Genomic DNA, 144,179 nt, shown 5'->3' on the forward strand with positions numbered 1-144,179 from the left:
TAGATAGCTATTTCTTTCAAATAGTGTTTATTAATATTATTCTATAGAGAGACTGTAACTTTCTAACACAGCTTAAGAGTACATTTAACAATTTTCAGTATAGATAATAAATATAGATAATAAATCAGTATCACTCATTCCATTATTTGCCATTTATTCATGTTTCAAATTTCACAAAAATACTCTGAGACCATACAATAATAAATAAATGAAGAGAACACTGAGATTGATTCTGTTAGTTGGTTTCCGCACAAATGTATTTTCCCCCAAAATATGAGACAAAAAAAAAAAATTCCAATTATTTTGTTTACTGTTGGTATAAACCTGAACAAATAAAGGGAAAAGAAAAACTAAAAAGTTAATCTCCAGGCAAAAAAAATGTTTAAATAGGAAAAAATCCAACCTGTATTTTGTTAATTATTAAAGTTTTTTTCAATTTATTCAATTATTATTACCCTAGTTTTCTGAATCTTAAAGAAAGAATATATTTAGAATGACATTAGAGTTACAATATACTATTGCATTCCCTTTTAATACAAATTAGAGATCACTGTATACTGTAACTGATCTTGAAAAGCACTTTTTTAAATAAATAGTAATAGCATACTATTTAAAATTGGCAGGATAAATATGGATTTCCTACAGAATGTATGAGAAACAAAATTTTAAATATATTTTTTTATTTTTTACAATCTTATTAAAATAACATTTCAAATTACAGAAAATACCTTGAAAATGGCTGTCAGATTTTAAATATTCACTCAGTCACTATTTGGTAAATTATCTGGAGAGCTCTGACTAGGTATAAAGACTATGTATTTAAATACTAATTTCTAAAGAGGCTTACAACATTTTTGATGATTTAACTAAATTAAAGAAGGGAACAAAGCAATTTAGTTTTAATAAATGATAAGTTCACTTTTCTTTGTACTGTTCTGTCTGTCTGATTAAAGATTTTCATAGCTAACCAACAATATAGATAAGGGAAGTGTCCATGACTAATATCAATGTGTATGATTATCAGGAATGAAACAAAGCATCAGTAAATAAATTCACTTGGCTGTGATGAGGCTTATAAAAGATAATGTACATAAAAATATGTAGGAAACTGTGAAGCAACATAGATATAAGGTGTTATTATCATTATTATATGCAATGGTCAGAGAAAAATGTCAGCTGAATCTATTGTAAACAATTCTTAGCAGAGGATGAACAAAATATCCTATTGCTGATTCCCAGGTGTCTTTTATTGGAAACACTGAGCAAAGTGAGCAACCTGAAAAAAATAATTTTGAGAAAACTCACAGTCCAGAATCTCATTAAAAAGTATGTATATCTTTTTTGTCACATCTTTATTATATATATGTATATTTTATATTTGTTTATCTTAATATCTTTATTTTATATATCTTTTAAAAATGTTTTATACATATTGATAAAGAGTCCAAGATAGACTATTAGAAATATAGAATCTGGCCCTAGTTTTATTTCTAGTTTATTACATGACTGCAAGAATACTTAATCTTTCAAATCTTGGTTTTTGCAGTATAAGTGTCTAAAATGCCTCTTTCACAAAGCTTGACAAAACATTTGAGCAACTACCACTGATCTTGGTATATAATACATTTAAAAAAGCATGTTGAAATAGTCTTTTAAAACTTTTTATCTTCTTTACTAGTCTTTTATTAATCGAAGTTAAGTTAGTACTTATTCACAAAATTTGCTGGCTTATTATTCCCCATTTGATCACACATGATATTACCATGTACACTTCTATTTCTGAATATTTTCCTGGGTATCTTGATTGGCAGGACTAGAAATACATGGATCTGAAGTTGATGTGAAGAGCTGACTCATTGGAAAAGACCCTGATGCTGGGAAAGATTGAAGGCAGGAGAAGGGGACGACAGAGGATGAGATGATTGAATGGCATTACCGACGCGATGAACATGAGTTTGAGTAAGCTCTGGGAGTTGGTGATGGACAGGGAGGCCTGGCGTGCTGCAGTCCCTGGGGTCGCAAAGAGTTGGACACGACTCAGCTACTGAACTGAACTGAACTGAACTGAACTCCAGTTATCCCTCAATAACCAAACATATTTTCCACATCCCTCTGGTCAGGGTGCTCTCCTGTACCCTATGACTTTTTTTTCCAAACTTCACTCCCCCAGACCATTGATTCTGCCACTTTCCAACTCACTTTCAGCAGATAACATTTGGACTACTCAGCAGAATAAATAGAAGCTAATAATACTTTCTTTTATTTGTACTATTCTTTCCTCCTTCTCCTGATTTAGTTGCAGTATTTGTCTAATCATTTTACCTGTGTTCTAGTGCATACATTCTCAAACTATCTTTTAAAATATTAAATTTTTCTTATTGCCAATCCACCATGGGCCTATTTTTTTTTAATATTCAACAAAAAAGCAATAAATGGAAAAATAAGATAAAACATAGGTATAAAATACAAGCCAAAGTTTGTATTAGGTTCAACTAACATAAATTTTGTCAAATTACTATAAATTATCGTCAATTTCTTACATCTGAATCAGCAGTCATTAAAAGACAGTTGAATCAGCACCATTTCTTTGACATGAGTTGAATAACACTTATGAGTGTATGGCATCTCCCATCTTTTCAGGGATATTGATATAGCACTGATTATCCTCTTTCCAACATCATTTTCCTTCTTTATTAGCTTCTCATTAGCATGTAAGCATGCTCATATTTCTGCCTTAAGGCTACTATTGCATACCTCAGCTCTAAGTTACAGCAAGAGTTTTGAAAAGCAATCTGCAGTAACCATCCAGCTGCCCTCTCCTCCATCTCCCTTTGCAGCTCGTTGCTATCCAGCTTCCCTCTCAGTCGTTATCACTTCACTAGAATTGCTTCTGCCAAGCTCACAAATGTCCAGAGTTGATTTCACCACCCACCATGGGGCATTTGGCAACATCTGAAGACATTTCAGTTGTCACAACTGAGGGATGCTACTGGCATCTAGTGGGTAGAGGCCAGGGAAGCTGCTAAACGCAACTACAATACACAAGACAACAACTCTCAAAACAAAGAGTTATCCAGCTCAGCATGTGTTGAGGGATATTTCAGTTCTTTTGTGTCTCATTTCTTCCAGGATCTGACAGTGTCAGAGAAATCTGAATTCCAGATCCAGAGGCTTGGGCCGAACACACAATTCATTGAGTTCAGCTAATACCCCTGAGATCCAGATGATAACCAACCTGAAGGAGAAAATATCTGCTCCTCTATTTCCTTTCCATCTTAGAGTTTTCTTCTAATTGCTGTTCAGATGGTGGGTAAACCAAACTGATGAAGTTCAACTGTAATGTCCCAAACCAAATACATATTTCCTCAATTTTGCTATACCCTGCACATTAAAATCATGAAGTTGTCCATGCCAAACCTAAGTCTTTCCCTCTGATTCTTTCTCTTTTTCATCCCTGAAACTTCCAAAGAGGTGCAGTGGTAAAGAATCCACCTGCTAATGCAGGAGACACAGGGGTGTGGTTTCAATCCCTGGGTCAAAAAGATCACCTGGAGGAGGAAATGTCAACCCATTCTAGTATTCTTGCCTGAAAAATTCCATGGACAGAGGGACCCTGGTGGGCTACAGGGGTCGCAAAAAAGTAGGACATGACTTAGCAACAGTGTCCCAGCACTCTCCAGATCCTTCATCCCTAATATCTAATTAGGACATTTTGTACACATTTGTGTGTGTGTTGTGTGTGTGTGTGTGCACACTCAATTGCTCAGTCATGTTTGACTCTTTGCAACCCCATGAACTGTAGCCCATGAGGCTCCTCTGTCCATGGCATTTTCCAGGCTTGAATACTGGAGTGGATTGCCATTTCCTACTCCCGGGGATCTTCCCGATCCAGGGATGCAACCCTCATCTCTTGCATCTCTGGCATTGGCAGGCAGATTCTATACAACTGTGTCACCTGGAAGCATATACATACTTGCCATAGCTCAAATCCATTCATTTCTCTTCACCCCTATTCCCAACATCAATGTCAACAGGAAAGTAACTGTCTGGTACGTGATAGGTGCCGATAACAACCTAACATGATACTAATGCTGGAATGGTATTCTGTTCTACCACTGCTACTTATTTGCTGGCAGTTTATCTTCTCTCATGCCTTACTGTGGTCCTTGTGATCACCAAGGGCTACAAAAGAACAGCTCTACTCTTCCCTGGGAATACTTTCCCCATGTTTACCCGGTGCAAAAGGAGGAAGGTATGGGGGTGACAAGATTATGCTACGTTCTTTCCATTTCTCACTTAACAGAGCCGTGCTTCCTTTTAGAGAAATGCAGAAACACCTCACTTCCCGCACAAATATCTACGTCCATGTTGGGACTACAAGCTCTTCCTTCTACTTCTAGTGTGTCCCTTACCCCTACCTTTTATTAATATTTGCTTCATACAATATCTTCTGAAAATATTCTACTTATAGACCTATCCCATATTCTTCATATAAATTATTTATGTAAATGAGACACCAGTCCTTAGGCTGAACCATGACCACTGATAGACTGTATTAAATTTCATTCTTGCTCATATTTTGCAATTGTTATAAATTGAAAGAATAAGAAATGTATCCTCAGTTGAATAAAATTTAAGATGTATATGAGGAGGTACAAGCAAAAACATTATTATATCAGATGTATATTAAATTTCCATTTCCATTTACCAGAATCCCTTTCATCAATAAATGTAAGCAAAGAATATAAGTCCTTGACTAAAACCCAAAAAATGTAACAGAAATCTTATATTTTACAAAGTCTGTAAAAATTTTAATAAAAATAAATGGTGGTACTGTATACCTGATTAATAAAAACTGTATATACTTTTGATAATCCAAAGCATCACACACTTGACATCTACTCCAAAATATTTCATAATTCTATATTTTAAAATGAGAGTTAAATAGCAATGCTGGGAAACAAAAATTGTAATCCTTATCCATGAGTTAACAATAGTATGTATTCATTATACAGAGAACTTTGACTTTTGTTATATAAAAACATTTTATAGACTTATAGGTTTTCAAGAAAATAAATAATAGTTTTAAACTGCTTATCCCATTCACAAATAGTAGAGGGATAATATTTCCATAAATGATGTAAACTCTTTTTGTATCTTTACCCATAGTGGCAAATCAAATTATGAGAGACTAGTAAATTATTTCGGAGAAGGTAATGGCACCCCACTCCAGTACCCTTGCTTGGAAAATCTCATGGACTGAGGAGCCTGGTGGGCTGCAGTCCATGGGATTGTGAAGAGTCAGACACGACTGAGTGACTTCACTTTCACTTTTCACTTTCATGCACTGGAGAAGGAAATGGTAACCCACTCCAATGTTCTTGCCTGGAGAATCCCAGGGACGGCGAAGTCATCTATGGGGTCGCACAGTCAGACACGACTGAAGCGACTTAGCAGCAGCAGCAACAGTAAATTATTTATCAAGGAAAATAAAATGACTGCATTGAACAATGACCCCTGAACATTCACACTGTAACCAAAATGATTCCCATACTGTAGCAATCTCATATGACCTATCTGCTTACAAGTGTTACAGGATGGCCATTCATTACCCACTTCTATTCCTCTGTGTCTAAATTTCACATTATTTTATTATTCTGGAATGCATTAAACTATTGCATTCATAGTTTTGGCTCATATGTACAAAAGCTAAGAAATTTTGAGTCAGAAACAGATTTACAGTGACCATTTGTCCTTTCCATTTTATGTACCATTTCTGGTTTCTCTTTACAGCTGAGCTTCCCTAATTCCATGCTCTTCTAACAGCAGAAGAACATATTTCTGGTATGTTTCAGTAAAGAAAGAAACTAGAACACTGATTTATTAAAAATATCTTTTTGTTTATAAACTAAATCCAGGCCAGTAATTTTTTTTTCTTTATTTCTCTTTCTCAGTCTCCCTCCTTCTCTCACACTTTTCAGTGTGGGGAATTTGTTTTCCAATTATATCACAAGTACATATTTCTAACTATTGATATATTCATTCTTACATACACCAGTAGTTGAATCAAGCCCTATTGTTTATTTGTGAAATGTTGGCTTTTTGTTTTTCTGCTACATAAATGATCATCTATGGCCCTTCGGATTGTACTTCCAAAACTTTAGATAGCTGAATATGTTCTCCTAGTTAGCAGATGTCTATATGAAATCTACCAGACTGAACCATATTCTGTAAACCGAATTATCACACTGGGAGTTGCTTTCTTCTTTATTCAAATTTCTCTCTCTCTAGCATTTAACAATGTCTTTTGTTTTGTTTTCAACTTGACTACACCAGCTCTTAGTTGTGGAATGCAGAAACTTTAGTTGGGGCATGCAGGATCTACCTCCCTGACAAAGGATTAACCCACCCCAACCTCCACATTGGGAGTGTGGAGTCTTAGCCACTGGATTACCAAGGAAGTCCCACTAATATTCTTTTACTTGTTTTGAAGTTTCAATTTAACAATTCAAGATACCAGTTATGAGTTTTATAAAGTTTCAAATAGCTGAAGTGTTTTCCCTGTTACATAATTAGATCTGTGTCCTTAATCCATTCCCATAAATAACTGCTTGCTCCAGTACATATGTATTTGGAAGAGCTCAAAAGTCACTTTGTATGGTTCCCCCTCAATATTTACATTTTCACTAACATGGATGTTCTTTCTTCTCTTTTTCTTTATTGAGGATTTAGCATGGCTTTCCATTTTTTGTCATATTGGTAAACTTTTTTTTTAAACTTTGTATCTTATATTGGAGAATAGCCAATCAACAATGTTGTGATAATTTCAGTTGGACAGCAAAGTGACTCAACCATACATAGACATGTAAATTTTTGCTTGTTTTTATCTTAAGCTGTCATCACCTCCTGCTGCTGCTGCTAAGTCGCATCAGTCGTGTCCGACTCTGGGCGACCCCATAGACGGCAGCCCAACAGGCTCCTCTGTCCCTGGGATTCTCCAGGCAAGAATACTGGAATGGGTTGCCATTTCCTTCTCCAATGCATGAAAGTGAAAAGTGAAAGTGAAGTCACTCAGTCGTGTCCGACTCTTAGCAACCCCATGGACCGCAGCCTACCAGGCTCCTCCATCCATGGGATTCTCCAGGCAAGAGTACTGGAGTGGGTTGCCATCACCTCCTAGGCTAAGACAAATACCTAAGCACCATCTTTGATTCTAATTTTTTTCTCACTCTCCTCCTTAACCCATCAAAGCAAACTGTCTACTCAAACTTCAAGACACACCCTAAGTCTCACACTCAGTTTTGCCCCAATCCCGTGCTTAGTCATTCAGTTATGTCTGACTCTACTACCCCCTGCACTGTAGCCTGCCAGGCTCTTCTGTCCATGAAATTCTCCAGGCAAGAATACTGGAGTGGGTTGCCATTTCCTTCTCCAGGGAAATCTTCCCAACCCCAAGATGGAACCAATGTCTCCTGAGTCTCCTGCACTACAAGCAGACTCTTTACCCACTGAGCCCCAATCCTATTTACTATCTTATCATCTGGATTACTACAGTATTTTCTGTTTTCATTCTTGCTCTCATGTATCCATTCTCAACCAACAGCCAGAAAAATCTTTATAAAACTTCATTCCAACTGATTCTCAGAACACTTAGAATAAAATGGAAACTTAACCAGGAACAGGAGGCCTGCCTAACATGGCTCTTAGCTGCCACTCTGCCGTCCTCTCTGACAATATCCCTCTTGTACACTATGCCGCACATACACTGCCCTCTTTTCCACAAACATACCAAGCTCCTGCTTGCCCCAGAGCCTCTCCCACATTGTCCCCTGTGTCTGGAACACCCCATCCCCAGTTCCTCGTGGAGTCTATTTACTTGCATTATTCAGACCACTCTGACCATCACATCATCCTCCCCTCCCCACCCCCTTACCTCGTTTAATTTCCCTTATTGTCTTTGTTACTTCTGAAAGCATATTGCTTGTTTACTTTCCCCTTATTTATTGTCTTTCTTTTAGAATGTAAACATTTTAGGGTAAGGATTTTTTCTATTCTTTTCTGTGTCTCCTGAACCCAAAACAGCAACCTACTATATGGTAGGTAATGAACAACATTCTAAAGAAACTGTCATAAATGCCATCTGAGGTAGATGTTATTCTCTCATTTTATAGCAAGGTTAGGGGCAGAGCCAGGATTAGAGAGTCTGTGGCCCATAGACTGTATGACCGTTGTTACATTGGTCCCTTCCAGCCAACTCACAAAATACTCTCAAAGGTTTTTGTAATTATCAAGGGTTTACTTCTATCAGTAATATTAAAGAGATAAGGACTTACTCCTAACCTCTATGACAGCCCATTAGATAGCATGCATAATAAATACAGTCTTCTTTCTTAGACTCACTACTGTACTAAACATTTTTCATATTCTTGTCATTAAAGAAAAACAGAATGTGCTCTGGACTTGATTAACTCATTAATCTTCACAAAACCTAGGCAAGCTTAGTAAAATTAATTATCCTTGTTTTACACCCAAATAACTGCCACCTACAGAGATTATTAGGTATGTTCAAGGTCATATATGGTAAATTTGGGGCAAGAACTCATAGAGATCAGTTCCTCTTTTATTTTAGCAGTTCCCACATCTTTATTAGAGAAGCCTTCAGTCTGTATATGAGTATCTGATTTAAACTAATAGTGATTTCTTTCATTTCTAAAGAAACAATTTACACAATTATTAAAAACCAAAATATTATCTTATTTCACACTATCTATGCATTTGATTAGTACCTTAAAAGAAGAATGGAGTGGAAGATGATATTTTATATATTCTCTTCCATTTCTATGCTTTCAGATTTACTCTGAGTCATGAAGCTACTTGAATGCTTTCTTTATTTTTCTTAATATAATTTCAGTAAAATAATAGAAAAATATTGATGTGAATTGTTAGGAAAACTCAGTTATATCAGTGAAGCAGTCAAATATGCAGTTTGTAATCACACAGTCCTAGGTCGATATTCCTCCTCTGTCAAGTTTGAGTTTCATATCTGTGGGTTAATATTTTAAATCTCCTAAACTTAGTCTCTTCATCTGATAAATCTCTGTAATCACAGTACCTATCAGATAATCATTTTGAATATTAATGGCATAGTGTATTTTTAGGACTTGGCACTTAGTAAGTTCTCAATGATGATACTGTAAATGACATTATACTTTTACTATATCATTATTACTATTATTATAAAAAGTAAGGACCTGTGATTATTTGACATAGATGGAATAGAAATTTACATTTTAGATATTTTCAAAAAAATTTTTGCAAAGTAATCACGTAGTGTAAATATGCCCAGAGAAAGTGTTCAGCTTCCTGGTGGGCAAGCTGTCTTCAATTACTTTATATCAAGTGTGGACATTCATTTGCTTTCAATTGTATCTTTTGTATAAAACTTGTATCTCTTAATACAGCCAGGCAGGACATGACTACTAGTAATGATATTCATACTTACTTCAAGTAATCACAGTTATGTCAAAGTATTAAGTCCATTTTTATTTATATATTTTTTTATTTTTTCCAGTTTTAAATGCACTTTCAGCTATTTTGAACTTCTAAGGTTTGCACTTTGGGTGTCAAACTTGATCTTAAAGTCATGTGGTTGCTAACCAGAAACTAACTCAAGCCAAATTTGCGATAAGGATCTAGGAAAATCTCAGGTGCCTCAACAGTAGGAGGGTGTATGAAATTTCACGGAAACTGAAGCTCTGTCAGGCAGCTGCTCTCATATCACTTGAAATCTCCTCCTTGCTTCTGTGCAGATGTTTATGGATTTCATTCACCTTTGTGAATCCAGGTTCCTCAGCAAACTGTGTAAGTCCCCCACCCCCACCCTGCCCTCCTTTATATTTTTCAGATAGCTTTCTGTGGCCAGGTCATCTGATCTGGCCTGATCTTACCACAATCTTTCCGTCTTAGTACTTAACATTATGTGATTGATTCATGCTTGGAGATTACTTTCAAATTTCTTGGAGAGGTAATCTGATTGAACCAGAAATTCTCAGTTATTCTCCCCTGATGTGATTATGTGTGTCCAGGACACAGTATCATCTCTAAAATGAGTGGTGTAAGCAGGGAGGAAATGATGGCATCTCCACTAATGGTTTGTAAAATAATGACTGTGAAAATGACTTTTCTTACAGGACTGTTATTTACTCTATCATGAATGTCTGGCTTTCTAGTTTCCTGCAGTTCTGAAAAACATCACATGTTAGCTTAATATCAAGACAAAATCTATGCTTTCTATGCACCATATCCTATAAATATATACTTGCCATTTCTATCAAATTTCACATAATACACTCTGCATGGATCATGCAGGAACAGGAATTTAAAAGATACTGTTAATAATCCAAGTTATTCAGTAGGAACTGGATAAAATAGAAATAAATTGTTTGTAAGTCAGACACTTTTTAAATGAATGGGTCACTTTAATGTTAATAACTGAAAAAGCCATAGGTGTTCAAATGATTGATGAAAAGTCAATTATTCAAAATGAGAATGATCCTATGTAGTGTATGGTTGCAGTGGGTTGAATTGTATCCATCCAAAAGATACGTCCAAGTCTCAACCCTCATACCTGCAAATGTGACTTATTTGGAAATAAGATTTTTGCAGATATCATGAGGGATCTCCAGATAAAATTATACTAAATTTAGGGTGGACCCTAATCTGATGACTAGTGCCCTTACAAGAGAAAGATGAGGGGAATTTGAAACACACTAGAGGAAAAGGCCACATAAAGATTGAGGCAGAGATTAGAGTTATGTAGCCTTGAGCAAAGTAATGTCAGGAGCCACCAGAAGCTGGTAAAAGCAAAAAGACACCCTGCCAGAGCCTTCAGAGGAGGATGGCCATGCTGGTACCTTGATTTCAGACTTCTCTGGTGGCTCAGATAGTGAAGAGTCTGCCTGCAATGCAGGAGACACTGGTTCAATCCCTGGGTCTGGAAGATGTCCTGCAGAAAGGAATGGCTACCCACTCCCACTCCAGTATTCTTGCCTGGAGAATTTCATGTACAGAGGAGCCTGGTGGGCTCTTTCTCTCTCTCTCTCTCTCTGTCTCTCTCTGTCTCTCTCTGTCTCTCTCTCTCTCTCTCTCTATATATATATATATATATATGAATTCACATTATTTTCCAGGTTCAAAAGATGAACTGTAATTAACATACTGTATAACATTAAGTTTTCAGAGAGAATATGCAGAGAGTAGCGTATATTTAAAGACTTTATGATTTTATTTTAAAAATGTAATAGTATGTTTCATGCATTTCTAAAGCAAGATCAGAAAAACTTCTAACTTTCATTAAATAACTAACTTGCAATTGTAAGTCAGATCTACTTTCCAAAAGAAAAAATTATCTTTTGCGTTAACATCTGTCAGATTAAATATTTCCCAGACTTCCTACTTTTATTCATATTTTAATGAGAAGTATCAACCTCCGAGTAAATTCTCTTATATTCATTCTTTCAAATCTCTTCAGCCAAGAAGAAAACAATTTTATAAAATGTGAGTAATTAAAAGAGAAAAGAGAGACATGAAATTCTAAATCTAATATAGTTAAAAGTAAGTCTTTCAGATCTTAAAAAAAAAAAATCTCCTGAGAATACAAAAGTAGAAAAATAATTCATTTTTGGAAAGATAACCACTAACCATAAGAGGGGAAAAAAGAAATATAATAAAGAAAATTCACTGATGAATAAGTAGTAAAGTCTGTGGACCTCCTATCAATAGACAAATAGTTGTATTTCAGATATGGAGCATTTGTATATAAACTGAGATAATTCTACAAAAATTCATGATGTTTTCAAATTTTAATTTTGGAGCTAGAATGCATACTGTAATAGATTAACATTGACGTAGAATTAACAACATTGCTCAGGAACTTAATATGACCTGAATTACCTTTCTTCCCCCTTCTTTCATGTTATAATTGCTCACATAACACCCAAAACAGCCATCAAAATAAACAGTGGTTCAGATCCTCAGACTACAAAGCAGTCTAGATTGACAGTTGGAAGAAATTAAATCGGTTTGAGCTGGATAGTACGTAAATAAACCTAAATAAAGTTCACATCATTCCTATGTACAAGATGTCAGAAAACTTATTATCAGACACTTTTATTCTTTAATAATTGTATCCTACCTCAGTTTAGGCTAACTTTTATCATCCTCTCAGTTCCTCCTGTCTTCTACTACTTTCCATTTTCACTAGGCTCAGCTTAACTTGTGTAACTTTCAAGATCAGATATCCTTATTCTTAAAACTCTAAATATATATTTCAGATTTAATGCAAGTTAATCATTGAAACAGACTTTTCTGGTGACTCAGTGGTAAAGAATCTTCCTGCAGTGTAGGAGATCTGGGTTTAATTCCTAGGTTGGGAAAACCCCCTGGAGAAGGAAGTGGCAACATACTCCAGTACCCTTGCCTAGGAAATCCCATGGACAGAGGAGCCTGACGGGCTGCAAGAGCAGGCATGACTTCACAACTAAAGACGAGCACCAGCTACATCCAATCATTAAGATAAATAAAATTAGGATGAAATCAGGAGTATGCTCTCTGCTTCTCCTTCATCTAGAGATATGTTTTTGAGAGACCCTGATGCTCTCAGCGTTTCATTCAATCTACTGAGTTTATGGATTTCAAGAACTATTCCAGGATACAGAAGACAAGTGAGAAAACTTGATGCACTGATAAACCAAGGTGGACTTAATGACAACTGTTCAAGTCAAAAATATATTTGCTAGATACCATTAGGAATTAGTGTCAATTCTATTAACATTAGTGCCACAATATGAGCTTTCTGCTAATAGTATATAGGCATTTTATGTCTAAGTAATGAGAATTCTGTAACTAGATAATTCTAAGCATAATTTATTGAATGATATTTCAGGGAAAAAAAAGAAAAATAACATTGACATTTTTTTCCAAATAAATGCTTCAGCCTCACTGCCTTTAACTGATGTCAAAGGTTAGATTAACTAGTTTTCAATAATTGCAGTAAAAATTACACAGCCTTCTAATTTGCATAAAGGATATTGATGAAATGTCTTGAACTAATTTACCTTTTCACCTCTGAAGAACCCATCATCCATCTCCTCCATCAGAGTGATGACCTTAAACAGCCAAAATATGACCCAATAAAGAAAAAGTTTTGAAAATACAGGATCTTATCTCCTTCACAAATTCACTACTGACACAGACATTGTAAAGGGTACTAAAGGTAAATGATAGTCTCACAAGTGCTAAACAACAAGATCATCAATATTCATCCAATGAAAAAGGGTGAGTCCCATAGTTGAAAAGCTTAATTTCATGTAATAATTTCATTATAGTTTTTTCAGAGGAACATATAGCAAATGTTGATTTGGGGAAATTCATGTATAGAAAACAAGTTAGTGACTGGTCTTTGACAACTATTTATGTTTTATGGAATTGATATGGCAGTCGTAAATAAAAACAGGAAAACTTGAATCTTACCTTTTTGATAAATTGAATATTAATTTAATAAATTAAGTATTGATAAAATATTAAACTAAAATTTTCATTAAAAAATTTTTCTCCCAAACCCTGAGTATTTTCAATGACTTATGCATAGTTGTAACATAATTCTTTGTAAAAGTGTTTATAATTGATTATATAGTTTTTCCATCTCAATTAACTATATCATTATTTGCATGGCTATTTCTCAATGGCTGGACATTTATGACAACTTTTTGATAAGTCTGACTTTTCCATTTCCTAAAACTCCTTACCCACTAGCTTTATATCCTAGAAAAAAAAAAACAATACTAATTTTAATGTTTTCCTATTAAAATCATGATGAACAGAGAAAATACTTTATCTGAATATGTGTAACCAGAGACACTGCTTCATGATGTACTTTATAAAAACTTTTAAAAATCCTCCTTTATTAAATTACAAAAGTAGACATTGTCAACACTTAGCTATGGTTAAACAAGCACAGTCTTTTATTTCACGTGGACCAGACTGTTTCAAACATTGAAGGCATTTATGCCTAAACAATACATATTTGGCGAAATTACATTAGGATCTAAGTCTTTGGATGCAATATATGAAGGTCGCAGTATGGATCTTTTTATTGCATGCAGTTTTTCTCTTCCTCTGCCTGTATTTCTTTTATTTTCTCCTTTAGTGAACATCTGCTAAGTCTCTAACACGCATCACGCACTAGGTAAGACACGTGATTGTGTGTGTGAGGGGATCATGCTTTATTCTCTTCTTTTCTCAGTGGGTGGTTAAATACATGCTGATTTGTAGCTTGTTTTAGAATCACTCAAGCTCTGATTTTTAATGCCCTTCTATCCAGTCATTTGTCTTTTCTCCTTCTCTTCCTGTCATTCATCTGATATTCATCGTTATTTATTCACTTTTAATTCAAAGATGTTTTTAGTATTTGTATCTATTAATTTTATAGTTTCCTTTCTGTAAGGATACCCTCCCCTTTTTTATACATATACCAATACTATACGGAATATAGTATTCCTATTTCTTCCAATAGTATAAGGAAGGAAAGAGATAACAGTAATTTTCACTAAAGTAAAAGCAAACCTAAAGTTGATACATGATTCTTGTCCAAGTAAATAAGCATAATTTGAAGTGTAAAATACTATTACAAAATTACTTATATAGCTAATTATTACAATTTATATTGCTTAATAGATTTAATTTTAAATTGATAATTACAACTGAACATTAATTTACTGATAATGACCTTTTTGGGTTTCCCTGGTGGCTCAGATGGTAAAGAATCCATCTGCAATCTGGCAGGCCTGGGTTTGATCCCTGGGTTGGGAAGATCCCTTGGAGGAGGGCATGGCAACCCACTCCAGTATTTTTGCCTTGAGAATCTCCATGGACAGAGGGGCCTGGTGGGCTACAGTCCATGGGGTCTCAAAGAATCAGACAGGACTGAGTGACTAAGCACACATAATGATCTTATCTTTTTATTAAGCACTATATTGTTCAAAATCAAGTAGATGGAATTTCTTGAGAAGTCCATGGTGATCCCTACACCCTGCCTACATTATAGCCCTGAATTTAAGCTAAATCAGAACATCACCACTGAGGCAAATGTTTGTGAGTTTCAAAATTTCAAGCCCTGAAAAACTCAGGACACAAAGCTAATGCCTTGAAAAATGAAAGAAACCCGGGTCATCTATACTTTAGAAAAGATAACATTTAACAGATTAGAGGAAAGCAGAGGAAGTGAGGGAGGAGATGAAGGACAGAGATTGGTAAGGAAAAAACAGCTGACTAGAAATGATCACATGGCCAGGAGAGAGGGCCCCAGCTCCACCCCATCTCGCATATCAGTTGTCTTTGCAACAGTCTCAGCAAAACAACGCCGCTTCAACATCTCAGATACCTCTGAGTGTGCACATTCTGTCATTAGAGGGGCAAAGAGTCATTCTGGCTGGCTGATGGGTGCTGTGTGGTGAGGACCTCCTAGGTTGCTAATCAGTATCTGCTTATACATGCCCTGAGACTTTTCCAAGCTCCATTTGAATTATTCTGGACTAACCTTCTCAGGATACACATAATTCTTTTGAGTGTATTCTTGCCTGGAGAATCCCCATGGGCAGAGGGGTCTGGTGGGCTGCAGTTCATAGGGTCCCAAAGACTTGGACACAACTGAGGAAATAAGCACACATACAGGGTCCTAGGTACTGGGGAGTGCAGGAGGGCTATGTGACCTAGTAGAACAGAGTGGACCAGCCTTCCCTGGAGTCGGAGCAGAGATGGAACAAGGGCACTGTTATATTAGTGCAGAAGTGTAGGTCTTATAAGAAAGGAAAAAAAAAAAAGTGGATTTTTTTTTTTTTAGACTTTAGGGGATTTGCATCAAATTTTCTGAATTTCTCCTTTATCTTATGTATCCCTCACTCCTCTCCACATGCTTATCTAGAAGCACACTGACAGAATGGTCAAAACCAATGTTACTTTTTCTCCTCCCAATACTTCAAGGTCTCAGTACAAGGATAATATGAAAAATATCACAAATTATGATGTTAGATTCCACAGGGCTAGATTTCTGACATCTATATCAACCAAGTGACGAGGATTTGAATTCAGCACAGTGTTTCTTTTCAGGAGTGCTAGATATGATCACATTTGTACCAATTAACATCTTTCAAGAAGTCAAATACTCACTAAATAATTACTAACTCATATGCAAACCCTCCCTGACAAAGAGATAAAAATGATTTCAACATTAGGTCACTATTACATTATCATTGTGAAAATTTTGAACAATTTGAATCTTTATATTTAAAAAGGTGTACATAGAGACTAGAATACTTTTTATTCCACAAGTTTACTCAATGATAGAATAATTCTTTAATAATAGAGATTAACATCTTTCTGCACCCAAATCCTCAGAGATTTCTCTCTGTCTCTCACAAACACATAAATAGCCATTCATCCATTTCAAAAAAGTAGTCTTATTATGTGCCAAGATCTAGCTGAACCACTGGGGGATACTCTGAACAACTGAAACAAAATTCCTACTGCTATGGTACTATATATTTTTCAGTGCATAACTGCTCATGAAGGTTTGTATATGACTATATTAAACAAGCAACAAATTCTGAGAATGGCAATGCAGGGAGATATTTATGTTTAAATCAATAAATCATTATACCTGTGCTTATATTTAATGATGCAATTTAAGAATTTAAGAATAGGTAGCAGCTTATTTAAAAGGCAGAGATGAACATTTCCCTTGTATAAAGTAATGCCTCATTTTCTCTTTTCATCTTTATCATTCATTACTTAGACTTCAAATTTTCCCTGACTCCATGTATTTATACCATAACCTGTGTGCACGCACACACGCACATTGGGTCATAGACTCTTGACCTTTTTTCCCACCAGGTACACTCTGTGTAGGACCCCTATCCTTCACTTGATGTACCCTCCTCCATACACTCATTTGAGGACTTTGGAATCATCTACTCGTTCTGAGTTCTGGCGACCTAGTTGCTGGCCTGTTTAAAGCCATGGGTCCCTGAGCTATAGAGGGCTTCCATTAGATGGCATTAGCACTATGGGGGTGGGAAGGGGCAAGACCTCGGCCTTCCCAGCTTTGTGATATGAGGGGCAGAGGAGGAGGGAAAAAGTAAGATAACAGGATAGGAAAGCGAACATAAATGAATGAGGACAGTTCAGTGAGCTTCAGTGCCTATATAATCCATGCTAAGGACCAAAATGAATAAATGTAAGTTTATCTTCAGAGCTATTCACATACATGATTTTGAACACCAAGATAAGTGGTCTAAGCTTAAATCTGCTCCCACACCTGTTTGATGGGATTTAAAATGCCTTCAGGGCAGGGATCACAGGTACCAATGCCCATGGGGCCAGACAGGAAATGTAAATAAGAGCACCAGGCTAGGATTAAGGCAAGAGCAAGTGGTGTTTATCCTGGGAAGTAGAGATTACATGACCCAGTAAAGGGTGCAGCTGCTTCTCCGTCCTTCTGGTTGTTCTCTTTCAAATAGTGAGGGCCCAGAGTCGGACATGACTGAAGTGACTTAGCAGCAGCAGCAGAGTTGCCAAACCTCATTTTTTTTTTAAGGACACTGCGAGAGGCCCTAACACCGTTTGGGCATGCACAACGCCTAGGTTTTTCCCAGGCAGCAGTGACAGCTGAAGAAGTCAGGGATGGTGAAGGTTAGTTTCTCATCCACAGACTCCCTACAAGTTCTAAAAAGAAAGCACCTTTTAGACCAAAATATGCCACAGGCAGACTTTGAGACAAACACTGAGTGGCTCGTGAAGAAAGGAAAAATGAACACACCAAGTAAACTTCTAGAAGTCTCACTCTGGCCTTTTAGGTAGCAATGTGTTTTAGTCTGAATGTAAATGGTTACCAGCCCCTGTCTGTGTGAGATGTATTTAAAGAGTGAGAAGGAGAAGGAAAGAAACCTTCTAATATAAGCAAAGAAGGAGAGTGGAGAGGAGTTAAAGGGCTCTGGTGGCTGCCTGGCAGCTGGCCCAGCTCTGCAGCCCATTACCCTGCTCCTCTGCCATGGGGGCAGGAGTAACAGCTGGCCTGGAAGGGTCTTCGTTGTGTGGGCGTACATCTTAGCATTTTGGCAGAAAGAGGTCTCACAGTATGCTCACTTCATGGCATATCTTGTGTCTTTAAGTATTCTTGATACTAAAATATTTTACTCTGTTTTCCAACATCTAATTGCTGTATTTCTTCAACTTTTTAAAAGAGGTCTCATGTAAGAATTATTGAATCGTGATCTTTGGGAGATGAGTCTAATCATACAGATTTTTGAGGAGGGAGAAGGGTTCAGGAGGGAAGGAACATGTATACCTACAGCTCATTCATGTTGATGTATGGCAGAAACCAACACAACATTGTGGGGTGATAATCCTCCAATTAAAAATACTTAAAATTTTAAAAATCACGTGAATTTTTAAAATCTCCACAGACAGTTATGAATCATATTTAAAATTACTACTCCATGTGTTAATTGGATCAAATGGTCAATAAAAAGCATAAGTGCTTTAAGGCTATGTCCCACCATACAGGATTCATTAAGAGAAAAAGATAAATAGAGGAGACAAGAAAAAATGAGATGGGTGGTAAGGAGACCATGTATACAGGATGTCCTTCACGGAGTCCAAATCCCCAACCTTGATCCCTGAGTGTCATTCTTGCAGCCCATTATCTTTATTTCAGTCTTTCTTTACCTTTTATTTTCCTTTTCTCTCTTAACCACCTCTTTCCTCCTCCCTTTGTACAATCAGTCTTATTTGCTCATGGTTTTGCTCACTCTGATCTACTTACTCAACTTTACCAATGCAATCACTTCTCCACTTACTACTTCTCTAAAAACTTTGTAAAACAAATAGCCCACGTTTGTAGTCTATAGCTTGACTGTGTGGCCACATAACTATAAGTCTGTCAAAACTCATAGAATTGCACACCTGAAAAAGATGAATTTTACTAAATGTAAACCATAGTTAAATAAACCTATTAAATTATGCATTTAAAAAATTATATTTTCAGTTCCATAAGCTTCTCTCTGAATCCGTAAAAAAATAATAAGGAAAGGAGAAGCAGAAAATAGTGGGTATAAATCTTGCGATACTAATTGAAATACCATTTTTATTTGTGTTTTAATATACTTTTACCAAGCTGGATAGTTAAAAATAAATCCAGACACATAACTTTTCTTTTACCCTGAAATTAGGACTATTGGCACAACCAATGGAGTGTGGCCAAAGGGACCTAAATTAGGAAAGAAATGGTTAAGACACCTATTTACTATTTTACAGTTTGAGATTCAAGTTCCTCTTGGATTGAAAGAGAGTAATCTTCCCCTCACTGCCAAATTTTTTTAAAAGGACAAAGATACTGCAAGTATCTCCTTTTAGATAGAGATGATTTGGAGTCTTTCTTTGATAGTAGATAGGGGCTTCCCTGGTGGTTCAGATGGTAAAGAATTTGCCTACAATGCAGTATTCTTGCCTGGAGAATCCCATGGACAGAGGAGCCTGGCAGGCTGCCCAAAAGGTTACAAAGAGTCAGACAAAATTGAGTGTCTGACTTTTCACTTTTCAGTCCTCCCTTAGAGTCTCATCAGTGCAGCTATTAGATGGTAAAGGATAATACAAACAGTAAAGTTTGATAAATATCCCTCATCCTCAGAACTGTTTCGTGAGGTTTTTTTATCACTAGAATTATAATGAGAGTCCTGGAACTGTAGATGAGACTGTGGAAATGATTCATCAGGTTATGCAGCTCTTACAGGGCTCCAATCTTATAAATTGTCTTTAGTGACCTAACTTGGCTGAGTTCTAATTACAATAGGTCATGTTAATTTGATCAAGGTTTCTATGTCCATGCAGATTTGGAGGTAAAATAACTTCTAGAAATACTATTTCTAATTTCATTTGTGACTATATACTCATGATTAATTGATAATGAGATTCTATGAGTGGAATTGTTTGTGTTGGACATTGGGAGATTTGTTTTAATAGAATAATATAAAACATTGCCACTTGCCATTTTATTTCTCTCAGTATAAGTTAAATCTTTTCTGTGCATTTTATTTTTCTATATCTACATCTAACTCCGCTCTTATTTCCAGGATACACTGTCAACTGCCTCCATTTCCAAATAGCATGGCATTCGAAAGACAGATGCATATACTCCTACTGTCTCTCATACAGTTAAGTCACTCAGTAGTGTCCGACTCTTTACAACCCCACAGACTGCAGCACGCCAAGCTTCCCTGTACATCACCGACTCCCGGAGTTTGCTCAAACTCATATTCGAGCCGGTGATGCCATCCAACCATCTCGTCCTCTGTCGTCCCCTTCTCCTCCCGCCTTCAAATTTTCCCAGCATCAGGGTCTTTTCCAATGAGTCAGTTCTTTGCATCAGGTGGCCAAAGTATTGGAGTTTTAACTCTAGCATCAGTCCTTCCAATAAATATTCAGGACTGACCTCCTTTATGATTTGCTGGCTTGAGCTCCTTGCAGTCCAAGGGACTCTCAAGAGTCTTCTCCAACACCACAGTTCAAAAGCATCAATTCTTCAGTGCTAGGCTTTCTTTATGGTCCAAGTCTCACTTCCATACGTGACTACTGGAAAAATCATAGCCTTGACTAGACGGACCTTTGTCTGCCAAGTAATGTCTCTCTGCTTTTTAATATGCTGTCTAACTTGATCATAGCTTTTCTTCCAAGGAGTAAGTGTCTTTTAATTTCATGGCCATAGTCACCATATGCAGTGATTTTGGAGCCCAAGAATGTAAAGTCTGCCAGCGTTTCCATTATTTCCCCATCTACTTGCCATGATGTGATGGGATCAGATGGCATGGTCTTGGTTTTTTAAATGTTGAGTTTTCAGCCAATTTTTTCACTTTTCTCTTTCACTTTCATCAAGAGGCTTTTTAGTTCTTCACTTTCTGCCTTAAGGGTAGTGTCATCTGCATATCTGAGATTACTGATATTTCTGACCACAATCTTGATTCCAGCTTGTGATTTTTCCAGCCCAGCATTTCTCATGAAGTATTCTGCATATAAGTTAAATAATCATGGTGATAATATACAGCCTTGACATACTCGTTTCCCTATTTTGAACCAGTCTCTTATTCCATGTCCAGTTATAACTGTTGCTTCCTGACCTGCACACAGATTTCTTGGGAGGTAGGTCAGGTAGACTGATATTTCCATTGGTTTAAGAATTTTTCACAGTTTGTTGTGATCCACACAGTCAAAGGCTTTGGCATAGTCAATAAAACAGAAGTAGATGCTTATATGGGACTCTCTTGCTTTTTGATGATCCAACAGATGTTTGCAATTTGATCTCTGGTTCTTCTGCCTTTTCTAAATCCAGCTTGAACATCTGCAAGTTCACAGTTCACATACTGTTGAAGCCTGGCTTGGAGAATTTTGAGCATTACTTTGAAAGCATGTGAGATGAGTGCAATTGTGCAGTAGTTTGAGCATTTTTTGGCATTGCCTTTCTTTGGGATTGGAATGAAAACTGACCTTTTCCAATTCTGTGGCCACTGCTGAGTTTTCCAAATTTGCTGACATATGAGTGCAGCACTTTCATAGCATCATCTTTTAGGATTTGAAATAGCTCAACTGGAATTCCATCACCTCCACTAGCTTTGTTTGTAGTGATGCTTCCTAAGGCCCACTTGACTTCACATTCCAAGATGTTTGGCTCTAGGTGAGCGATCACACAATTGTGATTATCTGGGTATTGAAGATCTTTTTTTGTACAGTTCTGTGTATTCTTGCCACCTCTTCTTAATATCTTCTGCTTCTGTTAGGTCCATACCATTTTTGTCCTTTATCGAGCCCATCATTGCATGAAATGTTCCCTTGGTATCTCTAATTTTCTTGAAGAGATCTCTAGTCCTTCCCATTCTGTTGTTTTCCTCGATTTCTTTGCATTGATCACTGAGAAAGGCTTTCTTATGTCTCCTTGTGCAGGAGGACCAAGAGGAGCTACTCCACGTCCAAGGTCAGGAGGGGTGGCCGTGAGGATGTACCCCTCGTTCAAGGTAAGGAGCAGTGGCTATGCTTTGCTGGAGAAGCTGTAAAGAGATACCCTGTGTCCAAGGTAAGAGAAACCAACTAAGATGGTAGGTGTTGCGAGAGGGCATCAGAGGGCAGACACACTGAAACCATAATCACAGAAAACTAGCCAATCTGATCACATGGACCAGAGCCTTGTCTAACTCAATTAAACTAAGCCATGTTGTGTGGGACCACCCAAGATGGGAGGATCATGGTGGAGAGGTCTGACAGAAAGTGGTCCACTGGAAAGGGGAATTGCAAACCACTGCAGCATTCTTGCCTTGAGAACTCCATGAACAGTATTTAAAGGTAAAATGATTGGATACTGAAAGGGGAACTCCCAGGGTTGGTAGGTGCCCAATACACTACTTGAGATTAGTGAACAAATAACTCCAGAAAGAATGAAGGGATGGAGCCAAAGCAAAAACAATACCCAGTTGTGGATGTGACTGGTGATAGAAGCGAGGACCAATGCTGTAAAGAGCAATATTTCATAGGAACCTGGAATGTCAGGTCCATGAATCAAGTCAAATTGGAAGTGGTCAAACAGGAGATGGCAATAGTGAACGTTGACATTCTAGGAATCAGCAAACTAAAATGGACTGGAATGGGTGAATTTAACTCAGATGACCATTATATCTACTACTGTGGGTGGGAATCCTTCAGAAGAAATGGAGTAGCCATCATGGTCAACAAAGGAGTCCGAAATGCAGTGCTTGGATGCAATCTCAAACACGACAGAATGATCTCTGTTCATTTCCAAGGCAAACCACTCAATATCACAGTACTCCAAGAATATGCCCCAACCCGTAATGCTGAAGATGGAAGTTGAATAGTCCTATGAAGACCTACAAGACCTTTTAGAACTAACACTCAAAAAAAATGTCCTTTTCATTATAAGGGACTGGAATGCAAAAGTAGGAAGTTAAGAAACACCTGGAGTAACAGGCAAATTTGGCCTTGGAATACAGAATGAAGCAGGGCAAAGGCTAATAGAATTTGCCAAGAGAAGGCGCTCGTCATAACAAACACCCTCTTCCAACAACACAAAAGAAGACTCGACACATGGACATCACCAGATGGTCAACACCGAAATCAGACTGATTATATTCTTTGCACCCAAAGATGGAGAAGCTGTATACAGTCAGCAAAAACAAGATTGGAAGCTGACTGTGGCTCAGATCATGGACTCCTTATTGCCAAATTCAGACTTAAATTGAAGAAAGTAGGGAAAACCACTAGATCATTCAGGTATGACCTAAATCAAATCCCTTATGATTATACAGTCGAAGTGAGAAATAGATTTAAGGGACTAGATCTGATAGACAGAGTGCCTGATGAACTACGGACAGAGGTTAGTGACACTATACAGGAGACAGGGATCAAGACCATCCCCATGGAAAAGAAATGCAAAAAAGCAAAATGGCTGTCTGGGGAGGCCTTACAAATAGCTGTGAAAAGAAGAGAAGAGAAAAGCATCTGAATGCAGAGTTCCAAAGAATAGCAAGGAGAGATAAGAAAGCCTTCTTCAGCAATCAATGCAAAGAAATCGAGGAAAAGAACAGAATGGGAAAGACGAGAGATCTCTTCAAGAAAGTTAGAGACACCAAGGCAACACTTCATGCAAAGATGGGCTCAAAAAGGGACAGAAGTGGTCTGGACCGAACAGCAGCAGAAGACATTAAGAAGAGGTGGCAAGAATACACAGAGGAACTGTACAAAAAAGAGCTTCACGACCAAGATAATCATGATGGCGTGATCACTCACCTAGAGCCAGACATCCTGGAATGTGAAGTCAAGTGGGCCTTAGAAAGCATCACTAGGAACAAAGCTAGTGGAGGTGATGGAATTCCAGTGGAGCTGTTTCAAGTCCTGAAAGATGATGCTGTGAAAGTGCTGCACTCAATATGCCAGCAAATTTGGAAAACTCAGCAGTGGCCACAGGACTGGAAGAGGTCAGTTTTCATTGCAATCCCAAAGAAAGGCAATGCCAAAGAATGCTCAAACTACCACACAATTGCACTCATCTCACATGCTAGCAAAGTAATGCTCACAATTTTCCAAGCCAGGCTTCAGCTATACATGAACCATGACTTCCAGATGATCAAGCTGGTTTTAAAGTCAGAGGAACCAGAAATAAAATTGCCAACATCTGCCAGATCATTGAAAAAGCAAGAGAGTTCCAGAAAAACATCTATTTCTGCTTTATTGACTATGGCAAAGCCTTTGACTGTGTGGATCACAATAAACTGTGGAAAATTCTGAAAGAGATGGGAATACCAGACCACCTGACCTGCCTCTTGAGAAATCTGTATGCAGGTCAGGAAGCAAGTTACAACTGGACATGGAACAACAGACTGGTTCCAAATAGGAAAGGGAGTACATCAAGGCTGTGTATTGTCACTCTGCTTATTTAACTTATATGCAGAGTACATCATGAGAAACCTTCGGCTGGATGAAGCACAAGCTGGAATCAAGATTTCCAGGAGAAATATCAATAACCTCAGATACACAGATGACACCACCCTTATGGCAGAAAGTGAAGAGGAACTAAAAAGCCTGTTGATGAAAGTGAAAGAGGAATGTGAAAAAGTTGGCTTAAAGCTCAACATTCAGAAAACAAAGATCATGGCATCTGGTCCCATCACTTCATGGCAAATAGATGGAGAAATATTGCAAACAGTGTCAGATTTTATTTTTTTGGGCTCCAAAATCACTGCAGATGGTGACTGCAGCCATGAAATTAAAAGACGCTTACTCCTTGGAAGGAAAGTTATGACTAACCTAGATAGCATATTGAAAAACAGAGATATTACTTTGCTAACAAAGGTCTGCCTAGTCAAGGCTATGGTTTTTCCAGTGGTCATGTATGGATGTGAGAGTTGAACTGAAGAAAGCTGAGCACCGAAGAATTGATGCATTTGAACTGTGGTGTTGAAGAAGACTCTTGAGAATCCCTTGGACTACAAGGAGATCCAAACAGTCCATCCTAAACGAGTTTAGTCCTGGGTGTTCATTGGAAGGACTGATGCTGAAGCTGAAACCCCAATACTTTGGCCGCCTCACACTAAGAGTTGACTCATTGGAAAAGACCCTGATGCTGAGAGTGATTGGAGGCAGGAGGATAAGGGGACGACAGAGGATGAGATGGCTGGATGGCATCACCGACTCGATGGACATGTTTTAGTGAACTCTGGGAGTTGGTGGTGGACAGGGAGACCTGGCATGTTGTGATTCATGGAGTCACAAAGAGTCAGAAATTATTGAGCGACTGAACTGAACTGAACTTGCTATTCTTTGGAAATCTGCATTCAAATGGGTATATCTCTCCTTTTCCCCTTAGCTTTTTACTTCTCTTCTGTTCAGAACTGTTTGTAAGGCCTCCTCAGACAACCGTTTTTCCTTTTTGCAGTTCTTTTCTTGGGGACAGTCTTGATCCCTGTCTCCTGTACAATGTCACGAACCTCTGTCCATAATTCTTCAGGCACTCTATCAGATCTAATCCCTTAAATATATTTCTCACTCCCACTGTATAATCGGAAGCAATTTGATTTAGGTCATACATGAAAGGTCTATTGGTTTTTCCCTACTTTCTTCAACTCAAGTCTGAATTTGGCAGTAAGAAGCTCATGATCTGAGCCACAGTCAGCTCCCAATCTTGTTTTTGCTGACTGTATAGAGCTTCTCCATCTTTGGCTGCAAAGAATATATCCTGTCTGATTTCAGTGTTGAACATTTGGTGATGTCTATGTGTAGGGTCTTCTCTTTGTTGTTGAAAGAGGGTGTGTTTGCTATGACCAGTGCGTTCTCTTGGCAAAAGTGTATTACCTTTGTCCTGCTTCATTCTGTACTCCAAGGCCAAATTTCCCTGTTACTCCAGGTATTTTTTAACTTCCTACTTTTGCATTCCAGTCCCCTATAATGAAAAGGACATCTTTTGGGGATGTTAGTTCTAAAAGGTCTTATAGGTCTTCATAGAACCATTCAACTTCAGCTTCTTCATTATTACTGGTAGGAGCATAGACTTGCATTACTATGATATTGAATGGTTTGCCTTGGAAACGAACAGAGATCATTCTGTCATTTTTGAGATTGCATCCAAGTACTGCATTTCGGACTCTTTTGTTGACCATGATGACTACTCCACTTCTTCTAAGGGATTCCTGCCCACAGTAGTAGATATAATGGTCATCTGAGTTAAATTCACCCATTCCAGTCCATCTTAGTTCACTGATTCCTAAAATGTCAATGCTCACTCTTGCCATCTCCTGTTTGACCCCTTCAATTTGCCTTTATTCACGGACCTAACATTCCAGGTTCCTATGGAATATTGCTGTTTACAGCATCAGACTTTACTTCCATCACTAGTCACATCCACAACTGGGTGTTTTTTTTGTTTGTTTTTTGTTTTGCTTTGGCTCCATCTTTCACTCTTTCTGGAGTTATTTCTCCACTGATCTCCAGTAGCATATTAGGCACCTACCAACCTGGGGGAGTTCATTTTTCAATGTCCTATATTTTTCCTTTTCATACTGTTGGTGATGGACAGGGAAGCCTGGAGTGCTTATTTCCATGGTGTTGCAAAGAGCTGGACATGACTGAGTGACTGAATTGAACTGAATTTGCTAGCATATGAGATGAGTGCAATTGTGTGGTAGTTTGAGCATTCTTTGGCATTACCTTTCTTTGGGATTGGAATGAAAATTGACCATTTGCAGTCCTGTGGCCACTGCTGAGTTTTCCAAATTTGTTGATGTATTGAGTGAAGCACTTTCACAGCATCATCTTTCAGGATTTGAAATAGCTCAACTGGAGTTCCATCACCTCCACTAGCTTTGTTCATAGTGACGCTTCCTAAGGCCCACTTGCCTTCACATTCCAGGATGTCTGGCTCTAGGTGAGTAATCACACCATCATGGTTATCTGGGTCATGAAGATCTTTTTTGTACAGTTCTGTGTATTCTTGTCACCTCTTCTTAATATCTTCTGCTTCTGTTAGGTCCATACTGTTTCTGTCCTTTATTGAGCCCATGTCTGCATTAAATGTTCCCTTGGTATCTCTAATTTTCTTGAGGAGCTCCCTAGTCTAGTCTTTCCCATTCTATTGTTTTCCTCTATTTCTTTGCATTGATCACTGAGGAAGGCTTTTCCACTGACTCTAAGTAAAGGTATTTTCCTTGTTTGATTTTTCTTCATAATTGATCATTTCACTATCTTTCATAGTAAATTTCAGATGATCTGGCTGAGATAATGTAAATACAAGGAAATCTGACTGCCTGACCAAAGGATGGACTTATAACATAGTAATTTTGATAGTTCTCTTCTCTTTCATTGTTTCTTCAGGCACTTTCAAAGAATTATATTTCAATATTTTGAGTATTCTTTCAAAAAGTCTTTAAAGTGGAAATATTCACAGGGAGAAATATCAACCATGGACACATTTATGAACTTAGTTTCATTAGAAGAGAGTGGAATGAGGAGAAAAGAAATCGAAAGACTTTTTGTAGTTCAGAAAGTTGATTGTTTTAGGATTTCAAGGCTTAGGACAGTCAGATGTCCATTTACCTCTTACTCATTTGTAACATACAATAAGATTTATATCTCTTATTGAAATGAAGTTCTCATAAGTAGATAACAGGTGAAACCTGCATACTCAAGAGAGGAAGACCTGCAGGTAAGTAGCCTGGAGTGAGAAAGTTGGAAAAACTTAGCAATTCAGAAAAATTTTAAGTGATAGAATAATACATGTGGCATAAAGACCCATAAAAACCAAACAGATCAGAATTACTATTAAGATTGTGAATCCAATAGGATTTATTTTCAGATAATTCAGGTACAAGTGTGGTATAATGCTTTCTAAATTGTCCATAAAATTCAATAAATTAGCTTGGCTTGAAATATCATTTAACCATTTTTTTTTTATTTTCTTAGCACTGAGGCTAAAAGAATTTTATTGTGTTTCCACTAGAAATGAGTTCTTTCTGTGAGTTCCTTTAAAGGCAATTAAGAGCTACCTATGATCGAAATAAACTATTTTTATCAGAAAAAATATATATGAAAGTAATCAGATAATGGATTATAGATCTCCATTAACAGCCATTTGGTAAGATTTCACGTTACTACCTCAGTGGCTATTTCTAATATGTCGTTTAATGAATCAGACTAAGTGGCAGCTCAGTTTCACATCTAGGTCATGTGATCACAGATGTGGCAGAGAGGAGTGAGTATTTGACCCACAGGAAGATCCTTTGCCAGAATTTCCATATTAATTATATTATATGAAAACAGGTTCTCCTGGAAAGCTCTGATTCAGATTTTTTATAAAATTTAACAGTTCTTGTCTTCATTGCTAACACAGCTAAATATTTGTCCCCCAGCTAGCAATCTGGAAATTTTCTTTGCTTCTCCTCTATTCTTTATCTTTCGTATCTTAACAATTTCCATGTCAATATAATCCCGTGATTATTTTCTTCTTATACTTTATCACTACTACTTTGAAGAATATTTATGACCTTCCCAGTATCAGCTACAGTATCAGCTATGTGTGTATATGTCCTCACAAATTATGTTCTACCATCAGTTTCTTGCCCTTTTAGAGACAGATGGGTCATTTCATCACTCCACAACTCCAGTATTTCAGATATTCTACAAAACTTGCCACTACTATTGTTGGCTCTTTCACACTATCGCTCCTGTTTTTCCCTGGGTGTGAAAAGCCATCTTCTCTTGTCTACCTATCAAAGACAAACTTATACAAGACTCAAGATTAAGCATTTCAACTAAATATACTCCTATGGCTACCTGAGCATACATTGCTAAGCACTAGGTGCTCATAGGTTCCCTTCCCTGTGAATCCATCTGCACACTCCCACATCATATTTAAGAGCTACCTTCTCTGTGACCAAATTACATATAGTATGTAACTTCCTTCCAGCTCTCCTTTCACCTTGACTTCTGTTAGTTACCTCTTTACATGCTTGCCTCCTTTACTGTACTGTAAACTCCTACAGAATATGCTTAACTCCTAACATGATGCTTCAGTTCAGTTCAGTTCAGTCGCTCAGTTGTGTCAGACTCTTTGCAACCCCATGGACTGCAGCACGCCAGGCCTCCCTGTCCATTACCAATTCCCAGAGTCCACCCAAACCCATGTCCATTGTGTCCGTGATGCCATCCAGCCATCTCATCCTCTGTGGTCCCCTTCTCCTCCTGCCCCCAATCTCTCCCAGCATCAGGGTCTTTTCAAATGAGTCAACTCTTTGCATCTGGTGGCCAAAGTATTGGAGTTTCAGCTTCAACATCACTCCCTCCAATGAACACCCAGGACTAATCTCCTTTAGGATGCACTGGTTGTATCTCCTTGCATTCCAAGGGACTCAAGAGTCTTCTCCAACACCACAGTTCAAATGCATCAATTCTTTGGCACTCAGCTTTCTATATACTCCAACTCTCACATCCATACATGACTACTGGAAAGACCATACCCTTGACTAGACAGACCTTTGTTGGCAAAGTAATGTCTCTGCTTTTTAATATGCTGTCTAGGTTGGTCATGACTTTTCTTCCAAGGAGTAAGCATCTTTTAATTTCATGGCTGTAATCACCATCTGCAATGCTTTTGGAGCCCAGAAAAATAAAGTTAGCCACTGTTTCCTCTGTTTCTCCATCTATTTCCCATGAAGTGATGGGACCAGATGCCATGATCTTAGTTTTCTGAATGTTCAGCTTTAAGTCAACTTTTTCACTCTCCTTGCATCAAGAGGCTCTTTAGTTCTTCTTTGCTTTCTGCCATAAGGGTGGTGTCATCTGCATATCTGAGATTATTGATATTTCTCCTGGCACTCTTGATTCCAGCTTGTGCTTCTTCCAGTCCAGCATTTCTTATGATATACTCTGCATATAAGTTAAACAAGCAGGGTGATATTATACAGCCTTGACATACTCCTTTTCCTATTTGGAACCAGTCTGTTGTTCCATGTCCAATTCTAACTGTTGCTTCCTGACCTGTATACAGGTTTCTCAAGAGGTAGGTCAGGTGGTCTGGTATTCCCATCTCTCTCAGAATTTTCCACAGTTTATCGTGATCCACACAGTCAAAGGCTTTGGCATAGTCAGTAAAGCAGAAATAGATGTTTTTCTGGAACTCTCTTGCTTTTTCAATGATCCAGCGGTTGTTGGAAATTTGATCTCTGGTTCCCTCTACCTTTTCTAAAACCAGCTTGAACATCTGGAATTTCATGGTTCACATATTGCTGAAGCCTGGCTTGGAGAATTTTGAGCATTACTTTCCTAGCATGTGCTGCTGCTGCTGCTGCTGCTAAGTCACGTCAGTCGTGTCTGACTCTGTGCGACCCCATAGATGGCAGCCCACCAGGCTTCCCCGTCCCTGGGATTCTCCAGGCAAGAACACTGGAGTGGGTTGCCATTTCCCTCTCCAGTGCATGAAAGGGAATATTGAAGTCGTGTGAGATGAGTGCAATTGTGCAATAATTTGAGCATTCTTTGGCATTACCTTTCTTTGGGATTGGAATGAAAACTGACCTATTCCAGTCTTGTGGCCACTGCTGAGTTTTCCAAATTTGTTGACATATTGAGTGCAGCACTTTCACAGCTTCATCTTTTAGAATTTGAATTAGCTTTACTGGAATTCCATTGCCTCCACTGGCTTTGTTCATAGTGATGCTTCCTAAGGCCCACCTGACTTCACATTCCAGGATGTCTGGCTCTAGGTAAGTGTGAGTGATCACATCTTCATGATTATCTGGGCCATGAAGATCTTTTTTGTACAGTTCTTCTGTATATTCTTGCCACCTCTTCTTAATATCTTCTGCTTCTGTTAGGTCCATACCATTTCTGTCCTTTATTGAGCCTATCTTTGCATGCAATGTTCCCTTGGTATCTCTAATTTTCTTGAAGAGATCTCTAGTCTTTTCCATTCTATTGTTTTCCTCTATTTCCTTGCATGGATCACTGAGGAAGGCTTTCTTATCTCTCCTTGCTATTCTTTGGATGCTTGATGTTTCACAATTCTTTTTGTTGATATAATAAGGAAATAAATGAGTAAATGTTGATTAGAATGTGGATGGATGAAATTCTTGTTCCTGAATATAAATTAGATACTCATTTACTCCTCCCCTGGAGAAGGGAATGGCTATTCATCCAGTATTCTGGCCTGGAGAATTCCATGAACTGTTCAGTCCATGGGGTCATAAAGTGTTGGACAGGACTGAGTGACTTTCACTTCACTTTTACTTCACTTACTCCTCCCAGTTTGCACCTAGACACTGAATGATTGTAAATGTATTAAATTAGAAACAAATTTATTAAAGTTATGAGAATAGAATGAGGAGAATTATTGAACTGGAATAAAAACATATTTCAGGAAGATTAAGCAAAAGTGTCCAACGGAGCAAAAGGCAACAAAGGAAGGAAATTTTGTTTCTTGTTGTACTTTGTTCTTTTGTTTGCTTTCTATGGAGAAATGTCCTAGAGTTGATAAATTAACAAGTCAGAATAGGAGGAGGGGAACAAAATGAGATAACTGATCAAAAACTACAATGGCATAGCAGCACAAATCAATATCTCCAATTATCAGAGCATCTATGCTTGTCCCTGGACAGACACATACCAACTAAGTAAACTGAAAATTCACCCAGAGGAAACTAGAATTATAAGACTGGAAGTTATCTACTGTCACATGACCAACTTCTCTGAAAGTGTTTTAAGCAATAACCATTGTATCTTCTCATAAATGTTTGGAGTCAAGATTTGGGGCAGCACAGTTCTCCTGCAGAAAAAGGAACATTAAGTCAGCTGCTGTCAGCTGGTAACTGCCCTGGGCTTGAAAATCCAATAAGGCTTCACTTACATCCTTGGTATCAAAGGGTTCCTCCACATGGATGCTCTCACTGCACAAGGCTGGTTGGGGCTTCCTCACAGCATGGTGGCCTTTGGATAGTGGGCCTTTGTATAGGGCCACTGGCTTCTAATTGGTGAAGATAGAAACTGCAGCAATTTCTGCTGTATTCTATTGGTCAAACAGGGACCACGGATGGAAAGCCCAGGTTCCTGCAAGAGGAGAAATAGACTTTATAATTAATAAAGTCAAGGAAAAGTCATATTGCAAGCTAGCAGGTGGAATGAAAAATATTTTTGTTACCAACTGTGGAAACACATATCGTGCCCTTTGACCACAATTCCTTCCCTCAGGTAAAATACACTTACTCCTCTCCCCAAAATCTCATGCTATTACAGCATTGGGCCCAGCCTTGAGGACCAGGATTTCTTTATCTACATTGAGTCAAGATGAGAATAAGTTTCTTCAAACACAGTTCTTTGGGTCCAGCACCTTCACTTCTGAGATATATGAATAAAAACCAAAAAGGTGTCTTCTCTCTTCTCCTACTGTCAGCCTACATAATGGGAAAGTGGAGACAGGATAGCTGAAGCAGACTTTCTCATTCCAAAAGCAGGGATAGGAGGCACCCAATAGTCACTTATCCATAGCAACTTTAAAATCCACTGAGCTCATGTCATCAATTCCTACTGCTCTGTGGACAAGGAGTGTCTTTTAATTAATATCTATCTCTGCTCCCATGGAGTGGTTCTTCTCAGAGGGTGACCTCACATTCCATTTTATGTTGTATAAAGCACTTCAGGTGAGTGGTTCTCTCTGCTTGTGTCTTGCCTGTAAAAGTTTGGAGCCCCAGCATTTGTCTCTTTTCATTTTAAACTCAAAACTTGCACAGTTACTATAAAATGAATGTGTCTTTTCTGTATATCAAGTTACAATGTATTCCACATCCATTCCTCTACTGATGAGCACTTAGATATTTCTGTATCTTGGTTATTGTAAATAGTGTTGCAATGGATATGAAAGTGAAAGTCACCCAGTCACGTCTAACTATGCGATCCCATGGACCGTAGCCCCTCAGGCCCCTCTGACGGTGAGGCTTCTCCAGGTAAGGATACTGGAGTGGGTTGCCATGCCCTCCTCCAAGGGATCTTCCCAACACAGAGATCAAATCCTGGTCTCAAGCATTGCAAACAGATTCTTTACCAACTGAGACACCAGAGGGTGCATAAATCTTTTTGAATTAGTATTTTTGGTTTCTTTGGATAAATACCCAGAGCAGTGTTGCTAGATTATATGGTAGTTCTATTTTTAATTTTTTAAGAAACCTCTATACTCTTTTCCATAATGGCTATACCAATTTGCATTCCCACCAAGTACATGAGGGTTCACTTTTCTCCACATACTTGCCAATACTTGTTTTTTCTTGTCTTTTTTATAACAGCCATTCTGTCATACTGTGATTTTGATTTGCATTTCCTTAATATTAGTGGTGTTAAACATCTTCTCATGTATTGTTGGCTATATGTACGTCTTGTATGGAAACTGTCTATTCAGGTCCTCTGCCCATTTTTAAATTGGATTTGTTAGTTTGTTTTGATGTTGAGTTGCATTATTTCTTTGTATATTTTGGGTATCAGGCCCTTATCAGATATATCATTTGCAAATATCTTCTCCCATTCATTAGGTGGCCTTTTGGTTTTTGTTGATAATTTCCTTTGTTATGCAAAAGCTTTTTAGTCTGATGTAATCTCATTTTTTTATTTTTACTTTTGTTTCTCTTGACTGAGGAGACATATCTCAAAAATATTGCTAAGACCAATGTCAAAAAGTTTACTGCCAATTTTCTTCTAGAAGTTTTACGGTTTCAGCTCTTACATTTGAATCTTGAATCCACTTTGAGTTTATTTTTGTATTTCGTATGAAAAAGTAATCCAGTTTGATTCTTTTGCATGCAACTGTCCAGTTTTCCTCCCACATCATTTTTTGAAGAGACTGTCTTTTCCTCATGGTTTATTATCACCTCTTCTGTTGTACATTAATGGCCCATGTAACTGTGGGTTCGCTTCTGGGCTCTCTATTCATATAGATTTTCATTGACCTACACATTTGTTTTTGTGTTAGTGCCATACTGTTTTGACTATTGTAGTTTTGTAGTATATAGTTTGAAACCAGAGACATGATGCCTTCTATTTTGTTCTTTATTCTTAAGAGTGTTTTGGCTATTCAGGGTTTTTGTGTTTCCATTAAAAAATTAGAACTATTTGTTCTAGTTCTGTGAAAAAAAAAGTGCCATTGGCAAGTTGATAGCAATTGCACTAAATCTCTAGATTGCCTTGGATGGTCATTTTGACAATATTAATTCTTCCAATCCATTAACATTGCATATCTTTCTGTTTTGTGTCATCTTCATTTATTCCCCTCAGTATCTGAATTTTCTGAGTCCAAACCTTTTACCTTCTTAGTTAGATTTATTCTCAGGTATTTCATTCTCTTTGATGCAATTGTGAATGGGATTATTTTCTTAATTTCTCTTTCTGATAGTTTATTGTTAGTGTAGAGTCTTACTTTCACTTTTCACTTTCATGCATTGCAGAAGGCAATGGCACCCCACTGCAGTACTCTTGCCTGGAAAATCATATGGACGGAGGAGTTTGGTGGGCTGCAGTCCATGGGGTCACGAAGCGTCAGACATGACTGAGCAACTTCACTTTCACTTTTCACTTTCATGCATTGGAGAAGGAAAGGGCAACCTACTCCAGTGTTCTTGCCTGGAGAATCCCAGGGACGGGGGAGCCTGGTGGGCTGCCATCTATGGGGTCGCATAGAGTTGGACACGACTGAAGTGACTTAGCAGCAGCAGCAGCAGAAACACAACATATTTTTACATATTAGTTTTTAATCTTGCAAGTTTACCAAATTCACTGGTGAATTCTAGTAGTTTTTTCACGGTGTCTTTAGGTTTTCTATGTACAAAATCATATCGCCCATAAACAATGGCAATTTACTACTTCCTTCCCAGATGAATTCCTTTTATTTCATCTTGTCTGATTGCTATGGCCAGAGCTTCCACTATTATGTTGAATAAAAGTGGTGATAGTGGGCATTCCTCTGCCATAAAAAATTTCTGAAAAATTGTTATGTGCACCAACATGGTTGGACATAGAGGGTATTATACTAAGTGAAATATGTCAGAAAGACAAGTACTATATGATTTCACTTATATGTAGAATCTAAAAAGCAAAATGAACAAATATAAATGAAAAACAAAATGAAACAAAGTCATATTCACAGAAAATAAACTAGTGGTTGCTAGATGAGGTGTGACAAGAAATAGGTGAGGGAGATTAAGAGGTATAAACTTTCAGTTACAAAATAAAAGAGTCACAGATATGAAACGTAAAGTGTGGAGAATGTATTCAATAATTATGTTATATTTTTGTATGGTGACAGATGACAATTAGACTTAGCACGGTGATCATTTTGAAATGTAGAGGAATACTGAATCACTTTGCTGTGTCCCACAAATTAACACATGTTAAAGGTCAGTTATACTCAAAAACAAGTAAGCACATTAATAGAAAAAGAGATTAGATTTGTGGCTACTGAGCCAGGTGTTAGGGGGTGGGGTGGATTTGATAAAAGTAGTCAAAATGTACAAGCTTCTAGTTATTCCAATTATAAATAAGTTCTAAGAATGTAATATATGACATGATAAAGATAATTAGCACTGCTGTAGGTTACAAATGAAAGCTATTAAGAGAGTAAATCCCAAGAGTTCTCATCATAAGGCAAGCATTTTTTTCTATTTCTTTACTGTTTTACCTATATGAGATGATGGATGTTCATTAAACCTGTGGTAATCATTTCATGATGTATGTAAATCAAATAATTATGTTGTACACCTTAAACTTATATAGTGCTCTATGTCAATTATATCTCAATAAAACTGAAATAACAACAATGTGAAAAAATAAAAATTTATAATGCACTCCAGTAGACAAAGGCCACATCTACAAAATCTCCAAGACCACGTCCCTCTACTTTAGTTTGTGAATCAGAGTGTCATGGAACAAATTACTTAAGATTCTTAGAAGCTCTTTTGTCAAACTGAGAGGTCAAAACACTACCATTTTAAATTTCCTGAGGTCCTAACAAAGGGTCTTCCAGGAACGAACATCCTTGACTTGAATTTGAGGTCACATTTTACAGGCAAACACCTAGGTTTGATCTTGGCTCTATATCCAGAGAGCCCTGGAGACTTTGTACTTTGTACAGTTCAAGAAGCTGACAATGAGAACCAGTTTTATTATTTACCCTGCAAGTCCTAAATTAGAAATAGTTCTTAATTCTGTTTGAAAATGAAATGGCTCTTTTTTGTTAATTTCTCTCAACTTGCTTCAAAATATGTACTTAAATGAAGTCAGTTAGCACTGTCAATATTCTGCTTGCAAACACCCACAGCTGGATCCATGAGTTAGATACATTTCTGTCTTCCATAACAACACAGGTGCAATGTTGTCTAACATTCCACCAACAACTGAAACAAGTTGAATTTTTTTTCAGCCTCCAAGAACAATTTCCTCATTGCCTTTCTATTCTCCACAATAGGCTTTTGCCCATTTTTGCAGGTCTTAACCTGTATTTGATCATTAAGTCAAAAAATCATTTGTAAGGTTTTCATTAGTGCAAAAGACACTGATTTTATTACAGTTGATTGCTTGTTTCAGTGTGATTCATTGACAGCCCCAGCTGCTGCTCTATGAGTCCACCATGACTAGTCCACTTGCTACTCATGGCCAGTAATTGAGTGTGGCAGGGAAGCTACGGCAGGTTCAGTGATTTAGTGATTTAAAATCACAACGATTTTATTTTTTCATAATTCTTTGGATGAGGATTTGAGCAGAGATTTCTCAGGAGGTGCTTCCGCTTCATGCAGTATTGGCTGGAGTCAGTCTCTCAACTGCATTTTTGCTGTCTGGGCTGATAAAGAAGATCCAAAAAGTCAATTCACGTGTTTGGCACCACTGTGCTCTTCCATGTGGACTTTTTTCTTTTTGTGGATAAAATGGCCTTCCTCATGGTCATCTCAGTGTATTCAGACTTCTTATGTGAACTTTCATTTCCAAAAGACATTGTAAGCAGTGAAGGAACACACTGCAGACCTACGGCTCAGCCACAGAAGTTATACACTATCACTTATGTTGCATTCTATCAGCCCCAGCACATTTTGATGCAAAAGAGAAACAAATTCCACATTTGATGGGAGTGTGTGTGTTATATTTGATGGAAATACAACACCTGGATCTTCTGCCACAGAGAGTCACTGATTGACATCCACAGCTGCTGCACCATGAACCAGCACGATCCACACACAAAGGTCACACCACCACTATCCTCAGGCGCCTAGCCAATGACAGAGTGACACAGTGGGAGAGGTCTGTCCTACAGGATATGGGAATTCTCAGGCAGCCTACTTTGAACTGTGAGTGCCTCGAGAGCCTGACATAAAAGTTGCCCTCCTAAACAAGTTCCATTCTCCAGCTCCAGAAGAATGAATACATTTTTTGGCTCTCATTAATACATTGGTTAGTTCAAATATGTATGTGACTTTGGGAGGGTGACAATACAAGTTTGTTATTCCTTTAATCAAAGGAAGTTTGATTAAGTTTAAAAGAAGTTAACTAGGAAAATGAAAAAGAAGAAAAAAGTCTAAGAAAAAAACAGGGAGGGGGAAGTGCCCAACATTATTACTATGGTTTGGATTCCTAACAAATGAGAGTGTGTATTATAAAATTATAGGTATAAATTGATTGGAGGATGATTAGCTGGGCAGATGGACAGTGCTTGAATTTTTTCACCTTTTCCTTTAAACCTGAAGTTCCTCAAGACAGGCTATTGGGACTGGCAGAGTGAAAAAGAAATTATTCACTCTCTTACAGAAGTGCTCATATTACTTTTATGAAGACTTTTAAAATATGAAAGTAATTACTATCAAGAAGAAATGAGGAAAGACCAGCTGGACTCAGCAGAAGTCTGGGAATGCTCCTTTCTTCCATCTAAGGTATGACCCCCCCCGATTCCAACAACAATGGTGATCAATCCAACCTTACTGGCTTTCAGTGTAACAGAGAAGAACAATACCAACTCCATACTGGATCTATTCCATTAGCACTAACCTTTGTGCCTATGGTCATTCCGGCTCTGTACTTTTGTAAAAAAATATATATATATTGCCTATAGGCTGAAGTATCCACAATAGCTCATTCTCAAGGCTTTGACTCTCGGGTTTGACCTTTAAAGGTACAACACTTTTCATTCATATAGATATGAAAAGTTGTGGAACAGAGAATAGCACTTTTCCTGTTAGAGGTTTATAGGAACAATGTAACCAGACCTTTGTGGACAGCTGCAAGAACAAATGATTCTGGCACCAAGAAGTTTGCAACAGTGGGCCACATCTCCTCTTGAGTAAGATAGTTATTTGGGATACTAGTCCACCATCTTCTTGGTTTGCTGGCTATCCAAATAAAGTTAATATTCTTCATCTCTCAACTTATTCGCCTGTCATGCAGTGAGCAGTAGAAACTTTGACTCTGTAACATTAGTTTTGTCCTCTGTTCAGCGTAGGGCTAGAATATCTCCCAGGCTCTTTTCAGTTCAATGGTTTAAGATTATTAAAACTCCATGTGGACTGGGCCATTTCTGCTTTTAATTCTAAAGCTGTAATCAAATTTCATGTAGATGTGATTAAAATGCAATCTATCTAATATATATGTGTGTGTGTATATATATATATATATATATATATATATAATCAAAAATAAATCATCACAGCACCTCTAGCAATTACACTGCACTAGTCATATTCTATGAGAAGAGCATGGCAACCCACTCCGGTATTCTTAGAGAATCTCATGGACAGAGGAGCCTGGAGGGCTAGAGTCCACAGGATCACAGAGGCAGACATGACTGAAGCAACTCATGCAGCCATATTCTATACAGCCTCAATTGAAATTCCAATCTCATGAGTAGAGAGTACTCTTTCTTTTTTTCACTTAAGTGCAAGAGGCAAACAAATGGAGTAAGATAGAACATCTTTACAACCATAAAAATCATGTTATTGACCTAAATAGCTTATACATAAACATACACTCATTTAATAAACACCACCAAATTTATGGGCTGACATGCTATATAAAAGTTCCAAATGTTTCTTCTTTAAGTGGAATGTTTTGATATTGATACATTTTATTTATACATTTAATTACTCACAATTTTGAATGGCAAATGATTTGGATAACATGAAAATCTTAATAAAAATAAATACCAGAGTTCTGTCTAAAGAGATGATTCCTTATATAGTGAGAAACAGGGAAACAAAGGGAATGGAAGCAAAGGGAAGAGAAGGGAAGGAAAGGGAAGGCTTTGCAGTGTCTTAAACTAGGCTGCCATTATCTTTATTCCCACATACTTTTGCATAGCACTGACAATTGTGTACTTTCATGTCTCCACAGCTGTGTTTTGTTATTCAATAAAATACTTCTTTGCAATTACTGATCTTCTAATTTTACCTTGAAAGATCATGTAAATGAAAAAAACAAGAGCAACACTGGTGGAAATAACTCAAAAGCATGATTTTTTTTTATATTAAAGACACTTTAAAGAAAAGAATTGGAAATGTTCAGGAAATCTGTTTCTACACCTAAAGCTATGTGCAAAAGAACACATCTGAGAAATAGAGCTATGATTCCAAGTTGTGGTTTAACATCCAGGATTTCATAGGGTTATTAAGTATACCACAATATCTATTAAGTACTGACCTTTGCCACAGAAACTTGGCATGAACTGTTCTTTTCAGGAAGCATACAGCAAGAGAACCTCTGGTTTCTGTTAGATTTATGCTGAATATTGAGCTGATCAAGCTGTGTTTATGGTAGCTATCCAAATATAGACTGTGGAAAAACACAACAAATTATCCTTAAAAGGGAAAAGTAGAGTGGTATTAATTAAATGCTCTGAAAATTAACTTTCAATTAAGCCATTTTAATGAATTTTCTGGTGATTAAGCAACTTTTCACTTAGTTTACCATGTTATTTCAAGAAAACCAGAATAATTTATGATAAAGGAAATAAGAAGCATATCATAAACAAAGATATGCACTCTGGATGAGATTTTATATATGATGACCTTTTCCTACTTTAAATTCTTCAGTAGCTAACTTGGCATCTAAGCAGTACTTACTATGGCAAGCCCTGTTTTATAGGAGGTATGTATAATATCATTCTGTTCTCACAAGTACCATATGAGGTAGCCAGCAATATTATCCACATTTTTCATATAAGGAGACTAAGGCACAGGGAGGTAAATACCTTTTCATCAGTCACACATCCTCTCAGAGACTTTGGCTTAATATACAAGACCTACCTTGACGTGGCCCACGATCTCCTTGGGAGCCAGTCTTTTCTTCTCAAATCCTCAATGTCACCTATGCCAACCTACTTCAGTTCCTTTAACAAGTGATACCTTCTCAAGGTCATCACTATTTCCTTCTCACTTGGCCGTAATTACTTTTGGAAATGCCAAAGGTCCCCTTCATTGATCTTTCTTTGCTGATTCCTTTTCCTGTGTCCTGCAATAAATACACTATAGTTTTCTCTGTCACTGAACCTATCAACTGAACTTTATCTATCTTTTCTGAGGTAAAAAACTGTCATCTTCTCTGAATCAGATTTTACAGTTCGTCAATTGTACAAAATCCATGGGGTTGCTAAGAGTCGGACACAACTGAGCGACTTCACTTTCCCTTTTCATTTTCATGCATTGGAGAAGGAAATGGCAGCCCGCTCCAGTGTTCTTGCCTGGAGAATCCCAGGGACGGGGGAGTCTGGTGGGCTGCCGGGCTGCCGTCTATGGGGTCGCACAGAGTCGGACACGACTGAAGCAACTTAGCAGCAGCAGCAGCAGCAGCAGCAGCAGCATTGATTACTAAATTCACCTTAAACCTATCCCAGCTTTGAGCATAAAAAATTCATAGCATGCACAGTGCAGTTGTAATGTAGAAACAAAAGCATGTATTAAACGTGTCTATCCCTCACAAAGAGAGCACACCATACTATAGTGGAACTAGATAATGCCTGTTTGATAAGATTTTTAAACTGACTAAATGAAAATGAAGAAAAATAAATTATTTCTGCCTTCATCTTTAACTGGTTATAATAATCATGAACAGTTGTTTGATGTAAAGTAATATCAGGTCCACTTTCCACCTTGTACAAATGTATTTTTAAATATAGAGATTTTCAATTAACACACAAGTAGTAATAATGTTGTTTCCCCCTTATCACCTTGAAATATAACAGAATGAGATGAATGGTATAAAAGTTAGAAAAATGTACAAAATATTTAGAAAAAATTTGAAGAAAAGAACATTGCAGTTTTCCTGAGATGTAAATAATTTTGCCAAACCCTAAATGCAAAAGAAAGCGTTAATTATCTATCAAGCACCTAGACATCAGAGGAAAGATTAAAGAAAGAGAGCTAAAAGACTAACTAGATCTCTGGAAGCAAAGTGTATCTTAGTAATTCCTAGGTATAGTTTATTATGAGGTTTATGTGTGACTTATAGAAATGTTGATAAAGGAAACCAGTTCCTGATTATACCAGCAAGCCTACTTAGAGAATCAGATGTTTAAATGTTTCAATACCTAAGGCCAAAGTCTGTCAATTTCCACGAAGAAGAAATAATTTGTGTGAAATACCTTCATATGCTCGGGAAATGTGCTCCTAAAAAGGAGGGGCACCAGGGAAAAAAACAACATTCAAGAATAGTTGCCCTTCATAATAAATCTTCACCAATGTGTTACATCATCTAGGTTAGGTTAACTGAGTCCTTTTCCTTTAACTCCAGAAAAGGAAGAGACATTGGTAATAACTGGGAAGATTCATAACTACAATAACACACTTCACAAACATCTTCAAACTCTTGAGCCATATTTCATAAGATAACAGCTATTACCACGAGTCTCTCATAACAGAGAAGATAGATCGCAAAAGGAGTTAAATAATCCAACACCCACTTGGTTAGTACATAACGGTGTACAAGTACCATTTTGGCTAATTAATTATTGTTTTAGTTCCAAGATGAGTCTTTTACTCTTCAATCTCAAATTAAAAAATTTTTCCACTCTCTTTTATTCTTTTCTAAATATTCTTTTCTAAACTATCCTTTAACATGATCCACTGGTTTTAAATTGTGACTTTTATAGAGTTACTGGGTTTATATGCCTTAAATATTTAAAGATATTAATCTAAACCTGGCCTAAGAATTTGCCACATAAATATGAACATACTTATTTAAATTAACAGTAATTCTCTGGAACGCAAAATGACATGATTACTATTGTCTTTAGATGGCTAGAACAAAAATCTCTGTCCACAGCATCAAATATACAGCAATCATAATTTGTTCCAATTATTTAAATGATCGTCTATTTTGAGACATTTGAAGTCAGGAAACTGTAATGACCTGAATTTTCCTCTTGTTTTTCTGGATCTAGAAGATTTTTTATCTTAGAAGAATAGAACCAAAATAGATCAAATCAAATATTAACATTTCTATATAATTACTTCATGTTTACTATAATTTTAAATTTTAAAAAGTATACGGTGTAGACATAGCACATGTTATTAAGGGAATCAATGTAATAAATGGCAGATCCTATTCAGGTTGTAAAAAATACAGAATAGAACCAAATGAAAACTAGTAATAATATGAATGACTACATATGATCTCTGCATATATTTTATGATACTTCCAAATTCATCAAGCACGGTACCCTGGGAAGCAAATCTACAAAGACTGTATCAATGGATTCCTTTACCCTCTGGCTTCCACTTGCGTTGAGCCAAGAGAAGACACTAGGAGGAGAACAGAGATTAAAGAAGAGAGTGAGGTAGACTGAATAACGGCCCCTGTGAATATATTACCTTATATGGAAAAAGGGAATTTGTATGGGTAGAATTTTGAGATTGGGGAATTTGTCTGTACTACCCCAGGGAAAGTGAAAGTGTTGGTCACTCAGTTATGTCCAACTTTTTGCAACCCCATGGACTGCAGCCACCAGGATCCTCTGTCCATGGAATTCTGCAGGCAAGAACACGAGTGGGGTGCCATTTCCTTCTCCAGGGGATCTTCCTGACCCAGGAATTGAACCTGGGTCTCCTGCATTGCAGGAAGATTTTTTACTGTCTGAGCCACCAGGAAAACCTGGTGGGCTCAGGGTAATCACAAGGTTCTTTATAAGAGAGAGACAGGAGGGCTAGAGAGAGAGAATGAAGGCAATGCAAGGACAGAGGAGAGATCTGAAAGTCAGAGAGAGACGTGAAGATGCTATTCTACTGGCTTTAAGGATATAGGAAAGGGCCAAGAGCCAAGGAATGCTAGTACCCTCTAGAAGCTGAAAATGGCAAGGAAACAGATTGACCCCTGAATTCTTCAAGAAGAACACAGCCTTGCTAACACCTTGATTTTAGCCCAGTAGGACCTATGTAGGATTTCTGACCTACAAGATTGTAAGACAATAAATTTATGTTATTGCAATCCACTAAGATTGTGAAGACTTGTACAGCAACAATAGGACACTAATACATAGAGCAAGTACAAGCTGTTTCTTCTCTCAGGTCCCTCCCTGCAATTTTGTCGTCAGCCGAATGAGTTCCTCTAGTAAAGGAAGGCCTCAGATGGCCCTCTTCACGCTGCATCTAGCTTCCATGGGGTCAATTACTTCATCCCCTCCCCCGCAAGCCTCAGGGTCAACCTGCAAGACCCTTGTTGGTTTCTTTAAGATTGGCCCAAACTTTAAGACTGGCAAGGAAGTAAACTGTTTCCTGCTAAGATCCTAAAACCCTGAAACATGCAACTGAGTCTTGAACAGAGACTTATCCAGATTTAGTCCTGCCAAGCATTACTCCATGCACTTTGCTTATGTGTCTATTACCATTTATTCATATGGTACCATATTCATCTGTTTAAATTCATTCTTTGAACCTACATGTATTGATCATCAGCTATGTGCCAGTCTTTGCACTGTTACTGGACACACAACACTGAGTGAAGGTAGGCAAGAAACTGCCCTTCTACTGCTTTCAATTTTATGGGGACATCCACATCCAAATAACTGAATCTGGATGCAGACCTGATACTCTTCACAAAAATTAATTCACCATGGATCACAGGCTAAATGTAAAATGCAAAACTATAACCCCCCCCTAGAAGATAATACAGGGGAAAATTTTGCTTACCTTTGATCCGGTGGGTGACTTTTAGATACATCAAAGACAATTCATGAAAGGAATAATTGTTAACCTGGACTTCATTGAAATTAAATACTGTGTCAATAGATGAGAATAAAAGCCACAGAATGGGAGAAAATATTTGCAGAAGACATGTATAATAAAAAAATGTTATTCAAAATATACAAGAAAACTTTCAAAACTCAACAATAATAAAACAAACAATCCAAGTTAAAAAAAAAAAAAAGGCCAGAGACCTTAACAGATATCTTATCAAATAAGATATAAAGATGGCAAATATATCTAGAAAAAGATGCTCTACACATTGTATGTCAACAGAGAATTATGCAAATTAAAAAAAATAAGATACCAGTACATGTCTATTAGAATGGCCAAAATCCAAGACACTGACAACACCAAGAGCTGGTGAGAATACGGAACAACAGGAACACATATTTACTGTTGGAGAGGATGTAAAATGGTATGGCCACTACGGAAGACAGTTTGGTGTTTTCTTTACAAATCTAAACACACTCTAACCATACGATCCAGCAGTTAATGTGTCTTGTGTTCTTTCAGATTTGAAAACTTGTCTTCACACAGAAACCTGAATACATAGATTATTATAGAGGCTTTATTCATAATTGGCAAAAGTTGGGAACAACCAAGATGTCCTTCAGTAGGTGAATGGATTAAAAAAAATAAAAGTGGCACATTCAGACAATAGAACATTACTCAGCACTACAAGAAATGAGCCCTCAAACCCCAAAAAGACATGGAGAATACATAAATGCATATTACTAAGTGAAAGAAGATAATTTTTAAAAGCTACATACTGTATGATTCCAACTATATGAAATTCTGGAAAAGGCAAGACTATGGAGACGTAAAAATATTAGTGATGTCAAGAGCTTACGGAGGGTAGTAGAGGGGTGAGTAGGTGGAGCAGAGGGGAATTTTAGGGCAGTGAAAATGCTCTGTGTGACACGGAAGGACGCATGTGTGTGTGTTAGTTGTTTAGTCATGTCCGACTCTTTGCAGCCCCATAGGCTGCAGCCTACAAGGCTCCTCCATCTGTGGAATTTTCCAGGCAAGAGTACTGGAGTGGGTTGCCATTTCCTTCTCCGGAAGGATTCATACATATCATCAAACATTTTTCCCGACTCATAGAAGTGAACCCTAATGTGAACTATGGACTTTGAGTGATTACGATATCCTAATGTAAATTCATAAACTATAACAAATGTTCCAACTATGGGTAGTGTTGGTCACAGAGGGGCTGATGCATGGGTGAGGACAGTAGCTAAGGAGGAAACCTCTGTACCTTCTCAACTTTGCTGTCAACTCAAAACTTCTAAAAAAAAAATGAAGCTTAAAAAAACCCCACAATAATCTACTCTTTTTTAAAAAGTAGATACCATTAAGACCCAGATCAGAGGGCCGTTTTGAGTCATATACATAGAGTATTTAGGTCAGTGCCAGACAAGTAAGGGCTCAGTGTGTCTTAGGTATAGCTATTATTATTTGCCTTAATTGCACACTCATTTTCAAATGCAAAGCATGAATAAATGTTTATCCTACAAAGTCTCAAAAACTCAGACAAAGAATGGTCAAACAATGAAAAGAAATATATTTAAGTAATATAAAATATTTCAAAAAATATATTATGTTGGTACAAAAGTAATTATGGTTTTGCATTGTTGAACTTTGCCATTTGATATTGGAACACATTTTAAAATAAATGTGATTATCTTATACATCATTTTAATGCACATTTCTCATTTTTTTTGCCAATGAATTATTACTTGCTGTTTATTTTATATTTATTTTAGACTATAGAATTGAAGTTAGACAAAAAGCAAATTTGAATGAACTTTTTATTCAAGTCCCCCCCAAAAAAGTGAAAGTATTAGTTGCTCAGTCCTGTCTGAGTCTTTGTGACCCTATGTACTATAGGCCACCAGGCTCTTCTGTCCATGGAATTCTCCAGGCAAGAATACTGGAGTGGATTGCCATGCCCTCCTCCAAGAAATCTTCCCAACCCAGGGATTAAACCCGGGTCTCCTGTGTTACAGGTGGGTTCTTTACTGTCTCAGCCATCAGGGAAGCCCAAAGTCAAACTTGCACCCCCCCCAAAAAAAAAATCATAGTCTCTGTATGATGATTTGCTGCTGGTCTGACCCACTACAACTTTCTGAATCCTGGCAAAATCATTACATCTGAGAAGTATATTCAACAAATCGATGAGATGGACTAAAAATGGCAATGCCTGCAGCCAGCATTGGTAAACAGAATGGGCCCAGTTCTTTTCCACAGCAGTTCCCTACTGCATGTCACACAACCAATGCTTCAGAAGCTGAACAAATCGAGCTGCAAAGTTTCGCCTCATCTGCCATATTCACCTAACCTCTTGCCCAACTACCACTTCTTCAGGATCTCAACAGTTTTGTGCAGGGAAAACCCTTCCACAGCCAGCAGGATGCTGAAAATGCTTTCCAAGATGCTTGTTGAATCCCAAAGCATGGATATTTATATTACAGGAATAAAGCTTATTTCTCATTGGCAAAAGCTGTTGATTGTAATAATTCCTATTTTAATTAATAAAGATGTGTTTGAGCCTAGTTATAATGATTTAAAATTCATGGTCCAAAACCACAATTACTTTTTCATCAACCTGATGCATCTATCAAGCCATAAAATGAAATAATCTTTTTTTTAAATAATTTTCTGTTGTCCAAGTTAGCAATACAGAGGCACTTTAGTAATGGTAAAGAGGTTTCCCCAATCACCATTACAGAATTTGGAACAAGCTGAGTTGCAATAAGGATAAACTTATGGTTCTTAAGTGTACACTTTCAAACTGTTTTAAGACTCACTTAATTAAATGAAGGCCTACACTACAATGCAAATGTTATAGCTTTATCTCCAAATACTCTATCTAGATCAAAGTGTTTCTCATATATTGTCATGAGTTGTTATAATAAGAGTAAATCTGTTATCTAGGCCTATGAGTGGAACATTTGTGCACAAAGGTAAAATAATATAAAAGCAAAAGAAGAAAGCAGCATTCCTAGTTTGAGAGAGGACAGAAGGAGGTGAGCACTGGGACCATAAATCTCCTTTAGGTCGAATTAATTGTTTCATTTATCCAGAGGTAAGTCAATAAACTAGCTTTTTCAAAGTGCAGGAAAAAATTAGGTATAAGATTCCTGTCAAGTGCATCTTCAGCCAATTTTTTTTTATGTTTCCACAAGATATATTACAATCCCCTTTTTTGTTTTAATTTTTTCTCAGAATCCCAGGTCAGATTTTATCAAGATTCTCTTTTGTGCTATTTATAGAAAAGAAGTGTGAATCAAACTTTACAAACATTCCCAACCCAGGGACTGAACCCAGGCTTCCCGCACTGCAGGTGAATTCTTTACCAGCTGAACCAGAAGGGAAGCCTAAGAATATTGGAGTGGGTAGCTTGTCCCTTCTCCAGCAGATCTTCCTGACCCAGGAATGGAACTGGGGTCTCCTGCCTTGCAGGTAGATTCTTTATCAACTGAGCTCTCAGGGAAGCCCTATTCAGTGAATAGCTAGCCTAAATTATCCTAAGGATTGAAGAATATGAGATTTTTTTGTGTGCATGTGAAGAATTGAATGGTCCCAATCAGGGATGATGTTATCAGACTAACATTCAAATTGGCTAGAAGGAAGAGAGCTAGTATTGGTAGCAGGCCGATTCTGTGCATTTTTGGTCCACTTATTTTTGACTGAAGTAGAAGAGGTCTTTAAGCTGGCCCTTGCATCAAATCAAGAGCAAAGTTCCCAATTTATTAGGGGGGAAAAAAAGAAAGATTACCGCTTAAAATTCAGAGTATTCCAGAAATGTACCCAGGGCTTGTTTTGAGCAGATAGAGCAAGACACACAGACACAGAAATGATTGCTATGAAGGATAATTTTTTTTTTTTTTTACTATACTTGCAGCCCGCTAGAAAGAGGAGACATGGCCCATAAGGCACAGAAACACCTGACTGAAATGAGCAGGCAGACAGATATGAGAACTGAGGGTGGGGGGTTCTACTTTGGTTTTCAGTATTCTAGGGAAGGAATGGGCAAAACAAGATAAGCAAGCAAAACAAATTATGATTGGATAGTTGGAATAATGTCAGCGGGTTCTGGCTATAGGACTGGCCTCCAGTTGCCCATTACCTGGCCCTGTAGAAGATAGAGTCCCAGACTGTATAAATTTGATAAAAGGAGACTTTTTTTTTTTGATGGGGAGTCACAAAGGTCCATCTAGTCAAAGCTATGGTTTTCCCAGTAGTCATGTATGGATGTGAGAGTTGGACTATAAAGAAAACTGAGCACTGAAGAATTTATGCTTTTGAGCTATGGTGTTGGAAAAGACTCTTGAGAGTCCCTTGGACAGGAAGGAGATCCAACCAGTCCACCCTAAAGGAAATCAGACCTGAGTGTTCACTGGAAGGACTGATGCTGAAGCTGAAGCTCCAATACTGTGGCCACCTGATGTGAAGAACCGACTCATTGGAAAAGACCCAGATGCTGGGAAAGATTGAAGGCTGGAGGAGAAGTGGATGGCAGAGGATGAGATGGTTGGATGGCATCACTGACTCAATGGACATGAGTTTGAGTAAGCTCTGAGAGTTGGCGATGGACAGGGAAGGCTGGCATACTGCAGTCCATGGGGTCACAAAAAGCTGGACACAACTGAGCAACTGAACTGTTATCCACTGACTGGGAATTGATTGGTTTGCATACCAAAGTGATGGTGGCAGGCAGTCTGTTAGCTCTTGGAATTGGTTTACTCTGGTGGGGTGGTTCCCCACTACTCCAGGCCCAAAATGTCAGAGTACAAGTATAGATAAAATGAGAAATTGCAATTATTTCATAGCACAAATGAAGAAAAAGAAGGTTCTTTAAGCTCCATACTCTATCTAGAAAATGTATTTTGGCATAAAATTCAAGAATTGGGATAAGGAATAAGAGCACATCAAAATGCTAATGCTTGAAAAAGCATGTTCTTTGGTTCCTTACTCTCCTGGATTTTGTCCCTCAACTTCCAGTCATACCACTGTCTCCAAACTCTAATCTCAGTCTCCTTATTGTAGTAGAACACTATCAGAAGTTTAAACAGTTTCCCCCTAGTGCTCCCAGAACTAGAAAATGCTTGCAGGAGAAAATCCACGATAACTGTGAGGCTCACCTCATATGCTCCAATCCTTTCTAGGATTACAACAGCCCTATAAACTCTTTCCTGTTTTATTTTCTTTTGGAGCCCAGCAAATATTACCCTTAGGTATTACTTTTTGTCAAGTTTTTATAATTGTTATTATTAGCAAGCTTCTACATTATACTCTCCAAGCTTCCATTTTGAAGGATGCTTTTCATTGGATGGGTCATTTTCTTTCAGAACTCTAAATATATTTTCCCAGAGCCTTCTGTTTCCATTGTTCCCCTTGAGAAGTCAATTGTTGGGAAATTTGTTTCTTGGAGAATAATCTTATTAACTTCTCTGGTTTCTCTTAATATCTACTATTTCTCCTATTTCCTAGTTTTACTATGAAGTGCACTGAGATACAGATTTTGCTCTGATCCTATAAATAAGTCTTCTTAAATTTGTAACTTAGAATCTTCATTCATTTTTGGAAAATTCTCAGCCAGTATGTCCTCAAATATTGATGCTGTCTTATTCTCTCTCTCTCTCTCTCTGCTTTCTAGGACTCTAATTACATAAATATTCCATCTCCTCTTTGAAAGTCTTACTCTCTTTCTCCTATTGATTTTCCATTCTTTCTTCTCTCTATGCTTCAGTTCTTTATTCTAGCACTTTTTAACCTACCATTAACCATATCAATTATTTCCCTTAGCTATTTGATTTTTCAGATCTCAGAACAGATACTCATTCTGTCTCTTTTAGTTCTGTAATAAAATCCTCAGTTTTCCTTTTCTGCTCTTTGTTACTTTAAGGTCTGTGACTCGTGCTGTGTCATCTAGATCCTCTGCGGGAGTCTTGACAGTTTCCTCTGTTTCTCTTCATTTTCTACTATGATGGCTTATTTCCTCACGGGCCTCATCTCTCAAGTGAGTTCACTGGGTTCACAGACCCATCCAGTATGAGAGTACTGACATTTTGAGATAGGCCTCTGGAAGATGATTAGGTTGTAAGAGTATGAAGAAGATTTTAGAGAGCTTGCTTGCCCCTTCCACCATACCAGGACACAGAGGGAAGACGGTTTTATCTGAATTAGGACGTGGTCCCCTCTCCAGTGGTCCCCTCCCCTCTGCTGGCACCTTGATCATGGACTCTTGTTTACAAAATGCTATAATATTCTGCTATAGCAACCTGAATGGACTAAGATACTCACCAAGTCACAAGATTAGGGAATGAAGAAGCTGTGCAACAATCTATCATGTTACATGTAGTATATTTGAAATTGTGAGTCAGCATGTCCAGAGATCACAGGTAAGTTGCAAAACTATTTTTAATTGAAAGCCAGAATTCTCCTTATTCCTTATCACTCTTTCACTGATGCCACTCCATCACCTCACATGCATGACCCTAAGAGTGTTCCCTGTGATGAAATGACAGAGCAGAACAGATATCAAATTGCATTCAAAGATGGATCAGCTTGCTATGTGGGTGTGAGTCAAAACTAGACTACAACTGGACTACTCCCTTCAGGAGGGCCCTGAAGGATCACAGTAAGGGTTCTCAAGGGCTAACTTTTATATAATGAATCATGTCATCTCTTTTTGTTTAGAAAAAAGAAGTGGCCAAAAGTATACTCAGGTCCTTGAGCAGGGGCAAAAGTTTTAAATCTGATCGGGAGCTTGAAAAGAACAGTATTAAAAGATCACTGAAGGAGCATACATATGGAACTTTGAGAATAGGTCAAAATTCTCCAAGCCAGCCTTCAGCAATACGTGAACCGTGAACTCCCTGATGTTCAAACTGGTTTTAGAAAAGGCAGAGGAATCAGAGATCAAATTGCCAACATCCACTGGATCACTGAAAAAGCAAGAGAGTTCCAGAAAAACATCTATTTCTGCTTTATTGACTATGCCAAAGCCTTTGACTGTGTGGATCACAATAAACTGTGGAAAACTCTGAGAGAGATAGGAAATACCAGACCACCTGACCTGCCTCTTGAGAAACCTGTATGCAGGTCAGGAAGCAACAATTAGAACTGGACATGGAACAACAGACTGGTTCCAAATAGGAAAAGCAGTACGTCAAGGCTGTGTATTGTCACCCTGCTTCTTTAACTTATATGCAGAGTATATCATGAGAAACGCTGGACTGGAAGAAACACAAGCTGGAATCAAGATTGCTGGAAGAAATATCATTAACCTCAGATATGCAGATGACACCACCCTTATGGCAGAAAGTGAAGAGGAACTAAAAAGCCTCTTGATGAAAGTGAAAGTGGAGAGTGAAAATGTTGGCTTAAAGCTCAACATTCAGAAAATGAAGATCATGGCATCTGGTCCCATCACTTCATGGGAAATAGACGGGGAAACAGTGGAAACAGTGTCAGACTTTATTTTGTGGGGTTCTAAAATCACTGCAGATGGTGACTGCAGCCTTGAAATCAAAAGACGCTTAGTCCTTGAAAGAAAAGTTATGACCAACCTAGAGAGCATATTCAAAAGCAGAGACATTACTTTGCCGACTAAGGTCTGTTTTGTCAAGGCTATGGTTTTTCCAGTAGTCATGTATGGATGTGAGAGTTGGACTGTGAAGAAGGCTGAGCACTGAAGAATTGATGCTTTTGAACTGTGGTGTTGGAGAAGACTCTTGAGAGTCCCTTGTACTGCAAGGAGATCCAGCCAGTCCATTCTAAAGGAGATCATCTCTGGGATTTCTTTGGAAGGAATGATCCTAAAGCTAAAACTCCAGTACTTTGGCCACCTCATGCAAAGTGTTGACTCATTGGAAAAGACTTTGATGCTGGGAGGGATTGGGGGCAGGAGAAGAAGGGGACGACAGAGGATGAGATGGCTGGATGGCATCAAGGACTCGATGGATGTGAGTCTGAGTGAACTCTGGGAGTTGGTGATGGACAGGGAGGCCTGGCGTGCTGGTATTCATGGGATCGCAAAGAGTCAGACACGACTGAGTGACTGAACTGAACTGAACTGAACAGAGTGTGAGAAATTTTCCATGAGACACTATCCTATGGAGAAAAGCCAATAAAGAAGCAAATTGCAGGATAAGTCTTACTTTCCTGAGAGATTGTCACCAGTATATTTTGTTAATAAGCTTCCCCACTTCAAATTCTATACCTAGGGAACCTGACCTTTGTCAACTGGAAATGAAACTATCCTGCTATCAAATAAAGAAAAGAAACTAATCTTCTTAGACTGACATTTGAAAGATGAAAAAAAATCTCTAAGAATGTTGAGCCACAATTCCAGAAAAATAAAAGACCCAATCAAAAAATGGGCCAAAGTACTAAACAGACATTTCTCCAAAGAAGACATACAGATGGTTAACAAACACATGAAAAGATGTTCAACATCACTCATTATCAGAGAAATGCAAATCAAAACCACAGTGAGGTACCATCTCATGCCAGTAGGAATGGCTGCTATCCAAAAGTCTACAATCAACAAATGCTGGAGAGGATGTGGAGAAAAGGGAACCCTCTTACACTGTTGGTGGGAATGCAATCCTTAAAAAACTAGAAATATAACTGCCATATGACCCAGCAATCCCACTGCTGGGCATACACACCAAGGAAATCAGAATTGAAGGAGACACTTGTTCATCGCAGCACTGTTTATAATAGCCAAGACATGGAAGCAACCTAGATGTCCATCAGCAGGTGAATGGATAAGAAAGCTGTGGTACATATACACAATGGAATATTACTCAGCTATTATAAAGAACACATTTGGATCAGTTCTAATGAGGTGGATGAAACTGGAGCCTATTATACAGAGCAAAGTAAGTCAGAAAGAAAAATACCAATACAGTATAATAATGCATATATATGGAATTTCGAAAGATGGTAACGATGACCCTATATGCGAGACCACAAAAGGGGCACAGATGTAAAGAACAGACTTTTGGATTCTGTAGGAGAAGGCAAGGGTGGGATGATTTGAGAGAACAGCATTGAAACATGTATATGATCATATGTGAAACAGATCGCCAGTCCAGGTTCGATGCATGAGACAGGGTGCTCAGGGCTGGTGCACTGGGATGACCCTGAGGGATGGGATGGGGAGGGAGGTGGGAGGGGGGTTCAGGATGCAGAATACATGTACATCCATGTACATGTATGGCAAAAACCACTACAATATTGTAAAGTAATCAGCCTCCAATTAAAATAAATACATTAATTTTTCAAAATGTGGAGCCATAGATCTTCCATCATATGGGTTTAAAATTTGAACATGTATTTATTTTGTGCTCCAGAAAAATCACACACAAAAAATAAATAAATAAGCTTCTTAAAATGAACTATATGTGATCTAGGTTGGCAATACTACTAAGCACCTCTGTTCATTCAGATGAAAAATATATATATATACATTCCTGAAAGGATATATATTCAATTAAGGTCTGCTATTTCTTCTACAATTAAAGCCTGGTGAATATGAGTTCATGATCCACAATAACAAAACACATTAAAAAACAAGCTGTTACTCATGAGAGTAAACAGAAACGGTAATAGTATAGCCACCTCAGTAAGGTGTTAAAAATATAAATATATATACATGTATGTACATATCATATGATACAGAGTATGAGGTAATGAAATTAAAATATTTAGATAAATTGAAGAGGCCACACAAATAGGCAGAGAATATGACTGTAAATAACTAAAGATTTAAAAGAAACACACATTCACACACAATGCAAATATTAGGACTTCCATCTCTGTCTATGTGTAAAATCATTAGAATTCAAATCTAAATAGATGTTTATATCAAGAAATTTATTTTGAAGTTTATACGGAAAGGAAAGGGCCCAGCATAGTGAACACAGCATTGAAGAAGAACAAAGTCAGAGGATAGACACTACCTAACTTTGACTTCCTACAAAGCTGCAATAATCAGAATAGCGTGATACTGGTGAAAGCAGACAAATAGATCAACGCAACAATGTACAGAGACCAAATAAAGACCCACATAAATGTTGTCAATTGATCGTTGACAAAGAAGCTTGGACAATCCTATGGAGAAAGGATAGTTTCTTCCAACAAACAGTCCTGGAACAATGGAACATCCACATAAAAAATGACATCTAAAAAAACTGATTAGTATGTACACTGACTTTACCACCTTCCAGACATTGAATTAACCCAAACTGAATTGTGATCAAAATGCAAAACAAAGTAATTTACTGAAAATAACATGAGAGAACATTTATGTGACTTTGGGTTAAGTTTTATCTGTGAAAGATAAATGTATAAGTGTGTATTAAATAAAAAAAGAAAAAAACTTCCAATCCAGGAAATACAATGTGAAGGAAATGAAGAGGAAAGCCAAAAATGGGGAGAAATATTTGCAAAACATTTATCTAAAAAGGAACTTGAATGCAAAATATATAAATAACCCTTCAAACTCAACAATGAAAAAACAACCACCCAAATTTTTTAAATTGGTCAAAAGATATATGCAGACATCTCATTGAAAAGATATGCAGATAATAAATAAACATATAAGAGATACTTGAAATCCCATCATCAGGTAATTTCAAATGAAAATAGCAATGAGATACTAGTGTACACCTATTAGAATGGCTAAAAGCCAAAACACAAATAATACCAAGTGCTAATGAGGATATAGAATTCATTGCTGGTGGGAATGCAAAATGATACTGTAACTGAAGAAGAGAGTTTAGCTGTTTCTTACAAAGCTAAACATACTCTTCTCATACAGTCTCAACAATCATGCTCTTTGGTATTTACCCGAATGAGTTGAAGACTTGCTTGCACACATAAACCTGTGCACAAATGTTTATGTGAAGAGAAGTGAAAGTGAACTCGCTCAGTCGTGTCCAACTCTTTGAGACCCCATGGACAGTAGCCTGCACCAGGCTCCTCCGTCCATAGGATTTTCTAGGCAAGAGTACTGGAGTGGGTTGCCATTTCCTTCTCCATGAAGCCAAAACATGGAAGCAATCAACACATACTTTAATTGGCCAATAGATAAGCAAACTGTGATGCATCTCCACAGTAGAATGTTAATCATCTAATAATAAAAAGAAGTGAACTATCAAGGTATGAAAAGACAAAAAGGAAGGTTACATGCGCGTTCTTAGGTAAACGAAGCCAATCTAAAAAGATTGCAAACTGTGTGATTCCAACTAGACAGTGTTCTAAAAACAAAACTTTAGAGACATTAGAAAGATCAGTGTTTGCCAAGAATTTGGTAAGGTTTAGTGGTGGGGGATAGGAGAGAAGAATAAAGAGGAACAAATAGGTAGAGAAAAGAGCATTTTTAGGGCATTGAAACTGATCTGCATGTACTGTAACAGTGGGTAATGGCATTGTGCATTTGTCAAAATCCACATGACCATACAATATAGAGTAAACTCTAAAGTGAACTATGGACCATAGTTAATAATAATGTATTGTATCAATATTGGTTCATCAACTCTAAGAAATATACTACACTCAAGCAAGATTTTATTAATAGGGGAAACTTAGAAGAGGGAGAGGAAATATATGAGAACTCTTTTTACTTTATATTCAATTTTTTAAATAAACTTTAAACTTCTCTAAAAATATAGTTATTAAAACTTAGTTGATTAATCTCAATGAACATGAAATATAATTAGATATTGCTGAAAAGAAAGTTAGTGAATTACAAAATAAATCTTTAAAATTGCAAAGAATGCAGCACAAAGAAATAAAATTACAAGAATGATACAGAGAGTATTGAAGACATGAAAAAGATACAACAAAAAAATTAGCATATGCTTCCAATTTAGGTATATGAAAAAAGTATAGACAGCAGATTAGTTGCAGTATTTTAAAATATATTGGCTAAAAAATTCCTAGATTAATTAACTATATAAATCTTAAAATTCAGGTAGCACAAAAACTTGAAACAAGATGTTTTTTTTAAATCCACAAGTAAACATCTAGTCATAAAATTGTGGAAGACCAAAATTAAAGGATGGAGCTTTAAATGGTCATTCAGAGAGAAAAGAAATGACAATAGATTGACAGCAGATTTATAATTATCAACAGTGCAAACCAAGAGACAATGAAACGTTTCCCAAAAGTGAATACGTGTAGCTCTCAATATTAAAATATAGAGAAACTGATCAAGATTTTAACACACAAAAGAATTTTATGTAATATTGTATTTTAAAATATCACTGACGTAAAAATAGTCCAAGAAAAATGTATAACTAGCTAGCAAGATACAAAAAAGCTTTATAATATTACGCTTTTTTATATTAAAAAGAAACTATGTTCTTTTTAATATCGAAGCATAAGAAAGTTATGCAGTTTAGCCAGGCTGATGCTGATGTCAATTGAAAGGAAAAATAGCTTAATAAAAGAGGTATTATTTAGTGAGCTTATTATTAAGAGAAAATTACACATGTCAAGATCCAGTCTAAAAATCAGTTGAAAGGTAATACAATCTTTACATGAAAATACAGGTTAAATATAATTTAGCTTTAAATAACACAGAAAATGAAATGGATTATTACAATAATCTTGTAGCATAATAAAATTTGAAAAGGATTTATAAGGAGAAATTTAACTATCAAATAAAACCAAATTTGAAGAAGGACTAATGAAACTGGTAAAACTTTATGTTAAATGTATCTATATCTGCAACAAACAAACAAAAATTTGGCTTTTTAGTTTATCCTGTCTCATAAACTCTAATGAAAAACTGAATATATACATGTGACCAAAGGGAGCATAAACTTAGCACAGGGAGAGGGATGTGTTTTATGAAAAGAAGAGATGATAAAATTGGTTATAAGGTATGAAAAATCTATAGGAAATTTGATATGTGGATAAAGGGTTTTCTTTAGGGCTTTGATACTAGCACATCCCTTGAGAAAAAGCATCATTTTACAGGAAAGACATGAAAACAACATAAAGAATAAATCCATATTTTTTCAAATGTATTATGTTAAAGTTATAGATTTATTCATATTTTTTACATTAGTTTTTAAGGTAAAATATAATGAATGAAGGGAAATGCAGAGAAAATGCAGCCTGCTCTGTGATTCAGATATGTGAGTTCTGGGAGGCAAGAAACACAATTTCAATAACTCCAGGAAACTCAATAATTCATAGTTTGTGGAGATGTAATTAAAGAAACAATAACTATTGGAAAAGAAAAAGTGACTGAACATTGTTAACATTCATGGTTTTCAGAAAACATTGTAGCAAAGTTAACAAAATGTAAACAAAAAGAAAGCAAACCACATTTCAAACAGATGTTTCACTTCCAGACACTCTAAGTATGAAATGAATGGCTGACCAAACACCAGGGCTCTTTATTTTATCAAATCATTTACACAACCAGAGGGGAGAAATATTTGAGTTTTAAAAAGAATAAGAGTTTCTTTTTTTAATTAAATTATTTTAAATTGAAAGATAATTGCTTTACAGAAAGAAGGTAAGAATTTCTTAATAAACGTATTATTTTATCAAGTACATTGACTGATTTAATATAAATACCAAAGACTTAAAATATTTATATGTAATGTACGTACAAGCATGCATGAATATCTAGGCTTAACTAGAAAGGGGGATCTAGGAAAAGTTTCAAAATTAAAGAGTTGTTCTGTTTAAGTAAAGGCTGTCCATAAGTGATTATAAGTTTGCAATGATATTTGTAAAATAGCTATTGTTTTAAATGTTTTAAAAGAGATATTATTAGCTCAGGCTAAAAATAGTGATATCTGTTTTTAAAATGTACCTGTATAAGGATGTGCATATACAATAAAATGTGAATTTATAGCATTCTTTCATAACTTCTTCCTTGTAATCAGAAAAATATTATGAATTTATTTTTTCAAAAGTGGAGATGGTGAGTTAGGAAGAGTGTCATGGTGTAGAAAAGAAAGTAAAGAATTTTGCTTATGTTCAAATAGATGCTAGACTACCACGGTCCAGCTAGGGTCATATCTAAAAGAGTCATCAAGCATGAAAAGACAGTAGTATACAATTGTTGGTCAGGGAGAACACTACATGTGTTAGCCATATAAGCAAAACTACAGGAATAGAAGAGGTGTGGCCTACTTGTCCCTGGTATATAGCAAGAGGCCACACAGGAACATCAGTCCTGAAAAGGGATGGATTCTCAAAATTAAAAAAGAAAAGAAAAGCCATGCGAGTCTGCAAAACAAGGTGAAAAAAAAAATTCGACTAAATCAGACCTAAAGCCTATATATGTAGCAACTCAAGGGTCATGGGAGTCATCTTCTGTTTAGAAAGTTTTATTTCTGTATCAGCGTTCTTGTCATCAGTAAGAGTACAGGCAGTAGATTGCACCACAAGTAAACACTATCAGAGGAATGGCGGAGATTAGATGAGAAAAGAACAAAATGTAAGAAAGGTTATAAATTGAGGCTGCTTTTTGGTCAACATTTTAGTTTGTTGGACCACTGGTTGGTGGTTTCATTTGGGGAGAGTGGTTTGGGGGTATATAGATGTTATCCTGGATGTCTGAACGGTTAACACTGGAAAAAGTTTCTTTTAATAACAAATGACTCATGAGCTCCGGTGAACCTAAATCAAATCTGGAAGCAAAGGTAGTCTGAAGACTCACATGTAAAGCAAGGGTCAACCAGAACCTGGTGCGAACTGGCAGTCAGTCCACAACATAACAAAAGAAACAAAAGATGGTGGTCTATATTTTGTGTGTGTGTGTGAAATGGAAAATGCACATTTTAAATAGTGAAACTAAAAAGACTTACCAAAGATTCACTTAACATGCATATACACATGTGAGCATACACACACACACACACAAACCCCACGAATTTAAAATGTGCCTCTCTTAGTTATATTGAAAATTGCATGAATTTGTGTGGAATAAAGGTGATGCTCTTTTAGAACTTTTTTTTCATAGTTTGAGCTATGTTTTTGTATACTTTCAGCTTCCCTAACACAGAGGCAGCATGATTCTCAATGCAGCAAAGTATATCCACTAAGTGCATTTCAAACACTAAGTATGCTTGCCATTTTTACAATAAACATAAAATATTCATTCACCTAGGTAAGTTAAGATATATATGGGACCAAAATACGTTTAAGAAAAGACTGAGTTGCAAATTAATAGAATAGAGAAACTCTGTGATTTAGGGGAAAATCCTTGATATTCAAAACAAGTAAATGCTAAAATTAGAAGTTTGTAAAATATTTTTATTTTCTAAAGTCAAAGGTTCAAAATGCAGACAACAAAATGAATATATTAAACATTGGTCAACCTCAACAAAACAGCAATAATAAAATAAAAATAAAAATTAAATGCTAAAGACATACTCAAAGACTATACAAGCTATCATGTAATATAAATTGTTATAAACCCTGCCTGATACTTTAAAATTTTATTTATTTAAATTTGATTATTAGGTCAATTGATTATTAGGTCAACATTGATTTTCAGCAAAGTATCTTTCAACAAATTGGTCATTTAGTATATTGGCTTTTTAAAGATTAATATTTATCTCCCCCCAAAATCTGACTTAAAATCAAATTTTCACTTTTTCCATGTTTAGTCACACTAACACGTCTTTCCTTTCAACACGTTAATATTCCTTTCATAAATGAGTCTTTGGGGCTATCATTCCATTTGGTTAAACACTCTTTCATTCCTTTGCATTTACGGAGAAGGCAATGGCACCCTACTCCAGTGTTCTTGCCTGGAAAAATCCCATGGACGGAGGAGCCTGGTGGGCTGCAGTCCATGGCGTCGCTAAGAGTCTGACACGACTGAGCGACTTCACTTTCACTTTTCACTTTCATGCACTGGAGAAGGAAATGGCAACCCACTCCAGTGTTCTTGCCTGGAGAATCCCAGGAACGGGGGAGCCTGCTGGGCTGCCGTGTATGGGGTAGCACAGAGTCGTACACGACTGAAGCGACTTAGCAGCAGCAGCAACAGCAGTTAAATTCTAAATATTGTCAGCTATATGTCAGCTGCACAAAACATTACTTCAACCTCATAGTTATACCTAAACTGTAATTACACGATCATTGGTTTCAATATTTGACTAATGATTTTGATAGATTGGGTTATATTTCAAAAAATATTTATACCATTCCCCCTGATGCAGAGTATACTTCCCTGCTAAGTTAATGTTGAGACTAGTTATGTTGTTTAACTAATGGAATGTTTGCTAGTCTGAGACAAGAGCTCAAGAGCATCATGGGGTTTCCACCTACCATCTTGCTATTGCTCTTTGGCCTGTGATATAAGAGGAATGCATACTGGATAGCCAGAAAATGAGATATGTTTGGAACCGAAATAGCTCGAATTTGCATCCAGCAGTCAAGTTCAACACAGTCCAAGCCAACCCAGAGACTTAGACATGGAAAAAAAAAAAAAAAACAGTGGTTTGGTTTTAAATTGGTTAGTTTAGGGGTAAATTGTTATATACAATTATAGTGACAATAACTGACTACTACAAACACTGTTTCCAAAACTATAGTGAAACAGTTCTTGAATAAATGAACAAGTACATAAAAATGGAAATAACAAAAATTATTTTCAATATGCTAATGGTTAGATAAAACATGGTTCATTCTTTTGAAGATGACTCTACAGTAACTAGAAATTCTGTTTTCAGATTTATTGGTTTGTATCCTAATTATCTTATGACAGAAAGTGAAGAAGAACTAAAGAGCCTCCTGATGAAAGTGAAAGAGAAGAGTGAAAAAGTTGGCTTAAAATTCCCATCACTTCATGGCAAATAGATGGGGAAACAATGGAAATGGTAACAGACTGTTTTGGGGGGCTTCAAAATCACTGCCAATGGTGACTGCAGCCATGAAATTAAAAGACACTTGCTCTTTGGAAGAAAAGTTATGACCAACCTAAACAGCATATTAAAAAGCATAGACATTACTTTGCTAACAAAGGTCCATCTAGTCAAACTTTAGTTTTTCCAGTAGTCATGTATGGATGTGAGAGTTGGACTATAAAGAAATCTGAGCACCGAAGAATTGATGCTTTTGAACTGTGGTGTTGGAGAAGACTCTTGAGAGTCCCTTGGACTGCAAGGAGATCCAACCAGTCCATCCTAAAAGAGTTAAGTCCTGAATATTCATTGGAGGGACTGATGCTGAAGCTGAAACTCCAATACTTTGGCCACCTCATGCGAAGAACTGACTCATTTGAAAAGGCCTTGGTGCTGGGAAAGATTGAAGGCAGGAGGAGAAGGAGATGACAGAGGATGAGACGGTTGGATGGCATCACCAACTCAATGGAGATGAGTATGAGTAAACTCTGGGAGTTGATGATGGACAGGGAGACCTGGCGTGCTGCAGTCCATGATTGCAGAGAGTTGGACATGACTGAGCGACTGAACTGAATGGATCCTAATTATCTCATGCCATTGGGTATTTCTGCTAAAAAATACAAAGCCAACTGAACATTTTTTATTTTTACAGGGTTCTAGATTTTTTTGCTTAAATAATCCTTTATTTTTACTTGAATTACAATAATGTTTATAGAATATATCAGTATTTTTAAAGATTTTTTCCTGATTCAACATTTTTTGGAATTTAATTTTGCTTTGATATGTGGAAGATTAGTTCTCTTATCATTTCAAGGATTTTTTTCATATTATTGCCTTGAATCAAAATATCTGAATATGTATATATATGTATATATTTACATATGTATAAAATTTGTTTTAACCCCTCTACAAATTTCTGATTCAATAGGAAACTGCTTATATTAAATTTGTACATAAAAATTAAGATTATAAAACTGATATGAGAGAAAAGACACTTATTTTCTTATACAGAAAAATAATTTAAAAATAAAAGGGCTGTGTAGAAATACTCACTGAAATGCTTCAGTGTTTATACTGGATTGCATGAATGATTTGTCTTTACATCTCCCTCCTCCACGACACAGGTATTTTGTTTGTTCTCTTTTGTTTTCATGGATAAAGAGCTTTTGATATTTCAAATAAACAGAAAATAGAACAAAACGTACAGTCAGACTGATTGGAGGTCAAAATGCAGTTCAAGCTTTTATTAAATTATCTTGGAAAAGTTTCCTAGTTTCTCTGAGACTTAGCTTGCTCATCTGGTATGATTTAAGTGGGATAATGTAACGCACTCAATATCAGCAAGTAATAAATAACCAATAAATGCCTCGTAGGTATTGTCTTTCAACATCTCCATTGCAACCACCTTAGTCCAAGCCACCATTACCTATTTCTTAGACTTACTCCTATGACTTCTTTAAGTCCTTCTCCATACAGTGAGAGTGAAGAGAAGTTCATGCAAGGGTTACATAGTCGACTGTCAGCAATTTTTGTAATGTTGCAGAATAGGATATGTGAGGGAAGCTGTTTAGTCTTGATGTTTTCACTGTCAACTAAAATCATCAAGGCTGGTTCATCCACAATGAACCATTAAGAGAAGAAAGAATGATAAACAGTGAAGATGAAAAGAGGTATGGGAGGATGTGGAGAGAGACTGCCAATTGATGTGGATCTGTGTATCCTCTGCAGATTGACTTAGTGAGTAATGAATGGTAAACTACGAGATACAAAATTATCAGCACTCCATTTGGAACGACAAGAGTAGCTTGGGCTAGAACTGTACAACGTGTTAAGCAAACATTGTGCATGTCTGGAAAGGTTGTGTTCCACATGGAAGGACACATGTTCCACATGGAGTTAAGTCATGCTCGCAGCAAGCACTCTGTCAGTGTGATAGGGTATAAGGAGTCTGACTCCATGCTTTGTTGTATTTACTTCTGACAGCTTTTAAGCCACTCAAGAGCATTAGGCTAAACAAAAGAAGCCAGATACAAAAGACTTCACATTGTATGATTCCAGCTACATGAAATGTCTCAGTTCAGTTCAGTTCAGTCGCTTAGTCGTGTCCGACTCTTTGCGACCTCATGAATTGCAGCACAGCAGGCCTCCCTGTCCATCACCAACTCCCAGAGTTCACTCAGATTCACGTCCATCGAGTCAGTGATGCCATCCAGCCATCTCATCCTCGGTCATCCCCTTCTCCTCCTGCCCCCAATCCCTCCCAGCATCAGAGACTTTTCCAATGAGTCAACTCTTCACATGAGGTGGCCAAAGTACTGGAGTTTCAGCCTTAGCATCATTCCTTCCAAAGAAATCCCAGGGCTGATCTCCTTCAGAATGGACTGGTTGGATCTCCTTGCAGTCCAAGGGACTCTCAAGAGTCTTCTCCAACACCACAGTTCAAAAGCATCAATTCTTCAGCGCTCAGCCTTCTTCACAATCCAACTCTCACATCCATACATGACTACTGGAAAAACCATAGCCTTGACTAGACAGACTTTAGTTGGCAAAGTAATATGTCTAGGGAAGACAAAACTATAAAGAAACAGGGCAGTGCTTGCCTGAAGCTGGCAAGGGGAACTCGGAGTGATTGCAAATGGACACAAGGCAACTTTGTTGGGTTATTGTAATGATGGTTGCAAAACTGTACATATTTACTTAAAATACATTGAGCAGGACATGTATAGTAGGTAAACTGTATGCTCTGTAAATTATACCTTAATTTAAAAAATGAATTACTAGAAAAAAGACCTACAAAGTATAATCACCTTTGATATAGATTCAAAAGACATGAAATTATATTTTAATAAATACAGTCTAAAATATAAAAAGTAAAATAGGAAAATGACATAACTGTATACATTTTTATTGGCTAAATGGATATAATTGATACAGAGTTGCTATTGCACTAATTTTTAGAGTGATTCTCCATACTGAATGACTACTTAAATGGACACTTGAAATAAACATTGTATTTTTCAATATTTAAAGTTTTTAACATGAAAAATTTATGTACTACTTTTTGTTGCTGTTTTTGTTAACTCATCTAGATTGTGTTGCCAATAATGTTACTAAAAATGGATTGTATAACCTAAACTGTTTTTATGCTTTACTTTATTAGCACTTATAGTGGTGAAAGCCAGTTTTAGTAGTAGAAGCCTGACTTGAAAGTTATACTGACTAAAGGAAAGAAATTTTAAAGCCACAGTAAGAAATTCAGAATTCAATATCTGAAAATCTCTGGAAATAGGTTACATAGTTATTGCAAACCTTTAGGACTGAGTGGCTAGAGAACAGGCAGCTAATTTTCAGCTTTAAAGTTTTTTTGAGTTTTGCGTTTTGTGACAATGCCTCTATTACCTGCTCAAATAAAATTAAACAAAGCAAAACAAAAAAGAATGAAGTATTTTTCTAAGTAGAATTGGAACTATCTCCAAGATGTATGAATAAGTAATACAAAGTACAAAATATTTCTAATGCAAGTGTGCATCTCTCTACTTTTAAATGTACATATATGTGCATTTATTTGCTTGCATTTGTGTAAAACATTTCTAGAATGATACAATCAAATAAACTATTTCAAGGATTGCCTCTAGTAGAGAGTTTGGAAGGCTTAGGTCAACTATGGGAAGATGACTTGCTTTTAATTTTTTTCATTTTGTTACTGTTTTAAGTATTTATTATGGATGTTTTACTTTTCAGAAGAAACAAAAATAAATATTCCCAGAAAATGCCTCAAATTTATCTCTTTCTTATATCCTTTTTTTCCCTAACAAAGCTTTACCTATACTCCAATATAGAGGTCTTTCTATATCATTACCCCCCCTTTTATTTTCATTCTAGCATGCTAATTATTCTTTCTGATGGAGATTTTGATGCTAAAGGAGAACTATGATTCCTTTGTAACTCTATACCAAAGGCAAGGTTTACTTTTTTATGATGCACAATTTTGTATGACTATTGATTGTCTAATCAGCAACATTCATTTTGATGTAGTTGATATATTATAATATGCATATCTTCATTTAGATTAAGACAAGTTTAATTAAAAACAAAATGTCTCCAAAACAAACTACAAAAAAGAATAAACTCTGTAGTTCACATTTGTTCAAAAGTACTTTTTGATGATCATTATGAAAAGAACATCAAAATAAATCCAAAATAATTTTAAACTTTAATATGTATCACTTCATGTACTAAATTCACAATCAAAAACAAATTAAGATAGATGAAAGATCACTGACATTAACTATTTTGAAATGAGTCTATTTGTCACTTGCTTCTCAAGGTCAAACAAAATAATAAATTATATTATCAAAATAATTCAAATTTTAATGGGAAATACCTTTGTTCCTGGTGGAACCATATTTCTCATAAAATAAGGATAAACTCTGTGCCTTGGTGATCGATGTATAGATACAAATAAGTTGATTCAAACTGGCAGGAGAACATTTCTATAGCCTGTTTTAATAAATTTGGCAAATTTACATCCTCTATGTTTTGATTTACTATAATAAATGGGGTTAATTTGGTAACAAACTTCAGTTTATTCCACACTATAAATTAAAGACCAGCCCTATAAGGTTGCTTGGCCATCAACCCATGTGAAAGCAAAATGGTTGCACTGACCTTCTGACTTCATCTATTATAATGAAATAATTGTCATTACTTTACAAGATTCCTAAATTATTTAGTAAAAGTTTAAAATGCCAATCATATCATTATTACAGTTATATTTCTTTGCCAATGTACTTTTCTCACTTTTAACTTCTTAAAATGATAATCTAAAGAGCGTTAGTGCTTAGAGAAAATGCCCCTGACACCTCAAATGAGTTTTTATGCTTATTTATTTTTTTAAGAAGGAATAACTATTTACTGGCTGTGGCATTCACAAATCAGTTGTAACTGCTAGTTTAAATTTTACTTTACTTTACTTTCTGATCCAGAACCAGTTTATTAGTAAAAATCTTGCTACGGTTGACAAAATAAACTTAAAAAAAAAGTTTCATTTATTCAGAACAGTCAAAATGTAGTGGTTTATTAGGTCATTTTAAAATTTCTCCAATTAAATAGAGTCCCTGGTAGCTCAGCTGGTAAAGAATCCGCCTGCAATGCAGGAGACTCTGGTTCAATTCCTGGGTCGGGAAGATCCAATAAAGAAGGAATAGGCTACCCACTCCACAACTCTTGGGCTTCCCTGGTAGCTCAGATGGTAAAGCGTCTGCCTGCAATACAGGAGGCCTGGGTTTGATCCCTGGGTCAGGAAGATCCCCTGAAGTAAATGGCTACCCACTCCAGTACTCTTTGCCTGGAAAATTTCTTGGATGGAGGAGCCTGGTAGGTTACAGTCCATGGGACTGCAAAGAGTTGGACACAACTGAGCAGCTTCACTGGGTCACTGCTGGCTCAGAGGGTAAAAGAATTTGCCCACAATGCTGGAGACCTGGGTTGGATCCCTGGGTTGGGAAGATCCCCTGGAGGAGGGCATGGCAACCCACTCCCATTTTCTTCCCTGGAAAATTCCCATGGGCAGAGGATCCTGGCGGACTATACAGTCTACCGTCTCACAAAGAGTTAGACGTGACTGAGTGACTAAGTACAAACAACTATAAGTTCTAATACCTTTGAGCAAACTAGAAGTTTGGAAATCTACTTATGCTATTCATGTAAACATAGAACAATTATAAAATATGCAATCACAGAAAACAATATATAATAAAAGAACAAAGACATGCAGAGAGAAATAGTGTTTGCAGCTAATATACGTCATTGTGGAGGAGTCACATTCACAAAAGAAAAATTCAGTGAATGCTGTACTTTTAACATATCAACTTTCAGAATCGAAGGGCCAATAAATCCCTAAACAGGACTTTACTGTTATCATAATAAATATAATTTAAAATATATTCAAAGGGATCTGAAAATCACTGCTATGTGTGTTTACAAACAGGTGCAAACTTTCAACAGTCAAACTGGCTCACAGACCATTTATATACTATTGCATTCTCTTTCATCAGTTTCAGCATTCCCATACTTAGCACGGAATTGTCCCAAAAGTTCCTTGATGTGAAAGCTCTTCTCAGATGTCCTCACAGCTAACATTCACTTCAAGGATATGCTCAAATGTCATCTCATCTGGGAAACCTTTCCTAATTCACCTATTAACTGCACCCTTCTTGACTTTTCTTCTCTCACTCTGCTTTAGTTTTATTCTTAATATTTAACATAACCACCTAAATAGACAGAGATCTTAGACAGATAGATAGATTTTTGTCTCCATTCCCATCCCACCAAGAATACAGTTCCATGAGACAATGTGTACACTTTTTTTTTCCCACTCTGGTATTTTAGTACCTAAATAGTATCTGACAAATAAAAGATGACCCAAACATCATCTGTCTATTTAATAAACAGAATACTGAGTAGAATTTGTCCAACAAATTACTGGAAATGGTTGAAGATGAGGGGTTTAAACAACGATAAACAACTAAATTTATTTTTTTAATTGAAGTATGTTTGACTTACAGTATATTATGCACCAAAGTTATTAAAATATTACTGACTATATTCCCTGTGCTATATATTATATTCCTATGACTTACTTTGTAACTGGCAGTTGTACCTCTAAATCTCCTTCATCTATTTCAACAACCCTCTGTCTGCCTCCCCTCTGGCAATCACTTGTTTCTTCCTTTTATATTTGAGTTTGTTTCTCTTTTGTTCAATTTGTTTATCTGTTTCATTTTTTAGATTCCACATATAAGTGAAAATACAGTTTTTGTCTTTCTTGGTTTGAAAGCTAAGTTTCACTTAGCATAAAAGCCTCCAGGTCAATCCATGTTGTTGCAAATTGAAATTTTTCATTCTTTTTTAACTCTGAGTAATATCTCATCCTGCATACATACCACATCTTCTTTATCCACTCATCTGTCAATGGGCATTTAGCTTCCTTCTCAGATCAGTTGCTCAGTTGTGTCCAACTTTTTGCAACCCCATAGACTGCAGCACACCAGGCTTCCCTGTCCATCACCAACTCCTAGAGCTTGCTCAAACTCATGTCCATTGAGTCAGTGATGTCATCTAATCAGCTCATCCTCTGTTGTCCCCTTTTCCTCCTGCCATATATCTTATCCAGCATCAGGATCTTTTCTAGTGAGTCAGTTCTTTAGATCAGGTGGCCAAAGCATTGGAGCTTCAGCTTTAGCATCAATCATTCCAATGAGTATTCAGGACTGATTTTTTTTTTCTCCTCGTAGTCCAAGGAAACCCAAGAATCTTCTCCAACATCAAAGTTCAAAAGCATCAGTTAGTTCTTCAGTGTGCAGCTTTCTTTATGGTCCAACTCTCACATCCATACATGACTACTGGAAAAATCATAGCTTTGACTAGATGGACCTTTGTTGGCAAAATAATATCTGTGGTTTTTAATATGCTTCCTAGGTTGGTCATAGCTTTTCTTCCAAGCAGCAAGTGTCTTTTAATTTCATGATTGCAGTCACCATCTACAGTGATTTTGGAGCCCAGAAAGTAGTCTGTCACTGTTTCCATTGTTTCCCCATCTATTTGCCATGAAGTGATGGGACCAGATGCCATGATCTTCGTTGAATGTTGAGCTTTAAGCCAACCTTTTCACTCTCCACTTTCACTTTTATCAAGAGGCTCTTTAGTTCTTCTTCACTTTCTTCCATAAGGGTGGTGTCATCTGCGAATCTCAGGTTATTGATATTTCCCCTGGCAATCTTGAGTCCAACTTGGGGTGCACATATTTTTTGAACCTAGTGTTATAGTTTTCTTTGGATAAATATTCAAGAGTGGAATTGCTAGGTCATATAGTAGTTCTATTTTTACTTTTTGGGGGGAAACTCTATACTGCTTTCCATAATGGCTACATTAATTTACATCCCCATCAACAGTGCACAAGAGTTCCTGTTGCTCCACATCCTTGCCAGCGCTTGCTATTTTTTGTCTTTTTGATGACAACCATTCAGACAGATGTGGAGTAATATTTCATTGTGACTTTCCATGCATTTCCCTGATTATGAGTGATGGTGAGCATCTTTCCCCATGTCTGCTGGCCATCTGTATTTTTTGGAAAAATGTCTAGAAAGAGCATATGGTTATTTTTCAATTAACTGCTTATATTTTTGGTATTGAACATATCGTTTGCAAACATATCCCCCCATTCAGTAGGTTGCCTCTTTGTTTCCTTAATGCTTTCCCACATTATGCAATGTAGTCCCATTTGTTTAATTTTGCTTTTGTTTCCCTTGTCTCAGCAGATAGATCCAAAAATACTGCTAATACTGATGGGAAAGAACATATTGCCTCTGTTTTATTCTAGGCTTTTCAGAGTTTAAGTTCTTAGATTTAAGTCTTTAATCCATTTGAGTTTATTTTTTTATATGTTGCGAGAAAATAGCCTAGTCTTTTACATGTGGCTGTCTGGTTTGCCTGATGCTACTTATTGAAGAGACTGTCTTTCTTGCATTATGTATTCTTGCCTCCTTTGTTACAGATCAAGTAACCATAATTGTGCATGGGTATTTGCTTGACTCTAATCTCTTCCACTAATTTATGAGTGTTTTTTTCATGCCAGTACCATACTACTTGTTAATTATCTTTTCATTGAGAGTCGAAGGTCTTATCCTAGAAGTATAATCATAGTCGGAACTCTGACAGACAGCAAGTGGTAGATTTATGTTTTTTGGTGTAGACAACATGACAAATAAGCAGATCTTTCTCTATTCCTTTAGATGACTGATGACCTGCTTGTCATAAATCATCATAAGAAAATTTTCATAGAAATGATGCAAGGATTAAATTATTTTCTGTATTCTGTACTAGAATAATATCAACAATAGAGAGTAAAAAAATATAAGACTTTCAGATCCTGAGAACCTGCCAACCGTATGGAAGGCAATAGAATCCAGTGTGGTAGAGTAATTAAGAGAAGAACCTGGAATAGCCGCTATGTTCAAAATTTAGGTCTGGCATTGGTAGCAATAGAATCTTAGGACTAATTTGCTTAACCTCTATAAATTACTTTCCCCATCTATAACAGCAGTACTTACTTTATAGAGATATAGCAAAAATCCAATTTTTTTAAATCAACATAAGGCACTTATCACTGCTTAGCAATTAGCAAGGCCTATATAAATGTGAGTTATTTCTGTTTCTGTCACTGTTTCCACTGTTTTCTCCATCTATTTGCCATGAAGTGATAAGACCATATACCAGATAACATTTTTTGAATGTTAAGTTTTAAGCCAGCTTTTTCACTCTCCTCTTCCATCTTTATCAACAGCCTCTTTAGTTCCTCTTCACTTTCTGCCATAAGGGTGGTGTCATCTGCATATCTGAGGTTATTGATACTTCTCTCGGCAATCTTGATTCCAGCTTGAGCTTCATCCAGCCCAGCATTTTGCATGATGTACTCTACATATAAGTTAAATGAATAGGGTGAGAATATACAGTCTTGATGTACTCCTTTCCCAATATGGAACCAGTCTGCTGATCCATGTCTGATTTTAACTGTTGCTTCTTGACCTCTATATAGATTTCTCAGGAGGTAGGTGAGGAGGTCTGGCATTCCCTTCTCTTTAAGAAATTTTCACAGTGTGTTGTGATCCACACAGTCAAAGACTTTGGCATAGTCAATAAAGCAAAAGTACATGCTTTTCTGCAACTCTCTTGCTTTTTCTATGATCCAACAGTTGGCAATTTGATCTCTGGTTCCTCTGCCTTTTCTAAATCCAGCTTGAACATCTGGAAGTTCTCGGTTCACATACTATTGAAGCCTCACTTGCAGAACTTTAAGCATTAATTTTCAGGCCTGTGAGATGAGTGCAATTGTGCAGTAGTTTGAACATTCTTTAGCATTGCCTTTCTTTGAAATTGGAATGAAAACTGACCTTTTCCAGTCCTGTGGCCACTGCTGAGTTTTCCAAATTGGCTGACATATTGAGTGCAGCACTTTCACAACAACCTCTTTTAAGATTTGAAATAGCTCAACTGGAATTCCATCACCTCCACTAGCTCTCTTCATAGAGATGTTTCCTACCCACTTGACTTTGCCTTCCAGGATGCCTGGCTCTAGGTGAGTGATTACACCATCTTGGTTACCTGGGTAGTGAAGATCTTTTTTGTATAGTTCTTCTGTGTCTCCTTGCCACCTCTTCTTAATATCTTCTGCTTCTGTTAGGTCCATACTGTTTCTGTCCTTTATCGAGCCCATCTTTGCATGAATTGTTCTCTTGGTATCTCTAATTTTCTTGAAGAAATCTCTAGCCTTTCCCATCCTATTGTTTTCCTTTATTTCTTTGCATTGATCACTGAGGAAAGCTTTCTTATATCTTCTTGCTATTCTTTGGAACTCTGCATTCAGATGGGTATATCTTTCCATTTCTCTGGAAACAGTGACAGACTTTATTTTCTTTTGATCCAAAATCACTGCAGATGATGACTGCAGCCATGAAATTAAAAGATGCTTGTTCCTTGGGGGAAAAAAAAGCTATGAACAAGCTGAACATTAAAAAGCAGAGACATTACTTTGCAAACAAAGGTCTGTTTAGTCAAAGCTATGGTTTTCCAGTAGTCATGTATGGTTGTGAGAGCCAGACCATAAAGGAAGCTGAGAGCTGAAGAACTGATGCTTTTGACCTGTGGTGTTGGAGAAGACTCTTGAAGAGTCCCTTGGACTGCAAGGAGATCAAGCTAGTCAATTATTATTCATTGGAAGGACTAATGATGAAGCTGAAGCTACAACACTTTGACCACCTGATGCGAAGAACTGACTCATTGGAAAAGACTCTGATGCTGGACAAGATGAAGGCAGGAAGAGAAGGGGATGACAGAGGATGAGATGGTTGGATGACATCACCAACTCAGTGGACATGAGTTTGAGTGGGTTCAGAGAGTTGGTGATGGACAGGGAGGCCTGGTGTGCTTCCATGGTATCACATGGAGTTGGACACGACTGAGAGACTGAACTGAACTGAATATCTTTTTTATGGTCAGGGAATGTGTCTTTTTTTTTTAAAGCAAATAATTAATGAATGACATTAAGGTCTTACTCACTGAGTATTTCACAAGTACCTGCTTATTACAGAACTTTAATAGACACTACTAACTTAAAAAAATACAAATGTACATTTTTTTTTAATTCCTAGACTGAGTTCCCACAGATGGGAGATGGGGGTGGGGGGTCGATATTTGTATTGCTTTATTTTTAGCATCTGACATGGAACATGTAAATAATAAATACTGCTGAATCAATGAATGAATGATGAACGCTTAAACCTAATTACTAATATTTTCATAATTAAATCTTTCATTTAACTATATTCTTATTTCTTAACTCATCTTTTCTCTTAGATAAGTCCCAATTCGTGTATAATTGTTCTTCAGCCTAGAAAAGTATACATTTCTCCTTGAAGAAAACAGTAGTTTGGTCCCTCTGTCCTGCTGCTGCTGCTGCTGCTGCCAAGTCGCTTCGGTTGTGTCCGACTCTGCGACCCCATAGACAGCAGCCCACCAAGCTCTTCTGTCCCTGGGATCCTCCAGGCAAGAGTACTGAAGTGGGTTGCCATTTTCTTCTCCAACACGTGCATACATGCTAGGTCGCTTCAGTCGTGCCTGACTCTGTGCGACGCTATGGACAGCAGCCCACCAGGCTTCTCTGTCCTAAAGGCCACTGAAATAATTTGGATTATTAGTGCCCTTTACAACACCCTTCTCAAGCCGTAAGTTTCTCTCTGATAACTATGCCCTTTCCCAACATCTGAATTGTCCATGACAATAAGACAGAGTTGCCCCTTTTTCTGGAGGGGGATTTTTTTTAACCGTCTGATTTCTTGTTTCCCATAAGAAACACGCAGAATATGGCACAAGTCAATATAATTGGGTATGCATCATTATGATCACATAGGAATTATAATTCTCATAAAGTATACCCTTTTATGCAGTGACTAGGACAAAGTGGATTTCACTATTACTCACATTAAAAGAACAGGGCTTCTAGCCTTGTATTCCTAGGAAATGATTCAGTCCCTAACATATATTTGGAGTGATTGTTCAATAAGTGATTGTTGAAAGCTGAATCATGACTTCAAAATACCAGACTAATATAAAATAAGAATAAAATTTTCTATGATTTTTATGATTAGACTATATATGGAAAGGATATACTTATGAAAGACAATGTTAGAAAAAATAAGAAAAATGCAATGTCTGTAAAAGAGTATCTCTGACTTCTCAATGAATTGACAAATCTTGAAAAGTCCTTTTTTTTTAATTTCTAGGAAATAGGAGTCATTAATAGTTTTGGCTGTCTGGAGAAGCCTTACAAATAGCTGTGAAAGGAAGAGAAGCAAAAAGCCAAGGAGAAAAGGAAAGATAAAAGCATCTGAATGCAGAGTTCCAAAGAATAGTAAGGAGAGATAAGAAAGCCTTCCTCAGTGATCAATGCAAAGCAATAGAGGAAAAGAACAGAATGAGAAAGACTAGAGATCTCTTCAAGAAAATTAGAGACACCAAGGGAACATTTCATGCAAAGATGGGCTCGATAAAGGACAGAAATGGTATGGACCTAACAGAAGCAGAAGATATTAAGAAGAGGTGGCAAGAATACACAGAAGAACTGTACAAAAATGATCTTCAAGACCAAGATAATCATGATGGTGTGATCACTCATCTAGAGCCAGACATCTTGGAATGTGAAGTCAAGGGGGCCTTAGAAAGCATCACTACTAACAAAGCTAGTGGAGGTGATGGAATTCCAGTTGAGCTGTTTCAAATCCTGAAAGATAATACTGTGAAAGTGCTGCACTCAATATGCCAGCAAATTTGGAAAACTCAGCAGTGGCCACAGGACTGGAAAAGGTCAGTGTTCATTTCAATTCCAAAGAAAGGCAATGCCAAAGAATGCTCAAACTACTGCACAATTGCACTCATCTCACATGCTAGTAAAGTAATGCTCAAAATTCTCCAAGCCAGGCTTCAGCAATACATGAACCGTGAACTCCCTGATGTTCAAGCTGGTTTTAGAAAAGGCAGAGGAACCAGAGATCTAATTGCCAACATCCACTGGATCACTGAAAAAGCAAGAGAGTTCCAGAAAAACATCTATTTCTGCTTTATTGACTATGCCAAAGCCTTTGACTGTGTGGATCACAAGAAACTGTGGAAAATTCTGAAAGAGATGGGAATACCAGACCACCTAAACTGCCTCTTGAGAAATCTGTATGCAGGCCAGGAAGCAACAGTTAGAACTGGACATAGAACAACAGACTGGTTCCAAATAGGAAAAGGAGTACGTCAAGGCTGTGTATTGTCACCCTGCTTCTTTAACTTCTATGCAGAATACATCATGAGAAACGCTGGACTGGAAGAAACACAAGCTGGAATCAAGATTGCCAGGAGAAATATTAATAACCTCACATATGCAGATGACACCACCCTTATGGCAGAAAGTGAAGAGGAACTAAAGAGCCTCTTGATGAAAGTGAAAGAGGAGAGTGAAAAAGTTGGCTTAAAGCTGAACATTCAGAAAACGAAGATCATGGCATCCAGTCCCATCACTCCATGGGAAATAGATGGGGAAACAGTGGAAACAGTGTCAGACTTTATTTTTGGGGGCTCCAAAATCACTGCAGATGGTGACTGCAGCCATGAAATTAAAAGACATTTACTCCTTGGAAGAAAAGTTATGACCAACCTAGATAGCATATTCAAAAGCATTACCTTGCCGGCTAAGGTCCGTCTAGTCAAGGCTATGGTTTTTCCTGTGGTCATGTATGGATGTGAGAGTTGGACTGTGAAAAAGGCTGAGCGCTGAAGAACTGATGCTTTTGAACTGTGGTGTTGGAGAAGACTCTTGAGAGTCCCTTGGACTGCAAGGAGATCCAACCAGTCCTTTCTGAAGGAGATCAACCCTGGGATTTCTTTGGAAGGAATGATGCTAAAGCTGAAACTCCAGTACTTTGGCCACCTCATGTGAAGAGTTGACTCATTGGAGAAGACTTTGATGCTGGGAGGGATTGGGGGCAGGAGTAGAAGGGGACGACCAAGAATGAGATGGCTGGATGGCATCACTGACTCAACGGACGCGACTCTGTGTGAACTCCAGGAGTTGGTGATGGACAGGGAGGCCTGGCGTGCTGCGATTCATGGGGTCGCAAAGAGTCAGACACAACTGAGCAACTGAACTGAACTGAACTGATCTGAACTGAATAGTTTTGTACTCAAAGTCATAAGAAGAATCAATTTTTAAGTTCAACAGAAATCTAGTAACTCAAGACAAAACTTTGTTGTCTAAAACAATTTAAAAGTATTGTACATGTTTCAATGCCATTCTCCTAAATCATCCCACCCTCTCCCTCTCCCACAGAGTCCAAAGGACTGTTCTATACATCTGTGTCTCTTTTGCTGTCTTGCATAAAGAAACGAATCACCCGTCCAGGTTCGATGCAGGATACAGGATGCTTGGGGCTGGTGCACTGGGATGACCCAGAGAGATGGTACAGGGAGGGAGGTTGGAGGGGGGTTCAGTGGGGAACATGTGTACACCCCTGGCGGATTCATGTTGATGTATGGCAAAACCAATACAATATTGTAAAGTAATTAGCCTCCAATTAAAATAAATAAATTTAAATAAAATAAATAAATAAATAAAAGTATTGTAGTTCAGTTCCCTGAGTAAAGGACTGAAAAATATGTATTGAAATGTTAATATTCTTATATTTCTGCTTTTGTTCTTTGCAGCCTTCACTCACCTTCCTCCCTCAAGAAAATGTACCTTTATCAGTCCATTCTCTTAAAGTTCACTCAGGGACTTAAAGAATGAGTGGAAAGAATCTTCCTCACTTCCCAGACGACCAAGGAAAGAAGGAACATGGTCCTGCCAAAAGGGGCATGGCCACGGGCCGCCCATTCACTGTACCAACTATGCCTGATGCATGCACAAGGACAAGGCCATTGAGAAGTCGTCACTTGGAACACAGGAGAGGCTGCAGCCATCAGGACATTTCTGAAGGAGTGTTTCCAATCCCTATATGCCTCCCAAGCTGTAGGTGAAACTACAGTACTGCAGGAGTTGTGCCAATCACATTATATTCAGGAATCATTCTTGCTAAGTCAGGAAGAACTGGACACCTCCATCCATGCTAATTTAGATCTGTGGGCACTGTCTCAAGACCTCCATCAAAACCTGTGTAAGGATATAAGTCCATAAAGACTTACTTAAAGAAATAAGTATTTAAGTACTTACTTCTTATTAAGTACTTATTTCTTATTAAGTACTTATTTCTTTAAGTAAATATTTCTTTAAGTAAGAAATACTGTTCAGTGAAAAGATAAGAAAATGGACATTATACTTAAAAAATAAAGAATGAATAGAACAAGACTAAAGAGGCAGGAAAAAATTCAAGATATAAGAATCTTCATGACTTAAAATTCAGGCAACTGTTTGGAGAGGAAGGATGAAAGATTCAAAAAATAAGAGGTTTATAAGAATCTGAAGGTTGTAAACAAAAACGGAGAGGAAAAAAGGATGACTTCTGGAAGTACTTCTTATGAGATAAATTTGATTAAAACTTAAGAGTTATTTGAGAGATACAAGTTTAACTAGTATCACATAGCAATTATCTTATTTACATACTGGTATTTTTGTTCTGTTTTAATGATGTTAAAACTGGGCCATGTGGGTCTCTAAGGTGATATTAGGAAAATGCTTAATGGATTGGAAACAGGAGTTGCTAGACCAAAAGGGTTCTAAGATTGGTTAATCATCAATTATTACATGTATTATTCTATTTAAAAACAGGTATTTTTTTAAATTTAATGCTCACAACCATACTGTGATTACAAGTAACTGAACCAAGATTCAGAAAGAGATTAACCCACACTGACAAATAATGGATGTAAGATTCATACCCAGATATCTTATTCTGAATTTTATGAGCTACATCCTGCAACTTCCGTATAAGCCACAAATATTGATATGTCAATGAAGCAAACTAATCACCAATCCTAGTAAAATATAAATAGCAAACAAATTATTTAGATTAGATCTGCTATAAATATTTGGATTGAAAACGCCACCATTTCAATATAATACTGAAAATATTGTTGTTCAGTAGAAGTTAACATATCAGTATTAAGCAAAGCATTTTAGAAAATGCCTGTTTTAAGAAAACTCCTTTCACAAATTAAATGTCTGTTTGATGCCATTCCCACTGTGCATAATGTAATTCATCATGTTGTAATGATACAGAAGTAGTCCAATTTTATTTCTTTCTGTATACCTGTAATTGATCCAGAGAGAAGTTGCTGTATTTGAAATTTCAGCTGGCAAGTAGTAAATGAATGGGCAAGCAGCTCTTTTAGTCATCTGCTTGCCTCTTGGCTAGCCTAATTAAATTTATCCAGTCAGAAAATCTCCAGTAGTAAATTCTTCTGTTACTCTGAAACACTATAAACATTTTCCCTGAAATGTTATTCAATTCATCATAATGGAGTCTTTGGGAGGTATCCCCCAAAATATAAATAAAATGTATTCTCAACTCTCAGATCACTGTATACATTATGGGATCATATAATTTGCTTGTCTCTGCTATTTTCCAACATAATCATATCAATTTATACCATACAAACCATTAAAACACAATAAAAAAGGTCATGAGGTGAATTCTATCTTGTAAAGCTTTTACATGTAATAAGTCAATTTTGTTATCAAATGTGCAAATGATGAAGGAAATAAAACTATATGATGAAGAAAATTCAATGTAAGTATAAAATGCTGATTTTGTATGCAATCTATCAGATCTTGGAAAGGTAAACATTTATAACTGTAAATTAATATTAAAATAACCTAGTATAATATAGCTGTTTATCTTGATTTGGGGACACATAAGGAGGAAATTCGTTAAAACTTAAGGGAGATTTCTTGACAGTAGAGGTAGTTAAACTCTGGTGAACTACTGGAAAGATTTTTAAATAAAAGTAATTTTCCTTTCTGAAATTTTTTCAACATGGCCTAACCCCACAAATCCATGCATGTTCTGCCCCCACTGTGTAATATGATATGATATCATATACATATATATGCATAAGAAAAGACAAAAGTCATAGACCCTACCTACACAGAACTTCAATCTAATTGTAGACTGCATAAAATAATTAATAAAACCAAGTTATAAACACAAGCGGGCTTCCCTGGTGGCTCTAAGAATCTGCCTGCAATGTGGGAGACCTGGGTTCGATCTCTGGGTTGGGAAGATCCTTTGGAGAAGGAAATGACAACACAAGACAAATAAGTAAATACGTAAGAACAGAAAGGCTAGGATGATTACTGCTGGGAGAGGAGAGGAAGGTATGACAGAATTTAAAATGGAACTTCTATGATGAATGTAATAAATGGGGAAAGATGGAATTAATTTACACAGAATTAAATTAGGAAAACACAGGACATAAGACAGTAACATGTCAGACATTGCTTGAGAGTAGAACATTTAGATATAAAAATATTTAGAGATAAATTTTAACAAGTGGTTTAAGACCAAGATCTTTGAATATCAGATTAAGAAGCATTATTTTTTCCTTTGATAAATGGGAAATTTTATGGCCAAAGTCATGTTGGACAAAGATTAATATTATAAGTCTTGACATTGTACTGGGAAGTCTAGAAAGTTAAAAGGACAAAGAATCAGAAAAAAAAATACTATCTAGGAAATTGTGAGAGATACTCCAGTTTGGCTGTCTTAGCACCCATGCCAATTTCCTTCTTATTAGCACTCCTTAATTATAAAGAATGGTGAGCTAAAAAATACCCCTTCTTAGATTCCTGTTAAAATAGGACAAATCACGTGACAATACCAGCCAATGAGGCAAGGGTTTTCAGGCTATCTAGAAAATCCTTTGTTCTCCTGATATAGTTGCCCCTCTGTTTTACACCTCTTTTACGTTCATGCTAGGAAAAGAGACGTAATGGCAATTATATTGTGACCTTATATGAAAAAGTCCAAGAGAATAACAGAAACTTTAGCATAGGAATACTCTAAGACTTGATATGATTGAGGTGTGAATACATAGATTCATAAAATTAATAAAATCAGCAATCATCTTATCTCTAGCTTTCTTGTTATGTGACTTAAAAAAAAAAAAAAAAAGAACGTCTATTTGGTTACACTGCTCTAAGGTTGCAGCCAAAGAATCTGACACAGAAGCTATTAAAAACAATCCAGAAGGGTCAAGAAGAGCATCCAAAACCAAGTTACAGTGGAGGATAGGAAGACACCAGTGAGTTTTCCCATGGCTGATTAAATACAGGAAGTATACTTTAGAAGAGATATGTTGATCAGTGCTAACACTGAGGCCATGCATAATCACAGCGTCTTAACATACCCCCACTAAAATAGATCAAAGGGTTTCCACCCAGCATGTCATCTGTTAGAGACCTAATGTTGTCCTCTCAAACTCACATGTTGAAGCCATAGCCTTCAACGCGTCTATATTTATAGATATGTCTTTGAAAGTCAAAGTGTTAATTGCTCAGTTGTGTCCATCTCTTTGCGACCACATGGACTGTAGCCCAGATGTTAGTCATATAGTAATTACACAAATAATTATAGACTTTACATTGCAATAAGTCCTATGATGGAAGAAGATGTACACTGGTTTCGTGAGACTATTATTTTATAAAATAAGGGCATTTGACTTTCAGGAAAATAGGGATAGCTGGAAGTTTCTTTTTGTTGTTTTTTTTTTTTTTTTTGGCTTAAACAATATAGATTTATCTTCTCATAGTTCTGGAGCTTGGAAGTCTAAAATCAAGACACTTTCAGGGTTATTTCTCCTAAGGTCCCTCTCTGGCTAACAGGCCACTTTCTCACTGTGTCTGCATGTGACCTTTCCTCTGGGCATACACATCCCTGGTGTCACTTCTTTTTCTTATGACACTAGTCCTATTGGTGGGACCAGGGACCAGTATGACCTCATGTGACTTTAATTACCTCTTTAAAGAAATATCTATAGGGCTTCTCTGGTGGCTCAGATGGTAAAAAAAAATCTGCCTGCAATGAGGGAGACCCAGGTTCAAACCCTGGGTCAGGAAGATCCTCTGGAGAAGGAAATGGCAACCCACTCCAGGATTCTTGCCTGGACATTCCCAGGGACAGAGGAGCTGGGAGGGCTACAGTCCATAGGGTCGCAAAGAGTTGACACGACTGAAGCGACTTAGCACGCACACATGCAGGATTAACATCTATCTATCAAACTTGAATGTCTGTGGTCTTACAGAGCATGTTACACTTCTGACAACTAAGGAAATAAATACCTGTGTAATGATTGAGTATTCTGAATCAATTCCAGGAAAATGAAGCTCCATGAGCTCAAGAGCAATGTCCATTCTGACTCAGTGCTGTAACATCAAGAATAAATGAATGATCAAGATAAGAAAGACAAGGTAGAAGAAGTACCTCCTACATTGAAAAAGTTCTGGAAATAGATGGTGGTGCTGATTGCACAACAGTGTGAATGCATTTGATGCCACAAAGCTGCAATCTTAAAAATAGCTGATAGTAAATTTATGTCATCTATATTTGATTATAATTAAAATTTTCAAAAAAAACAATAAAAACTCCCTAAACTGATTTGATCCAGATCTGCTATATATTTGTTGCATATAGTATATGACCTATATTAGATCTGTATATATAAGCTGTGTGTGACTTTAGACATAGCCTTGACCTCTTGACCTGTCTTCTGATTTGAAAAAAGGAAGTATTATTCATGACTTCACAGGAATTAAATACAAAACCAGACTTCAACAAGTAGTAGGTGTTTTATTAGGTTTCCTTTGTAGCTCAGACAGTAAAGAATCTGGCTGCAACGCAGAAGACCCAGGTTTGATCCCTGAGTCAGAAGATCCTTTGGAGAAGGAAATGGCAACCCACTCCAATATTCTTGCCAGGAGAATTCCATGGACAGAGGAGCCTGGTGGGCTACAGTGCATGGGGTCACAAAGATTTGGACACAACTAAGCGACTAATAAAACATGACTGAGGTGTTTTATTAGTATAGAATTTGTTGGATTAATGTATATTGAGAAGATATCTCAGAGTTACTTCAGTTCAGTTCAGTTCAGTCACTCAGTCGTGTCCGACTCTTTGCGACCCCATGAGTCACAGCGCACCAGGCCTCCCTGTCCATCACCAACTCCCGGAGTTCACTCAGATTCACGTCCATCAAGTCAGTGATGCCATCCAACCATCTCATCCTCTGTCATCCCCTTCTCTTCCTGCCCCCAATCCCTCCCAACATCAAAGTCTTTTCCAATGAGTCAACTCTTTGCATGAGGTGGCCAAAGTACTGGAGTTTCAGCTTTAGCATCAGTCCTTCCAAAGCAATCCCAGGGCTGATCTCCTTCAGAATGGACTGGTTGGATCTCCTTAAATAGGTATAATGTTTCCATGACAGCCTTACGGAGTGTTGGCAAGCAGATTTTTTACTTGCACGAATGGATGATAGTGATGAGAATTAAGTAGATGGTTTAATTTGGCTACTTCAAAAGCATGGCAGTACCATTTAAATTCAGTTTGAACCAAGGATATCCAAATGTTTGATCCAAGTTTTCAGAAATAGTTTGCTTTAGTAATGGGAATAAAACATTTCTTTCCATTTTTGGCAATTATACCAAAATTACACTGTCTCTCTTAACCTAATTTATCTTCCATATTGTATAAGGAAAATTCTTCTCAAAGGGAAATTGAACATCTGTATCAAACAGCAGTGCAATGAAATTTTGTCCTAGCAATTGTAGCTGCTGTTTCATCTTACTGTGGGCAGGGCAAATGTTCTGTTCTTTCAAAAGAAAATGTACCTGCACACAGTCCTATTATAATTTTTCATTAAAAAAAAATCCAACTTAAAAAGCCATGTTCTATACTACAGCTTTAAAAAAGAGACAAAATCTGGGCCTGGAATGCATGTTAGCTCACATTTCATTGAACAATGTCACTGGTTGAAGAACAGAAGAGATGTAGGTCTGAAAGGATTATAATGTACATCTGGCTGTTTCATGGTTGAATTAAAATGTGAATAAACCCATCCCATATGGTATCACTCACTAACATCAGTTTAAGTGGACTTTTTTAAAATAGTAAAATGCTAAGAAAAGAGTAACTTGGCACTCTCATTGTATCAGTTACAGTATATCAAAATCAGAAGGAAGACAATCTGCATCAACTTATATGCAATTGTATTTGTTCATTTGAATATGTCACATACCTACTGAGACATATTAATTTGTTAAGAGCTTATGAGGTTCCAGTTTCTTCTTCAGTCACTCAGTCGTGTATGACTCTTTGCGACCCCATGAATCGCAGCACGCCAGGCCTCCTTGTCCATCACTAACTCCCAGAGTTTACTCAAACTCATGTGCATCGAGTCGGTGATGCCATCCAGCCATCTCATCCTCTCTTGTCCCCTTCTCCACCTGCCCTCAATCCCTCCCAGCAACAGGGTCTTTTCCAATGAGTCAACTCTGCATGAAGTGGCCAAAGTATCAGTTTCAGCTTTAGCATCAGTCCTTCCAATGAACACCCAGGACTGATCTCCTTTAGAATAGACTGGTTGGATCTCCTTGCAGTCCAAGGGACTCTCAAGAGTCTTCTCCAACACCACAGTTCAAAAGCATCAATTCTTCGGTGTTCAGCCTTCTTCACAGTCCAACTCTCACATCCATACATGACCACAGGAAAAGCCATAGCCTTGACTAGATGGACCTTTCTTGGCAAAGTAATCTCTGCTTTTGAATATGCTGTCTAGGTTGGTCATAACTTTCCTTCCAAGGAGTAAACACCTTTTAATTTCATGGCTGCAATCACATCTGCAGTGATTTTGGAGCCCCAAAAAATAAAGTCTGACACTGTTTCCACTGTTTCCCCATCTATTTGCCATGAAGTATGGGACCAGATGCCATGATCATAGTTTTTTGAATGTTGAGCTTTAAGCCAACTTTTTCACTCTCCTCTTTGTCAAACTCAAAATTAAAATGTAAAAGCAATTTAAAAATTCAATAGGGCTTATATAGCACTTTGCATTAACAAATGGAGTAGTTAGGAGAGGGAATTAATGTGGCATTTTGCAATTCTTTGTAAGCAATGAACATATCAACTCCAAAGCAAAAAGAAAATAAAGTCTTGATAAAATAACTCTCTAATCATTACCTGTTCCATCATCACTCTTTAGCAATGATAGCTATACTTTAAATGTTGTTATAATAGTCATGTCTCTACTGGACCAAGAGAGAAATTAGCAGACATAGTGTGAGAGAGAGGGAGTCAAAAAGGGACCTAGAAGCCCTCAGCTAGCTAGGCTAGTTTTCCATCATTTACCATCAGTCAGTCATTGAATGAGGGCTGTTCGTGGAGGGATAAATATTAATTATCTGGAATACTAGCCTGCCCAGCTTATATGTAAAGAAAGTTAGTTTTATCCACCTCATTAGAACTGATTCAAATGTATTATTTTTAATGGCTAAGTAATACAGAGATGGTATGGAGAGGGAGGAGGGAGGGGATTCAGGATTGGGAACACATGTACACCATGGTGGATTCATGTTGACATATGGCAAAACCAATACAGTATCGTAAAGTAAAATAAAATAAAATCTGGAAAAAAATAAAGAAAACTCTACAAAAAAAAAAAAAAGAAAGTTAGTGACATAAGAAAAAGGCTTTAGGTAAGAGGTGCAGGTGCTTCTGTTTGAAAGCTAGCAGTTTATTATGCAGGATAATAATACAAACCAAGGAAATATGAGCAGACCATCTTCTGTGACTGCTACCTTTGGTCATTTCAAGTGAGAAACAGCCTTACATCTATATTTAAAATGCCCGATACCATATAACACTCAACTCTTTCAATGTGAATCAAAATCAAGGCTACTCCACCTCCTTCTGGGAAGACGATAACCATTGTCTTTCTATCTAAACTCCTTTCCCCATGGTATTTTGCTGTCTCTAGTTTCTGAGCCTTCCAAAGCTGGAAAATAGAAAGGAGGGGAGTTGGGGGTGACTAGCAAGTTCCATCTTGGCTGGAAATGTCACAAGCTGGAAATGCGTCAAGTGCTCTCTGGACTCAGACAATGTATAAAATCTGCTCTTTAATGAACACTCTTGTGGACTCTCCTACTGGGGCCCTTGACATGCAATCTTTTCTGACTCATAGCTTTCTCCTCCTGCAGGCACAAGCAATCCTTGGCTATAGTTTCTCTGTCCTGAGGCTTGTCTACCTCTCTAGGAGGCCCTATGAGGCAAGATTTATGATACCTCCCATGCTGGTCCTCTGTGGTGCATGTGGCCCCACCCATTCACAGAAAACATTCCTGATCCCTCTAACCCTGACAAACTCTAAAAATGCAGGTGACCTATGCAGCCACCTCTCCTTTCTCTTACCACTGAGGTGCAAACCAGCCCATTTTTGTTTTTAGATATTCCCACGTGAGTCTTGGACGTTAGTTCTTTGCATCCCTCAGATCAAAAGAAGCATCTATATATGCAACTCTCTTAATGGTTCTATTGAAGTTTCTTGCTAGGTTCAAAGTAGCAGGCAGAAATCCTTGACTTCTTTCCCAGGACTGGGGGGATGGGATTTTTCCAAAATATTCTCTTCACAAATTCTTTCCTAAACTCTTTTGTCCACTCTCTATACCCACAGTGTATGTAAGGAACTTTTAAGAACTATATAACAAATGCTTGGCCACCTACTTTTTGCAAAACCTTCATGGTAGTCTACCTTATAATTCACTGTGGTTTCTGATACCTACTGTAATAAGACCATAGACAAAATTGAGACATAAAGATCCAATGTTAGAATCTTAATATAGGTATAAAAAATCAAACAATTCCTAGAAATTCAAACTGTAGTTGTAGAGATACATATAATAGAAAAAATAGGGAGAATAAAGTACAGAGAAAAAGAAAAACAAGCTCCATAATTCCAGCAATCACAGACAATCAACATATATCATTTTGATTTTATTTCTATCCAGTTGTCTTTTATTCTGTGCGTATGGTTCTTTACATATTATGATAATACTCTATGTACAATTCCCCATAGGGATTTCCTATTACTCAGCTCTGGCATTTTCCATAGGATTCTAAGTACTTCACAAATGGAATTAAAAATAAAGTAGCCCACAGAAGTGATGTGGCACAATTTATTTCACTCTTCCTATATTCCCCTTGTTAAAAATTATGACTGGCTCCATATTTTAGTAAATTTAAGTATAAATACCATAAATATTTTTTCTGCCCTAACATTTTTTTCCCCTAGATTCTAGGTTTAGAATCTAATCACAGAGGCATAATTACTAGCTTAAAAGGAAACCCTCAAGATTTAAAGCCTTCTCACTGGTCTAAAACCAGGACCCTTCACTGTTGTTTTATTGGCAAGGTGACCATTGAAAAAGCTAAAAGAGGGTCAGAATAGACAATAGAGTGAGTCCCAAGCCTCACTCTAGTGGCCACTGCTGAGACCTTTGAAAAGACAGGTAGGAGTCCATGGTACAAGGACCCTCACACCTGACAGGTACTTTCCTGGGATGATTTTGGCTAAAATAATCACACTCAGTTTGTAGAATTAAGAACTGAAATACTATTTGAGACTCAGTTGTGTAAGACAGCGGCAAAACCACAAAACCTTTCAAGTCATAAAGAAGCGAAGTGGGCTCAGTGGATCTGCTGTAAACTGTCCTATCTAAGATGAGAAGTCACTACTCATCCTCAGAGAGGCTTGTCACATTTAGCAAACAAAAATACAGATGTCCAGTTCAATTAGAATGTCAGATAAAAAGAGATGAATCTCTACTTATTTAATATAACTATACACCAGTTATTGGATGGGACAGACTTATGTTCACACATTGTTTGTTGTTTACCTAAATTCTAATTTAACCAGGCATCCCATATTTTATCTGACAGCTCGATCCTCACCCAGCTGCTGCCATCCAAGAGGGTGGGCCTAGGATTGCTAGATATTCAAATCTCTCAAGAGCTACCAACAATCTGAAAGTTCTTACAATGTCTCCTTATTTAATGTCAGCAACATGTCTCCTAAGTGTTAGCAACTAGGTCAAAATGTTTGACAAACATCTGGAAGCCAGTGATGGCAGTAAGCCATCAGTTAGGGACCTCTAACATTAGATGATGGTCCAGAATACAGGCTAAAACCTATTGACTATTGGAAGGAACAGTTCCAATGCTTATTAATCATGTTTTCTTTATGTCAGTGATTTTCTGAGAGCAGCTGGGGACAAGGGAAAGATGGAAAAAGCCACATGGTCACAATACCTCAGAGGAAGTTGGATAAGAGAGGGAAAGATTGGAATAATGTTGGAGAAGAGAGACTGTGGACACCATACATAAATTCTTCATAGAGCCAGTCTTGTGCCATAGAAAAAGCAATGTGTGCCCTTGACATTTAAACACATTTAACTAACCATAGTCATGTCAACAATTTTCAGGTAATAGCAAGCAAAATACAAATTCTCCCTTTATTTAAACCTCACAATGAAGAGCTTCCACAGAAGACAATGAAAAGTTAACTGAGCTAATGTTTACTGGAATGAAACAAAATGTAGTTTCATTTCCAACCTCTATTTGTTAATTAGGCAATTACTAAATTGCTAAAATTACTAAAATTGGGACAATTTTAATGGAAAAATCTCCTTATATGAGGTAAGAAAGATTTTCTCTGATGGTGTGCAAGCCACAACTTCCTAATTAAAATAAAATAATGACTTTCCAGTTAACAGTAGGAAAGACATTTAGAGAATTACCATGAGGCACTTCAGGGAAACACCATTAAAAATGATGAATATAGGTAGCTGAACATTTGCTGTTGCTAAATTGAATTCAGCAGATAGGTGAAAGAGTTTTTATTTACTTGATGCCAAGCCTTGACGCATTCGTATAAATTGTCTGGTATGTACAGTGTTATGAGTCAAATAGCTTTGCTTCTGTAAAATAATCCTCCATGCAGAGTTCTCTGGATGTAATTTCCAGAGTTCTATATTAAGCACATAGAATTCAATTCTTACTTTGGCTGAAAAGGTAGTAACAGTGTTTGCATATGTGTAAGCTAAGTTGCCTCAGTTGTGTCTGACTCTTTGGGACACTATGGACTGTAGGCCACCAGGCTCCTCTGTCCATGGGATTCTCCAGGCAAAAATACTAGGGTGGGTTGCCATGCCCTCCTCCAGGGGATCTACCCCAACCAGGGATTGGGAAGGCATTTCTTATGTGTCCTTCATTGACAGGCAGGTTCTTTACCACTCGTGAAGTCGCTCAGTCGTGTCAAACTCTTTGTGACCCCATGGACTGTAGCCCACCAGGCTCCTCCATCCATGGAATTTTCTAGGCAAGAGTACTGGAGTGGGTTGCCATTTCCTTCTCCAGGGGATCTTCCCAACTCAGGGATCGAACCCGGGTCTCCCGCATTGCGGGCAGACGCTTTACCGTCTGAGCCACCAGGGAATTGCTATCACTGGCACCACCTAAGAGTGTTTGTTGTTGTTCAGTTGCCCAGTCGTGGCGGACTCTTTGCAACCCCATGGACTGCAGCACGCCAGGCCTCCCTGTCCCTCACCATCTCCCAAAGTTTGCCCAAGTTCATGTCCATAAACAGTGCTTCAGTTCAGTTGAGTTCAGTCACTCAGTCATGTCTGACTCTTTGCGACCCCATGAATCACAGCACGCCAGGCCTCCCTGTCCATCACCAACTCCTGGAGTTCACTCAGACTCACGTCCATCAAGTCAGTGATGCCATCCAGCCATCTCATCCTCGGTCGTCCCCTTTTCCTCCTGCCCCCAGTCCCTCCCAGCATCAGAGTCTTTTCCAATGAGTCATGAGTCACCTTCGCATGAGGTGGCCAAAGTACTGGAGTTTCAGCTTTAGCATCATTCCTTCCAAAGAAATCCCAGGGCTGATCTCCTTCAGAATGGACTGGTTGGATCTCCTTGCACTCCAAGGGGCTCTCAAGAGTCTTCTCCAACACCACAGTTCAAAAGCATCAGTTCTTCGGCGCTCAGCCTTCTTCACAGTCCAACTCTCACATCCATACATGACCACAGGAAAAACCATAGCCTTGACTAGACGGACCTTAGTCGGCAAGGTAATGCTTTTGAATATGCTATCTAGGTTGGTCATAACTTCTCTTCCCAGGAGTAAGCATCTTTTAATTTCATGGCTGCAATCACATCTGCAGTGATATTGGAGCCCAAAAAAATAAAGTCTGACACTGTTTCTACTGTTTCCCCATCTATTTCCCATGAAGTGCTTGCCCCTCAGCAAAAAGGAGTGAGGTTGTCACAGGTAACATCCCTTAACAATTCCCAGGAAATTAGAATTTGAATGGTAAAATAGTCTAACCTCCCCCCTCCACCGCCCTGTCCTTTTCCTTTGCCTTCAGTCTAGTTTCACTTTTTCATATGCTGTAGCACAAAGTCTTGCACCCACACTTCAGACCAGAGTTCCTAGTGCAAAATGGCTGTGACGGGCACCTTGGCTCAGGGGCCATGTGTGGAAGCGCTGCACACACGTTGCAATTTAGCACTGCAGCTGCAGCGGTATCACGTTGCGCGCAGCAACGATTCGCGAGGTACCAGGATTCTGGAGCGTAAGCAGCAGCAGCAGCAGCAGCGCCAGACTCGAGAGAACTCCAACCCCTCCACACTGACAAGAACCCTTTAAAAGCAGTCCCACCAAAGGCCCTGCTGGGAGAGTGGAGAGAGCACGGACTCCAGAGTGCAAGCCTGCTCCTCTGCAGTCTTTAATTTTTTTTTCTTTTTTCTTTTTTTTTTTTTGTTAAATGGGAGGAAAATTGCTTTACAATGTTGTGTTGGTTTCTGCCATACAACAACATGAATCAGCCATCAGTCTGATATCTCTGCTTTTTTATATGCTATCTAGGTTTGTCATAACTTTCCTTCCAAGGACTAAGCATCTTTTAATTTCATGGCTGCAATCACCATCTGCAGTGATTTGGAGCCCAAAAAACTAAAGTCTGACACTGTTTCCCCATCTATTTCCCAGGAAGTGATGGGACCAGATGCCACGATCTTCGTTTTCTGAATGTTGAGCTTTAAGCCAACTTTTTCACTCTCCTCTTTCACTTTCATCAAGAGACTTTTTAGTTCCTCTTCACTTTCTGCCATAAGGGTGGTGTCATCTGCACATCTGAGGTTATTGATATTTCTCCCGGCAATCTTGATTCCAGCCTGTGCTTCTTCCAGCCCAGCGTTTCTCATGATGTACTCTGCATAGAAGTTATAACTATACATATATCTCTTCCCCCTTGAGTCTCCCTCCCCTCCCTTCATCCTGTCCCTCTGGGTCATCACGGAGCACCGGGCTGAGCTCCCTGTGCTGTATAACAACTTCTTGCTAGCCGCCTGTCTTACACATGATAGTAAATATATGCTGATGCTTCTTTCTATCCTCTCACTCTCTCCTTCCCCCACTGTGAGTGCAAGTCTGTCCTCTACAACTGCATCTCCACTCCTTCCCTTTGAATCCTAGCTGCTCTTGTGATTTGCTCTGACCAACAGTGGAAATATGCCAGTTCCAAGCCTTGACCCCAAGGGGCGTACATGATTCAAGCTCTTTCTTTGAAACTTGCTGCAGCCATACAAACAAGCCTGGGCTGGCCTGCTGGATAAAGACAGCACAGAGTTGAGCCCCCCTGTTGCTCTAGTCAAACTGCCAGTTGACTGCAGATACATGGAGAAGTCCAGCTAACACTGATCTTGGCCTGTTCAGCAGAGGCATCCAGCTGACACAGACTTATGAGAAAAAGGAAAAAAAATAGTTGTTTTATGCCACAAATATTTAGGGTGGTTTGTTAGGCAGCAATAGATAATGAATTCAATTAGCCTAGCTAATTTGAGAAAAGAGACAGCAGAAACTAGGGCTTTTATTAGCAGACAAAACTAAGATACATTAATGTCTCCAATTTTATAAGACTGTCGCAAATGCTTCAGAAACGTAAGCCAGTCTTCATTTCTATAGCGCTAAGCTTGACAAAGGGGTAGCTGTTTGAATACAAAGAAATTGAGGGGATAAAGATTGTTTTGTGCCATAGCTGAGCAAGAAATGGAAAAATAAAATTGTGATAGTTTCTATATTATTTTTCTCATTGATGCTACAGATAAAAATATTTCCAGAAATATTTTCACTATAGGACCCAATGTACCATGTGAAAATCTTGTGAAATTGAAGTAAACCTAATAAGACAAAATTTCTTCAAAGATTCTTCTTAAAAAATAGGTACCCACAATGTCTTTTTAAATGCAAATTCACTAAGGGTAACTTGGGAAAGAAGCTAATCTTTCTCTTCATTTAAATGGAAATATTTGGGTCCATATCATACTTTTGACTTAAATATCATTGATCTTCAACAAATGATAACAATAATGCTGGCACTGAACATTTCCAGTTGTATATATATTTTTGTAGTTGCCTAGACAGTACAGAATTAGAGCTGAAAAGTTGTCACTGAGGAGTAAATACTGCATAAGGTTAAGGATAACAAGAAGTCCGAACTTCAGAAAAGATCATAGTGACTGTTACTTCAGAAGAATTACGAATGAGATGGACATTACTGATTTTTAATGCCCTGACATCCTGACAAGATGGCCAACCAGCATGAGCTGTTGGCTCAGTCTAAAATCAGCCCATGAGAGAAACCACGCAGGACAGAGACATGGATCTGAAGAACTAACATTAAAGAGAATGCAAAGTCCCAAGGAAACCAAAACTAAGAAAAGAAAGAAAGAAAGAAAAGAAAAAAGACCATCCTGAAATAGTGGGTGTGTGTGTGGGTGTGTGTGGGTGTGTGTGTGTGTGTGTGTGGGTGTGTGTGTAGGGTCGTAGGAGCAGTAAGAATAGTGGAAAAGCCCGTAGCAAAATGTCCCTACACTGCTGTGGAAGGAGGACTCAGATGGAGCATCTACATTCTGTTCTCACTTCTTCCCCAGAATCAGTTAAGACAATGGTAACTTGTGTCACTCACAGATACTAACAGAAATAGTGAGGTCAGTGGAGAAGCATCACTCAGCCTAAACGTCCAAGAGGTGGGAGCTAATGGAAACAGGTGCAGGCTGCGCCGCCTGCCCTCAGACAGTCATTCCACACTGCTCTTCCCAGTGGACAGCCAGCAGATCAAAAGCCAAGGAGTTTATTTCTTCCTGACAATCCCCAGCCAACTGAATCGCCTGAAGCCGTGGCAGCAAATACTAGTACTTCTGTGGTGTGCTGGGGCATTTGAACTCATAACCAGTTACCAAAGAGTTGTACACAACTGAGCGACTAAAAGATAACCACCACCATTTACCTACTAGGCATTTTCCTTTGAGTGCTTCGTTAGACATTTTAGTCTTCATGTGTCCAAAATAGAGTTTGCCTTCTCCTTAAAATCTCCTGTTTGAAAAAATCAGTAAATGGAACTATCATTCATATAACCATCCAACCCAGAAACCTGAGACTCATTTAACAATACCATTTGTTACTAAATTTAACAATACCATTTGTTACTAAATCATGTCACATTATCTTATCTATTTTCTCATCCATTTTCTCCATTCTCATTGTTAGTGCCTTAGATATACAATCTTAATTTATATAGTGTTGTATAATATTTTATTACCAGGATATTGTTGTTCCTGACTCTGTTATTATCAGTGAGCTTCCTAAAACAAAATCTGATCACATAGCAGGGTAAAACCTTACAATTTCTCCTCTCCATCTAATTTGCAGATTTTATGTTGTCATAAACCACTCCACACAAGTAAAATATATAATATTTTTAAAGGCATTCAGGGAGGAAAAAACTTGTTCATGCCAGGAATTAATCATCCATGTTCTAAAGATTATTTTTTGTATTGAAATTATGTTATTTGTAATATTTTAGTTTATAAGTTAATGACAGCAATTTTTAGTGAATGTTTCTGAATTAACTTGTATGATTTAGTTATGCTATTTAAAGACCTGCCACGTTCCAATAAAAACACTAAGAAAATGACAGGAAAAAGATCACACCTCAGCTTCATCAGTTCTTTCCTTCTCATTTTCAGTAGTGACTGCTCAGCCACCCAAATAATCCCAAAGGCGCTAAACAAGAGAAGTGTTTTCTCCACTGAAGGAGGTGGGATAGAGCAAGACCTCCCTTTGTGTTAATTTCCCTGGTGACTCAGATGGTAAAGCACCTGCCTGTAATGCAGAAGACCCGGGTTTGATCCCTGGATTGGGACTATCCCCTGGAGAAGGAAATGGCAACACTTGTGTGTTGCCACCTATCTCTTCCTTTCCTAAGAAAATTAACATATTGGTACAAGTGTATATGTGTGTTAAGTATATACGATGGCTACAATAAGTAAATTGAAAGGGAAATGTAAAGCTCTTATTAATTTTGACTCTTCCCAAAGTCCCAAAGTGAAAGATTTTAAGGAATTAATTAAAAGTGTCCTTATAGGTATTTTCTGGATGTTAATTTCTCTCCTTTACCCTGAGATCTGAGGATTTTTTTTTTTTTTTTAATCCATGAGTCTTTTCTGGGTGTTCCTCTACCCAGATCTTCTTGTATTAAAAAAAAAAAAACTCCACCTCAGACCACGAGTAGGATCCTGCTCCATATGTTCGTTCTACGCTTACTCTGTATGTAAGCCCAAGTCTATGACATTGTCTGGAGAAGCAACCTGGGAGTCTGAAGTCCATCCAGTGATGCAAGTCTCTTATTAGAGTAGCAGGTAGGAGCCTCAGGCATACCAAGTTCTGCAGTTCAGTCGGAAATTGGCTCCTCCAGTTTGGGTTTTACTTTTGATGTCTCTAAAATAAGACAAAAGCTCATCTAGTTCTTTAGCTATTGAACTTATTAAACAAAAGAGCTTTCCCTAAGGCAAGCATTAATTTGGGGGCCTGCAGTATTGCTATTAAGGCACATCTCCCGTCTGTTGGCATCAATGAGCCTCTACTGCATACTAGCACTTTGAGTTTCCTTCTAGTCCTCGAGTTCAAACAACACACACAAAAAAGAAAATATATTTCTTATAATGGGTTCTCTTCTTGGAATTTTTCAAGATTGATTATTCTAGGAAGAATTCAATTAAATACTTCTATTATTCTCAATCTTTATCTTGTGGAATTTGGGGACGGGAAAAAAGGAGAAAATTATAGCCATTTCTTCTTAATACATTTATCTATGCCCCTCTTTCTCCATGTCTAGGCTGTTATGCTTGCTGCATAAATTCTGATTTTCCTTTAATCAGTAAGTCCAATATGTCTCTAACTTTGTGTTTGAAATATAGCTCCCTAAACATATGATGACTGCATGAATAAATTACTAAATAAAGAAATATAGCACACAGTGAATGTGCATGGCCGTTGAAGAAAAAGACTATCTCTTTTATCACAGTACATTTTACCTGCTACACTTTTTGCTTTCTACCTAGAGAAATGGGTTGCTTGCTATTTTATGAAATGCATAACAACAGGAACTGACACTTTGAATATTACCAAAAAACAAAATCTTGGAACTAGTGCCCCAAACCAGTGCCATAGCTACTAAAACTCAAAAGGACTTGTATTAAAATGATAGTTAAAAGACAGTTATATCTGTGGGTTTATCCAGAGGCTCCTTTAGCACTAAATGTAAGGGCCAGAGTATTGCGGCTACATCCTGCAGGAGAAGCCAGCCAACTTTTCATCCGTCATCACTGGCTTTCTTTTGCCAGTCTCAGCTCCTAAAACTACAGTGACTGAAATCTCCAGAGTTTGTCAATTAAATCTTATGTAACAAAATTCTGATATATCTCTGTTTTGCAAATAACACTATTTTACTTGCATCTTCACTCTTCCATGGGTACTCATAAGCACCTATTGTTTTCTATCATTGTCTTGGCCATTTTTAGGATTCCAAATAGATTATGAGCTAGGTGGCAAGTAGGAGAAACACACACATATGGTTTTGGGAAAACACATGAAAACATCATTAAGCACTTAAAAATAAAGAATTATATACTCTTTAAAGAAACAGGAAGAGAACCAAGCAGAGACAGGAGAACTAATATCTTCAAACATAGGTTAAAAAAAAAAAAAGCAAAGAGCAGGCAGGTTAGTCAATGGAATTTCAGCCACTGATGTCCTGATTTCCATCTTCCCAACAACAAATTGTACCTTCAATTTTATTCTTGATAATACATATAAAATATATTGACACAAAGAACATGAAAATATCTTTGAGTAAATCAAGAAATATACCTAAAAGGACCAATTAAAATCATACCAGGATATTGTTTCTTCAAGATTACTGAGAGTTTTTCTTTGGTTTGGCACCATGAAAAGCAGAACAAACTTGGGGTGAACAAAAGACAAGCACTTTACCATTATGCATCGTGATCATGCACTGGCCTGAGACTGAATCTAATATTATCCGTGCACCTGTCGCAATGGTATCTGGAAGTTGGTATTCATCATCAAATAAAATTACCAAGAAAATCAAGAAGCTCTGGGTGTTGCCATCCAATATTGCTGAGGTCAGAGGAATGACGAGAACCAGGAAATTTCAAAGTTTATAAAACAAAAGGGAAAACAGCTGTAAAAGATGAAATCCAAACAGACAAATTTGTCTAAGCAGGAAAACAGATGTTGCTTAAATGTATTTCCTGTTTCATTCCTGTCAATGATGTAGCTTTCTGAACTCAGACATTAAACCCAGACGGCTCAGGCCAAAGGAAACCTGTACCCGGAGACCTTATATCAACCAATTTGTAAAAATCTATTAATTTTTATGATTTTATTGCAGTCTTTATTTGCATGACTTTCAATTTCTGAATTTAAAAAATAATCTTAAACTTTTACTAAGAAAAAAAAATCCCTTTCTGGCCAGATTGATGCAAGGAATTATTTTAAAAGATTATCAAAATGAAATTCAAGGAGGTAGAACTGTCTTTGGCAACATTCACAGGGAAAGAAAGTGTATGATTAAGATTCTAGATGTAAGAACATGACACCATCTAATGTTACAGGGGAATAAATCTAGAGTGAAATACACTTATCAGACAAAAAATGGTTGAAACAAAATAATGATCAACACTGAACTCAAAAAATTTGAAATAGAAAACAAACAAAACAAGGACGTATTTAGATCAAAGTAGACAAAAATTATAGAAACTTAGTGAAAAAAATCTTTGAAAATAGTAAATCAGATGTATGATAAAACCAAACAAGTTAAAAAAAGAAAAATAAGAAAGATCAGACACAGGAATGAATAAACAACTACCGATATAACAGAGATGTACGTGAACATGAAAATTGCTCAGTCTTGTCTGACTCTTTGTGACCCCATGGCCTCTACAGTCCACTGAATTTTCCAGGCCAGAATACTGGAGTGAGTAGCCTTTCCTTTCTCCAGGGGATCTTCCCCACCCTGGGATCAAACCCAGGTCTCCTGCATTGCAAGCGAATTCTTTACCAGCTGAGCCACAAGGGAAGTAAGATGTAGTCAAATAAAATCATGAATAACTATTTACTTATAAATTAGAAATTTTGATTTCTTGGATTCATTTCAGCAAAATACAACAATGCAAAACTAGCTCAGTGAGAAACAGAATTTTAAATATACCAATAATTTCAAACATATTGCTATATTAATCCAAGACTCATAAAAACCTGCTCTTGGCCATTTACTAGTAAGTTCTATACCGACATTACTACTTACATATCTAGTAGTTGATGTGATCTAATGAAGATAATTTTAACCTGTTTTGCGGTAAACTGGATGAATTCTTCCTCAGAATAATGTCTTTACATGCAAAAAATAAATACAAGTAGTCCTTGGCTTGCACAATACATACAATACGGTAACACAGAGTCTATGTTAGTTGGCACAAAACTATGAAAAACAAGGACTATCTGTATACAAAATTACAGAAAAATACTAAATATAATTATTAAATATTAATGAATGAATATCTTGTTTCTTGATTAATGCAGTAAGCAATAAATAAGTTCTAAAAGTGATTATTTTATCCACCATAATTTGAAAAAGGTGATGAACATTATTTTGAGATATCTGCAACAATTGAAAAGTGATATAAACTATATCTAAATACTGTCATTGGTGAAGGAACACTCTTTTTTTTTGAACAGATACCCTTAATATTAGATTATTGAATTATTTTGCCTATATTCGTATTTGGAGAAAGTATTAAAATTCAGCTTTAGGTTAGTGAAAATAAACATGTAGATTTTTCCACTTCCAAATTTTTGGATGCCCTAAGTTCTACCCATGTTGCCCTTGATTCATAAACCTTAGATTAGGAACCTTTAAACCTCAGGTTAAGAGGCAAATTGCTCAACTCTTTGCACTACATTCCCTTATCTATAAAAAGGGAATAATAGTACTATTGTGATATATTGTTAAAAAAACAGATTAATAAATATAATATAAATCAATTAGAAGAATAAGTTCAAATATATGAATATTTTCTGCTATTATTATTCATGTTATGAATCTTTTATTGAACAGTTAATTTCTATCTGATAAAAGCTGTTCCAGAATATGGAAAAAGATAAACAATGTTCATATGATTTAATGAAAGTAGTGATATTATCCAAAATCAGATAATGACAAAATACAAAAGCAATCAGAAATTCATTTCACTTATGAACATAGGAGGAAGAACCCTAAAATGAATATATTCATAAATAATAAATCCTGCTTACTTTATAACATCAGGAAATTTACCAATGACACCACATTAACAAACTAAAGATAAAAATTATGTAATTACCTCAATAGACACAAAAAAGCAATTGTCAAAATTCAGCACTTACTTAGGACAAAAATTCTTTTTAAGCTAGCAATACAAGGGAATTTCCTTAATTCAGAAAGGCCATAATTTAGAAAAGTACAACAGAAAATCAAATTTAATGGTAAAAAAAAGTATATAAAAGCCCTTTAAGATCAGGAATTAAAAAGTTGTCTACTATCACCAGTATTCTTCAACAGAGAATGGCCAATATAATAATCACAATATAATTAATAAAAGGTATGAGGAGCATTAAGGGAGAGTTCATCTATGTAGAAAAGTCTGCAAAACGAATATATCATTAATATCAAAATGAAATTTTAGCATACTTGTTAAAATCAAGATAAACACTAAAATGGATTAAATTTCTCTATATGAAATAATCAAATATAAAATACAATAACACATACAAATAGTGGTGTCTCAGTAGTAACAGAAAGAGTTATAATATTAACAAAAATTGAAAATATCTAGCAATCATCTTATCATAAATACTAGGACTGTTCAAAAGGATATGAAGGAAGGACAGTGAAGAGATTCTAAGGTGCTGAATTGGAGTACTTACTACAATGAAAATAGAATTATCTCCTAATTACTAATTTTACTCCAATCATAATTCTAATTGGCTTTTTAAAGGAGTTCAACATATATATTCTAAAATTTCTATGAAAGAATAAAAATCCATGAGCATTTAAGTATATATTCTGAAACAGAAATGTATAACAAAAACGGACCAAACACTAAACAAACTTTGAAGCAAATGAATAAAAGCAACATGGTACAGGTCAAAGAACAGATCACAAAATCAGTGGAACCAAATGTAAAATTCTGACCAGACCTATATGTGCACAGATACTTAATACTGATTAAAGGTAAGACTTTGGCTACATCTGTAACACTCCATCTTGAGCAGATGAAAAAAAAAGACTTGTGGTAAAGATGACAAAATGAAAATTTTGTGTGGAAAAATGGTAGCAGCAGTGACAGAAAGTTTTTCATCCTTTCTAAATCCCTACATAAGAGCAGACAGAGCAACTGGATTAAAAAAAAAACCAAAACCAATAGAATCCATTTCCAACAAATTAGGTGATTAAATATCTCCATGATACCATCTCCTGCAACAAACACAAGAGAGTAGGGATAAACCACCAACATCCAAATTATCTCCATGATATTATAATCATGGGACAGACCATATGACAGTCTCAGCGGCATATCTGAATGATAAAACTATAAAAGGAAAATTGCAAAGATGTGATCACTCTAAACGTCAGGATAGTGATCATCAGTGGCAGAAGAGAGGGTAACATGACTGGAATGGGGACACTTAGGGGGTTTGTTTCTGAGGTGACAAAGTTCTATTGCTTGGCTTTGGTGGTGCCTCACTTACAACAACTGCAAAACTGCTGCGGTGTATAGACAGCTGGAACATACGTTCATATCATACTACGCTTAGTACTTTTTTATTGCATTAAAATTTCCCCCAAAATACAATAAAATGTGGTAGTAAATCAAGAAGATGGCAAATATGTTTTCCTCAAAGCCCACAGCTATAAGCTAGAAAGTCCACAGGCCATCTATTTCCCTAAGCCAAGCTTCAAGAATAGGGCTTAAACTTCTCTAATAGTCACATGTGATCACAAATAATAAAATAATACATAGAGAGAGCAGTATATTTAGAAATATTTCTCACTCAAAATTCTAGAACTTCTCAATAACTTTTAAACTAAAGTATTAGGAATGTGCTCTCATTCATAGATAATTGATAGGTAGATGATACCATATAGAGATTTTATGATTAACTGCTTTTATAATAAAAGTGACAGACTTTATGATAATCTATCCAACTCGTCCATCCATGTCCCAATAATGATAATAAATGTGGCTATTACATTTTATATTTAAAAATTAATTTCACATATATTATTACATTAGATCTTTCCAATATCTCTAAAAATTAATTCAGATGCATTTAACACTATTTCTTTCTTACTCTTGAACCCAAGAGGGTTAATAAACTTGCCCAAGATTACACAGTAAGTTAGTGGAAGAAATAAAATTCAAAGTTAAGTGTTATATTTCTCTGTCTAGTGATTTTTCTACTCATCTTAAGGCACTGATTTTTTTTCTGTATTTGGAGCTTAGCACAGAATATTTGGCAATTAAACCCATGGGCTTAGCCTCATTAACTTAATATTCTGTGTTAATTAAACTAAGAGACAGGCATGATCAAAATTGAGTTCTACCTGCAAAATGTAAGTGCTCTTCAGAAATCTTTTCTTCTGCTTAAATTCATCAGAGATTACTAGGCAACCAAAGTAAAGTAATAAAAGAGATTAAAAAAACATGTTTTTGTTATCTACTAACAACCTTCACAACATCTGAAGTTATTTCAGAGAAGCAGATTTCCTTAGAAAATTTAGGGTATTAGTTGCAGTTAGGATATTAACAAGAACATGGATATACATAATGAAAATTCTATTTGTCTACAAAGAGGATGTTTAAGAGTTTCAGATCCCAGTTCTTTGCCATGCAACCTATGGGTGCTTAACACTGACATACTAACTCCAAGCATATGTAAGGGAGCTTGCTACAATATTAATCACAGCTATCCATGTTAAGTTTTTATTCCATGTCAGCAATAAAAATTGTCACACATGAGAACATTGGCATTAGTTAAGACACTTTACTTATTCAACACCTCCTAATTTTAACTGCCTTGTTTAAAAGAAAAAAAAAATTATCAGCCGTACACTATTTCTTCAGTAGCTCTGAAGTCTGTTATTGCATTATTTTTACAAAGATTTACAAAACAAACATGTCTGATATCTATTGATTCCTCACAAGGAATTCTGGGGGGAAAATCGATTCAACAAATCAATCCAACAAATATTTATTTATCTGCTAATTAGATTTAAATATATTAATAAGAGAATCATAAGAACTGCCATTCTTCTTGCAGTCTGAGCACAAAGTTAAAAAGCACTGGTCACTTGAGTGAGGTTAAACATTCTTACTTTAATAGAGCTTGTGAGTACCAATATTAGAAGAGAAAATTTAGAAATAGAAGAAACAACCAAAAAATAACTTGAAATTTGTTTTCCTTTTTAAGGTATTCTGTGGGAAGTAGTCTATGTTAAGCAAGGATTAGTATCATGAACCAGAATTTGCCAAACTTTATGATAGGGATATATGCTGAGTTTGACAGAAGAAAGTATTTCTTTGTAAGAGTAAGTAATATCAAAACATAGTAAATATTGAGAAAATTTAATTTTAATATTTTATCAGCTGTTATAATATTGCTATGTGATTACATAGCCCAATGTAGCTATGAAATTAACAACAACAACAAAGACGGTGGATCACATTATTCTAATGGAGTCCAGTGAGTCACTGGGGCTTGATTTCATGTGAAATCAATGTTTCTCATGGAATATTGCTGTTACCAGATGAGGAAGCCCATTCTAGACTTCTGGAGTATCAGAGATCACATGGAGAGGTAAGCAGCCATTACAAATGTCCCAACCAAGCTGAGTTCCCTACAGACTTTAGCTGAATGAAGCAGCATGAGTGAGACCAAGAAAGAACTACAGAGGACCATTGAGCAAACCACGAATATTTAAGAAACAATATTTTTCATTTCTTTAAGTCAGAAATACACAGTTGATTTGAAAATTTGTACCAGAATTGAATGACTGCTATAACACAAATCTAAAAATTGTGGAACTGACTTTGAAACTGCTGCTGCTGCTGCTGCTGCTAAGTCACTTCAGTCGTGTCCGACTCTGTGCGACCCCATAGATGGCAGGCCACCAGACTCCCCCGTCCCTGGGATTCTCCAGGCAAGAACACAGGAGTGGGTTGCCATTTCCTTCTCCAATGCATGAAAGTGAAAAGTGAAAGTGAAGTTGCTCAGTCATGTCTGCCTCTTAGTGACCCCATGGACTGCAGCCTACTAGGCTCCTCCGTCCATTGGATTTTCCAGGCAAGAGTATTGGAGGGGGGTGCCATTAGACCAGTATTAATTTTTTCTGTAGTCCTTATCATTCCTAATACTGAGAAATGTAGACATTTAATTAGCACTGGATAATTGATTAACCTTTCCATATCAATTTTTTTTCCAGGGAGGCTTAGCTTTTAATAATTTATACATCTAAAAATACATAGCATATTTAAAGGTATTTAAAAGATAGGAGTTTTGTTGATTATCCTTTACTCTCTGATGCCACTGAAATAGACATTTAATTTTGGCTATTTCACTTTCCATTTCAAAAAACATGCTGTGATGTAGAAATAAAGGAAATTTGTTAAGACTTTTACCATTTAAATCAAATCTAAGATCACTGATCCATGTATATTTATATTGAAGTTTAGCTTAGAAGTTTGGATTTGTCCTAAATAATGCTTTGCTTGGGCTGCAAGGACAAAAATGGATGAAAGAAGCCCTATGTTAAAATGCCATAGAATCCTACTATTATAACCAAGTTTCTGTAGTTTTTCTTGAATAAATTCTTTTAAATTTATTATATTCCTTATTCAGTTCCAGAGTCCTGAAATTATTTTTGACAATTTTCTCCAATTTTATCATTGCTTTTTTGTGAAGAGGATTTTCTCAGTTTCTTATTCAGTCATTCTGAAAATCTTTCTCCCTCATTTCTTCCATTATGAATCCTTATTTACTATTTCTTTTTACTAATTTTTAGGTGGTCTATCATTATTAGTTTATAAAGATCTATCTATATTACAATGTATATTATTATTCACCACCACTTCCTTTCCTAGACATCTTTCTCTAATTTAAGGACACTGTTCTACTTCATTTGCTTTGCTTTGTTTATATAATTTTTCCCAAATATTTTCCTCAAATAGTATGCATGAATGATGTGTTCTATATCCAGAGTCTCAGCAACAAGAGGTATGCTGTGTTCTGTTCCATTATTCACCACGGAACTTTTAACTTCTGCGATTTGTCTGCGATAGATGTTGAGTTCCACGCAAGTGAGCTCACTTACATGATCTTGACTAAGGAAAATGTTTCACCAAAACTTAAGAGAGACAAGAAAAAATCTGCTTATGACTCAGGGATATCTTAGGAACTGGATTCAAAGATATATAAGGAAAATTCCCTTCAATAAATCAAAATCTCAACTTATGGGAGCAAGTCTAAATTCATGCTGTGTGCATTATGAAAAACCTGGATTATGAAGCTGACATAAAAATTGGACTACAATAGGCAACAATGCTGAGGTTCAATTAGAATTACATCCAGTACTAACTCAAGTGGTAAGTGCTATTATCCACAGCACTCAGAGGTTCTTAAAGGAAAAAAATATACAGGGAAGATGGATCCATTGATAATTATGAAATGCATGATAAAGCCCAATGCCAAAAATAAAATGAAAAAATCTGCAACAAAAACACTAGAGCAAATCGAGCAATCTAAGAGGATATTGAAATATGTACACTTAATGTTTGAAAAGATATACAAAGTCATTAGGTTAGTAAAAGAATGATAGAAAATTATGAAACAAGAAGAGCCAGATTTGAAGAGTATCCAAAAAATCCATAAAGTTGAGTAATAAAAATTTTAAAATGTTACATGGTTTATAGATGGGATTTTACTGAAAGGATATTAATTAACTGAAATAGATACTTTAGAATATCATCCAGACATCAGCTCAGTTCAGTTCAGTCGCTCAGTCGTGTCCGACACTTTGCAACCCCATGAATTTCAGCACAACCCTCCCTGTCCATCACCAACTCCTGGAGTTCACTCAGACTCACGTCCATCGAGTCAGTGATGCCATCCAGCCGTCTCATCCTCTGTCGTCCCCTTCTCCTCCTGCCCCCAATCCCTCCCAGCATCAGAGTCTTTTCCAATGAGTCAACGCTTCGCATGAGGTGGCCAAAGTACTGGAGTTTCAGCTTTAGCATCATTCCTTCCAAAGAAATCCCAGGGCTGAACTCCTTCAGAATGGGCTGGTTGGATCTCCTTGCAGTCCAAGGGACTCTCAAGAGTCTTCTCCAACACTACAGTTCAAAAGCATCAATTATTCGGGGCTCAGCCTTCTTCACAGTCCAACTCTCACATCCATAAAATTAAAGAAATGTGGTAAAGCACCATGAAAAATATATATCACCATCCCATACTTCTCTCCCAAACTCCAAACCTGTAAATTCAACTGCCTATTCAACTTCGGGTATCTAATGAACTTTCCAAACCCCAAAAGTCTAGAGCTGAGCTCTTGATTCTTCTACCAACAACTGTTCTCTTCACTATACCTTTCCCATTTCCATGATGTCAATTCTATCTTTCCAGTTACTTAGGCTAATTACCTTGGTGTAAGCTTGATTTCTAATTATTTTCATATCTTAAATCTAATGTATCATCAACTTATTGACTCTAGTTTCCAAAATCTTAGATATCTGATCACTTCTCACCATCTTACTGATACATCCCTGGTGTGAGCTGCCATCATCTCATCAATGATGGCTTATTGACAATGTCTCCAGTCTGGTCTTCCTGCAACACTGTTGCTTCACTATGACAAAGAGCATGATAACTAATCCTGGGTACAGAAACTTGAGCCAAACTAATTTAGTTTTAAAATGCATAAGGGGCAGACTAGAGAGGGCACTGTAGAGGACTATAAGCCTGATAACCCAAAGGAGCTACAAACTCAGATGTTGGTAGAAGTCAGGTTGGTGACCTACTGGGCAGGGTTTAATGCACAGGAAGTGGTGAGGCCTGTGGCAAGCAAAAACATACATGACCAGTGGAAAGTGAAGGTCACTCACTCGTGCCCGACTCTTTGCAACCCCATGGACTATATGGAATTCTCCAGGCCAGAATACTGGAGTGATTAGCCTTTCCCTTCTCCAGGGGATCCTCTCAACCCAGGAATTGAACCCAGGTCTCCCACATTGCAGGCGGATTCTTTACCAGCTGAGCCACAAGGGGAGCCTAAAAATACAGGAGTGCATAGCTTATCCCTTCTCCAGGGGATCTTCTCAACCCAGGAATCGGACCGGGGTCTCCTGCATGGCAGGCAGATTCTTTACCAGCCGAACCACTAGGGAAGCCATGAGCACTAAAGAAAATCAAATATATTACCCTTAAGCTATATTTCTCCATGGGATATGATTTCTCACTTAGTTCCACTAAAAAAATGTTAACCAACCTACTATTTTTGTATTTTGTTGCAGTTTTATTATTTCATAAGATGACATGGGTTTTTTGGGGGGAGGCATTTAGACATAATTTAATAGTAGTTCCTCAGAGTTAACGTTTCAGTTTCTGTGCTTAATGTCTAATTAAAAGAGTCACTTAGGTATTCTTAGAGTCCACTCCTTTATTCTAAAATAAATTCCATGCTTGGTCTTGATCAAGAATTTGAGAACCCAATTCCTTGTAGGTTTCAACTGTGATTTTGCTCGTTTGCCACCCTGATTCTTGCAGTAAGAGATTTTTGGAAGTGACACATAGATCTCTTGCCATATGGTTTGCACATGCATTTTCTGCATGCATGTCTAATTCAAGGGCATGAGAAAACATATGCAAACACTATTGGGCACAGAAATTTAGACATTTCTTTGAAATGTTGACCTTTAAATGTTTAACACCTGTAGTATCCAGGATATACTAACACCTCACAAAACTAAAAAATCTTCATTGTAAATATAGGTAGAATGGTCATCCTGTGGAAAAAGGAAAGAAATCTCATTCTTTATACACAAGAGGTAATTTCAACTAGCTGAATTTGGAATAGGAGTATTTGTCCGTTCCAATATTACTTTTCAAAGTAGACAAAATATTTGACTAAAATCATCAGAAATAAAATGTCTATCATCCTGCAACTTTCACAAAACGAACTATAAAAAGCAACATATAATATTTTAAGATGGCAACGAAAATAAAATAAATTCTATCAGTTCTGTTTCAGCACTGATTGTGATAATCTAAATGTATACATAAAAGTATGCTTAAGTGAAGAAAATATTGTATGATATCACTTTTATGTAAAAGCTAAAAGTTACAACAAACTGGTGAATATAACAAAAAATAAGCAGACTCACAGATACAGGGAACAAACTAATGGTTACTAGTGGAGGGGAAAGAAAGGCGATGTAGGATTTGGGAAGTAGAAGATACAAACTATCGGGTATAACAGGCTCAAGGACATATTGTACAACACAAGGAATATAGCCAATATCTTGCTATAATTGTAACTAGAAAGCAACTTTTAAAATGTGCATAATAATTTTAAATGTTTTTAAATAAAGTAAAAATATACATTATCTGAATACCACCTAAGAAAAATGTTTAGCTGTGAAAATTAAAAAAATAATAAATCTGTGACACTACAGCTACAATTTTAGCAATTATAAGTTTAATTAAAACTAGCTGAGCCACCTGAAACAGATCATTTTAATTTTCTGAGCCTGTGTTTATTCATCTTTTAAATCAGCTCAACAAAACCTACCTCACAGACTGGCATAAGTATCAAATGAGATAATGTAAATCAGTAGGCTTTGTAAATTGTGAAATGTGATCTATCAGCTAGCTTAAAGTGTATCTAGGTCAACCTGGGACTGAATCTTGATTTTTGTTTCCACTTGCTGTATGACCTTGAATAAATTATTCAGTGATTTTAGTTGCAGTGGTGGCTGGGTGTTTCGACAGCATATTGATCTCCCCCCAATGTTTTATACCCTGTGCATCAGATGATTGCTTAGAGGTAGCTTGGGGCCATAGCACCTAGTTTAACTGAAATGACAAATTTTTAGGGGTAATCAGACGATACATATGCCAATAATAACTAAAATGGCTGATGTTTCCTGGGGATTTATTCTGTATAAAGAATTTACAAGTATACAAGTCATGATTCTCACAAAATGTTTACTATAAAGTACGTAACGTCCACTCTGTTTAATATATAAATAAGACTGATGCTTAGGCAGTTTAAATAGCAAGCACAAGTCACAGAGCAAGTTAATACAACTAGGAATATAAATATCTTTTCCGCTTCTCTGTGACTTCATAATATTTAATTATTAATATATACTGGCAATAGTCATGGCAAAAAAAGATCATTGTATTTTTCACTAAGGCCATAATAAATGCTCACTTTGGCAATATATGAAGTGTGTGTGTGTGTATAGTACTTATTCTTAGAATCCATTCTTTTTGCTAGTGAAACTACTGAAAAAATTTATGTAATATAAAGATTCTCAGTATCAATAATATGGGATATGTGTCTTGGACCTCATAATATGAGTACAGAGCAGAGAAGCAGGGAATAAACTCAGTACTCATGAAGGAAGAAATATCAAGTCAGAAGGCCACAGTGAGGGATAACAAGGACTTGTCATGTGACTACTGCTCTCCTCTCTAGAGTCCCTGGCAGACATCATGAGTGCATCATCTTAACTTGAACTCAGACATGACCTTGGGATCATTCTTTAAGTAGCTCTGTAGACAGCTATTAACAACTGGTTGGTGAAAACTTATTTGTCATCCATAACCTAGACCAGTGATCCTCAACTATAGGTGTGCGTTAGAGTCACTTGGAGAATTTCTAAAAAATATCAACATCCCAGGCATCTATACAATTTTTTAAACTTTCTGTGTGTTCTAATATGCAACCAAATTAAGAAATTCTGGCTAAGATTGTGGATAAATATGGTTATTAGCATGTTAAAAGGACAAAAAAATAGATGAATAATAAATTGACATAGATCTGTTGAAAACAATAGTATTAAAAAATAATTCACTATGAAATTCAGACTTCATAATTATTTTAATAAAATTAAACATGACAAAATTTCAAACTAATTTCTTGGTTAACATTTTCCCCTTGAAGAATATCAATAGCAATAGACAAGAGGAGTAGTATATATTTACCAACTGTGAGACCAGACTAGCAACATTTAGCATTGCATTCTTTCTCCTAATCTACTAAAAAAAAAAAAAAAATTAGACTTGATATCTGTGCCAGTGACAAATCACAAGAGTGTCTTCAGGACACTCAGGGGTCTTTTGCTGATGCTGAAGTCAAGCTGCCAGTTTCCACTGACATTCTCCAGCAATTTGGCAGTTAAAGCCTCTGAGTTACAAATCACCAGGTTTCATCTCAAACATCTGTGGACATTTAAGTTCACCAGAAAATTGGCAAAATTACCCTAAGGGATAAAAGACACTTGAGAGTGATATCAGTCATCCATCATCTCTCACAGTCATTCCAGCAGAGCAGCAGATTTAGAAAATTGGTGTTGGGCTCACTTTCTTGTCTCCTCTTTCTTGCCAAAGCCCTCCTCTTTCATTCTCAAGTGCCGCGCAAGGTGTTTTCATGGTGGAAATTGCTCACATGGGTGTTCATCATGGCTGATTGATGATCAATGCAAAGCATGGAAAATGCCTCCAAGTGACCCCTCATCAGACATGTCACACAGCTGCCCAAACCAAACCGAGAATGTGACAGCAAGACAAGTTATAATGTGCAAATAGGAAGAAAGCAAATGCGGAAGGCATATGAGAGCAAATTACACCAAGTGAAGATGAATTGTCCAACCATGAGTTATTTCATTTTACTTGCTTTGCTTATCTTTACGTTGACAATGAGCCCAATATTTGACCATTTACTGTGCAGGGTTTATTCCAGTCCCTTCTCTACCAATGAAGTAAATTTAAAAATCATCCTGTGAAATTGATCGCTGTTTAAATAAATGGACACTAATAAGTACTAGTACACAACTTAGACTGCAGACTTCTTTCTTTTCCTACTTGAAACAGTATATTTAAGACCAACAGTTCTCAAAGTGTGGTATGAGGCCCTTGTGAGCTCCAGAGACCTTTCAGGGAGCATACAAGGTCAAAAGGATATTCATAATGATACTAAGGTACTATTTATCTATCTCATTATCATTATCTCATTAAGATATGGTAGATTTTTTTCAGAACCTATGTGAGATACCCAAAATTATCTTAAAAGGCTATTAAAATATTGCCATTCTATTTCCAATAACATATCTATGCGAGAGTGAATTTTCTTCATAGACTTTAACCAAAACAACAAATTGCAACAGGCTGAATGCTGAATAAAGAAGCATGAATGATAATCAAGTATTTTTCCTATTAAGCTGGACACTAGAAAGATATATAAAATGTAAAGCTACTACACTGTTCTTGATTTTTTGTTTCTAAAATTAATTTTCATAAAATTAATTAATTTTCATAAAATTAATTTAAATTAATTAATTTTCATTAATTAATTTTCATAAAAATACTAGTTAAAGAAATATTGGGCTTTCAGTTTCATTTAAAAGGACTATTAAAAGGATATTTTTAAATGTCTCCATTTGTCTTTTTAATTCAGTACGTATAAATAGATATAATCTACATAAATACCAGGCTTCCCTGGTGGCTCAGATAGTAAAGAATATGCCTGCAATGTGGGAGATGCAGGTTCAATCCCTGGATTTGGAAGATCATCTAGAGATGGGAATGGCAACCTATTCTAATATTCTTGCCTGGAGAATAAGAGCTTTTTGAGGTCCTCAATTATTTTAATGCATCCTGCGATAAAAGGTTTGAGATTGGCTGTTTAAGGCTATTTGTAAATGTCATCAATTAATCTCGTTACCATTTTGCATCATGTATTAGTATTCTTTCTTAAAAAACTACTTGTGCACCAAGCACCCATACCTTAGTTGTTAATACTGCCTTCCAATTAAAGGAGTCAGGATTTGTTGAAGAGATGGTAAATTGTGTAATTTGAATAGGAGATAAATTAGATAATCCAGAACCATCTTTCAGTACTGAAAAGTAAAGAAGTGCTAAATCAAATAAACAGTAAGACAAACAAACAAAACAATGAGCATACTAAAAGCAGCGCTGGAGCATACTGAAAGGATTTCTGATGGCAAAAGCTGGAAAGCTTTGAGCAACAAAATAAAGCAGTAATAGATTTATACTTTCGAACTGTGGTGCTAGAGAAGATTCCAGAGAGTCCCTTGGACAGCAAGAAGACCAAACCAGTCAATCCTGAAGGAAATCAACCCTGAATATTCATTGGAAGGACTGGTGCTGGAACTGAAACTCCAGTACTTTGGCCACCTGGTGCAGAGCTGACTCATTTGAAAAGACCCTGGTGCTGGAAAAGATTCAAGGCGGGAGGAGAAGGGGACGACAGAGGATGAGATGATTGGATGGCATCACCGACTCGATGGACATGGGTGTGAGCAAACTCTGGGAGATAAAGGACAAGGAAGCCTTACATGCTACAGTCCATGGGGTCACAAAGAATCAGGCATGACTGAGTGATTGAACAACAACAAAGTGAAAGTGAAGTCACTCAGTCGAGTCCGACTCTTAGCAAGCCCATGGACTGCAGCCCACCAGGCTCCTCCATCCATGGGATTTTCCAGGCAAGAGTACTGGAGTGGGGTGCCATTGCCTTCTCTGACTGAGTTATAATCCAAAGTGTAAAATAAATACCCTGTGAATCCACACTGATACACTGATGAATAAATACTAGACTAAATAGACAAATGAAGGAAAAAGGATAAATGTTCTGCAGAAGAATTCAAATAATTTAGGCAATACTCCTCTCTCTGAAGGAGTTGGAACATAACCCCTCACACCTCAAGGGTAAACTTCATTTCAAAGAATATGAAAAGAGGGGGAAAAGAGTAACTTTACAACTAAGAAACCTGACAAATACCGCATCAGCAAGGAAACTAAGGAAACAAAGAAAGTCTGAAAAAAGTATCACAGCCAAGAGGAACCTAGAAAGATGTGACAGCTAGATACAACGTGGCCTCCTAAGTGCAATCCTGAAGCAGAGACACGATCTTAGGCAAAGGATTTTAAATATGGCAAAACCAATACAATATTGTAAAGTAATTAACCTCCAATTAAAATAAATAAATTTATATTTAAAAATAAATAAAATAAAATAAAAATAGAAAAAAGTGTGACTTCATTTAATAATGATATATTCTCATTGGCCCACTAGTTATAACAAATGTACCATGTTAATGCAAAAGGTTAACAGTAAGGGAAGCCAAGTATTTGCTCAATTTTTCTGGAAATCTAAAATTGCTCTAAAATACAAACTTTAAAAAATAAGTTAGTTAACCATAGATATATTACATTTTTGGTTGAGCTCTTAAATGACAAGCAGAAGAAACAATACTATTCCCCACAGAAATTAGACTCTACATGAATATAATGTTGTCCTAGGAATACCTAAAGGAGAATCTATCCAAGGAGCCCAATAAACCAGGTTCCCAGAGCACTCTTTGCCTGGTCCTACTAAAGTTGGAACTCTAGAGAGCAGAGCCCAGGAATCATCATTTGAACAGTCTGAACTCCATTGGCTAATGAAACATGCTATATTAGCCACAAAAATTTATTTTGCACCTTTTATTTACTTCAATAAAAGTAACAAAAATAATCTAATCAAATAATTAAGAAGCAGGTCAAACAAGTCTCCTCTAAGAACTTGAATAAATAAATATATTTTAATTATTTGCAATCAGATTAACCATCATTATTTTCAATAACATCACTTAGACATTGCCAAAATATATTTCTTTCTGTACTAATAGGTAACTGATACATTTTATAATTTAGAGTGGCAGAAATTTATTCATTACTCACTTGTCAAATTAGATTATCACTCTAAAATAAGTTCTACTTCATTTTATTAAGCCTAAGAATATCCAGGGAAACAGAATTAATTTCACCTAATTTTGATTCAATTTGAAATTTATAATGTGAGTAAAGGGCAGCTTCATCAAACTTCTAAGAATCAACTTAATTTGCCTTCAATACAGTAGTTGTTTCTTTCTGAAAAAAAATTATTAATAAATACATAAAATTGTAAGAGGAAATCAGGTTTCATTGTGATGGAATAATCAAGGGAAAGAGGGCACTACCAAAGTGCATGAGGGAGATAATTTACAGGGAGTAGGCTTTCTCCCTTCTATATCCTTCACCATCATTCTTAGAATTTCTAAGATCATCAGTCCACCATAGAGTGGTCCCTAAAGAAAGGTGACATGTTTTTGCAAGACTGACATGATGAGAGGATATTAATATCGTTTTTCTGGTGTAATTTTGCAAAATTTGCTCAGTGGTGTCCTACTATTTGCGATCCCATGAACTGCAGCCAACCAGACCCCTCTGTCCATGGAATTCTCCAGGCAAGAATACTGGAATGAGTTGCCATTTCCTTCTCTGGGGGATCTTCCTGATCCAGGGATCAAACCCCGGTCTCCTGCACTGCAGAAAGAGTCCTTTGCTATACCTAAATTTAATTTGTAGTCCAAGCATCTAAATCACTGAGTGGTGCTTAGTCATTTCAGTGTTTCTTCTCGTCTTTTCTCTGAATTAGCTGCTGAATTCCTTAGGAATTGTATAGTGACAGGTTATGTGGGTAGAGATCTGGGCATTTTCTATCATCGTCTACACATATAATAACTTGCAGTCAGCTAGACGTTTGTGTTACAAGCAGTCAGTTGTCTTTAGCTTATGCACATCGCTGCCACAGTCTCCTTGTCTTGAAAACAAGGTATTTGCAGTTTCACTGCCACTCTGCATCATGGTCTTACTGCTTACTGCTTTCAGAAAAATATATCTGTTGCTCCATGAGCTCTACAGGAGCAAAAGGATATTCTAGTAGGCTGCTTCAAGCCCATTTGCCTAGATGGCTACACAGATATTTTTGCACCATGCTGGGGGTACAAAGAAACTGTGGAATCTTTTATTTCCTAGGATCTACCTGAAAAAAAAAAAAAGCACAGGGTCAATCCACCAATCCACTGTCAAAGTTCACCAAGACTACTTTGGGGTGGAAGATGTTTCCCCTCCCTAGATTTGGCAACTAAGGGTAGAAAATGGAAAAGAAATATACCTGGCTCCTTTTCAGGAATCTACCAAAAGCTAAAAGCTCTTCTTCCTCTCTTTCGTCTCCCTACCATTCCCCAGGATACATATTCTTTATATAGCTAGTGGAACAAGGACAAAATCTGGCTCTTAATTATCTTGTATCTTTCCAGATTTTATCTATTATATATGATGTTTAATTCAAAAATTAAAACCTTGACTCAAACTCTCTGCTTTCTGCTGTAACAAGACTATCTTGACACATTGGATGCCTCATTGACTGATGAAAAGAGGGGAGGTCAAGGACAATTTAAAAAACATTAGTAGAGGGGGAGGAGTACATAAGTTAATATTGCAAATATCATTCTACCAAATGCCTGTGTGTATACCATGGGAAATGTCTTCTTTGCTTTTATACTTTTGGTTCTTGTTGAAAACATAACTGATATTCCTGGAAAGGTTATAAAACTGAGAGGAAATATCAGGGTAGAAAATTTTCACAGATTGCATCTATTTCTGGTACAGATTATTTTTCCATTCTGGCCAGCTTATTTAACACAGATATTATGGGTAAAGTGGAACTGACCTCATTCTCAACACTAAAAGACATAAACTGAAATTAAGATGTTAGCTTATGTGTAATCTATTTGTCTGACAATATTATCTTGATAAATATGAAAGAACAATTTCTAGATGTTCTATGTATTATAAAAATTCTTAAATGGGTGAAGAATCAAGTATTGGGAAATATTTATGGGTACATTTCTATAACAAATACTTTAAGCATTACTCTTAGAAAGCAACCTTTCTTCCCTAAAAGTCACAGGAGTTACCTATCTCCAACTTTACTTCTAGTTCTTGACTGACATACACATTCCTTCCAAGAAGAAATAGCTCGAAGTATGTAACAAATAACAGAAATACCTAGTAATCACTTAACAAATAAGTGATTTTAAATTATTCATGGTCAGACACTGTAATTTATATTTTTACCTATTCCTACAAAACGTATCCACTGTGAGTGCTCAACCTATGGGACAATAAAAAAAATGTTCAGAAATGATAAAGAAAAAGAAGAATGAGGATCAGTGTGTTGCTTGAAATTAATTAGCAACTTCCAAGAGAAGTAATTAAAAACACTTTTTAGATGGATATAATATGCTATCTACTCTAGTTCTAAGATGAGAAGCCTTCTTGTTGCTGTTCAGTTGCACACCTGTGTCAGACTCTTTGTGACCCCATGGGCTGCAGCATACCAGGCCTCCCTGTCCCTCACCATCTCCTGAAGTTTGCCCAAGTTCACGTCCATTGTATCAGTGATGCCACCCAGCCATCTCATCCCCTGATGCCCTCTTCTCTTTCTGCCCTCAATCTTTCCCAGCATCAGGGACTTTTCCAGTGAGTCGTCTGTTCGTATCAGATGACCCAAAATACTGGAGCTTCAGCTTCAGCATCAGTCCTTTCAATGAGTACTCAGAGTTGATTTCCCTTAAGATTGACTGGTTTGATCTCCTTGCAGTGGACGGCAAGGAGTTTTCTCCAGCACCACAGTTCAAAGGCATCAATTCTTTGGTATTCTGCCTTCCTTATGGTCCAACTCTTACAACCATACTTGACCACTGGGAAGACCATACAGACCTTTGTTGCCAGAGTAACATCTCTGCTTTTCAACAGAGTGTCTAAGTTTGTAATAGTTTTTCTGCCAAGAAGCAATCATCTGATCAGGGAACCCCTGATCTCCTTCTTACGAAATTAATATTCAAAAAATACAAAGCAATAATTTTTTCATCAAAGTGTTTATATTCTTACACATGAGCTTTGCATCATGGAACTCTATTGTCTTATAGCATCAAAGGCTTTCAATGGCTCTTACTGGCATGAGCATATGTATCTGTATATGTTTGTATCAAGTGCATATCAAGTTGTTAGAGCTCCAGGAGTTCTCCAAACCTCTCTCCTACTCAACTCTGGGCCACCAGGTCATTTAGTGGTTTCTTTGTGTGTTCTCTTGTCTGTCTTTCACTTTTATTCAATGCAAAAATGTTAATCATCTAAGAAATGCACCATTATGATTCATATATTTTACTTTAGAGACCATGGGCAAAAATAGTTTAAGTATTCCAAGTCTCATTTTTCTTTAAGAAAAATTCAGTCCTCATTTTGTACATAAAACACAAATTAATCACAACCTTTTTTCTCTTCCCCATCGAAGACAATGATATGTTAGGCTCAGTATGCACATTTGAAACATTTTTACTCCATCTCTGTAACACTACATTATCCTTTCTAACCATTAAATGGATTTCCCCTGATCATTACTTATGAATTAATGATAATACTATGTGCTATAGGTGTTAAATTGCATTTTAGGTAGTCCATATCTGAGAGATTCAACTTGTTCACTTTTGACATCCAACCCCTTCATCTAACTGGTAGACTGAGAAAACAGCTCTCTTAAGCCTTATCTTTTTTTGCCACTCCCTGCATAAGGCTCAAGGATATAAATCCATGTGACAGCAGCTCCTATAAGTACATAAGCCTTTTATTTGTGTCTCCTTTGTGCTGAGCTGACAGAAACTGCCTTCTGACAAAAGCAGGATCAATTAAGCTGATAACATTAAAATTGTGTGAGAACAGTGAGAACTACCTCGGTCATAATGCCAGAGCTTTCATTATACAGATTCTGTGACTCCACAAATGAACAAAGACACATATTCCCTGCGAAAGTCAGTAGATGCTAGTAGTTGGCTATGTTAGCAAAAGGGCGCTTGGGGAAAACACCATATATTCCCTTTCAAAGAGAAAGTGCTGACACCTCACTGAGCTGAGGACAATGAAAGCAACACGAGCCAAGAAAGAGTACAGAATACAAAGATTTGGAGAGATAGGAAGAACACACTTCCCACACACATTCTGGGACCTGAATGAAAAGACCAATCTGACTTTAATTTCACAAAAAAGTACATAAGAATTCTAATGGGCCTATATATTAACATACAAAATCTTGAACTTGATCAAAGATCCATTACCTATCAACGGTGAGAAAAAGCAAAATAAGATTCTAGCCTTTAGCTATAATTAAGCAAAATGAGAAATCAACTTTTCTTTGGAAGCCTGCAAATGAGACTTGATTTGCCATTATATACATCTTGGTTATTGAGAATGCTTTCATTTTATACTTCTTTTTTCATATTATGCAGTTTCATACAAGACTGTGTATAGTTCTGAATGACAAGTCTGCCTCATAGAGAACTGCGCTATCTGGGAAAAAAAAAATGTCCAAAGTATTATACAATATTCCATGCAGAAAGGAGATTTGACTTTCCCACTTAACTTTCTCTGCAGAACTTCTCCAGCCTACCATAAATGTCTGTTTCCTGGGGTCCTCTGTTCATTTACTTACCAAGGCACTGTGAATTCCCCTCTTTAGTGTAGATTGTAGGAGCTATTCCTCATGCAAATATGCAGAGTTTTAAATTCAATTGTCATGGTTTTGCCTTCAGGTTATGTGATTAATAAAAAAAAAAAAAGCTTGCTAATTAACATCCATATTTTATTGATTTATTATTTTGAGAAAAAAATGATCATAACTCACTTGAAATGTTTTATTAAATTCTAGAACTGAAGGTTTTTCTAAAGAAAATAGATCGAATTGCAAAGCTAGTCAACAGTGGAATCCAGAAAAGAAATCCAAGTATTCTTCATGTATTTCATGCATAGAACCAATCCATTTTAATAAAAATCATAAATTAACTAACTAATCTTAGTGTTAGATCACTAATTTAAAAGGGCTAAATAACATTTTAACACAAGATAACTCTCTTGGCTGATTCAAGAGGTCTGATCTGGGTGTTAAGCCAAGACAGTCACCTCTAGAAGTGCTCTCAAGTCTTCAGTTGTCTGTCTAAGAAGTTTCTGTTAAGAATGGCATTGCTTTAAGGTGATAGGACTAATGTCCATTTCAATGTCCCTGTTCTATACTAATCTTTGAATTATTACCTCAAAGAGGTATAGCACAATTTCAAAAGAAGAGTACTATTAACAAAAACATTGCTTGCCATATCAGTAAACAAAAGATGTTGTGGCCATCAGGCCATCAGCCATCACAGCCACCTCTGAATGCACAAGTTCAGTTCAGTTCCGTCGCTCAGTTGTGTCCGACTCTGTGACCCCATGGACTTCAGCATGCCAGGCTTCCCTATAAATGACCAACTCCCAAAGCCTACTCAAAATCATGTCCATTGCATTGGTGATGCCATCCAACTGTCTTATCCTCTGTCATCCCCTCTCCTCCTTCCTTCAATTTTTCCCAGCATCAGGGTCTTTTCCAATGAATCAGTTCTTTGTATCAGGTGGCCAAAGTATTGGAGTTTCAGCTTCAGCATCAGTCTTTCCAATGAACATTCAGGGTTGATTTCCTTCAGGATGGACTGGTTGGATCTCCTTGCACTCCAAGGGACTCTCAAGAGTCTTCTCCAATACCACAGTTTAAAAGCATCAATTCTTCTGCACTCAGCTTTCCTTACAGTCCAATTATCAACATCCATACATGACTCCTGGAAAAACTATAGCTTTAACTAGATGGACCTTTGTTGGTAAAGTAATGTCTTTGCTTTTTAATATGCGGTGGCTCAGAGGTTAAAGCGTCTGCCTCCAATGTGGGACACCCGGGTTCAATCCCTGCGTCGGGAAGAGAATCCACTCCAGTGTTCTTGCCTGGAGAATCCCATGGACGGAGAAGCCTGGTAGGCTACAGTCCATGGAGTTGCAAAGAGTCGGACACGACTGAGCGACTTCACTTACTTACTTACTTGCTTAGGTTGGTCATAGCTTTTCTTCCAAGGAGCAAGCATCTTTTAATTTCATGGCTGCAGTCACCATCTTCACTGATTTTGGAGACCCCCCAAAATAAAGTCTTTCACTGTTTCCACTGTTTCCCCATCCATTTGCCATGAAGTGATGGGACCAGATGCCATAATCTTAGTTTTCTGAATGTTGAGTTTTAAGCCAACTTTTTCACTCTCCTCTTTCACTTTCACCAGTAGGCTCTTTAGTTCTTCTTCACTTTCTGCCATAAGGGTGGTGTCATCTGCATATCTGAGGTTATATATATTTTTCCCAACAATCTTGATTCCAGCTTGTGCTTCAGCTAGCCTGGCATTTTGTATGATGTACTCTGCATATAAGTTAAATAAGCAGGGTGACAGTTTACAGTAAGTTCCTCAGAGATATCTAAAAGGCTTAAATTCTCAGAAAGTCCACCAAATAAAACATAATTCTCACCCTTTAAGTTACACCTTTTTTACAGTCAACACTGGTATAAACTCCTCACAAAGTAGACACTAAGATAGGTAGTATATTTGGAGGACTGATCTCTGCAAGCAATATTAGAGTGAGAAAGTAAACAAGGAAGAAGGAAACAATAAAAATGCCTTAATGAGTCTGATCCTGTTCTAGCTGCATCTCAAGGATCCTGTGAGAGACCAAGGAAATTGTTCTTCAGAATTCTGCATAAAGATATATCTCCTGTAGTCTACTAACAGGGAAGCCTGGCATGCTGCAGTTCATGGGGTCACAAAGAGTTGAACACGATAGAGCAACTGAGCTGAACTTATTAAGTTATGCTGTCTAAACAGAAACTCAAAGAATTGATCGTATTTTCACAGTAGACATTGACTGCTCTCTGCTCATGCCCTACCTTGGTGACTTAGCTAGTACTCATCTCTCCATCTTTTACTCCTATTCTTCCTGTCACATTGCCTGTTTAAAGTTCCTGAGTTAGACAGTCTGATTCGACTAGCTGACCTGTAGTATAAGACACTGATGTTCATCCTTAGGTCATTCTGAGCAGCAGTATGTCATTAACCAGTCAACAAGTGGTTGGATTTAAGTCTGGTCTACCCTGGGTCCAAGGTGGTGGAGATGTGAGATGCAGATTATATCGACCCTTTCATTAGGAATTATAGAACACCTATGTATAAAATAGGCATTTTAAGGCTTTCCAAGAGAGGACTTTGGAATGGGCAAGTCCCTGTCTTGACTATTCTAACCATTGAGGTTGATAACTTTTCTTTCATTTATAATTTGTAATACATGATGTATCTGAACATTTTTCATAGCTCCAGCTACTGTGTCTCATATTCTGTACCCAGAAGCTACTCAATAAATATTGCAGAGTGAACTCACAGGCTCTGGAAATTTCAAGAAAAAGATGATAGCGTACACAGCAGGCAAATATAGGCTGTAAGTGCCTACCCAAGTTCATCCAATTATGATTCATTAGGTCAAAACTAGTGCTGCTGGTTTACATGGCCATTCCAATAAAAAATATTATCAAGTTAAAAATGCTACACTTGTCAGCAACAACCAATCTTTGCTAGACTGTGCATGTATATTTATAAGTACTAACGGAAAGCAACAAAAATCCTTTCGAGAAAAAAGACCAAAGAAAAATAAATACCCTAAACCCAAATGTAGTTTGAGTTCTTCAACACACTTCAACATATCACTGTACATAGAATAAAATATTTAGGACTATAGGCAGGAGTGACTCAGAATCCAGTTTGAAAGAAGAAATTGTTACAAGTGAAATCCTCCTGGGCTACCTGCATTCTTATTGTTTTTCATTGTAAATCTTGTCAGAGAGCTTTGAGAAGAAATTAGAACTTTTAGTAACTCTCACATGATTACTTGCACTTTTTTAGTATTCTGTATAGTCAAGGGGGTATTCCATTGCAAATTCCTCTGAAGGTTTTCTTTCTTTCTTGTTTTAAAGTTAAATTTTAAAAATTTTAGCCTTTTTATAAAACAAACTTGATTAGCATATAAGCCCACAGTTGCAGGAGGTGCTTCTTCTGATAAGATGATAATTTGTCACCTTTGTGATATTTGTTTTAGCTAATCAAGTGAGCAAATATTCCTTGATGTATCATGAAAATTATCTAGGCTAGGGGTCATGGAACAGCTAGAGGATAGAGTCCACACCTTCAAGGAACTCACAAGATAGTGAGGGAATAAGACAAGTATGCAAATAAGATAGAATATAATGTGCCATAAGACAGATATGAAATGATGCTCATAGGAGTAGAGTGAGTGAATAGATAACTTAAAATTCATGGAAAATATCATATTTAAGATGGTTTCTAAAAACCAGGCTGTATTTAACAGACAAAACCGGAAGGAAAGACATTTCAGGGGCTAAAAAAAAAAAAAAAAAAAAAAAACCAAGGCATGATGTCCTAACTGTAATGATTTCTGTTGAGTAAAGGTGTGGATGGGTATAAGAAAGTAGACCAGAAATGAGTGATCATCAAGTACCAGTTGGAGAAGTTGTAATAAATTGAAAGGAAGATTCTAAAAGTTCAGAGGTGGGGAGCTAAATAACTAACTCTATACTGGTTGAGAATATGGGAGATATTTATGAAACCATTAGCAGTCTTCAGTTATACCCTAGACCTTCTCCACAATGCATTTCCCAAATGACACTAAGTTATATGAAACAGAAACTCCTAGGCTCCCAAGATAAATCAAGGAGCCAAGCCCCATGGACATTTCCAAGGACATCTTTAGGCAAATCCCGCCCCCTATTCTCAGTCTTAATGATCTCTTGGTTACTGTGAATACTGGAGAGACAGATAGTGACAGAAAATCGGAACCAAGGAAGGAAGGGAGGGAGGGAGGGAGAAAGAAAGGAAGGAAGAAAGGGAAACGAAAGGGGAGAGGGAGGGAAGAACCTACCTTACACATAAGACTTCCAAAGATATTTCACTTCTACCAACATTTTAATCTTACAACATTTTTAAGGAAAATAGGAGAGTTACCCTGAGAGTAATTTAGAAGAAGCTAGGCTAGGTGACATATCTAAACGGTATAGTTACTAACTGATGTGATCAGTTTGCACTATAATTTTTTTGCCCATTGCTTTTTTCATTACACCAAATGGCACCTTTAGGATTCTGCAGTGGTACACCTACTTATTTGCCAATGGTTTTCACATCTCTTATGTAAGCCTAGACATTTTGTTCAGTCATCAGGACTGTAAGTTTAGCTCTCAGTGCAGGTGTCTCTCTAGATATCCTATAGACAGTCCACCAAGTTCACCACATAACTCACTGTCTTCCCAATAAACTTGACCTTCTCTTGCCTGTTTTACAATGGATCACATCAAACAGAGTCATAAATATTGTTAATTTTTTCCTCTGCTTAATTTACCATATCTAATCAGTCTCTGCACCTTAATATTTTCTTAATATTAAGAACTTATTTAATATTTTCCTTAATATTTTCTTTAATATTTCTTCCTTAATATTTTCCCCATTCCTAGTATAAACACCTTGGTTCTGATCTGCATTATCTCTTACTCTTAAGAGATAACATTCAGTTATAATAAGCACATGTGACCTTCAAACCCATACTATGTCTTTTGAGCACCTAAGCTTTTTTATAACTCCTCTGTGCTAGAAAACACAAATGTAGCACATTGTTGGTGTCAAAATATTAAATCTAACTACATTGTCTCATAGCTTATATCACATATGCTATATTAGAAACGATTTAATTGAGATTGTTTATTTTTAACATTTTCTTAAGAAAGTAAATAAATAGAAAATGATTTCTTTTCTTTTAAATTTCAGTAAACTAAATTCAATTTCTAGGGAAGAAGGTAGTGTGAAGTCATTTCCTAAATTATTCTGCTCAAAAAATGTAGATAAAATGTCTTGATAGGTTGTGCAAAAGCATTTAACTAAAGTGTTGTACCTACAAAGAATGTATATTTATTTTTGAGGTTGCATACCTGTTTTGTTGCTGTTACCCACAGAGAATTCTATTATAATTCATGATATATGATAGTTTTATTTCTCAGAACAACTTTATTGTGTTTGGCACTCTATCGCTCATCTATAATGAGCCAGTCAGAATGGTGCCACTAAAACATAATCCAGTTGTCTCATCTATAAATAAATATATAAACATATATATGTGCATATATGTATTAAATTTTCTCCTAGTTCTTGAAAAGACGAAAACATTTTCAAAGATAGAGGATGACAAAGACATTTAGTTCGCAAAATACCTTAGAGTAATGAAATAAGATAACTTGAGATATATACTGACACATGGTAAAAGATTTGATTATGAATTATGCATAACTACTGCTTTGCAGCATAAACGTGCCCTGGCAGACACATAAACACACACTGCACAAGCATGCAAAATCCCATTCAAAACTTTAATCCTTATAACTGTGTATCAAGAGCACACTGTGTACCTTAGCAACCGGGCTAATTCATGTACCTCAGAAAGACATGGTAGCCACTCTGGGTTGTTCAGTGCCCATTTGAACTCAGTTCTTTTATCAAAAGCTTCTTGTTTTACTTTTAAAAACAATTTTCAAAATATTCTGTTTTGTACTCATTTTGCCCAGGGGAAAAAACTGAAAAAATAAAAAAATCAATGGCTATGGGACAAATACTTTGTTCACGTCCAACCTAAATGGTTATAAAGAATAGAGAAGGAACAAGCAGAAAGACCCCTGCACTCTCCCATCTCCCTTATCCACATTCTGCTCCCACACTGTGATCCAGCCACCATGTCCTTCAGATGGTTTCTCACGTATCAAGCTCAGGGCAGCCCTGGGGTTTTTCTTTCCACTACTCTCTCTCTCTAGAGGATTCCCACTTGCCATTGCCTGCATAGATCCTTCCCTTCCTTCCAGTCTCAGCATAACATCTCTGTCAGGGAGGATTTCTCTACCGCCTGGTATAACACAGCCACCCACCCCCTATCATTCTCCTTTATGAATTCTTCCTCTTTTTTCACAGCACACAGAACAATGCCCAGCTCAGTACACGGTAGATGTGCAATAAATACTGAAGGAAAGAAAGTAGGAAGAGAGGAAGAACAATGATGAAAACTAAGGAAAATGACAGTCAGAAAGAAAGTAGATAACTTTTAAAAGGAAGGCAAAGATAAGAACAGAACAAGCAGAAAATAGAGAAAAGATAGGGACTGAGAACAAAGTCTTATAAACTGTACTGGAAAAAAAAAATAAAAAGAAAGCATAAAATAAAAAGAAAATGATCTCTGATGGCAGTCCAGCCAATCCAACATTTTTCCATGAATATCAACTAGAGAACCAGACTGAAACAAGATTATGACTGTCACCAATGAAAAATTGTCATACTGATGTCTCCTTGTAATGGATGCATTGGTTTATGGACCCAAACTCCTTGAGTCGGCACCACAAATCTGGCTAATGTTCTTTAGAACAGCAGTTGCCATTTAGGGTTCTGATTTAGCTGACAGATGTGTAAAATCCCTTGTAGCCGGTTACCTTACTATTGATTACACATCTGTGAGACTCATAGATCCGTATTTTTTCTAGCTAAGGTCAGCGTTACTCTAAGACCTGATACCGAGCTGTCTGTTTTAAAGGGCATGGCACAAACTCAAGCTATGCCTTGGCTATTTCCACCTTTTCCCCCCGGGTGTTTCTATAGATGAATATGGAAGATATTGATCTAAAGTCCTCTGCTGGGAAATGAATGTGTGTTGGTGAATTTGGGGTTAAGGAAAAAGTCTGGTGCCCTTTATTTCTTATACATAAGTAAAGCTGAGGCTTGAAGTTGTCAAAGGACACTCCCAAGTGAATTCGGGTAACAAATATGCAGCTGTCAATGAAACCTACCCTGGTGTTCAGTCGCTAAGTCATCTCCGACTCTTTGCAATCCCATGGACTGCAGCACACTAGGCTCCTCTGTCCTCCACCATCTCTCAGAGTTTTCTCAGATTCACTCATTAGCCTACACTAATAGCCTTATCTAAAATTTCAAATTTACTCTTTCTGCCACATTCCCAATTCCTCTTAACATGTTCTACTTCTATTGCCCTTCTCCCCCCACCAACATACGTCCATGACTTGAGTCATTTGTTTATTTCCCTCTCTTCCTACTAGAATATAAGTAAATGTGTTGGGGATACCATCTATTTTGTGCACAAATGTATTCCATTTTGTTAAATGATGACTAAATGAATGAAAAAATGAGTGAAGGTAAGTATTCTGCACTGTGGGAAGTGAGGAGACAAGTAACATTTGGATCTTTGCCTCTGCAGAGCTTATGATTTCATTGGAAAAACAATCATATACACAGGAAATTAGATAATAACTCCTATGAGATAGCAAACATTAATAAATATAATTATAGATGTTAATAAATAACATTGAACCATAAGGAGAATAGCTTCCTGTAGTGGTAATAACACTGCATTTGGAAAGCAAGGGTTGAATCCTGCCTCAACCATTTACCAACTATAACTTTAACACTTATTAACTACGACTCAGACAAGTCACTTAAACACTCTGAGTATCAGATTCCTTATTAATATAAATGAATAAGAACAGCTTCCTCATGGGGTTCTTGTGAGGGTAAAGTGAGATTACAACTGTGAAAACAATTGGCTAATAATATTTACTCAAGATATGTCAGTTGAATAGATGGACATTCTCATTTACAAATGAGACAAGCAGAGTGCTTAGCTGCTTCTCTGAGGTCAAACAGTTTAAATGTCAGATTAGGAGTTCCAAGTCTCCTGGTTCCCATTCCAGTATTAATGAAAATAGAATATAGTGCCTTCCCTGTCGCTTGACTTTATTACTATGAGCAATTCTGTTTCTCACACATAACAAAAATTTATCATTTGTTCTAGAAAAGGAGCATCATTTCCCTGAAACACCCTTATTAGGCTCCAAGATGTCTAAGCTCTGTCTCCCTTTAATCGGTTTACTTGTGAACGAGCAATTTGCTTTATGACCTCTTTGCAGTCTGAAGGGTTTATGACCATGTGGTGTCAACAAGGAGCTCTAAGATGCTTTCAGTTCCATTTACTAGCTTCAGGGTCTCATAAGAATTGTAGGAACCTATTTGTTCTGAAAAGACTGGAGTTTGAACATTAAATCTGAGTGGTGTTCCCTGCTTTTTCCTCTTACTGTCAAATGGAACAGTCATTTCTTATGGTCCATTCAACAACCAGAGCAGCATTCCTTAGGAAAATATGATCAGTACCAATATGATGTGTTTTGAATAACACATCAACTTAAAACAATACTTCCTCTTGTCCTTTCACAAGCCTTCTGAAAGGCTGGGTGAATCTGTTTTAGTCAGTCTTATAACTTCTTTAAAGATGGAAATAAAGACTTCCAAGAAGCCAAGAAACTGATTACCTCAACCTGGAGTTCGGAAATCTATGATAATGGAAAGGTCATGCTATTTCCTTACTTTTAAATGCATAAGTTGAGACATGAAAACAAGGGGATAAAATAATCAAAGGCTCAGAGGCCTTAAACCTATTCATCCTGCAATCCTGTTAGCACCATGTGAATCTTAAATTAAGCAGTTGAGGAGGAGATACACTAAAAACTAAAGGAAATCTTACCCTAACTTTCTCAAGTACAAAAAATACGGTTGTCATGCAGCTATTACTGCGTTTGGTACTTTAAGAGGAGGCTGTGAAACAGAATTGAGCCATATTTTGTCTCTCAAATGCTGCACTGACTCTAGTCTCTGCCATAATCTGTAAATTTGCTTCAATTTCCTCCCTCTGCTAAGCAGTTGTTTAATTTTGTTTTGCTTTTTCTTCTTACTTATCAATAGTTATACAGTTTTTCAGATCAAATTCCCAATTTTCACTGATCCAATATTTTGTGTCTCAATTCCTGTATTTCTTCTTTCTTCTGATGGTATCAATTCTTAGTGTGGTTCCCTAGCCCCAGAGTAATTGAAGGGGTTAGAATTGGCCTGCTGAATGGGTATTTAGATATACAGATTGTCAGAGATACACTTCTGAGTCCTTAAGTCCCCACTGTCCTGCTAATAAAACCAGAAAATTAAAGTCTTCAACTGAAAGTGTAACCCTACCTTCTAAATAAATGGCCCAGCAATACATCCCTATACAACTCCTTCAAGGTCACATGCTGAAAAAAGCTGACCTTGCTCAGGCTAGGAAAGAAATCTGATACCTCACAGCATTAAAAAAAAAAAGTTAGATTTTTCTTCTTTATATCTGCCAACTGGAGCTGCTAACAGCTTTTTACTATGTTTAGCTGCCTCTTGTAGTTTGGGGATCATCTGGTAGACCCCATTTGGACGTACAGGTAGGGTTCCCTATAGTCTTCATGTCCACGAGTAACCGCCCCCACCCCCCATGCCAAACACACCCGACTCACTGAAATCTATCCACAGGATCGATGGATTTCATTACAGTTTGGCAAGAAGACAAAAAGCTGTTTAACTTTTTAGCTACCCAGAAAGACAACCTGAATTAGATGAGTGGAGGTTTAGTAGTTTATGAAACAAGGGTCCAACCAGCTCTTAAATCTCGGTTTTCTCTCCTTGTTGTGCCTAAGCTTCCCAGAAAGCATCCATTTACCCTTTAGCTCATATCACCACATTGCAATTCCTCAGCTAGATTTCATGTATAGACGCAGCTCCCACCAGCAGAAGCAACTTGTCTGAGTTGAGTATTTGAATGCTATCCATGCTAAAAATAGATTAAGGATTCTATTTTATTTTTAAGCTGAAGTTTCCAACTCATGGATTTATCTTTTTCCTTTTCTAAAAACATTTTTTAATTAAATGTCTTAAAAAACAAACCTACACTGTCTTCATCAGGTAACATTTCACTAAATCCTGACAAGAATAATTTTTCCTGAAACAGCATCCGTCTGCCTCAGCATTTCTCTCGTTTCAGGATCAGTTCTACGTACACATTTCGTATATACACATGCCACTACAGCAAGTGTGATAAATGATTGTGTAGCAGCAAACTGGCTTGCACATGGCCCCTCCTACTTTTGTCTGGGGCTTTGTCCTGGATGAGTGATCTCATCCCAATCCTGTCTATTTATTAGCTTCAAGATTCCTAAACAAACACCAGACTTTTGCCTTAGCATTGACCAAAATATTAACTTATATAGAATCTATGTGGAAAGATACTAACAAAAGAAGAAAATACATTCATTTTGTTTCAGTGCAGAAGAGTAGGTTTTCCTTTCTCAGGCCTTCTGGCCAAGCAATAGTTTTAGAATTAAATAGTTTTGTAGTTTGTGTTTGGATAACCTGACCACATTCTCTGGGCAATTTTGTATGGTTCTGATCCATCACTTACAATGATAGCCTTGTCCATAGACTATCACTTAGATTAAATTGATAAAAATTCATGAATTTTGGCCTGAGGAAGCAAATGCAGCCTCACTACATACATTACAGTTCCATCCAGAAACAAGTACTTAGTCAACCAAAGATATAATTTGTGTTGAGTCTTTTGGAAAAATCTTCACATCCCCCACATCTAAGAGGCTGTGTTCTACTTTTCATCACTCTATAGATTCACTCTCTCAACAAAATATTATTCTCCAAATGACCATTTTTTATACCTCTTCTTCTAAGCTCTGCTGAAAACTCAGTGAATGTAGCCATAATTTTCTTTTTGAAACACTCCACCTTCCAAGCATCTGAACTCTGAAATAAATGTGTCTTGTTTTATCTGGCTACTCTCTTATCTTCTGTAACTTCCTTCCTTGGACTTGGACTGCGTATTGTTCAAATTTCCTTTCCTAGCCCTGGCCCTTTTTTTTCTCTTCTCTCTCTCTCCTTTTCTTTTTTTTTTTTTTTCCTCCACTTTTTTTTCCTTCAGTGATCACTGTTACTCTGGTGGATATCAGTTTAAGAACTTTCTCAGACTCATGACCCCCATTCCTAACCGTCTGTTATTCAGAATCATTTGAGTTGTTCCATGAAAGCATCAAATTCAATGTGTTAAGGAATAAACTCATTTTATGCTCTTCAAGTCTGTTCTTAAACTACTATTTCCCATATTACTTTTTACACCACTGATCTCCTTAAGTTACTCCAACTTAAGATCAGTTCAGTTCAGTTCAGTCGCTCAGTCATATCTGACTCTTTGTGATCCCACGGACTGCAGCATGCCAGGCCTCCCTGTCCATCACCAACTCCCAGAGTTTACCCAAACTAATGTCCATTGAGTTGGTATGCCATCCAACCATCTCATCTACTGTCATCCCCTTCTCCTCCTGCTTTCAATCTTTCCCAGCATCAGGGTCTTTTCAAATGAGTCAGCTCTTCATATCAGGTGGCCAAAGTATTGGAGTTTCAGCTTCAACATCAGTCTTTCCAATGAATACCCAGGACTCATCTCCTTTAGGATGGACTGGTTGGATCTCTTTGCAGCCCAAGGGACTCTCAAGAGTCTTCTCCAACACCACAGTTCAAAAGCATCAATTCTTTGGCACTCAGTTTTCTTCACAGTCCAACTCTTACATCCATACATGACCACTGGAAAAAACCATAGCCTTGACTAGATGGACCTTTGTTGGCAAAGAAATGTCTCTGCTTTCGAATATGCTATCTAGGTTGGTCATAACTTTTCTTCCAAGGACTAAGCGTCTTTTAATTTCATGGCTGCAATCACCATCTGCAGTGACTTTGGAGCCCCCAAAATTAAAGTCTGACACTGTTTCTCCATCTATTTGCCATACAGTGATGGGACCAGGTGCCATGATCTTAGTTTCCTGAATGTTGAGCTTTAAGCCAACTTTTTCACTGTCCTCTTTCACTTTCATCAAGAGGCTCTTTAGTTCTTCTTCACTTTCTGCCATAAGGGTGGTGTCATCTACATATCTGAGGTTATTGATATTTCTCCTGGCAATCTTGATTCCAGCTTGTGATTCATCCAGCCCAGCATTTCTCATGATGTACTCTGCATATAAGTTAAATAAGCAGGGTGACAATATACAGCCTTGACATACTCTTTTCCTATTCAGAACCAGTCTGTTGTTCCATGTCCAGTTCTAACTGTTGCTTCCTGACCTGCCTACATTTCTCAAGAGGCAGGTCAGGCGGTCTGGTATTCCCATCTCTTTCAGAATTTTCCACAGTTTATTGTGATCCACACAGTCAAAAGCTTTGGTATAGTCAATAAAGCAGAAATAGATGTTTTTCTGGAACTCTCTTCCTTTTTCGATAATCCAGCAGATGTTGGCAAATTGATCTCTGGTTCCTCTGCCTTATCTAAAACCAGCTTGAAAGTCTGGAAGTTCATGGTTCATGCCTGGCTAGGAGAATTTTGAGCATTACTTTGCTAGCATGTGAGATGAGTGCAATTGTGCAGTAGCCTGAGCCTTCTTTGGCATTCTCTTTCTTTGCAATTGGAATGAAAACTGACCTTTTCCAATCCTGTGGCTACTGCTGAGTTTTCCAAATTTGCTGGCATATTGAGTGCAGCACTTTTACAGCATCCTCTTTTAGGATTGGAAATAACTCAGCTGGAACTCCATCACCTCCACTAGCTTTGTTCATTGTGATGCTTCCTAAGGCCCACTTGACTTCACAGTCCAGGATGTCTGGCTCTTGGTGTGTGATCACACCATGATTATATGGGTTGTGAAGATCCTTTTTGTACAGTTCTTCTGTGTATTCTTGCCACCTCTTCTTAGTATCGTCTGCTGTTGTCCTTTATTGACCCATCTTTGCATGAGATGTGCCCTGCTGCTACTGCTGCTAAGTCACTTCAGTCGTGTCCGACTCTGCGCGACCCCATACATGGCAGTCCACCAGGCTCCCCCGTCCCTGGGATTCTCCAGGCAAGAACACTGGAGTGGGTTGCCATGTCCTTCTCCAATGCATGAAAGTGAAAAGTGAAAGTGAAGTCGCTTAGTCATGTCTGACTCTTCGTGACTCCATGGACTGCAGCCCACCAGGCTCCTCTGTCCGTGGGATTTTCCAGGCAAGAGTACTGGAGTGGGGTGCCATCGCCTTCTCCGGAGATGTGCCCTAGGTATCTCTAATATTCTTGAAGAGATCTCTAGTCTTTCCCATTCTACTCTTCCTCTATTTCTTGCATTGATCACTGAGAAAGGTTTTCTTACCTCTCCTTGCTATTCTTTGGAACTCTGCATTCAGATGGGTATATCTTTCCTTTCCTCCTTTGTCTTTCACTTCTCTTTTCATAGCTATTTATAAGGCCTCCCCAGACAACCATTTTGCCTTTTTGCATTTCTTTTTCTTGGAGATGGTTTCGATCCTTGCTTCCTGTACAATGTCATGAACCTCCATCCATAGTTCTTCAGACACTCTGTCTATCAGATCTAATCCCTTGAATCTATTTGTCATTTCCATTGTGTGGTCATAAGGGATTTGATTTAGGTCATACCTGAATGGTCTAGTGGTTTTCCCTTCTTTCTTCAATTTAAGTCTGAATTTGGCAATAAGGAGTTCATAATCTGGGCCACAGTCAGCTACTGGTCTTGTTTTTGCTGACTGAATAGAGTTTCTCCATCTTTGGCTGCAAAGAATATAATCAATATGATTTTGGTGTTGACCCATCTGGTGATGTCCATGTGTAGAGTCTTCTCTTGTATTGTTGGAAAAGGGTGTTTGCTATGACCATTGCCTTCTCTTGGTAAAACTCTGCTAGCCTTCGCCGGGCTTCATTCTGTACTCCAAGGCCAAATTTGCCTCTTACTCCAGGTATTTCTTGACTTCCTACTTTTGCATTCCAGTCCCCTATAATGAAAAGGATATCTTTTTTGGGTGTTAGTTCTAGAAGCTCTTGTAGGTCTTCATAAAACCATTCAAATTGCTGGTCAGGGCATAGACTTGGATTAGTGTGATATTGAATGGTTTGCCTTTAAAATGAATCAGTCTCTCCCATCAGGAAGCTTCCATAAGCTCTTATCCTTATCCATCAGAGGGCAGACAGACTTAAAACCACAATCTCAGAAAACAAACCAATCTAATCACATGGACCACAGCCTTGTCTAACTCAATGAAACTATGAGCCATGCCGTGTAGGGCCACCCAAAATGGACAGGTCATGGTGGAGAGTTCTGACAAAATGTGGTCCACTGGAGAAGGGAATGGCAAACTACTTCAGTATTTTTGCCTTGAAAACCCTATGAACAGTATGAAAAGGCAAAAAGATAGGACACTGAATGAACTCCCCAGGTCGGTAGGTGTCCAGTATGCTACTGGAGATCAACTAACTCCAGAAAGAATGAAGAGATGGAGCCAAATCAAAAACAACACCCAATTGTGGATGTGAGTGGTGATGGAAGCAAGGTCCGATGCTGTAAAGAGCAATATTCCATAGGAACCTGGAATGTTAGGTCCATGAATCAAGGCAAATTGGAAGTGGTCAAACAGGAGATGGAAAGAGTGAACGAACATTAACATTTTAGGAATCAGCAAATTAAAGTGGACTGGAATGAATGAATTTAACTCAGATGGCCATTATATCTACTACTGTGGGCAGGAATCCCTTAGAAGAAATGGAGTAGCCATCATAGTCAACAAAAGAGTCAGAAATGCAATACTGGGATGCAATCTCAAAAACGACAGAATGATCTCTGTTTTTTGCCCTGGAAACGAACACAGACCTTTCCTACAAAATAGGCTTAAGTAATATTATCATGGCATATCAAACTCTACTACCCTGTGTTCCTTTTCCAAGCTTGCATTTTGCTATCCATGAACACCATGCCCCCACAAAAACATTATGTACTATTCTATTATTTTTCCCAGACACATCTTTGCCAGTGTTCTTTTTCCATGTGTAACAGCCTTTACCTTACCTATTGAACCATTCCTGACACAAATTTTCCACAGGCCAACATGAAGAGGGCCCAGTAATATATGCACACACAATAGGCTGCATACAGAAGAGAACCCTGAGTTTGGGAAAATTGGATCTTTTATATTGAACACTGTTTTGCATTTTTGCTTGAGAGAGAGACCGTATTTCTATCTTCCAAAGCTGTTTGCTACACAAATCTCCTTGAAAAGACAGTCTTGAGAAATGGTAGGCTAGTGCCCTAGCTGACAATAGGTACAGACACAAGAGACATAGAAATGGCCTTCCAACAGTACTAGTTCTGAACATTCTCCATATAGAAACAAAAATAAAACACATTTTACACAGTGTCTTGATCTCCCATCTTCCAAACATAAGCCAGTTATGCTTGTAAGCAATACTTTTCTCTTTTGAATGTTTATGATATTTTCCATACATTGTTCTTTTTAAGCACAACTTTTTATTGTACAATAATTACTTGTGCTTATAACTTTCTCCATTATAAGACTGTAGGTTCTTGAGTTCAGGGTCCTCCAAAACACAGAGAAGATATATATCATGCTTTTAAAAAAGGAGCAAATTAGAATACCATGTAAAATGGAAAGATTCTCAGAAAAATAAAAATTACTGAAACTTCCTCCATAAGAAATAGAAAAATCTGAATAGATCTAAAGTAGAGGGACGGGGGAGCCTAGTGGGCTGCCATCTATGGGGTTGCACAGAGTTGGACACGACTGAAGCAACTTAACAGCAGAAGCAGCAGCATAGACTGAATCAGTAATTTAGAAACTTTTCACAGAGAAAACTCCAGGTCAAGATGGCTTCATTGGTGAATTCCACCAAACATTTAAAGGAAAAATCAACACTAATTCTGGACAAACCATTTTAGAAGATGAAAGAGGAAATGAACACTTCTTAACTCCATCTATGAGACCAATATTCCCTGATATTAAAATGAGACAAAGATAACACATGAAAAGAAAACTAAAGGCCAATATCCCTTATAAACATAGATGCAAAAATGTTCAATAAAACACTAGCAAAGCAAATCCAACAACATATAAAACAGATTACACACTATGATCAACTGGGATTTATCCAACAAATGCAAGGTTGTGTTACCATATAAGAATCACACCGTGGACATGTACACACTATTATAGTTAAAATGGATAACCAACAAGGACCTACTGTATAGTACATGGAACTCTTCTCAGTCTTATTTGGCAGCCTGCATGGAATGGTAGTTTTTGGGAAAATGAATACATACATATTTATGGCTGATACCCTTCACTCTTCAACTGAAATTATCATAACATTGTTAACTGGCTATACTTCAATACAAAATAAAAAGTTTAAAAAAAATTAAAAAATAAAAATCAAGCTGTTTAATGCTTTATATTAATGATGAAAGAAAGTGAAAGTGAAGTCACTCAGTCATGTCCGATTCTTTGTGACCCCACGGACTGTAGCCTACCAGGCTCCTCTGTCCATGGGATTTTCAAGGCAAGAGTACTAGAATGGGTTGCCATTTTCTTCTCCAGGGGATCTTCCCAACCCAGGGATCAAACCTGGGTCTCCTGAGTTGTAGGCAGACGCTTTTACCATCTGAGCCACCAGGGAAGTATATTAATGATGAAAATGACACAAATTATATGGTCATTTCAATAGTTGCAGAAAAAGCATTTCACAAAATCCAGCATTTTTCCCTGTTGCCTCAGATGGTAAGAATCTGCCTGCAATGCGAGAGATCTGGGTTCAGTCCCTAGGTCAGGAAGATCCCTTGGAGAAAGGAATGGCAACCCACTCCAATATTCTTGCCTGGAGAATCCCAAGGACTGAGAAGCCTGGCGGACTACAGTCCATGGGGCCACAAAGAGTCGGCCATGACTGAGTGACTAACAAAACACAACACAACAGCATTCTTTTATGAAAGGAAAAAAAAAAAAAAACACTCAACAAACTAGGACTAGAATGGAACTTCCTCAAGCTGATAAAAGACATCCACAAAAAAACAAATCTATAGCTAACATCATAATCAATGGCGAAACATAAATGCTTTCCTTCTAAGGCTGGAGGGATGACAAAGATATCTCCTCTTGACAGTTAGAGTCAATATTGCACTATAGAGTCTATACAGCAAAATTAAGTAATAAAGAAATAATCAAAAGTATCTGGATTAGAAACAAAGAAGTAAAAATATCTCTATTGGAAGATAACATGACCTGGAATAAAGAACATTCCAAAGAATGCAACCACAATAAAACCATTCAAACTAAAAGAGGAATTCAAGCAAAGTTTCAGGATATAAGATCAATACACAAAAAATCAAGTTGTTTCTCTAAATACTAGTATAAACAACCAAAACGTAATTTCGCTTGCAATAGCACCAAAAAGATGAAAACTTAGGAATAAAGCTTAACAAAATAAGCATAAGATGTTTCCACTGAAAGTTATAAACCATTGTTGAGAAAATGAAAGATCTAAATAATGGGGAAAATAGCCCATGTTCATGAATTGAAAGAATTACTGTTGTTAAAATGCAATATTCTCCAAATTGATTTATAACTTCAAAATAATCTCTATCAAAATTCAAGTAACTTTTATGCAGAAATTGGCAAGCTGTTACTAAAGTTTATACAGAAATGTAAGAGACCCAGAATAGCCAAAAGAATACTAAAATGAACAAGGTTGGAGCACATACACTTTCCGATTTCAAAAATTTTAACAATGGCAAGAGGGTGTGATATTAGCATAAAGACAGACATAGATCAACGGATTAGCCTTGAGAGTTCTGAGTGAAATTCTCACATTTATAGTCAATTGATCTTTGACGAAGAAGTCAAGGCAATCCAGTGGGGGAAAGGACAATTAGTACTGAGGTAACTGAATAATCACGTGCAAAACTATGAATGAAAATCTACACAAGAATAGATCACTGAGACCTAGGCTAGTCAAAGAATACTTCAAGATGATTTAGTACATATGATAAAAGAGAAGATGGGAAAGTTGCATTTCATCAAAATCAAAGCTTAAGTACCCCATGGACTATACAGTTCATGAAATTCTCCAGGCCAGAATACTGGAGTAGCTAGCCTTTCCCTTCTCCAGGGGATCTTCCCAACCTGGGAATCAAACCCAGGTCTCCCACATTGCAGGCATATTCTTTACCAGCTGATTCACCAGGGAAGCCCAAGAATACTGGAGAGGGTAGCCTATCGCTTCTCCAGCAGATCTTCTCAACCCAGTAATTGAACTGGGGTCTCCCGCATTGCAGGCAGATTCTTTACCAGCTGAGCTAACAGGGAAGCTCTTTAAATAATTAGTACTGAGGTTATTGGATAGTCACATGCAAAACTATAACTAAAGATCACTTTTCATATTATACAAAAAAATAATTCAAACTATATCACAGATTTAGATGTAAGAGGTAAAACTATAAAGGTTTTCAGAGAAAACACAAAAGTAGATCACTGAGACTTAGGCTAGTAAAAAGTACTTCAACATGAAATGAAATTACATGTGATAAAAGAGAAGATGGAAAAGTTATGTTTCATCAAAATTAAAATTTAAGTACATCAAATGTATCATCAAGAAAGAAAAGAGACAAACTGGAGAAAATATTTTCAAATCAAATATCTGATAGGTACTTTCCCATAATATATAAAACTCTCACAATTTAATAATAAAAGACAAGCCAGTTTAAAAATGGGCAAAGTATTTGAATAGAGAGTAATATTATATGGATAATTAGATGGATGGCTACTAAGCACAGAAAAGATACTAAAAAAAGTTGGTTATTAGGGAATTGTCAATCAAAACATATTGCATCAGACTCTACCTACTGCATGAGTCCAGCTCTCTTGCACCCTAGTTTCTGCTTGGATTGAGACAAATGTAGATATAAACAAAAGAATCAAGGATGGGGGAAAGACAGAAGTTGGAGTATTTATTTCCCTGGCTATCTTCCTGCAGTATTTTGTGTTAAGAGAAAATAGATTCTTCTATATGTCATAGCTCTTACATACCCCTTGGAAAGGGGTGACCCTCTTCAAGGTATATAGCTTCAGTGACAGATTCCAGTAATCATTTGCTGCACTTGCAGCTTTAAATTCCCTTACTCAGGAGCACTTCATCATTCCTTCTCGACTTTTCCAACTCTTTGTGATCCTGTGGACTGTCCAACTCTTCGCAATCCCACAGACTGTAGCTGGCCAATCTCCTCTGTCCATGGACTTCTCCAGGCAAGAATATTGGAATGAGTAGCCATGCCCTCCTCTAGGGGGATCTTCCCAAACCACAGATTGAACCCAGATCTCCCATATTGAAGGGAGATTCTTTACAGTCTGAGCCACCAGGGAAGCCCCCAACCTTGCTTACAACTATGTAAAATAATCCCTTCATAAGCCTCTCTTGAAATCACCCCTTTTGACTGGGCCTTTTGTTTAGGAGAAGCTGGGACTCATGTATCCATTCCCCATGGAAACTCCCCCATGTACCCCACCTCACCAAATATTTGCTGATTAATTAGAACAAATACTATTTTTATTTCTTATTTCTATTTCAGCGGGGGGTGGGGGGGCTCCAAAATCACTGCAGATGGTGACTGCAGCCATTAAATTAAAACATGCTTGCTCCTCTGATGAAAACTTATGACCAACCTAGACAAGTTATTAAAAAGCAGAGACTTTACTTTGACAACAAAGGTCCATCTAGTCAAAGCTACAGTTTTTCCAGTAGTCATGTACGGATGTGAGAGTTGGACTCTAAAGAAAGCTGAGCACCGAAGAATTGATGCTTTTGAACTGTGGTGTTGGAGAAGACTCTTGAGAGTCCCTTGGACTGCAAGGAGATCCAACCAGTCCATTCTGAAGGAGATCAGCCCTGGGATTTCTTTGGAAGGAATGATGCTGAAGCTGAAACTCTAATACTTTGGCCCTCTGATGCAAAGAACTGACTCATCTGAAAAGACCCTGATGCTGCGAAAGATTGAAGGTGGGAGGCAAAGGGGATGACGGAGGATGAGATGATAGGATGGCATCACTGTCTCAGTGAACATGAGTTTGAGTAAACTCTGGGAGTTGGTGATGGACACAGAGGCCTAGCGTGCTACAGTCCATGGGGTCACAAAGAGTCAGACACAACTGAGTGACTGAACTGACTGAACTGAGAACAGATACTAGCCACAAACAGTTGGTACCTCTGAACAAAGGAATCCTAGTGAACATTAGCCCAGCCTTTATACTACCTTATTTCTTCACTATTACTTCACATGCAATTGGAAGTCAACAAATATTTATAGAATAAATTAATAAATCATTGCAGATATTATTTAACTTTGGCAGAAAAGTATATCTGTCCTCTTCACCTCCATTTTCCCTGCAATTAAACCAGTGTCAAATATATAGAGGGTATATGAAAATATTTATAGAATAAAATAAAAAATACTTTGAGGCATTCCATATTTCCTACATGCCAGGCATAATTTTCAGATACATTTACGGTACTATTTCAACTCAGTTCAATGACACCAAGAAGGCATTATTAGCACATTGCAGTTGCAATTAAGACATGCAGAGGTAAAACCATCTTGGAGTTAATATAACATTAGAAAGAGATTCAGGCTAGAGATGTGTAACTACTTAGATTTGTTGCTCATAAGAAAGTCTACAAAGTGGCCAGTGATATAAACATTTGTCCAGGAGTTAAGCAGAGGAATGGGTTGGGACATTTGCATTTATAAAAAAAGTTATTCAGAGAAAGTATGAGAAAGTGATCCTAGCTCTTTAATGTTAGACTTTGTCTTTTTCTTTTCTAAATAGCTTGTGGATAAAAGTTTCTGGTAGTTGTGATCCCATGCTCTATTTCTAGTGGTAAGAAACACAGATACATTTACGGTACTATTTCAACTCAGTTCAATGACACCAAGAAGGCATTATTAGCACATTGCAGTTGATGGTAACTTACATGAACCTGAAGTGAGAGATTTAGTTCACACATAGAACAGAAAACTCACAACTTTCAATGAATGGGAAAAAAATATGACCTAAAAATATCTCACCCCCAAATCTTCTAGAACTTGTTGTGGTGCTTTTGTGCTGATTAAAAATCATTGTGGACAAATACCGATCAGCTTCCACTGCCAGTGATTGCCTAGTACACCACAAGTACACACTGGGACCGTGGGTATGAATGCCTTCACAACATTATTTCCTTTCAATATCTTCTTTAAGAATTTAAGAACATAAAACGTTCCAAAAACAAAGTGAGCTCTCACAGAAGCAGAGCAATTGAGTGCACCTGTGGTTAGTTGTTATTGACTATTGTGTTTAAGACCACAATAACCCTCTGGTGATTTTTTTTTTTTTTTAACTTGATCTTTTTATGAGTGTCGTCTTGTAGGATGGCTGTATATTATGTGAAATTTAATCAAGCAGCTACTTTTGTGTCATTAAATGAAAACCCAAGCATCTGCTTTGTCAGTGACCTTTGACCAACCCAGGCTTACTGTAGTCAGGTGTACAAAAAGCTTAAAAATTTATCTCAGAAGGTAAGAGAAGAAGTTATGGGTTTTCCAGTTACGTTTTTTGTTACTTAGATACCAAACCTTGTTGCTTTCCCACTGTAAATTGGGCAAATCCCCTATGAAATTATTTTTTTTAATGTCACTTTCCCATAAATTAAAGACCTAGGAGAGCCGGTGTTGCAGCTCCAGTTTTGAGTCTGAAAGTCTGAGAACAAGGAAGACTGTTGGTGTAAGCTCCAGTCCAAGTGCAGGAGAAAATAATGTCCTAGCTTGAAAACAGGTAGGGAAAACAAATTCTCTGTTACCCTTTTGCTTATTTTTTTGCTTTATTCAGGCCTTGGATAAAGACTCACTCACATGGGGCAGGGTAATCGGTTTTATTCAGTCTGTTGATTGAGATATTAATCTCATCCAGAAGCACCTTCATGGACACACCCAGGATAATCTATCACGAAATTTGGGACACCCCAGATCTGAATTGTGTTGACACATAAAAGTTACCATCAAAATTTTATAGTCCTCAGCTCTGAAATTCAAGAAAATGTAAGCTAAATGATGATTGATCTAGTCATATTGTAGTCTTAGATCACAAACAAGAGACAGTGCTTTCTTTGAGAAACTTGTCCATATCTGACTAATCTCTGTATCCCCAGTATAGAGTACAGTTTCCGACACATTTAGCCACCTACTAATATGATGGAGAAATAGAGGAAACAGTGTCAGACTTTATTTTGGGGGGCTCCAAAATCACTGCAGATGGTGACTGTAGCCATAAAATTAAGATACTTATTCCTTGGAAGGAAAGTTATGACCAACCTAGATAGCATATTCAAAATCAGAGACATTACTTTGCCAACGAAGGTCTGTCTAATCAATGCTATGGTTTTTCCAGTGTTCATGTATGGATGTGAGACTTGGACTGTGAAGAAAGCTGAGTGCAGAAGAATTGATGCTTTTGAACTGTGGTGTTGGAGAAGACTCTTGAGAGTCCCTTGGACTGCAAGGAGATCCAACCAGTCCATCCTAAAGGAGACCAGTCCTGGGTGTTCATTGGAAGGACTGATGCTGAGGCTGAAACTCCAATACTCATGCAAAGAGTTGACTCATTTGAAAAGACCCTGATGCTGGGAGGGATTGAGGGCAGGAGGAGAAGGGGATGACAGAGGATGAGATGGCTGGATGGCATCACCAACACGATGCACATGAGTTTGGGTGAACTCTGGGAGTTGGTGATGGACAGGGAGGCCTGGCGTGCTGTGATTCATGGGGTCGCAAAGAGTTGGACACGACTAGCAACTGAACTGAACTGAATATTGAATTAATGTCTCTGTGCATGTAAAGTTCAAGAGATTTGTTTTTATTATTTTGTATTAACAAGGTAAGACTACCCATGTTACCTTTTGTCATCTCTGTAGCTCTCCAAAAACCAGCATCTATTGCAAATGGATGAATTTCTATATGTAATTCTACAGAAGGAGCCCACGATACCAGGAATCTTTCCAATATTTATTTTCCTTGTAGCACCTATTTAGACATGTTCAGGGCAGAATAGGTTCCACGTATAGCCTTCAACAGATGTCTCCCTCAGCTATACGTGACCTCCTGCATTTCCTGCTTGCCAATTTGCTTGCTAGTTTAATAGAAAGTCACTACTATGGAATCTTGCAGGAAAACTGCTCTCTCATTAAAGGTGAACTCAGAGATGCAAAAAAGACAGCATTTGTACCCAGCTGTTTTCTAAGCTCTTATGAAGAAATTAAAGAAAATACAAGTGAATGCAAACCGGCATCGGGATGTAAGCTCACATCTATTATGGGAAACTGCTTTTCCCATAGTCTCTAAAGAAGAATCATATTCATCATGTTAAAAAAAAAAAATGTATGCAAACATGAGCCCTGGGTTTATCTTGGTTCCAGACTGAATTTTTTGACCTGTCAGAGCCAAATGAGTTATCTGTACAAAGCCTTCCACCAAAGCTTTCTCAAGCAGCAAGGTTAAGGAAGAGACCCCAAGGAACTGAAAAATATATAAGTAATATAAGTGGCCCAAACTGGACAAGTTAAATCTTCCAAATGTAGCCCCCAGGAACTCTAAACTAGCTGCGGATTCTTTTGTGGCCCAGATGGGAAGCCATGTGGTTAGTCTAGCCCATAAAGGGTTATATTATCAACTGCAAGGGTCATAAGAGTAAAATGGGGTGGCTTGATATGAAAGCCATAAAATTTACTGGCAGAAAATAATGCAGCTACAACATGTCTATATATGTATAGATAACATGAATACAGAACTTCCCACATGGTGCAGTGGTAAAGAATCCTCCCGCCAAGGCAGGAAACACAAGAGACACAGGCTCAATCCCTGGGTGGGGAATATGCCCCGGAGTAGGAAATGGCAACCCACTCTAGTATTACTGCCTGGGAAATTCCATGGACAGAGGAGCCTAGTGGGCTACAGTGCGTGGGGTCCCAAAGAGTTAGAAATGACTGACAACACGCAGCACAGAACATGCATGCAGGCAAACACTCAACTCATAATTCTACCCATTATCACTATTTGGTGGGTAAGAGGGCTTCCCTGGTAGCTCACTTGGTAAAGAATCTGCCTGCAATGCAGGAGACCCCAGTTCAATTCCTGGGTCCAGAAAATCCACTGGAGAAGGTATAGGCTACCCACTCTAGTATTCTTGGGCTTCCCTTGTGTGGCTCAGCTGGTAAAGAATCTGCCTGCAATGTGGGATACCTGGGTTCGATCCCTGGGTTGGGAAGATTCCCTGGAGAAGGGAAAGGCTAACCACTCCAGCATTCTGGCCTGGAGAATTCTGTGGACTGTATAGTCCATGGGGGTCCCAAAGAGTTGGACACGACTGAGCGACTTTAAAAAAATGGGGGGAGGCAGCATAAGATTTCTTTTAACCTCAAACCAACCCATGTTCATTACTCATCTCCAGTTTTCAAAAATAGTTTATTAAAGAAGTATGATTATTTTCCCAGTTGAGTTCCTCTGGTTGACTTAATATAGCTGTCAGACTAAAAACATCTGACCAGACAATTAATAAAAAGGCAGTCCAAAACAAAGAAAATAACACAGAATCCTAAAACCTTTTTAAAAAACAACTTTTCTTACTAACTTGCCCCAAAAGTTTTTGCACAGGCTCAGTTGAAGTATTGATTATCTGAACCAGCCTGTCAGTCCCAATGGGAAGCTGTAATATTATGAGTAATCAGTCAGTCAGTCCATTCAATCACTCAGTTGTGATTGACCCCATGGACTGCAGCACACTGGGCCTCCCTGTCCATCACCAACTCCCAGAGTTTACTCAAACTCGTGTCCATTGAGTCGATGATACCATCCAACCATCTCATCCTCTGTTGTCCCCTTCTCCTCATGCCTTCAATCTTCCAGCATCAGAGTCTTTTATTTATTTATTTTTTATTTTACTTTACAATTCTGTATTAGTTTTGCCATACATTGACATGAATCCACCACGGGTGTACATGCATTCCCAAACATGGATCCCCCTCCTACCCCCTTCCCCACAACATCTCTCTGGGTCATCCCCGCGTACCAGCCCCAAGCATGCCGTATCCTGCATTGGACATAGACTGGCGATTCGATTCTTACATGATATTATACATGTTTCAATGCCATTCTCCCAAGTCATCTCACCCTCTCCCTCTCCCTCTGAGTCCAAAAGTCCGCTATACACATCTGTGTCTTTTTTGCTGTCCTGCATACAGGGTCATCATTACCATCTTTCTAAATTCCATATATATGTGTTAGTATACTGTATTGGTGTTTTTCTTTCTGGCTTACTTCACTCTGTATAATCGGCTCCAGTTTCATCCATCTCATCAGAACTGCCATAGCAAAAATCAACAAAGCCAAAAGCTGGTTCTTTGAAAGGATAAATAAAATTGACAAACCATTAGCCAGACTCATCAAGAAGCAAAGAGAGAAAAATCAAATCAATAAAATTAGAAATGAAAATGGAGAGATCACAACAGACAACACAGAAATACAAAGGATCATAAGAGACTACTATCAGCAATTATATGCCAATAAAATGGACAACGTGGAAGAAATGGACAAATTCTTAGAAAAGTACAATTTTCCAAAACTGAACCAGGAAGAAATAGAAAATCTTAACAGACCCATCACAAACACGGAAATTGAAACTGTAATCAGAAATCTTCCAGCAAACAAAAGCCCAGGTCCAGACGGCTTCACAGCTGAATTCTACCAAAAATTTAGAGAAGAGTTAACACCTATCCTACTCAAACTCTTCCAGAAAATTGCAGAGGAAGGTAAACTTCCAAACTCATTCTATGAGGCCACCGTCACCCTAATACCAAAACCTGACAAAGATACTACAAAAAAAGAAATCTACAAGCCAATATCACTGATGAACATAGATGCAAAAATCCTCAACAAAATTCTAGCAATCAGAATCCAACAACACATTAAAAAGATCATACACCATGACCAAGTGGGCTTTATCCCAGGGATGCAAGGATTCTTCAATATCCGCAAATCAATCAACGTAATTCACCACATTAACAAATTGAAAAGTAAAAGCCATATGATTATCTCAATAGATGCAGAGAAGACCTTTGACAAAATTCAACATCCATTTATGATAAAGAAAAAACTCTCCAGAAAGCAGGAATAGAAGGAACATACCTCAACATAATAAAAGCTATATATGACAAACCCACAGCAAACATTATCCTCAATGGTGAAAAATTGAAAGCATTTCCCCTAAAGTCAGGAACAAGACAAGGGTGCCCACTTTCACCACTACTATTCAACATAGTTCTGGAAGTTTTAGCCACAGCAATCAGAGCAGAAAAGGAAATAAAAGGAATCCAAATAGGAAAAGAAGAAGTAAAACTCTCACTGTTTGCAGATGACATGATCCTCTACATAGAGTCTTTTTTTTTTTTATTTATTTTTTTTACTTTACAGTTCTGTATTGGTTTTGGCATACATTGACATGAATCCACCACGGGTGTACATGCATTCCCAAACATGAACTCCCCTCCCACCCCCCTCCCCACAACATCTCTCTGGGTCATCCCCACGTACCAGCCCCAAGCGTGCAGTATCCTGCATCGGACATAGACTGGCAATTCGATTCTTACATGATATTATACATGTTTCAATGCCATTCTCCCAAATCATCTCACCCTCTCCCTCTCCATGAGTCAGTTCTTTGCATCAGGTGGCCAGAGTGTTGGAGTTAATGGAGAAGCTATTGTTAGAGGGCTACAGTGTATTGTCATTCGGTAGCTCAGTTGAAAATTATGAAAAAGAAAACAAGAGTCTTATGTATGACCATCGTAAAGAGTAACATTAAACTAGAGAAAAATGAAATTCAACTTGATTAAAAAACAGAAAACAGAATACTGAGCCTAAAGTGCAATCTACCTCACCAATTTTAGCAGTGGCTCACCCATGGATCTTTATTCATCTTCTCTGGGGTGGGCCTGGGTATCAGGAGTTATTAAATATCCCCAGTATTCTCTGTTTTTTGTTTTTTAATCAAGTTAAATTTCATTTTTCTCTAGATGTCTCTTTTTCTTTTGTTCTTTTATCCTGTCTTCTCACTTAGGCGATTTTAAAATCCATTTCCAATGTTCTATGCATCTATATGCAGGTGATCCTCCAATTGAAATCTCAAGCCAATTCCCCTTCTCCTGATCCCGGACTTGTTTATCGTTCTGCTTTGCCAGCATCTCCTCTCCTATGTGTAAGGGGACTCTTACAGCTAGTATGGTCAAAACAGGCAATATGACTCCCTGACATTTCCAGTACTGCTTCTCCCTAGATTTCCAATTTCAGTTATATTACATTCACCAGGATGATATGCAAAGACCCAGGAGTCATCTTGGGTGATGACTCTTTTACATAAAATACAACAAGAAACCCTAAAACTCTACTATCAAACTAGACCCCGAAGCTAGCCTCACACCACATGTATCACTACTGCCCTAGTCTGCTGCAACAGGATTCTTCTCCTAGACTCCTTCAATATCCTTTTAACTAGAACCCATTTTTCCAACCTATCCCTCTATGATTCAACATTCACATAAAAATCATAGCAATACTTTCCACCGGAAAGTAAATTCTAGTGGCACATGAACCTGTTCACAAGGACAAAATTAGGTCAACTAGCAGAGGACACTTGCATAGCATCCTACGTCTGTATTGACCTATAGCAACTAGTCAAGATTCTGAGCTTAGCGAAACAGAACACAAGAGTTTAATCCACCTAAGATTCGTGCAATATGGAAAAGAACAAAGTCCACTTGTTTCCTTTCTTCGCCAGCCTTCAGCGGCTCTGCTTAGCCCTGTTTTCCTTTTCAGCACGTGGCCTCCTCTTGCGCACTGTTCTCACATGACATTTTTCCCTGGCCCACTGGCTGCTAAATGCTACCTGTGGAAGTCATACCAAGCTCCTCTGGGGGGTGTGAAGGTGCCCGCAGGACAGCCATATGCCTGGAAGGGTATTTGCGCTCACTCGCTTGGACCAGATCTCTGCTTTGCCCTGAACTCTCCTTTTCCTCCACTACTGGGCTACGCAGAATTATGTAAATTGTGCAAATTAGGCATAATTCAACAACGAATATTTCTGGTAAAGTGGGATCCTAAGTGAAAGTATTCAGAAGTTTCAATTAAAGCATTTATCAGTTACCTAAGACTTGTGAAGCCTGGTTTTGTCTGGGCCAGTTGGAGGAACACTGAGAACACCTAAGTGAACACGGAGTGTGTCTCTAGTCCATGGTTCTCAAATTTTACTGTACTTCAGAATCACCTGGATGCCTTATTAAGACAAAAATTACTGGACCCACCTCCAGAGTTTTTAATTCAATAGGTATGGGATTATCAAACATTTTGCATTTCTAACAAGTTCTCAGGTGATGCTGATACTGCTGAGGCTCAGAAATCTCACTTTAAGAATTCCTGATCTGGTCT

The sequence above is a fragment of the Oryx dammah genome, unplaced genomic scaffold (genome assembly GCF_014754425.2).
Source record: "Oryx dammah isolate SB20612 unplaced genomic scaffold, SCBI_Odam_1.1 HiC_scaffold_5, whole genome shotgun sequence".
NCBI classification, from domain to species: Eukaryota; Metazoa; Chordata; class Mammalia; order Artiodactyla; family Bovidae; genus Oryx; species Oryx dammah.